Here is a 144,179-nt window from a genome sequence, read left to right as displayed (position 1 = left end):
CACATTGACTCGGTAGCAGTATATAGCCTCATTTTTGTTATTTTATTGTGTTTCTTTAAAAATATATATTTAGTAAATATTTTCTTAACTCTATTTTCTTAAAATTGCATTGTTGGTTAAGGGCTTGTAAGTAAGCATTTCATGGTAAGGTTGTATTTGGCGCATGTGACAAATACAATTTGATTTGATCATGTATACATGTTACATGTGTCACGTCCTGACCAGTAAAGGGGTTATTTGTTATTGTAGTTTGGTCAGGACGTGGCAGGGGGTGTTTGTTTTATGTGGTTCGGGGTTTGTTGGGCATGTGTTTATGTAGAGGGGTGTTTGTTTAGAGTGTTCCGGGGTTTTGGTTAATGTTCTATGTTAGTATATTTCTATGTTCTAGTCTAGTCTTTCGAGTTCTATGTTTAGTTTATTGATTTGGCCTTCAATTGGAGGCAGCTGTTCCTCGTTGTCTCTGATTGAAGGTCCTATGTATAGGGGTGTTTTGGTAATGGGAATTGTGGGTAGTTATTTCCTGTTTAGTGTATGTAGCACCTGACGGGACTGGTTAGTGTCGTTCGTTCGGTTTTGTATACGTGTTTCTTTTGGTTTTTCTTTCTTTTATAATAAATCAGAAGATGAGTATAAATTTTCCCGCTGCACCTTGGTCTACTCAATACGACGGCCGTTACAACATGATATACAATGAAACACATATAGATAATTTACTTTAATACAAGACTTTGCAATGCTGTGACTGACTACTGTATACACAAACCTATATGTCTAAAATGATGATGATTTACAGTAGACCTGTTCCAACCTTACCTCGGTTGGTGACCTTCAGAGATATGTATTTCCTAGTTTCGATATGTTAGCATCTGTGTGACCGACAGCAGGGAGGTTTTCCATCTGAGGATGGGGGTGAGAAGATGGGCTAGGCTTGGTTATCTGGCCCTATATTTCACCCACTGAACGTCCATTTGTCTCGCTAGCTGCGCATTAATAATAAACAGGGCTTGGAGAGCTGTTTATCAGCCTAACGTTACGCTCTTTATTCACATGCCATCGCTCATAATACTCACACACACACACACACACACACACACACACACACACACACACACACACACACACACACACATTCAAGAACACAGGCACACAGATGCCGACGTGCACACACACACACACACGCACACACACAGCCTTCACTCATCCCCTCCTCCCTCGTCTAAACACCAAAGTCACTGGGAGAATGGAGCTCCAAAGCTCCATATGTCAACAAAATTTGCCCTTACAGCGAAAGAAAAGAAAGACAAGCAGGCTCCTCGTGAAATATTGAAACTCTGAAGGCGTACATACATGTGTTCTAATGGAAATGCCACAGGCTATGCCGGAAAATTGCCACATCGCGTTCATCAGTGTACACGAGAGTGGAAAAATATAACCTTATCCGGTATGATAAGATACCTTGTTTTAATCATCATGTATCTTTAATGTTCTTTTGATGCGGTTGTTGGCTTGTGGAGTGCTCATCAAGGCAACACAACCTGCTGTTTGGAATCCTCCTCAGAGTGAACACACACACACCCAAAAGCAAGCAAGCACACACACGCAAGCAAGCACACACGCACGCACACACATACGTATGCATGCACACTCACACACACCTAGCTAGGGGGATGATTGCAGACAGTATGTCAGGGCAGTTTGATGCCAGCGGTGGAGGGGACCACTGGTTTCCATGGCAATGTAATATATGATGGCAGCTTGTTGGCAAGGAATGGGAGGGGTGGGTACTGGCAGAGTAAAGTCTGGATAAGAGATTAAAGCAGGAAGTGGCCAGGAGCTTCCTTCAAGCCTTTGTCAGTCACACTGGTTAACTGATACACATGATCGTCCTGTAGGGCACACAGGATACATCTCTCTCTGACAGAACACAGGGAGGGGTTGGTGGAGTTGAAAGAACAATCTGGTGTCTACACTTTCCTTGAACCCTACATTAGGAGGTAGTACATAATACTGATATAGACAGGATATAACAGATGTTATAAACTGTCATGGCAGCTGGTGTCTGTTTATAACTGGTATAGCTAGGGCCCTGAAGGCCATACAAGGAATGGTTTGAGTAAAGCATGGCCATCTATCTCTGTGCAACATCTGCCACATGCAAATCTTGGCAAATCACTGTCAGAACTAGAAGCACAAGCATTTCGCTACACTCGCAATAACATCTGATAACCATGTGTATGTGACCAATATTGGATGAACAAAGGAAAATATTTGAAATATTAGCAAAAAAATGTTTTTGCTTGGTTTATGGGTTTTGCCCTTTCAGTACTTCCTCTATCTCGCTCTTATATTGAGGCGTTCACTTAGACTGACTGTCTGTAAACTTGCTAGGGCTTGGAATTGTTCAACTGAATATATATATATATATATATATACAGTTGAAGTCGGAAGTTTTTCACAATTCCTGACATTTAATCCTAGTAAAAATTCCCTGTCTTAGGTCAGTTAAGATCAGCACTTTATTTTAAGAATGTGAAATGTAACAATAATAGTAGAGAGAATGATTTATTTCATATTTTATTTCCTTCATCACATTCCCAGTGGGTCAGAAGTTTACATACAGTCAATTAGTATTTGGTAGCATTGTCTTTAAATTGTTTAAATTGGGTAAAACTTTTCAGGTAGCCTTCCACAAACTTCCCACAATAAGTTGGGTGAATTTTGGCCCATTCCTCCTGACAGAGCTGGTGTAACTGAGTCATGTTTGTAGGCCTCCTTGTTCGCACACGCTTTTTCAGTTCTGCCAACAAATCTTCTATAGGATTGAGGTCAGGGCTTTGTGATGGCCACTCCAATACCTTGACTTTGATGTCTTTAAGCCATTTTGCCACAACTTTGGAAGTATGCTTGGGGTCATTGTCCATTTGGAAGACCCATTTGCGACCAAGCTTTAACTTCCTGACTGATGTCTTGAGATGTTGCTTCAATATATCCACGTCATTTTCCATCCTCACGATGCCATCTTGTTGAAGTGCACCAGTCCCTCCTGCAGAAAAGTACCCCCACAACATGATGCTGCCACCCCCGTGCTTCACGGTTGGGATGGTGTTCTTTGACTTGCAAGCGTCCCCCGTTTTCCTTCAAGCATAACGATGGTCATCATGACCAAACAGTTATATTTTTGTTGTATCAGACCAGAGGACATTTCTCCAAAAAGTACAATATTTGTCACCATGTGCAGTTGCAAACCGTAGTCTGGCTTTTCTATGGGGTTTTTGGAGCAGTGGCTTCTTCCTTGCTGAGCGGCTTTTCAGGTTATGTCAATATAGGACTCTTTTCACTGTGGATATAGATACTTTTGTACCTGTTTCCTCCAGCATCTTTACAAGGTCCTTTGCTGTTGTTCTGGGATTGATTTGCACTTTTCGCACCAGAGTACGTTCATCTCTAGGAGACAGAACGCGTCTCCTTCCTAAGAAGTATGACGGCTGCGTGGTCCCATGGTGTTTATACTTGCGTACGATTGTTTGTACAGATGAACGTGGTACCTTCAGGCGTTTGGAAATTGCTCCCAAGGATGAACCAGACTTGTGGAGATCTACAATTATTTTTCTGAGGTCTTGGCTGATTTCTTTGATTTTCCCATGGTGTCAAGCAAAGAGGCACTGTGTTTGAAGGTAGGCCTTGAAATACATCCACAGGTACACCTCCAATTGACTCAAATGCTGTCAATTAACCTATCAGAAGCTTCTAAAGCCATGACATCATTTTCTGGAATTTTTACAAGCTCTTTAAAGGCACAGTCAACTTAGTGTATGTAAACTTCTGACCCACTGGAATTGTGATACAGTGAATTATAAGTGAAGTAATCTGTCTGTAAACAATTGTTGGAAAAACTACTTGTGCCATGCACAAAGTAGATGTCCTAACTGACTTGGAAACTATAGTTTGTTATCAAGAAATTAGTGGAGTGTATGTAAACTTCCGACATCAACTGCACCTACATTTTTCTATTGTGTTTTGACTGTACGTTTGTTTATGTGTAACTCAGTGTTGTTGTTTTTGTCGCACTGCTTTGCTTTATCTTGGCCAGGTCGCAGTTGTTAATGAGAACTTGTTCTCAACTGGCCTACCTGGTTAAATAAAGCTGAAATAAAAGTAAAAAATTTCTAAATGACCCCAAACTTTTAAACGGTAGTGTATGTATACTGTAGCTAAGAAAATAATACTAGGTGTATGTTGTGTAGTAAGCTGTTAGTTGCCCATGTGCCTCACCCTAATTGGTCCCTTTCCACTCATAATTTAGCCTACTGTTGTGACTTGGTGGTGCACGTGTAGCCTGTAGCCTGTTTTATAGAAATGTAATCATGGAATATTGTAAGAGCATTCTTTGTCTGCTTATATGACCCCTTTACTTATTATACAGTTCTGACTTGGTGTACAGGGAGAATATTGTTTGAACGGCCAATGTTCTGAATTCTGTCTCGGTACATTTCAAAAGTGCGGAACAAATAGTTATATTGCCAATGTCAGTCCTAGCTCGCTCATTAATATCTTAATCAAAATTACAGATAGCATCTTATCCGCTCGTCGTTCTCTTATGCCATAGTTTGTACATTCAAGTACAGATGGAGATTCACTCCATCTATGTTGCTGAAAAGATCTCACCTCGTGGAGTTGCAATGATCATGAGAACGGTGAGGAATCAGCCCAGAACTATATGGAGGATCTTGTCAATGATCAAGGCAGCTGGGACCATAGTCACTAAGAAAACAATTGGTAACACACTATGCCGTGAAGGACTGAAATCCTGCAGCGCCCGCAAGGTCCCCCTGCTCAAGAATACATATACATGCCCGTCTGAAGTTTGCCAATGAACATCTGAATGACTCAGAGGAAAACTGGTGAAAGTGTTGATGAGACCAAAGTGGAGCTCTTTGACGTCAACTCAACTTGCCATGTTTGGAGGAGGAGGAATGCTGCCTATGAACCCAAGAACACCATCTCCACCATCAAACATGGAGGTGGAAACATTATGCTTTGGGGGTGTTTTTCTGCTAAGGGGACAGGACAACTTCACCGCGTCAAAGGGACGATGGACGGGGCCATGTACCGTCAAATCTTGGGTGAGAACCTCCTTCCCTCAGCCAGGGCATTGAAAATGGGTCGTGGATGGGTATTCCAGCATGACAATGACCCAAAACACATGGCCAAGGCAACAAAGGAGTGGCTCAAGAAGAAGCACATTAAGGTCCTGGAGTGGCCTAGCCAGTCTCCAGACCTTAATCCCATAGAAAATATGTGGAGGGAGCTGAATGTTCGAGTTGCCAAACGTCAGCCTCAAAACCTTAACCTCTCTAGGGCCGGCGGGACGAAATCGTCCCACCTACGTAACAGCCAGTGGAATCCTGTGGCGCGTTATTCAAATACCTTAGAAATGCTATTACTTCAATTTCTCAAACATCTGACTATTTTACAGCATTTTAAAGACAAGACTCTCGTTAATCTAACCACACTGTCCGATTTCAAAAAGGCTTTACAACGAAAGCAAAACATTAGATTATGTCAGCAGAGTACCCAGCCAGAAATAATCAGACACCCATTTTTCAAGCTAGCATATAATGTCACATAAACCCAGAAGACAGCTAAATGCAGCACTAACCTTTGATGATCTTCATCAGATGACACCCCTAGGACATTATGTTATACAATACATGCATGTTTTGTTCAATCAAGTTCATATTTATATCAAAAACCAGCTTTTTACATTAGCATGTGACGTTCAGAACTAGCATACCCCCCGCAAACTTCCGGCGAATTTACTAACAATTTACTAAATTACTCACGATAAACGTTCACAAAAAGCATAACAATTATTTTAAGAATTATAGATACAGAATTCCTCTATGCACTCTATGTCCGATTTTAAAATAGCTTTTTGGTGAAAGCACATTTTGCAATATTCTAAGTAGATATTTAGACACCCAGCAAGTTTAGCCTTCACCAAACTCCAATTTACTATTAGAAAAGTTTGATTACCTTTGGTGTTCTTCGTCAGAATGCACTCCCAGGACTTCTACTTCAATAACAAATGTTGGTTTGGTCCCAAATAATCCATAGTTATGTTCCAACAGCGGCGTTTTGTTCGTGCGTTCAAGACACTATCCGAATGGTAAATAAGGGTCACGCGCACGGCGCATTTCGTGACAAAAGATTTCTAAATATTTCATTACCGTACTTCGAAGCATGTCAACCGCTGTTTAAAATCTATTTTTATGCCATTTTCTCATAAAAAAGCGATAATATTCCGACTGGGAATCTGCAATTAGGTAAACAGACGAAAGAAAATAAAGCATGGGGTCGACTCGGGCACGCGCCTAAGCCCTTTGTCCTCTGATCGGCCACTTTTCAAAGGCGATAATGTGTTTCAGCCAGAGGCTGCCTCGATATCGTTCAGCTTTTTCCCGGGCTCTGAGAGCCTATGTGAGCCGTAGGAAGTGTCACGTTATAGCAAAGATCCTCAGTCTTCAATAAACAGAGGCAAGAAGAACAACACCTTGTCAGACAGGCCACTTCCTGCATGAAATCTTCTCATCTTTTTGCCTGCCATATAAGTTCTGTTATACTCACAGACACCATTCAAACAGTTTTAGAAACTTTAGGGTGTTGTCTATCCAAAGCCAATAAGTATATGCATATTCTAGTTACTGGGCAGGAGTAGTAACCAGATTAAATCGGGTACGTTTTTTATCCGGCCGTGTAAATACTGCCCCCTAGCTAACCTCTAGAGGACCCCTTCCCACTCTGATCCCTGTACCGGGATTTATTGACAAGATACCATGGCAGGAAATTCAAAACTGCAAGAATCTAATAATTTCAATTTCTCAAACAATCAACCATTTTTTCACCATTTGAAAGATAAACATCTCCTAAATCCAACCCCATTGTCCGATTTCAAAGAGGCTTTACGGCGAAAGCATAAAGTTAAGTTATGTTAGGAGAGTACATTGAAAATAGCTGTGTGTAATGTTTTGTCAATTCAAAGACAGGCGTCACCAAAAGCAGAAAACCAGCTAAAATTATGCACTAACCTTTGACAATCTTCATCAGATGACACTCCTAGGACATTATGTTATACAATACATGCAATTTTTGTTCCATCAAGTTCATATTTATATCCAAAAACAGCATTTTACAGTGGCGGTGAAATTCAGATTTTTTTTCCCCTCAAATGCTTCTGGTAGATCAGCATTACAATTTACAAAATTACTATTCGAAAACATTGGTAAATTATAATATTGTCATTCAAAGAATTATAGATTAATATCTCGTAAATGCTACCGCATTGCCAGATTTCAAAATAACTTTACTGGGAAATCACACTTTGCAATAAAAGGGGTGCTATGCTAAGAACAATAGGCTAGGATATACAGGTTAGCACCATCTTGTAACCATCTAATATCAATAATACTATTGTAAATAATCCCTTACCTTTGATTATCTTCATCAGAAGGTACTTCCAGGAATCCCAGGTCCACAACAAATGTGGTTTCTTTCGACAAAGTTCATAATTTATGTCCAAATAACTCCAAGTTGTTCCATGTTGTTAGCGCGTTCAGTAGGCTCTTCAAAATGTAGGGTGGGGGGGAGTCACGACGAAAAGTAAAAAAAAAAATCTATTTACGTTCGTTCAAACTTGTCAAACGTTGTTTAGCATCAATCTTTAGGGCCATTTTTAACGTGAAACATCAGTAATATTTCAACCCGACCTCTCCTGTGTCTTGAAAAACCTTTTGAAAAATGTCTCGCCTCACATGAACGCGCAGGTGCGCGCAATAATGAAGTGACGACATCCCAGGGATGTCAACTTCCCTTCCCTGTCATTCGTTCTCTGTTCATCATAGACGCTTCAAACAACTTTATAAAGATTGTTGACATCTAGTGGAAGCCGTAGGAAGTGCGAAATGAATCCTTTGTCACTATGTGATCTATTAGCAATGACGCGAAAATAGTACAGCCACAAAATTCTCATTTCCTGCTTGTATTTTTCTCAGGTTTTTGCCTGCCATATGAGTTTTGTTATACTTACAGACACAATTCAAACGGTTTTAGAAAATTCAGAGTGTTTTCTAACCAAATCTGTTAATAATATGCATATCCTAGCTTCTGAGTTGGTGTAGGAGGCAGTTAAAAATGGGCACATATTTTTTTCAAAATTCTCAATACTGCCCCCTAGCCCCAACAGGTTTTAATGACAATGCTTTTTATCAACTTCTTGATATGCCACACCTGTCAGGTGGATAGATTATCTTGGCAAAGGAGAAATGCTCACTAACAGGGATGTAAAAAAAATGTGCACACATTTTTTTTCAGCTCATGAAACATGGCAGTGTTTACCAACCCTGATCCTCGAGTACCCCCAACAGTACACATTTGTATTGTAACCCCGGACAAGCACATCTGATTCAACTTGTCAACTAATCATTAAGCCCTCAATAAGTTGAAGGAGGTGTGTTTGTCAAGGGCTACAACAAAACTGTGTACTGTTGGGGGTACTCGAGGACCATGGTTGAGAAACACTGAAACATCAATACTTTACAATATTGCGTTTATATTTTTGTTCAGAATATGTAAGGGATAATCAACAAGGGCCTATGCGTTCTATGGAAAAGTAATGAACAACTTGGAAGGTGTGTTCCACAGTGCGCGAGTGGAGTTCCACAGAGTTGCATTATTTTCCAGAGAACCTCAAGTTGGTTATCCCTTTTAAACCATGGCTATAATTTAACACATTTCACAGTATAAATGTGTTCAACATCTATTGAAGTAGCTCGCAAGTTTACTAGATAGCTAGCTACAGTTGTTGCCGTGGTGTCACGAATTGCTAGGAGTGGTGGTAGGAGTCAGGCGCAGAGAGCAGAGGTAAGGAAATAATGGATTTATTTTCTCTGGTACAAAACGGTCAACGCCAACACAACAGGCGAGTGAACAAAATGACCAACCCAGTAATAACGGGCACACAGTCCGGAAAGAAAATCAAGGCGAATAGCCAGCACATCCAAAAAGCACACTGACATAAAAAAAATCCCGCACAAACCTGGGCGGGCTAAGCAGGCTTAAATAAACAAACACAAATCAAGACACTCAAATAGGGAACAGGTGCAACCAATAAGACATACAAACAGAAAAGGAAAAAGGATCAGCGGCGGCTAGTAGGCCGGCGAAGACGACCGCCGAGCGCCGCCCGAGCAGGCTGGGGGGCCACCTTCGGTGGGGGAAAAAGTATTTGATCCCCTGCTGATTTTGTACGTTTGCCCACTTACAAAGAAATGATCAGTCTATAATTTGAATAGTAGGTTAATTTGAACAGTGAGAGTCAGAATACCAACAACAAAAATCCAGAAAAACGCATGTCAAAAATTTTATAAAATGATTAGCATTTTAATGAGGGAAATAAGTATTTGACCCCTCTGCAAAACATGACTTAGTACTTGTTGGCAATCACAGAGGTCAGATGTTTCTTGTAGTTGGCCACCAGGTTTGCACACATCTCAGGAGGGATTTTGTCCAACTCCTCTTTGCAGATCTTCTCCAAGTCATTAAACAAGTGCATCTTGTGCTGCGGACGATGAAAGGCCACTCTTAAATGTGCAGTTTTGTCACACAACACAATGCAACAGATGTCTCAAATTTTGAGGGAGCGTGCAATTTGCATGTTGACAGCAGAAATATCCACCAGAACTGTTGCCAGAGAATGTAATGTTCATTTCTCTACCATAAGCCGCCTCCAATGTCGTTTTAGAGAATTTGTCAGTACTTACAACTGGCCTCGTAAATGCTGAACACATGTAGCCACGCCAGGCCAGGATCTTCACCTGCGGGATCGTCTGAGACCAGCAACCTGAACAGCTGATGAAACTGAGGAGTATTTATATCTGAAATAAAGACCTTTGTGTGGAAAAACTCACAATTGGATGTCCCTATGCCCTCTCAGTCCTACCTATAGCTGTGCCCCTGCCCAATCATGTGAAATCCATAGATCAAATTGTATTTGTCACATACACATGGTTAGCAGATGTTAATGCGAGAGTAGCGAAATATTTGTACTTGTAGTTCCGACAATGCAGTAATATCCAACGTGTAATCTAACCTAAAAATTTCTCAACAATTACCTTATACACACAAGTGTAAAGGAATGAATTAGAATATGTACATAAAAAAATATATATGAATAAGTGATGGTATAGAACGGCATAGGCAAGATGCAGTGGATGGTATATACATATGAGATGAGTAATGTAGGATATGTAAACATATAAAAGTGGCATTGTTTAAAGTGGCTAGTGATACATTACATCAAGATGGCAAGATGCAGTAGATGGTATAGAGTACAGTATATACATATGAGATGAGTAATGTAGGGTATGTAAACATTAGGAAGTGGCATTGTTTAAAGTGGCTAGTGATACATTTATATCATCAATTTTTCCATTATTAAAGTGGCTGGAGTTGAGTCAGTATCTTGGCGGCAGCCACTCAATGTTAGTGATGGCTGTTTAACAGTCTGATGGCCTTGAGATAGAAGCTGTTTTTCAGTCTCTCGGTCCCAGCTTTGATGCACCTGTACTGACCTCGACTTCTGGATGATAGCGGGGTGAACAGGCAGTGGCTCGGGTGGTTGTTGTCCTTGATTATATTTTTTTACTTCCTGTGACATTGGGTGATGTAGGTGTCCTGGAGGGCAGGTAGCTTGCCCCCGGTGATGCGTTGTGCAGACCTCACTACCCTCTGGAGAGCTTTACGGTTATGAGTGAAGCAGTTGCCGTACCAGGCGGTGATACAGCCCGACAGGATGCTCTCGATTGTGCATCTGTAAAAGTTTGTGTGTTTTCAGTGACAAGCCAAATATCTTCAGCCTCCTGAGGTTGAAGAGGCGCTGCTGCGCCTTCTTCACCACGCTGTCTGTGTGGTTGGACCATTTCAGTTTGTCCGTGATGTGTACGCCGAGGCACTTAACTTTCTACCCTCTCCACTACTGTCCCATCGATGTGGACAGGGGGGTGCTCCCTCTGCTGTTCCCTGAGGTCCACGATCATCTCCTTTGTTTTGTTGACATTGAGTGTGAGGTTATTTTCCTGACACCACACTCCGAGGGCCCTCACCTCCTCCCTGTAGGCCGTCTCGTCATTGTTGGTAATCAAGCCTACCACTGTAGTGTCGTCTGCAAACTTGATGATTGAGTTGGAGGCATGCATGGCCACACAGTCGTGAGTGAACAGGGAGTACAGGAGAGGGCTGAGAACGCACCCTTGAGGGCCCCAGTGTTGAGGATCAGTGGGGTGGAGATGTTGTTACCTACCCTCACCACCTGGGGGCGGCCCGTCAGGAAGTCCAGGACCAAGTTGCACAGGGCGGTGTCGAGACCCAGGGTCTCGAGCTTGATGACGAGTTTGGAGGGTACTATGGTGTTAAATGCTGAGCTGTAGTCGATGAACAGCATTCTCACATAGGTATTCCTCTTGTCCAGATGGGTTAGGGCAGTGTGCAGTGTAATTGCGATTGCGTCGTCTGTGGACCTATTGGGGCGGTAATTGGAGTGGGTCTAGGGTATCAGGTAGGGGGGAGGTGATATGGTCCTTGACTAGTCTCTCAAAGCACTTCATGATGATGGAAGTGAGTGCTACGGGGCGGTAGTCATTTAGCTCAGTTACCTTAGCTTTCTTGGGAACAGGAACAATGGTGGCCCTCTTGAAGCATGTGGGGACAGCAGACTGGGATAAGGAATGATTGAATATGTCCGTAAACACACCAGCCAGCTGGTCTACGCATGCTCTGAGGACGTGGCTGGGGATGACGTCTGGGCCTGCAGCCTTGCGAGGGTTGACACATTTAAATGTTTTGCTCATGTCGGCTGCAGTAAAGGAGAGCCCGCAGGTTTTGTTAGCGGGCCGTGTCAGTGGCACTGTATTGTCCTCAAAGCGAGCAAAGAAATTGTTTAGTCTGTCTGGGAGCAAGACATCCTGGTCCGCGACGGGGCTGGTTTTCCTTTTATAGTGATTGACTGTAGACCCTGCCACATACCTCTCGTGTCTGAGCTGTTGAATTGCGACTCTACTTTGTCTCTATACTGACGCTTCGCTTGTTTGATTGCCTTGCGGAGGGAATAGCTACACTGTTTGTATTTGGTCATGTTTCCGGTCACCTTGCCCTGATTAAAAGCAGTGGTTCGCTCTTTCAGTTTTGCACAAATGCTGCCATCAATCCAAGGTTTCTGGTTTGGGAATGTTTTAATAGACGCTGTGGGTACGACATCGCCGATGCACTTGCTAATAAACCTGCTCACCGACTTAGCGTATTCGTCAATGTTGTTTTTCGCTGCAATGCGGAACATATCCCACTCCACGTGATCGAAGCAATCTTGAAACGTGGAATCCGATTGGTCGACCAGCGTTGAAAAGACCTGAGCGCGGGAGCTTCCTGTTTTAGTTTCTGTCTATAGGCTGGAAGCAACAAAATGGAGTCGTGGTCAGCTTTTCTGAAAGGAGCGGTCTTCTGGCCAGGCGGAAGTTATAATAGCCATGATCTAGGGTTTTGCCAGCCCTGGTAGCGCAATCGATATGCTGATAGAATTTAGGGAGCCTTGTTTTCAGATTAGCCTTGTTAAAATCCCCAGTTACAATAAATGCAGCCGCAGGATATGTGGTTTCCAGTTTACATAGAGTCAAATGAAGTTCGTTCAGGGCCATCGATGTGTCTGCTTGGGGGGGGGCGGCTGTGATTATAATCGAAGAGAATTCTCTAGGTAGATAATGCGGTCGGCATTTGATTGTGAGGAATTCTAAGTCAGGTGAACAGAAGGACTTGAGTTCTTGTATGTTGTTATGATCACACCTGTCACGACTTCCACCAAAGGTGGCTCCTCTCCCTGTTCGGGCGGTGCTCGGCGGTCGTTGTCGCCGGCCTACTAGCTGCCACCGATCCCATTTTCCTTTTCATTTAGTTCTGTCTGGTTTTACACACCTGTGTCTTGTTTTTCTGATTTCGGTGGGTTTATATTTCCCTGCTGCAGGTTAGGCTGTGTGCGGGATTATTTGCTGTATGGTACATGTAAGGGGTGTGTGCCTGCACCACGGGCGCTGTTTGTTTTAAGTACGGTATGTGTTTGCCGTGGACATATTGCTTGTGACTAGTGGAGTTGAGGTTTCTTCCCTGTGTGTGTTGTTCCCTCCCTGGAGTGGATACGAAATGTGTGCGGGTTTATTTTGTGTCAGTGTTGCGCTTTCGGAACCGCCTAATAAACTGTTGATTTTCCTGGAACCCATCTGCTCTCCTGCTCCTGATTCCACACACCCCCTCCATCGAGAGGCATTGTTACAACACCACGTCTCGTTAATCATAAGGCATACACCCCCGCCCATCTTCTTACCAGAAATATGCTTGTTTGAGCCATGTTTCCATTTCAGTCTCTGATGTCTCTCTGGAAGGCTACCTTTGCACGGATTTTGTCTACCTTGTTGTCAACAGCCTGGACATTGGCGAGTAGTATGCTCGGGAGCGGTGCGCGATGTGCCTGTCTACGGAGCCTGGCCAGAAGACCGCTCCGTCTGCCTCTTCTACGGCGTCGTTGTTTTGGGTCGCGGGCTGGGATCCGATTCATTGTCCTGGGTGGTGGGCAAAACAGAGGATCCGCTTCGGGAAAGTCGTATTCCTGGTCCTAATGTTGGTGAGTTGACGTTGCTCTTATATCCAATAGTTCCTCCCGACTGTATGTAATAAAACCTAAGATTACCTGGGGTAACAATGTAAGAAATAACACACAAAAAAAACAAATATTGCATAGTTTCCTAGGAACGTGAAGCGAGGCGGCCTAATGAATTTATATCAATTGACTGATTTCCTTATATAAACTGTATGCATGTAGTTCTGTCCTTGAGCTGTTCTTGTCTATTGATGTTCTGTATTATGTTCTGTATTATGTTTCATGTTTTGTGTGGACCCCAGGAAGAGTAGCTGCTGCTTTTGCAACAGCTAATGGGGATCCTAATAAAATACCAATACCAAAACTCAGTAAAATCATTGAAATTGTTTTATGTTGCATTTATTTTTTGTTTGGTGTATATATACAGTGCATTCAGAAAGTATTCCCATCCCTTGACTTTTTCCATATGTTCTTACGTAACAGGCTTATTCTAAAATTGATCAAATTCTTTTTTTCCATTATCAATCTACACATAACACAGCATAATGACAAAGGAAAAACAGGTTTTTAGTAATTTGGTCCGTTCATCTTTCCCTTGATCCTGATTAGTCTACCAGTCCCTGCCACTGAAAAACATCCCCACAGCATGATGCTGCCACCACCATGCTTCACTGTTGGGATGGTGCCATGTTTCCTCCAGACGTGACACTTAGCATTCAGGCCAAAAAGTTCAATCTTGGTTTCATCAAACCAGAGAATCTTCATTCTAATGGTCAAGAGAGTCCTTCAGGTGCCTTTTGGCAAACTTCAAGTGGGCTGTCATGTGCCTTTTACTGAGGAGTGGTTTCCGTCTGGTCACTCCACCATAAAAGCCTGATTGATGGAGTGCTGCAGAGATGGTTGTCCTTCTGGAAGGTTTTCCCATCTCCACAGAGGAACTCTGGAGCTCTGTTAGAGTGACCATTGGGTTCTTGGTCACCTCCCTGACCAAGATCCTTCTCCCCCGATTGCTCAGTTTGGCTGAGCCCCCAGCTCTAGGAAGTATTGGTGGTTCCACACTTCTTCCATTTAAGAATGATGGAGGCCACTGTGTTCTTGGGGATCTTCAATGCTGCATACATTTTTTGATACCCTTCCCCAGATCTGTGCCTCGACACGATCCTGTCTTGGATCTCTACAGACAATTCCTTCGACCTCATGGCTTGGTTTTTGCTCTGACATGCACTGTCAACTGACTGTGGGACCTTATATAGACAGGAGTGTGCTTTTCCAAATCATGTCCAATCAATTGAATTTATCACAGGTGGACTCCAAACAAGTAGCAGAAACATCTCAAGGATGATCAATGGAAACAGGATGCACCTGAGCTAAATTTCAAGTCTCATTGCAAAGGGTCTGAATACTTATGTAAATAAGGTATTTGTATAAAAAAAAAAAATCTAAATTAGCAAACATTTCTACAGACCCGTTTTTGCTTTGTCATTATGGGGTATTGTGTGTAGATTGAGGGAATTAAAAAAAAATATATATTTTAGAATAAGGCTGTAACGTAACAAAATGTGACAAAATGGAAAGGGTCTGAACTTTCTAAATACACTGTATATATTTATATTGCGGACTCTGACATTGTTCATTCTGATATTGCTTAATTTCTTTATTTTTACTTTTTGGATTGTGTGCTTATTGTGGCTAGGTATTATTACTGCACTGTTGCAGCTAGAAACACATGCATTGAGCTGCAGCTGCGATAACATCTGCAAATCTGTGTACAAGTCCAATAAACTTTGATTTTGGTTTTGATAACACCAAACACAATTCAATATCACTTTTGCAATACAGTAAATAGCCTACTCAAAATCACCTTCAATATCACTTTTGCAATACGATAAGTAGCCTATTAACTAGTCAATGATGTTCATTTCTCCAAATAAACCAATAAATTAGATAAACCAGTGGCTCAGATTAACTGCCTAAACATTAGATATCCTTTAAACGTTGATATTTGGTTGCATTGTCAACCAAACACAATTCAATAATTGTTTTGTAATACAGTAAATAGCCTTAATGTCACGGTTGTCGTAAGGAGAGGACCAAAACGCAGAAGGGACATGTATACTCATCTTCTTTATTGACGGGAAAAGAAGGAAAAAACCAAACAAACACGTATACAAAAATAACAAAACGATGAACGACGAACAACAGTCTTGAAGGCAACACAGCAATCCAAGAACAATCTCCCACAAACACTTAACCAAACACATACCCATATATAGGACTCTCAATCAGAGGTAACTAGAAAACACCTGCCTCCAACTGAGAGTCCAACCCCAATCAACTAGACATAGAAATACAACAGACTAGAAACCACATAGAAATACAAACATAGAACATAACCCCAAAAAACCCGGAACTAAACAAACACCCTACTAAATAAATCACCACCCCGAACCACATAAACAAAATACCCTTTGCCACGTCCTGACCATACTACAATAACAAATAACCCCTATTACTGGTCAGGACGTGATAGTACCCCCCCCCCCCCCCCCAAAGGCGCAGACCCCGGATGCACCTCACATAAAAAACAATCCCCAAACACAAACAAAAATCCCCCTAAACTAAAGGGAGGGAAGGGAGGGTGGCTGCCGTCACCGACGGCACTTGTGCTACACCCCCCCTCCCCAACCCACCTATACAGGAGGTGGTTCTGTCTCCGGCCTACTGTCCTCCAGACTGTAGACAAGTCTGCCTACAGCTCAGAACCGAATGAGTCTGCCTACGACCCGGAACTGAGTGGCTCCGCCTATGGTCCAGAGCCACTCAGTTCCGGGTCGTAGGCAGACTCATTCGGTTCTGAGCTGTAGGCAGACTCACACAATTCAAAGTTATTTTCAGACTCACTCGGCTCCGGATCGCAGACAGACTCACTCGGCTCCGGATCGCAGACAGACTCACTCGGCTCCGGAACGCAGACAGACTCACTCGGCTCCGGATCGCAGACAGACTCACTCGGCTCCGGATCGCAGACAGACTCACTCGGTTCCGGATCGCAGACAGACTCACTCGGTTCCGGATCGCAGACAGACTCACTCGGTTCCGGACTGGACACTGTTGCCGGATACTCTGGACTGCACACTGTTGCCGGATACTCTGGACTGCACACTGGAGCCGGATACTCTGGACTGCACACTGGTGCCGGATACTCTGGACTGCACACTGGTGCCGGATACTCTGGACTGCACACTGTTGCCGGATACTCTGGACTGCACACTGTTGCCGGATACTCTGGACTGCACACTGTTGCCGGATACTCTGGACTGCACACTGTTGCCGGATACTCTGGACTGCACACTGTTGCCGGATACTCTGGACTGCACACTGTTGCCGGATACTCTGGACTGCACACTGTTGCCGGATACTCTGGACTGCACACTGTTGCCGGATACTCTGGACTGGACACTGTTGCCTGATACTCTGGACTGAGCTGACGCACTGGAAGCCTGATGCGTGGTGCTGGTACTGGATGTGCCAGTTTGTGGACACGCACCTCAGGGCTAGTGCGGGGAGCGGGAACAGGACGTACTGGACTAGGCTGACACACTGGAAGCTTGGTGCGTGGTGCTGGCTTAGGATGTGCCAGATTGGAGACACGCACCTCAGGGCTAGTGCGTGGAGCGTGAAACACTGGACCGTAGAGGCGTACTTGCGGTCTCCTGCGCAGAACTGGCATCGCCCTTACTGGCTGGATGCCCACTTCCCCCTGGCAAATGCTGGGCGCTGGTACTGCGCGTACCGGCCTGAAAATACCTGGCCTCGTCATAGCACCCATCACCACGAAGCACGGGACCTGTCCAGTCACTGGTTGTTTGGGAAAGGTACGGGGATTTGGCCTGGGGCTCAATCCTCACCCAGCCAAACTACCCGTGTGCCCCCCCAAAAAAAGTATTGGGGCTGCCTCTCAGGCTCCCTTAACTCCTCCATAGCGCTGGAAATTATTATCCTCATCTCTGCCCATGTCTCCCGATATTCCACTTGTTGCCGCTCCTTCCTCCGCTACTTGGTCCATGTTTGGTGGGAGATTCTGTCACGGTTGTCGTAAGGAGAGGACCAAAACGCAGCAGGGACATGTATACTCATCTTCTTTATTGACGGGAAAAGAAGGAAAAAAAAAACAAACACGTATACAAAAATAACAAAACGATGAACGACGAACAACAGTCTTGAAGGCAACACAGCAATCCAAGAACAATCTCCCACAAACACTTAACCAAACACATACCCATATATAGGACTCTCAATCAGAGGCAACTAGAAAACACCTGCCTCCAATTGAGAGTCCAACCCCAATCAACTAGACATAGAAATACAACAGACTAGAAACCACATAGAAATACAAACATAGAACATAACCCCAAAAAACCCGGAACTAACTAAACAAACACCCTACTAAATAAATCACCACCCTGAACCACATAAACAAAATACCCTCTGCCACGTCCTGACCAAACTACAATAACAAATAACCCCTATTACTGGTCAGGACGTGACACTTAAGTTAAAGCTATTTACAAACTAATGTAACAGTATTTATTCAACCTTAAAATTAGTAACTAATCCATGGCCAACTTTTGAGTGTAACGGCCGTTGTATGTAGTAGACCAATGCGCAGCGGGTTGAGTGCTCATTTTAAACTTTATTAGAGACACGTAACAACAAAACAACAAAACGAACGATCGCACAGTATTACAGGCTAAAACACCTTCCCACAAAGGGACAGGTGAAAACAGGGCTACTTAAGTATGACTCTCAATCAGCAACAACGATGTACAGCTGTTCCTGATTGAGAGCCATAACAGGCCAACAAAGAAATACACAACATAGAAAAACACAGAAATACAAAACAAGAACATTACCCAAAAACTCCGGAACACATAAATCAAACACCCCTCTTACATAAATACATATCCCATTAAACCCTGAACCACATAAAACAAATACCCCCTGCCATGTCCTGACCAAATTACAATAACCAATAACCCCTTATACTGGTCAGGACGTGACATTGAGGTTAACCTACAGTAACAATAAATGTCTCTATTTAATCACAGAAAGTGTGCATGTTCAAGATAGCATGCAACAGTCGCAGGTTTGTGGAGATCTTCACAATTGCTGTAATAATCTGTGCAGAGTCTTGAACAGCATTGATTACTTGCGCTATGCACTCTAAGGCAATCTAATCTCAACTGCAATCCAGTTCATTTGGTTATTCTATTAGATGAAGCACAGTGATAACACATTAATACATGATAACGCAGCGGTCTAAGGCACTGCATCTCAGTGCTTGAGGTGTTACTACAGACGTGATTGGGAGTCCCATAGGGTGGCACACAATTGGCCCAGCATCGTCCGGGTTTGGCTGGTGTAGGCTGTCATAGTAAACAAAAATGTGTATTTGTTTTACATTTTTTATTTCAACTTTATTTAACCAGTTAGGCCAGTTGAGAACAAGTTCTCATTTACGACCAGGCCAAGATAAAGCAAAGCAGTGCGACAAAAACATCAGAGTTACAAATGGGATAAACATGGGATAAACAAACACAGTCAATAACACAATAACTAACACAAGTTCCTAACTGACTTGCCTAGTTAAATAAAGGTTACATTTTTTTTTTCAAAGTTAAGTTATTGTATACTGTAAATACAACATTTCTGACGTCTTTTCCATTGGAATTTGGTTGTGCTTTTAGATGGTTGAAAGCATAGTGATAACACATTGGGAGTTCAACAAACTTCTGGCTGTCATTTTGAATGGGTGAAAAAAGGTTGAAATCTCATTGATCAACATCGCAACCAAATATTACGCACATTTCCTCGTTGAAATGGCATGGTATGCCCAGTGGGTGGACAATCGGCATGGTATGTGATGGAAATCATATCTGTATTACACACCATAAGAAACACAGGGAGGTGATGGGTTGTGGGTTACAGACAAAACTAGAGGACAGAGTTTGGCCACCCATCTATTTCTGTCGTTTTATATAGGTCTGGTGTGGTAGACATGGAACACTAGGGGATAGTATTTCAGTATGTACTGTACAGTGCGAGAGGGAATTTTGCCTGTGGTGCTCAGGACTAGCAAGGTCAGGAACAACATAGCTGTTGCAGTTGTTCATGTACTGATAGTGGGAATGAGCTTTACCAAGCATCTATTTGATATGGATTTATACCCTCCACTGTGTTTACCCTCATCTAACCATAATAAAAGTGTCCAGCACTCTCGAAAATGGCTAATGCAAAATGTGAGTGTTGGCTGTCTTTATTTGTTAAAGCTAGATTGCAACCAAAGACGCAGCACCTGTACGGCACACTCTCCTGTTCAGATTTGAGCACACCAGATTTTCCACCTGAATTGGCTCTCCTTTCCATCCTGTATTCCTAGTGACAGCAGAAGAGTGGTGTGAGCTTTGTGTGCGGTCAGGTGCTGATGCAATGTCTCGCCAGGTAGGCCGAGGTATAGGCTCACTAGCTTCAACAACCACATCAGAGTGAGGATTCTATTTGACATGCATGACTTCATGGGAACACTTGGTACTCCCAAGCTTTCTCAACATGTCTCATGTTATCTATTTGGGTTTTTCTGGTTTGTTTCAGTTACGTACACAGAGGAACAAACTCTCTAATAATGGTATTGTTGTCTCAATCTTGATTCAATATTTCTTGAAATTGCCTTCTAACAGGGACACAAATGTAATTTGCAGATTTTGCTAATTAGAAAAGAATTTCTTTAAAATCCCTCCTTGACGTTCAAGGAACAACACGGCTCCGTTGAATAGAAAGGCCCTACCGGATAACACAAATGTCATGCATAGTAAATTGGTGTGAAAATGACTGTCCAGAACAGTTTATAATGAAGACAGCAGCACCCACCCTGCCTCTGCTACCACCAGGCCTCTTTCTAACAGCATTCCCATCATGGATGTGGCCCTGCTCTGACTGATAACGGTGTGTACTATCTTCTATTCTCCCAGCCTCTTCCCAGGAATAGTTGCTCAGTGTGATTGGTTTGGGCGGCCGGTCTGAAAGCCTGTGCATAATGCTCACATCATTTTCACACCACATGTCGCTGGAAATAACAGCTGCCTGGCCCTAGCTCCATACTGTGTGGCCCTAGCTGTCTCTCGATCGTTCTTTCTTTCTCTTTTACTTTTTCTCTCTCACCCTTTTCATTCTGCAGTCCTAAAGACAACGTACCACCAAAGGAGTAGTACACACAGAGAGAGAGAGAGAAAGATAATGAGAGACAGACAGTTTGTCAGTATCCACTCAAGCAAATGTCTGCACACATGCACGCACACACATGCATAAAAGGGAAAGGGGGATACCTAGTCAGTTGTACAACTGAATGCACAACCCCAAAACATCATTTAACCCAAACCCCGTAAGGGTTCTCAGCAAAGCATCGAGTCGTCTGTATACCCCAAAACTAGTATTAGTACGCTGAGCCAAAGCCTAGGCATTAGCTTGGGGAGGTAAAACAAGTCTTCATGCAAGGTTATCATCACGTGAATGTGGTTCAACAAAACACCTCCATTACAGAGGCACACAGACAAACACACACAGACAATATGAAATATTGAAAAATCTTATCTTATCTTCATCGCACAACCCCAAAACATCAATAATTAATTTGTGGATAAGAAACCATTCCTTAAGGACAAATGTCTTAATCAGTGTTTAAAACTAGCATGGAGGGAAACAAATGGATTTTAACTTTCCACCTTCCTCTCAGCTTTACATCAATTATATAATATGCTGCCTCTGCCTTACCTGCTCAAGTAGTTGGTTGCAATTATAAACTGAAAAGTGGGAGAAAACAGAAAGTTCCAGAGTTGTCTGGTGACAGTAAATAAATGGATTTCTGTAACCTTGGTGCGCATAGTATTAAAGTGTGACCATTTGGTTTTAACACAACCCTTTAGAGAATGAAAATAATCTAAAGGAACTCAATGAGCTTCTCTCTCTCTCTCTTCCATCTCCACAACATATGCTTGCTACAAGCTTTATTATCACTCACTTAGTGCTGCCGCAACAACCATACAACACATCTATCAGCACTCAGAACTCTGTTATTACTGTGTGTAATACCATGACATTTGAAGGACCTTTGAGAAAAAATGTACCTTCAGGTTTAACCTTATTTTAGACTGCTCTGCTTGGTTCATCAACTGGAATCATGTCACGGTTCTGAGAGAAAAGGATAGTGAAAGAGAGAGGGGGGATAGAGTGAAGAGTAGACAAAGCATGTATGGTTTCAGAGGGCTGTTGAGAAACTAGAAGTATAATTTTAGTCTTATGTTAATGAGTTGAGCATGGCTGACAGTGTGCAGGTATCTTTATTGCACTTTATTGCACACCAGCATAATTCTAAGTAATCTCCATAACAGCAAGGTGCACTGTTGAACAGAGCTTTGTAGCTAAAGTCATAGCATACAATGACAGAGACCAAAAGCCTGTTGTTGTATCAAAGTTCAATACCAGTAATGAAAGAAGCAATTGCTTTTTATTTTTATTTTTTTAAGAAGAAACCTGGGCCACACATTTACTTCAAACCCATTCATTTCTTCTGGGCTGACATCACTAGAAAGTTGTAATTGTTTAGTTCTATTTGCTTTTGTATGGGTTATTTAGCTGTCTAAGAGTCTATTGTCTGTCCCAGTCTCTGTGTCTCTATTTCTCTGACTTTGCAGTCCACTCACACAGGCTCAGGGCTCTGCTTTGGACAAACACAGCAGTCTTTTCATTAAGTAGCCTCCACTGTTTCCAGCCCCCTAAATATTTCTCCCCTCACACCACAGCCTCCTCTAGCTCCACACTGGCTGCTCTGTTTAGCCTCTTTGTGACCAACTAATTTGCACCTGTTACTCACTCACTCACTCACTCACTCACTCACTCACTCACTCACTCACTGCATCAAGGTGCCTTTGAGAAAATCCACTGGCATCTAGCTCTATGAAAATTCTCACAATCAATGGTTTGGGTGAGGAAAACATAATGCTTGTTAAAGTGAAGATGAAGGTTCCTCTTTCTCTCTCTCTGCCTCACTCTCTCTTTTTTCCTCACCCTATCGCTCACACCTTCTCTCTCAAACTCTTTCTCTCTTTCTCTCTGTCTCCCTCTCTCCTTCTCTCTTCATGTTAATGTATGCTGTAAGCCTCCATAGGTTCAGCTAGCTCCTATGATGCTATATTAGGGAGGAAGTATAGCAGCTCTCAATGATCTGAGTCCTAGACGGTTTGCTCATCCTTGGCACATTTGCTGAGATTTGTTAAAATAAAGATATGGTTGCACTGCAGCAGGAAGATAGGAAGGCTAGAAAGTCCTGAACCAGAACAGAAACAGAGGGCCATATACTGGAGCAGACACTAGCCTAGCATGAGGGAAAGCCATCATCATTGAACGCCTCTCAGGGAGAGAGAGAGAGAGGTAGGTGAGAGAGAGGGAGAGAAAGAGAGTGATGGTGAGCAGTGACAGAGAGGTAGCCAGAGAGCCAGAGAGGCAGTGAAGGGTGTCAATATATATATATATATATATATATATATATATATATAAAATGTAATTAAAGTATAATTAGGAGAGTCATTACCTGACACTTCTGCAGTGGGATTTGGTTAATCCACTCAACAATCCTTCAGTGAATGGATTGCGTCTTATAAGACACATTTTTTTTCCAGGGTGACTGACTTGCTGTATGATAGGAGCTGAACTCACAATACCCTTCCTGAGACTGACAATCAAAGGTGATGCCCAATCAATTCAATCAAATGTGATGCCCAAGCAATGTCTACCTAGTTTGATCAAAGTACACATCATTATTTTGTAAACTGGGGATGTCATTAGACATAACATGTATCTGGGGGTGTCATCAAATATAGCTGACCACTGCCGAAATAAAGTTATGTAGGCTACGTTTGTTACACTGCCAAAATGTCATGTCAAAAACAAGACTATGTCCCCAAAATAAGGGGAAAAATTCTCAAAGTAAGTCAAATTATCTGCCAGTGCACTAAGATAATCCTACTTGGTAAGATTTTCTTAAATTAAGACAAAATATCTAGTTGACTAAAACCAGCCTTAAATTGTAAAATAAGTGAAAAGGGATTGATTTCAAGCTTCTCTGTCTAGTTTTAAGCATGGCTAGTTTAGTGAAATGTTTAAATAATTCAACAAAAATAAGCATTTTTGTCTTATTTCCAGAACACATAATTTAATCTTTGATAAAATGTCTAGAATCAAGACTACATGCGAACTAAAACAAGCACAAGGCTGACAATAAGACTGAAATTGGATGAAAATTGAAATTGACACTTGTTTCAACAATCTTACAATATAGAAGAATGAGGGCAAACCACTTAAAACAAGAAGTCATTCCTTTTCAAATAAATTGCATTTATTTCAACAAGGTGCACTCCACAATGTACTTCAACATAAGGCACTCCACAATGAACCTAAACATGAATTAAACTCAAAAGTGAAAGCATAGGTTTTTCTATTTGATTGTATTTCTTGTCCAAGATAAAAGTTTACGAAAGAAACCAGGGTCTATATTTTGTGATAATTCAAACATAAAACTGGAATACATCAGTTATGATTTGAATGTGTCACATTCATTTATGCTTAGAAATGCAACAGCCGCAACCCACATCGAACACAGCATGAACATTTTTCAAGTTCAAATCAATATTTTTGGTGTAATCCAATGATTGGATTGAGACCAGGCTGCATGATGGGTTAGGGTTGAAGTGACTGTCCATTACTTCTGAATGTACTTGATACTGATAACAACTTATGTACCTTACACAATCACTTCTTTGCAACCAAGATAATGCATTTTCTGATCAACTTTTTTAATGGAACTTCTCTGTTGACTGTTAACGTGTTGGATTACGCATTTGTTGAATATCAAGATACTCTTTGCACTTCGTATCAACGTTTGTTTCATTGCTAAAGTAACAGCTCAGCAACAGACACAGAGCAAAGCACATGAATTCAAGTTTTGATTATTATCAACATTATAGCTAGTTTCAACTGTCAATAAAAATGCAGTAAACATGTGAGGAATGTTCAGGTACAGTTCTGGGAAGAGAACTGTTTGGAGGACTTAGAGTTGTGTTGAAATAGCCTTTGGCTAGGGCACAAAGAGCTGCAGTTAGTTTCGGAATGGGTAGCGAGGAATAAGTTAGTCCTAAATATTTCCAAATCTAAAAGCATTGTATATGGGACAAATCATTCACTAAACCCTAAACCTCAACTACATCTCATAATGAATAATGTGAGAATTGAGCAAGTTGAGTTACCGTGGATTGTAAACTGTCATGGTCAAAACATATTGATACAACAATAGCTAAAGATGGGGAGAAGTCTGTCCATAATAAAGCGCTGCTCTGCATTCTTAACATCACTATCAACAAGGCAGGTCCTACAGGCCCTAGTTTAGTCGCACCTGGACTACTGTTCAGTCGTGTGGTCAGGTGCCACAAAGAGGGACCTCGGAAAATTGCAGTTGGCTCAGAACAGGGCAGCACCGCTGGCCCTTAAAAGTACACAGAGAGCTAACATTAATGACATGAATGTCAATCTCTCATGGCTCAAAGTGAAAGAGAGATTTACATTATCTTATGTTTTTGTAAGAGGTGTTGACAAGCTGAAGGTACCGAGCTGTCTGTTTAAAAATACTAGCACACAGCTCGGACACCCATGCATACCCCACAAGACATGCCACCAAAGGTCTCTTCACAGTCTCCTAGTCCTGAACAGACTATGGAGGCGCACAGACCTACATAGAGCCATGACTACATGGAACTATACTTCACATCAAGTAACTGATGCAAGCAGTAGATTCGGTTTAAAAAAACAGATAAAAACACACCTTATGGAACAGGGAACACACGTATACATGGATGTTGTATTGTAAATTTGTGATAGTGGAGTAGTGGCCTGAGGGAACACACTAAATGTATTTGGTAAACTGTATTGTAAAGTAATGTCAAGTACTATTTTAAGCTGTACATAACTGTCTTCATGTTGCTGGACCCCAGGAAGAGTATCTGCTGCCTTGACAGCAGCTAATGGGTATTCTTAATAAATACAAATATCAAAATAAACAACTTTTTTATTTTTCATACAATTTTTCAAATGATAGAACTGGTTTTCCACTTTGACATTACATAGTATTTTGTGTAGATAGTTGTCAAAAAATGACATTTAAATCAATTTTAATCCCACTGTGTAACAACAAAATTTGGAAAAGGTCAAGGGGTATGAATACTTTTTGAAGGTGCTGTATATGAGTTTTATGATATGGAAATGTGAAGTGCACATTTGGACTGGTGTTTGGCTTGCTTGTATGACATAATTTTTGAGGGATTTACAGCATTTACAGCATTTTCCTCACTCAGACAACAAATGTGCAAAAGTTGATTACTGTTGATTAATTACCGGGAGGGATTAATTAAAGTTGATTAATTACCAGGAGGGATGCTCTGCATTCTTAACAACACTATCAACAAGGCAGATCCTACTGGCCCTGGTTTTGTCACATCTGGACTACTGTTCAGTTGTGTGGTCAGGTGCCACAAAGAGGGACCTCGGAAAATTGGCTCAGAAAAGGGCAGCACGGCTGGCCCTTAAAAGTACACAGAGAGCTAAAAATACACATTATGGAACAGCGGTACTGTGAAGTAACACAAACATAGGCACAGGCACATGCATACAGACACGTGATAACATACACACTATACACACACGTACACATGGATTTTGTGTTGTAGATAAGTGGTAGTGGAGTATGGGCCTGAGAGCACACACTTAGTGTGTTGTGAATTCTGTAATGAATGTATTGTAATGTTTTTAAAATTGTATACTGCCTTATTAATTCTGCCAGACCCCAGGAAGAATAGCTGCGGCCTTGGCAGCAGGTAATGGGGATTCATAATAAATACAAATACAAATGCAATAGAAGCCAAGGAGATAAAGCACCCCCTCCTACAGCTGGGTTTTGGGGAAGGTAGTGACCGGACAGGTCCCAAATGCCACCATGCAGTTGGGACTTTCACTAACAATCAGGACAGGGCAGGAGAGGGAGGGAGATAGAGAGTGAAAGCTAAACATTTTACAAAATGTTTAGGCTACAAAAAAAAACAAGGCCATCCCATTAATCAAATCAAATCAAATTGTATTTGTCATATGCTTCGTAAACAACAGGTGTAGACTGTAGACTAACAGTGAATTACTTTCCAACAATGCAGAGAGAAAGAAAATAAAGAAATAATAGAAAAGTAATAACATGTAATAATACAAGTTATAATAAATACACAGTGAGTTATGATAACTTAGCTATATACACCGGGTACCGGTACCGGGTTTATGTGCAGGGGTACGAGGTAATTGAGGTAGATACAGTGCCTTCAGAAAGTATTCACACCCCTTGACTTTTTCCACATTTTGTTGTGTTACTGTCACAGCTGTCGTGGAAGATAGAATGGGACCAAGGCGCAGCGGGTTGCGTGCTCAACATCTTTATTATAAAAATGAGAACACCACGAAAAAACAATAAACAAACTAAAGACAGGAGCAGAGTAGCAGGCTCAACAAAAGCAGTGCTAACAAATAACTACCCACAAGTGACAAACAAAACACACACCTACTTATGGGACTCCCAATCAGAGGCAACTAGAAACACCTGCCTCCAATTGAGAGTCCAGCACCCAACCTACACATAGAAAAACTAACCTAGAACATACCCATAGAAATACAAACATAAACCAGTGACCAACAAACCCCGAAATACATAAATCAACTATCCTCTGCCACGTCCTGACCAAACTACAATAACAAAATATCCTCTATACTGGTCAGGACGTGACAGTTACAGCTATCAGGTATGAAGGTAAGACACAGATGCAGACCACGTCGAATAAATAATAGTTTAATATTCCAACAGGGGCAGGCAATAGACAGGTCAAGGCAGGCAGGGGTCGGTAAACCAGAGGTGGGGCAACGGTACCAGGCGGCAGGTGGGGTCAGGGTAAGGCAGAGGTTGGTAATCCAGAGGGGGGCAAAGGTGCAGGTCGGCAGGCAGGCTCAGGGTCAGGCAGAGTGGTCAGTCAGGTGGGCTCGGAGTCAGGACAGACGAGTCAAAACCAGGAGGGCAAGAAAAGAGAGACTGGAAAAAGCAGGAGCTGAGACACAAAATGCTGGTTGACTTGAACAAACAAGACGAACTGGCAACAGACAAACAGAGAACACAGGTATAAATACACAGGGGATATTGGGGAAGAAGGGCGACACCTAGAGTGGGGTGGAGACAATCACAAAAACAGATGAAACAGATCAGGCTGTGACAGCTTGAATTTAAAATGGATTAAATTGAGATTTTGTGTCACTGGCCTACACACAATACCCCATAATGTCAAATTGGAAATGGAACCACTTTGTTATGGGAAACATAAATAAGTTCAGGAGTAAAACGTAACATAGTAGATTGCATGGACTCACTCTGTGTGCAATAATAGTGTTAAACATGATTTTTGAATGACAACCTCATCTCTGTACCCCACACATAGAATTATCTGTAAGGTCCCTCAGTCGAGCAGTGAATTTAAAACAACAAAGACCAGGGAGGTTTACAGGTGCCTCGCAATAAAAAAAAGCAGACATTGAATATCCATTTGAGCATGGTGAAGTTATTAATTACACTTTGGATGGTGTATCAATACACCCAGTCAAAACAAAGATACAGGCGTCTTTCCTAACTCAGTTGCCGGAGAGGAAGAAAACTGCTCAGGGATTTCACCACGAGGCAAATTGTGAATTTACAACAGTTACAGAGTTGAATGGCTGTGATAGGAGAAAACTGAGGCTAGATCAACAACATTGTAGTTACTCCACGATACTAAGCTAAATGACAGAGTGAAAAGAAGGAAGCCTGCACAGAATAAAAAATATTCCTAACATAAATCCTCCTGTTTGCAATAAGGCACTAACGTAAAACTGCAAACAATGTGCAAATAAATTAACATGATGTCCTGAATACAAAGCATCACTCAGTACCACTCTTCATATGTTTCACCATGGTGTTGGCTACATCATGTTATTGGTGTGCTTGTCGTCGGCAAGGACTATGGAGATTTTTAGGATAAAAAGAAACGGAATAGAGCTAAACAGCAGGCAAAATCCTAAAGGAAAGCACTGGGAGACAAATTCACCTTTCAGTGGGACAAGAACCTAAAACATAAGGTCAAATATACACTAGAGGTACTTACCAGACAACATTGAATGTTCCTGAGTGGCCCAGTTACAGTTTTGACTTAAATCAGCTTGGAAATCTATGGCAAGACATGAAATGACTCTCTAGCAATGATCAACAACCAATTTAAAGAATAATTTGAAAATATTGTGCAATCCAGGTGTGCAAAGCTCTTAGAGACTTACCCAGAAAGACTCACCGCTGTATTCGCTGTTAACTGTTGAGGACAGACGTTCCGCGGAACGGAACGCCTAGCCAACATCCAATGGAACTGCAGGGCGCGAAATACAAAACATCAATAATCTAATAATTTCAATTTCTCAAACATACGACTATTTTACACCATTTTAAAGATACACTTCTCTTTAATGTAACCACATTGTCCGATTTCAAAAAGGCTTTACAGCGAAAGCAAAACATTAGATTATGTTAGGACAGTACATAGACAAACAATAACCACACAGCCATTTTCCAAGCAAGGAGATGTGTCACAAAAACCCAAAATACAGCTAAAATGAAGCACTAACCTTTGACGATCTTCATCAGATGACACTCATAGGACATCATGTTGCACAATACATGTATGTTTTGTTCAATCAAGTTCATTTTTATATCCAAAAACAGCATTTTACATTGCCACGTGATGTTCAGAAAATGTATTCCCACCAAAACCTCCGGTGAATGAGCACATCAATTTACAGAAATACTCATCATAAACATTGACAAAATATATAACAATTATTAAAAGAATTATAGATACACTACTCCTTGATGCAACCGCTGTGTCAGATTTCAAAATAACTTTACGCAGAAAGCACATTGTTCAATATTCTGACTACATAGCTCAACCATTAATGCAAGCTATACAGCTACCCGCCAAGTTCTGGCATCAACAAAACTCTGAATTAGTGTTATAAATCATTCCTTACCTTTGCTGATCTTCGGCGGAATGCACTCCCAGGACTCCTACTTCCACAAGAAATTTTCATTTTGTTCGAAATACTCCATATTTGTGTCCAAATACCTCCATTTTGTTCGTGCGTTCAGATCACTATCCAAAGGCATAACGCGTGAGCGTAAATCGAGACACAAAGTCAAAATGTTCCATTACCGTTCGTTGAAACATGTCAAACATTGTTTACAATCAATCTTTAGGGTATTTTTTACGTAAAAATGCCATAATATTCCAACCGGACAATAGCGTATTCATTCAAGAAGAAAAAGAAGGAACGGCTCGCGCATAACCAAGCCCCTTTTCCTCAGGCAGTCCACTGATTGACTGAGCTACTATTCTCTGCCCAGTAACAGAAGAACGATGAAACAACTTTCTAAAGGCTGTTGACAGCCAATGGAAGCCTCAGGAAATGCAACGTGACCCCACAGACACAGTTTTGATAGGGATTCAAAAGAAGAACTACAATTCTCAGATTTCCCACTTCCTGGTTGGATTTTTCTCAGGTTTTTGCCTGCCATATGAGTTATGTTATACTCACAGACATCATTCAAACAGTTTTAGAAACTTCAGAGTGTTCTCTTTCCAACTCTACTAATTATATGCATATTCTAGTTTCTGGGCCCGAGTAGTAGGCAGTTTAATTTGGGTACGTTTTTCATCCGGCCGTGAAAATACTGCCCCCTATCCTCAACAGGTTTTAAAGGTGATTCTAACATCTATTGACTCAGGGATGTGAATACTTATGTAAATTAGATACTATATTTCAATCTTATCTGTATCACAATTCGTAAGCATCTGCCAACCATTGCCCCAACTGGATTAAATAGCAAAGACCCCTCACTGCCTTGGGCACATGGGGGACGTTTTTCTTTCTTTTGGTAGCACCAGTGCTCCCAATATAATTTTTTTGGAGCACCTAGATAGAATTTCAGAGCACCCCAGAGCAACCGTGTGTGATCTTAATCATTGTTTACCTAGCTAGGTTCATTGTTTACCTAGCTAGCTAGCTATATGTCTTAAGCTAAAGTGTACTGTTAGCTAGCTGGCTCCCTAGCGGACGTTATTATTAGTTTCCCAGAGATGTTTGCTTTTCTAGTTCGAGCCTGTTAGCCAGTTTTGGCACTTTGTTCATTGTTGTTTAACTAGCTAACGTTAGCTGGCTGGCTCGTTAGCTAATGCTACGTGATGTGTGTACAACACTAACTGAATATGGCCGGTGTCAGTAAACGTCTGCAAAAAAGCAGAATGAAATTATTGCCAGCTGAGCTGGTTATGCTGTTTTCATGTTATCCAGAGGTAAACAAATCATCGGCCAGTGTCAAGTGTGCACTCCGAGAGCGAAACGAGATGGGTGGGGCTAAAGCTTAAGTGGGTGTGAACGATGCTGAATGGGTGTAGACAAAGAAGAGTTCTTCGCTAGATACCAAAACATTCAAAGGCGATTTTCTCAAAAGTGAGTTTATAAGTTGATTTCAAAGCAGAATTACTTTCTCATTGTTCTTCAAATGCAGTGTATGATATACCATTTTGTAGCTCTGGGACTTTTATCCAATGTAAAAAACACTGTCTCACATTTTGCTACATAAAACCGAATCCAGGTGGTGAGTCACATTTGAAGACTTTTAATGCCAAAACTTTGATGCTGTCATCCTATGCCCCAAAGAAGGTGTTCTTTGAATGCATTCTGGTGTTACTGATTTTGGAGTCAGGGGACTACTTTGGGGTATTTTGGAGTAAACTGCAGAAGCAGTTGACCAGCATAAAGCATTTATATCCTATATTTAGTGGACTATATAATCATATCATTAATCCACAAGTTTTTCCTTTACTGCTCTCTTCCATAATATTTGATTGTCATGAAGAGAAAATTCTCATCTTTCAGATGATGTTAAGATCATCTCTCTACCCCCATTATTGTGCGATTGGCAAACTGTTTAGCCTATCAACCAAATCTAGCAATGCGTTATGAAGAGTCTGCGGTTGCAGGCTGTGTTGCTTCTGACTAGGGAGGCTGTGCTGCTTCTGACAAGGTAGGCTGTGCTGCTTCTGACAGGAGAGACATCCACAGTTCAGGCGCTAGAGTCAACAGCATAGTCCTCAGTTGAGGTCTCATTGCCCTGGTCACTTGAAGTTTCAAAATCAATGCGCTGCCTTTTCAGTCCACAGCCCCTCTGTGGTGTTGGGCCCTACATCCTCTTTGGTGACCCTATATTTTGAACTCTCTTGTACAGTCCTTGGTACATTGTACATCTGTGGCATGTAAGGACATGATCACATAATGTTTTTCCATAAATATGCATGTACATAATGCACTGCCCCACATTAAATTTGAGGTTGAAAAAATGGTGAAGTGTTCCTTTATTAAAATAAACATACTTACTCATCTATGTGTAAAGCCAGAGGCGTGGTCTTGCAGCATAGGATAGTATTCAACAAGTCTCTTAGCCATTGCCATTATCTCTTCTTAAGAAGAGTATCTGTCATCTTCATCAGTCTCAACAGTTGCCCTCAGAATGGAGACTAGGTTTGTAATGGTGTGTCTCACCCAAACGGCAGTGTGAGGACAAACGCTGGGAGACGAGAAGCAAGTACAGGGAGTGAAGATTTAATGGATAAACGGACATGAAACAAAACAAGAATAGCATCTGGACAGGGGGAACAAAACAATTAATGCTGACACGGGGATAAAACTTTGGAACAGACAGATATAGAGGGGGCAATCAACAAAGTGAAGGACTCCAGGTGAGTCCAAAGAAGCCCTGATGCGGGTAAAGATGGTGACAGGTTTGTGTAATGATGGGCAGCCTGAGTGGGAGCAGGCATGACAGGCAGGTGCTTTCAGACCTCACAGTTATCAATGTGCATTACAATGACCCTATCTTCAGTAATGCAGATCCAGCTACGGTACATGAGTCTACTCCGAATAAAAGTTATTTAAACAACATTCATATTGCAAAGTATTTTTTCCCCTCCAATATTAATTATTGTGTGAAAATCTTGGAGGAAACTGTTGCTAGAAAGCATGTGCAAGCAGAAGCTCTGGTTTCCCAGATACTTATTCTCTTCAGAAAGTGCTGTTGTCCGGAAAAATATCCTTTATATCATCCCTTGTCAGGGTGCGCAACAAGACTTCACTGAAGTTTGCAGCTGTAACACAATACGGTAGTTGAATTTTCAAAGTACAACCTTGATTTAGAAAAAACAACGTGTGCACACAACATCAAAAATTCAGGAGATTTTTACGGCTCTCAAATTTCTGGATGCCAGGACTAATAGTCTGTGACATCAAAATTGAAGTTATAAACATATTTTGAAGCTATTAATTATTTAATTATATTTGTATCAAACACAGGTGTATGAGTTAGCCAGGAAGTCAGTCGTTCTGAAGCACATGAGCCGTCTACAGTGGCAAGAAAAAGTATGTGAACCCTTTGGAAATACCTGGACTTCTGCATAAATTGGTCGTAAAATTGTATCTGATCTTCATCTAGGTCACATCAATAGACAAACACAGTCTGCTTAAACTAATAACACACAAACAATTATACGTTTGCATGTCTTTTTCTGAACACACTGTGTAAGCATTCACAGTGCAGGGTGGGAAAAGTATGTGAACCCTTGGATTTAATGACTGGTTGACCCTCTGGCAGCAATAACCTCAACCAAATATTTTCTGTAGTTGCTTTACAAAACTGTTTCAGTTCAGCAATATCCTTGGGATGTCTGGTGTGAACCGCTCTCTTGAGGTCATGCTACAGCATCTCAATCGGGTTGAAGTCAGGACTCTGACTGGGCCACACCAGAAGACGTATTTTCTTCTGTTCAAGCCGTTCTGTTGTTGATTTACTTCTGTGTTTTGGGTCGTTGTCCTGTTGCATCACCCAACTTCTGTTGAGCTTCAATTGGCGGACAGATAGCCTAACATTCTCCTGCAAAATGTCTTGATAAACTGGGGAATTCATTTTTCCGTCGATGATAGCAAGCTGTCCAGGCCCTGAGTCAGCAAAACAGCCCCAAACCATGATGCTCCCTCCACCATACTTTACAGTTGGGATGAGGCTTTGATGTTGGTGTGCTATGCCTTTATTTTCTCCACACATAGTGTTGTGTGTTCCTTCCAAACAACTCAACTGTAGTTTCATCTGTCCACAGAATATTTTGCCAGTAGCGCTGTGGAACATCCAGGTGCACTTTCGCAAACTTCAGATGTGCAGCAATGCTTTTTTTGGACAGGAGTGGCTTCTTCAGTGGTGTCTTCCCATGAACACCATTCTTGTTTAGTGTCTTACGTATCGTAGACTCGTCAACAGAGATGTTAGCATGTTCCAGAGATTTCTATACGTCTTTAGCTGACACTCTAGGATTATTGAGCATTCTGCACTGTGCTCTTGCAGTCATCTTTGCAGGACGGCCACTCCTAGGGAGAGTAGCAACAGTCCTGAACTTTCTCCATTTATAATCAGTTTGTCTTACCGTGGACTGATGAACATCAAGGTTTTTAGAGATACTTTTATAACCCTTTCCAGCTTTATGCAAGTCAACAATTCTTAATCTTAGGTCTTCTGAGAACTCTTTTGTTCGAGGCATGGTTCACATCAGACAATGTTTCTTGTGAATAGCAAACTCAAATTTTGTGAGTGTTTTTTATAGGGCAAGGCAGCTCTAACCAACATCTCCAATCTTGTCTCATTGATTGGACTCCAGGTTAGCTGACTCCTGACCCCAATTAGCTTTTTGTCATAGCTGTCGTAAGAATTGGACCAAGGTGCAGCGGGAACGTGTATGCACATCTACTTTATTAAATAAAAGAAGGAAAAAACAAACGTAACGACCGACACTAACAGACCTGTCATGCGAACAGACACTAAACAGGAGACAACTACCCACAAATCCCAATACAAAAACACCCCTATACATAGGACCTTCAATCAGAGGCAACGAGGACCAGCTACCTCCAATTGAAGGTCCATCAAAACCCTAAACATAGAACTAAAAGGACTAGACTAAAACATAGAAATAACTAACATAGAACATAAACCAACAAACCCCGGAACACATAAACCAAACACCCCTCTACCTAAATACATAGCCCGAACCACATAAAACAAACACCCCACGTCCTGACCAAACTACAATAACAAATAACCCCTTTACTGGTCAGGACATGACACTTTTGGAGAAGTCATTAGCCTAGGGTTTCACATACTTTTTCCAACCTTCACTGTGAATGTTTAAATTATGTATTCAATATAGACAAGAACAAATGTGTGTGTTATTAGTTTAAGCACACTATGTTTGTCTATTGTTGTGACTTAGATGAAGATCAAATTTGATGACCAATTCATGCAGAAATCCAGGTAATTCCAAAGGGTTAACATACTTTGTTTTGCCACTGTATAACTAACTATTCTTTCAAGAATTAACAAGATACAAGTATATCAGAAATGTACATGTCTAAACAACGCATGTCATGGTAAATACACTGCTAGGTTGCACCAATAGACTAACATTAATAATGCAATCTATGTGCTGTTAGTCAAAATGGCGTCCAGATTCCCTATTCATTGACCCTTTCTGCCCTAATACAAGTCATATTGATATATAGTAGGACCTTTCCTCCATTATCAAATCCTCAAATAATATTGAAAATGGTAAAAGTGGCAATCAATTTGCCAAGTTAGTGAAGGTAATGTTACATTAACACCTAGTTTTAGGAAATGCCTATGGTTATCGCTCAAATAGCTACTTAGCCGACCACACACCAACACACTAACGCTAGTAACATTGTTTCCTACCTTAGTAAATTGCTAGCAAACGTTAGCTAGCCTGGGTAGGTAACTTGATAGCTAGCAAACTTTTACTTACCTTTTAAAATGCTCACCAACGTGTCATCCAAATAGTCCATGTCTGACATCCTCTGCAGTAATCCGTGTTAAAAGTTAACAGTTAGCTAGCTTTTGTTGACTGGTCAATTTGGTGAACTCTTGTGCAATCTAATGTGCGCTAACTGGCTACCGCTAGCACTAACTTGCTTGCTAGCTAAGCTCCTTTGTTCCTGACTTCCCACCTTGACTGGTTTCTAGATGTTAAGTTAGCTAGTTGGCTGAATAGATACAGTAGCTAACTTAAAATTGCAAATGCTTACCGTAGTCTAAAATGTATTTTACACTTATTCTGCATTTTATCTAGGAAGTGACTGACTCCAACAAGTAAATGTTTTCCCAATGACTTTGACTGACCAACAACTTTCTTAGACTTAACTCGGTTTTGTTTTTCAAAGTTCAAATTGGATGGCTGAAAAGTGGAAAACACTGTTCATGTGATGAGGGGGTTCCCTCACCAATGCCTATTCTAACTTCTTTTCCCAATTGTTTTAAAAAATGTGATAACGGTTGATTTGCACATTATTGAGCACAAACAGCTTATTGACATAATTAGAAAAGTATCATTACTATTATATAATGTATTACCCTACACACACACTATGGGGAATGGTATAAACCAAAAATAGCACGGGATAAAAATTTTGAAAACACACAATCATACATTTTTTATGATAGTTACTGGAAATTGCTGTCTGGAGCTGGACTCAACCTGCTGACTACAAATACTAGCTAACTAACTTGGAGCATTGTTTGACAAATGCAATGAAATGGCGGTGTGTTATTTGCTTGTATTTGTGGCCTTGACTTTGTAGTTTCATTTTGGGCAACATAAATATAGCACATGGGCGCAGTCCCGATTTCCGTGCCATCTGTGGTATCGACAGCTGTGCAGAGGAGTAGAGTTTATCATATTAAATGTATGAATGCTTTCTATCTGTCAAATGGACGTCCACCAAGAAGCAGGACTACCGATGGAGCTAATGGTGGGCCTTGTCAGCTACCCAACAGAGATCCACAATCCAACAGGCATAGGATTTCTGCGTGCACTTCACCCAAACAGACCCAAACAACCAATCTTGTTTCTTTGTCAGTGCATGGAGATGTTGATTTTGAGGATGTTCCACAAGAGACAGATGCTGGCATAAATGTTAAATTGGATACTAAGGAATCGATGCAGGTGGCGCCACAAGACCGTGGCATGGTATGTAGTAGTGCCAGCTAGCTATACATTTTGCTAGCTAACATTAATGACTTTCTATCTGGCTATGAAGTTAAGCTTTACAAAAATGTATGAAATGTAACTGATAACTTATACAGATGAATGGTGGTCCCAACCCAGAATGTTTCTAACACATTAGAATGGAATTCACATCTCCCCAATAATTTTTTTTTTTTTTTACGATTTATTGCAATATGCTTTTATTCACTAATGTAATGATGTTGATGGATTGTATAATAATACAGTTACAGCAAGTATTCTCAAATTGAAAGGTATTCATGTATTTAAATAGGTGCTTTATGCCTAACTCTGCTATTCATTGACATTACAGGAGGCGTGTCATTTTATTTATTTACATATCTTTTTTTATCTAACCTTTATTTAACTAGGCAAGTCGGTTAAGAACAAATTCTTATTTACAATGACGGCCTAGGAACAGTGGGTTAACTTCCTTGTTCAGGGGCAGAATGACAGATTTTTAACTTGTCAGCTCGGGGATTCGATCTAGCAACCTTTTGGTTACTGGCCCAACGCTCTAACCACTAATCATGCATCAAGACAGAAACTAAAACAGGAAACGCCCGTGCTCAGGTCTGTTCAACGCTGGTCCGACCAATTGGATTCCACGCTTCAAGATGCTTCAAGATTGCTTCGATCACGTGGACTGGGATATGTTCCGCATAGTGTCGAACAATAACATTGATGAATACGCTGATTCGGTGAGTGAGTTTATGTATGCAAGTGCATCGGTGATGTTGTACCTACAGCGACTATTAAAACCTTCCCCAACCAGAAACGGTGGATTGATGGCAGCATTCGCACAAAACTGAAAGCACGAACCACTGCTTATAAAAAGAGCAAGGCGACCGGAAATATGACCGAATACAAACAGTGTAGCTATTCCCTCCGCAAGGCAATCAAACAAGCTAAGCGTCAGTATAGAGACAAAGTAGAGTCGCAATTCAACTGCTCAGACACGAGAGGTATGTGGCAGGGTTTACAGTCAATAACGGACTACAAAAACAAAACCAGCCCCGTCGCGGACCAGGATGTCTTGCTCCCAGACAGACTAAACAACTTCTTTGCTCGCTTTACGGACAATACAGTGCCACTGACATGGCCCGCTACCAAAACCTGTGTGCTCTCCTTCACTGCAGCCAACGTGAGTAAAACATTTAAATGTGTTAACCCTCGCAAGGCTGCCGGCCCAGACGGCATCCGTAGCCACGTCCTCAGAGCATGCGCGGACCAGCTGGCTGGTGTGTTTACGTACATATTCAATCAATCCTTATCCCAGTCTGCTGTTCCCACATGCTTCAAGAGGGCCACCATTGTTCCTGTTCCCAAGAAAGTGAAGGTAACTGAGCTAAATTACTATCGCCCCGTAGCACTCTTCTGTCATCATGAAGTGCTTTGAGAGACTAGTCAAGGACCATATCACCTCCACCCTACCTGACACCCTAGACCCACTCCAATTTGCTTACCGCCCCAATACGTCCACAGACGACGCAATCACACTGCCCTTACCCATTTGGACAAGAGGAATACCTATGTAAGAACGCTGTTCATCGACTACAGCATTTAACACCATAGTACCCTCCAAACTCGTCATTAAGCTCGAGACCCTGGGTCTCGACCCCGCCCTGCACAACTGGGTCCTGGACTTCCTGACGGGCCGCCCTCAGGTGATGAGGGTAGGAAACAACATCTCCACCCTGCTGATCCTCAACACTGGGGCCCCACAAGGGTGCGTTCTCAGCCCTCTCCTGTACTCCCTGTTCACCCATGACTGCGTGGCCATGCACGCCTCCAACTCAATCATCAAGTTTGCAGACAACACTACAGTGGTAGGCTTGATTACCAACAACGACGAGATGGCCTACAGGGAGGAGGTGAAGGCCCTCGGAATGTGGTGTCAGGAAAATGACCTCACACTCAATGTCAACAAAACAAAGGAGATGATCGTGGACTTCAGGAAACAGCAGATGGAGCAGCCCCCTACCCACATCGACGGGAAAGTAATGGAGAAGGTGGAAAGTTTTAAGTTCCTCAGCGTCCTCAACCTCAGATGTGTCCGTGTACACATCACGGACAAACTGAAATGGCCCACCCACACAGACAGAGTGGTGAAGAAGGCGCAGCAGCGCCTCTTCAACCTAAGGAGGCTGAAGAAATTTGGCTTGTCACCAAAACCACTCAACTTTTACAGATGCACAATCGAGAGCATCTTGTCGGGCTGAATCACCGCCTGGTACGGCAACTGCTCCACCCACAACCGTAAGGCTCTCCAGAGGGTAGTGAGGTCTGCACAATGCATCACCGGGGGCAAACTACCTGCCCTCCAGGACACCTACACCACCCGATGTCACAGGAAGGCGAAAAAGATCATCAAGGACAACAACCACCCGAGCCACTGCCTGTTCACCCCGCAATCATCCAGAAGGCGAGGTCAGTACAGGTGCATCAAAGCTGGGACCGAGAGACTGAAAAACAGCTTCTATCTCAAGGCCATCAGACTGCTAAACAGCCATCACTAACATTGAGTGGCTGCTGCAAATATACTGACTCAGATCTCTAGCCACTTTAATAATTAAAAATTGGATGTGATAAATGTATCACTAGCCACTTTAAACAATGTTTACATACCCTACATTACTCATCTCATATGTATATACCGTACTCTATACCATCTACTGCATCTTGCCTATGCCGTTCGGCCATCGCTCATCCATATATTTTTATGTACATATTCTTATTCATTCCTTTACACTTGTGTATAAGGTAGTTGTTGTGAAATTGTTAGATTACTTGTTAGATATTACTGCATGGTCGGAACTAGAAGCACATGCATTTCGCTACACTCGCATTAACATCTGCTAACCATGTGTATGTGACAAATAACCTTTGTTTTGATTTGAAAATAAGCAGTAAATCTGACCAGATGTGCTACTGCTTTTGCCTTAAATATTTGTGACATCATGTACCATCAGTACACACCTTAGTCCTTAGATATGTTGTGGTCTTGGTAAATTGGTATTTCAAAACACTTACAGTATTATTTATTATATTAGATGGATTACTTATAGAAGATGAAATGCTGGTTGATGTGAGACTTATTGCTCCTGCCCAAGACTGATGGGCTCTGTCTGACATCAGAAAGGAAACAACATTGAACAATACTAATTTATTGGTGCATTTTGTTTGTGGCTAGTCTAGTGCGATACATTCATGCCATTCATGTTTTTACTACATACCCTTGCTCAAAAGCCTGGAGCAGTTGTTTTCTGACTCAATAATTCTTGCCACGACAGTGACAGGGCCACAGAAGTGCAAGGATTGATTCTTGTATGACATAGCCGATGCGGACCTTTTCCAGTCACACCCACTTTTCTCTGTCAGACCCAATGCTTTGCAGTTGATTTAGTATATATATGAAATAGAGGTATACAACCCACTTGGATCACATGCGTCTAAAAATTGCTGAGGGTTTACTATTCATTAGGAAATATAGATCCTAAATATAGATCAAAGCTAACTGCAATCAGACTTCTTGCCATTGCTAAATCAAGTGACCTTGCTAAATTAAGTGACCTTTCTCGCCATGGTGCTGATGTGGTCTTGGAGAGAATTCAGAATGACTTGGATTTGTTGTGTCATGGAGTAAAGATCCAAACTTCCAATGGTAAAATGGATTTCTTTGGTTCATTTATTTCTGTTTGTGGTGACAATTTAGCTCAACATGAGCTTGGTAGATCAAGGAGGGACTCGGGTTTGTGTACAGCAAATGCAGGCACTGAGTGTACGTTTGAAGACATGCAAAGGAACTTTTATGAGAAGGATTTTGTCAGAAGGACATTGGACATGCACATTAGGCATAGCCTTGAAATAGAGAAGGCCCCCACAGATTTTCAGAAGAAAAAAATTGCCTAAAAACCACTTATGGGATTAATGGAAAAAGTAAGCTCATTGAATTTACAGGCATCTCTCTCATACAACAAACACCACAAGATATTATGCATATACACTACCGGTCAAAAGTTTTAGAACACCTACTCATTCAAGGGTTTTTCTTTATTTTTTACTATTTTCTACATTGTAGATTAATAGTGAAGACATCAAAACTAAGAAATAACACATGGAATCATGTAGTAACCAAAACAGTGCTAAACTAATCAAAATCTATTTTATATTTGAGATTCTTCAAATACCTACACGTTGCCTTGATGACAGCTTTGTACACTCTTGGCATTCTTTCAACCAGCTTCACCTGGAATGTTTTTCCAACAGTCTTGAAGGAGTTCCCACATATGCTGAGCACTTGTTGGCTGATTTTCCTTCACTTTGCAATCCAAATCATCCCAAACCATCTCAATTTGGTTGAGGTTGGTGGATTGTGGAGGCCAGGTCATCTGATGCGGCACTCCATCACTCTCCTTCTTGTTAAAATAGCCCTTACACAGCCTGGAGGTATGTTGGGTCATTTTCCTGTTGAAAAACAAATGATAGTCCCACTAAGCCCAAACCAGATTGGATGGCGTATCGCTGTAGAATTATGTGGTAGCCATGCTGGTTAAGTGTGCCTTGAATTCTAAATAAATCACAGACTGTGTCACCAGCAAAGCACCCCCACACCATAACACCTCCTCCTCCATTCTTTACTGTGGGAACCACACATGCAGAAATCATCTGTTCACCTGCTCTGTGTCTCACAAAGAGACGGCGGTTGGAACCAATAATCTCAAATTTGGACTCATCAGACCAAGAACAGATTTCCACCAGTCTAATGTCCATTACTCGTGTTTCTAGGCCCAAGCAAGTCTCTTCTTCTTGTTGGTGTCCTTTAGTAGTGGTTTCTTTTCAGCAATTTGACCATGAAGGCCTTGGGCTGCAATTTCTGAGGCTGGTAACTCTAATGAATGTATCCTCTGCAGCAGAGGTAACTCTGGGTCTTCCATTCCCGTGACGGTCCTCATGAGAGCCAGTTTCATTATAATGCTTGATGGTATTTGTGACTGCACTTGAAGAAACTTTCAAAGTTCTTGACATTTTCCTTATTGACTGACCTTCATGTCTTAGAGTAATGATGGACTGCGGTTTCTCTTTGCTTATTTGAGCTGTTCTTGCCATAATATGGAGTTGGTCTTTTACCAAATAGGGTTATCCTCTGTATACCTCTGTATACACCCTCCCCCACCTATCTTGTCACAACACAACTGATTGGCTCAAACGCATTAAGAAGGAAAGAAATTCCACAAATACATTTTTAAGAAGGTACACCTGTTAATTTAAATGCATTCCAGGTGACTACCTCATGAAGCTGGTTGAGAGAATGCCAGGAGTGTGCAAAGCTGTCCTCAAGCTAAAGGGGTGGCAGGTAGCCTAGTGGTTAGAGCGTTGGACTAGTAACCGAAAGGTTGCAAGATCGAATCCCCAATCTGACAAGGTAAAAATCTGTTGTTCTGCCCCTGAACAAGGCAGTTAACCCACTGTTCCTAGGCCGTCATTGAAAATAAGAATTTCTTTTTAACTGACTTGCCTAGTTAAATAACGGTATAAAAAAAGGGTGGCTATTTGAAGAATCTCAAATATAACATTTATTTAGATTTGTTTAACACTTTTTTGGTTACTACATGATTCCATAGGTGTTTTTTCATAGTTTTGATGTCTTCATTATCATTCTAAAATGTAGCAAATAGTAAAAATAAAGAAAAACCCTTGAATGAGTAGGTCTTCTAAAACTTTTGACCGGTTGTGTAATTCTTGCGGAAATAAAATGTGTATTGAAACATCTCATTCTCTCAGGGCAGATGGACACATTCATTGGAGCCATGCAAAATGTTCCATACTCACCATTTGATATAACAGACAGATCATGTCAATCACTGTTAACACCTTGGCATCGAATGACGACAAACTCAACCTTCTGGACAAATGTTGGTTCTCTTGAAAATGTTGCCTTTTTTTGTTGAATGATATTGGAGAAAATGTATAAATACACATTTCATGGTTGAGTTGACAGAGATTACCCAAATACATTTTGCCACAGTGATGTCTCTTCAAACCATTTCAACACTCAAGTTATTATTCTGGGTTCGAGCCCAGGCTCTGTCGCAGCCGGCCGCGACTGGGAGGCCCATGGGGCGGTGCACAATTGGCCCAGCGTTGTCCGGGTTAGGGAGGGTTTGGCCGGCAGAGATATCCTTGTCTCATAGCGCACTAGCGACTCCTGTGGCGGGCCGGGCGCAGTGCACGCTGACCAGGTCGCCAGGTGTACGGTGTTTCCTCCGACACATTGGTGCGGTTGGCTTCCGGGTTGGATGTGCATTGTGTCAAGAATCAGTGCGGCTTGGTTGGGTTGTGTTTCGGAGGACGCATGGCTCTCGACCTTCGCCTCTCCCGAGTCCGTACGGGAGTTGCAGCGATGAGACAAGACTGTAACTACTACCAATTGGGGAGAAAAAAGGGGTAAAATAAAAAAAACAAAAGACTCAAGCTATTAATCAAGCAACATTTTAAACATTTCAAGAAGATTTTTTCTGATAAAAATGCAACACTCAAACAACATAACTTGCTTCACCTTCCCGCATGTGATTGGAATCAAAACACTGTTTTTTTATTAAGCAATGGTCTTCTAAATTGATTACAAATCATTGGTAATGCACAATCAGCTGTTTGAATGCAGTCATATAGTGAATGGCTCATAGCACCCCATTTCTTTTTACAGGAAAAGGAATTGGGCCCACTCTCTGAGATGAAAAATGTATAATATGTTCAGTCAAAAGTTGGAGACTTCTGTAGTATTCACAAATTACAACATGTTGTGTCATTCAAGTGGCTTGTTCTAAATGGGAATAGATATACAAGTCAAAAGTATTTGATTGTTACCAACGTGAATGACAATATTCAAGAATTTAGAATGATAAACAACATCATTGTAGCAAACTCTTCCTACTATTTATATGAATATCAGCCTTATCCCAGCTGGACAAAAGGAACACCTACAGGAAGGTCTACTACACCTGTTGTATTCTGCACGTGTGAAAAATAAAATTAGATTTGTAATACCTTCGGTCTGAAATGGGATTTGTTAGCATATAAAGTTGCTGTCCCTAACATTTCCCAGGCCACAGATTTGGTAGATGCTGAAAAGCATATCGATTTTAAGTCCTACTTCTCACTCACGTTCAAATGCAGCATGTACAGTACGTTCCAGTGAAGTATTATCTTGATGGATGTCCTTTAACTTCAGAATTATAATGAATAGGTGTTTAATGTGGTCCTGTGTAGCTCCATTTGTAGAGCAAGACACATACAATAACAGCTTTGGGGGTTTGTTTCCCACTGGGATCACATACAAAAAATGTATTCATTCTGGAGGAATGAGCCCATTCCAGGACCGTGGAGTGGGCAGCGTCTGGGACAAACATCCGGTTAGCCATCCCCCTCGCCCCCGGGGTCCAACTGGAACGCTGCGCATCACGGACATGGTACTCTATTCTCCAGATGAGTGCAGCCGCCAGACCCAACGTAGGAAGGGGGGTCTTGGGGTTCAAGGGTGTAGCAGCGGGGCAATAGCAGCGTGAAAGCGCATCCGGATTAACATTCTTGGTCCCGGGGGGTAGGAGATGGTAAAGTTGAATCGAGTGAAAAGCAGGGCAAAAGAGCTTGCCTGGAGTTGAGAGGCTTGGCGTTGCGGAGATTTCCCAGGTTCTTGTGATCCGTCCACACAATGAATGGATGTTCCGCCCCTCTAGCCTGTGCCTCCACTCCTGCAACGCCATCTTCACCGCGAGTACTTCTCGATTTCCCACATCATAATTCCTCTCTGTGGTGTTAATACAATGGGAAAAGAAGGCGTAGGAACGCAGCTTTAGGTCCAGGGGAGAACGCTGGGACAGGACAGCCCCCACTCTGACATTTGAAGCGTCAACCTCCACCACAAACTGATGTGGTGTCAGGGAAAATATATGGAGTAAAAAGTACATAATTTTCTTGAGGAATGTAGTGAGGTAAAAGTTTACAAAAATATTAATAGTAAAGTACAGATACCCCCAAAAATTACTTAAGTAGTACTTTAAAAGTATTTTTATTTAAGTACTTTACACCACTGTTAATTGTTTATTTAGGTCAAGGTAACTGAAGGAAAAGGTAACTGAACTTATTGACTATCATCTCTGTCGTCATGAAGTGCTTTGAGAGACTATTCCAGGATCATATCACCTCTACCTTACCTGTCACCCTAGACCCACTTCAATTAGCTTTACGCCCCAATAGATACACAGATGATGCAATCGCCATCACTCTGCACACTGTCCTATCCCATCTGGACAAGAGGAATACCTATGTAAGAATGCTATTTATTGACTATAGCTCAGCATTCAACACCATAGTACCCTCCAAGCTCATCACTAAGCTCGAGGCCCTGGGTCTGAAGCCTGCCCTATGCAACTGGGTCCTGGACTTCCTGACGGGCCGCTCCCAGGTGGTAAAGGTAGGAAACAACATCTCCACTCCACTGATCCTCAACACTGGGGCCCCACAAGGGTGCGTGCTCAGCCCCCTCCTGTACTCCCTGTTCACCCATGACTGCGTGGCCAAGCACGCCTCCAACTCAATCATCAAGTTTGCAGACGACACAACATTAGTAGGCTTGATTACCAACGATGACGAGACAGCCTACAAGGAGGAGCTGAGGGCGTCAACAAAACAAAGGAGATGATCGTGGACTTCACGAAACAGCTGAGGGTGCGTCCCCCATCTACATCAAAGGGACCGCAGTGGAGAAGATGGAAAGCTACAAGTTCATTGGCGTACACATCACTGACAAACTGAAATGGACCACCCACACCGACAGTGTGGTGAAGAAGGCGCAACCTCAGGAGGCTAAAGAAATGTGTCTTGTCACCTAAAACCCTCACAAACTTTTACAGATTCACAATTGAAAGCATCCCGTTGGGCTATATCACCGTCTGGTACGGCAACTGCACCACCTGCAACCGCAAGGCTCTCCAAAGGGTGGTGCGGTCTGCACAACGCATTACCGAGGGCAAACTACCCACCCACCAGGACACCTACAGCACCCAATGTCATAGGAAGGCCAAAAAGATCATCAAAGAAATCAACCACCCAAGCCACTGCCTGTTCACCCCGCTATCATCCAGAAGGCGAGGTCAGTACAGGTGCATCAAAGCTGGGACCAAGAGACAGAAAAACAGCTTCTATCTCAAGGCCATCAGACTGTTAAACAGCCATCACTAGCACATTAGCGGCTGCTGCCTATAGGCATAGACTACAAATCACTGGCCACTTTAAGGAATGGAACACTAGTCACTTGAATAATGTTTACATATCTGTCATTACTCATCTCATATGTATATACTGTATTCTATACTATTCTACGGTATCTCAGTCACTTAATGTTTACATATCTAGCATTACTGATCTCATATGTATATACTATATTCTATACTATTCTACTGTATCTTAGTCCGTTCCTCTCAGACATCGCTCTTCCATATGTATATAATCTTAATTCATTCCTACTTAGATTTGTGTTTATTGGGTATATGTTGTGTAATTTGTTAGACTTGTTAGATATTACTGGACTGTCGGAGTTAGAAGCACAAGCATTTCGCTACACCCACAATAACATCTGCTAATCACGTGTATGTGACCAATAAAATTTGATTTGATTTATAGGTCCATCACCTCTCTAGAAATGTAGAAGTGTAGGAGATTGATAACTTTCCTGTGATACAAAACATTTCATTCTTTCCTGAGGACACAACCTTGACTCCACCACTAATTTCTTCACACATCTCAGTATTTGTAGACAGCTGAACATTCTTTATTTGGGGACTATCCAAATCCACCCATTACTGTCCCACTGTTGGTGACAGCTGACGGGGTGTCGTACAGTCATCCTACCAGTGACCTTCAGCCTGTAAAGCTTTAGTCCAGCCTGGCCATGTAATCTGCTGTCACAGTGTGTGTCCAAACAGCATCTGGCCCTGCATTTTACTGCCTGCCCACCTCTGACAGACAGACAGAGAGACTGGACCAAACTCCATCTATTCTCACTATATTAGGAACCTATAACCACAGAGATGCAGTTGCCATGGTGGTACAGTGCCAATCAACTCAAGGGTTTGCATGTTGTTGTGTCATCACGTATAAGCCTTTGACGTGGCCTGAGGAGATGTGCACAGTAATACCTGACCTTTTTATAAAACTAAATAATCAGCCGAGGAGCCTGATATAATCAGTGACCCAGCAGGATGTCAGTGTTGTTGGGATCATGATTCTGAACAGGATGCATCCCATCAAGCAGACCCTTAGGGGGGGGGCTCTCTGACCTGGGTCAGCTCTCTTAGAATGGAGACAACGCTTTGCACGTCAGTCAGGGAATCACACACACATACACTCATCATGCATACGCAAGCTCTTCCACAAATGAACACACACACACACACTCACACACAGATGCATAAGCAAGGTTATACTCTTACAAGGTAGAACAATAGTAAACACTTTCATCTTACTGATTTTACATAATCTCCACATGTCAAGTTTGTGATTATCTTCTAATATTCAACTGCACTCTGTTCCTTGTGTAGACTTATGAGCACAAATGCATGCACGCACGCACGCACGCACTCACGCACGCACGCACGCACTCTCTCACACACACACACACACACACACACACACACACACACACACACACACACACACACACACACACACACACAGTATTGTATAACTAACCTTGTGAGGACAAACAATTTAGTCCCATTCTAAACTCTAAACCTAACCATAACCCTTGCCCTAACCTTAACCCCAAAACCTAACCTTAACCCTAACTCCTATCCCTAACCCTAACACAAACCCTAGTTCCTAAGCCTAACTCTGAACCTAATTCTAACCTTAACCCTAAAACCTAGAAACAGCATTTGACCTTGTGGGGACTAACAAAATGTCCCCAGTTAGTAAAATGTTTGTTTCTTTACCATTCTTGTGGGGACTTCTGGTCCCAGCAAGTATGGTTAAACATGTCCACACACACAATTTTTTTTTCACTGATTAGCAACATGTTGAATATTCAGATTTGCTTGTATACAGTCCTCAGGTACATCCACATTCCACAGGTGTGTGTGATGCAGAGCAGAGCAGATTGGGTTCTAGCAAGCTGTTAGCTTCACTGATGTAATGATAATTATGACAGTCAGCCATGCCATTAGTTACAGTAATCAGCCCAGGCCTCACCGACGCATGGAGAGCGAGAAATGGAAAATAGTGGGACAGACCTCTATGATAAGGCCAGGCCACTGTCCTACAAGCTTACAGCTTTCTGGGCCTAAATCATTTATCACCTGCTACTGCTGTACATGGAGGCTGCACTACTTCCTATCAGTGACCTACACGCCCCATAAACCCACACCACACAGGTCACACATACAGTAGGACAGCCCTCCTAACGCTACTTTTTTATACCAGAAAAATATGCTCTAAAGTTGCTTTACTAGTCTGCATCCTGTTTGTTTTAAATCATCCTTGACTTCTGGAATTTTGGAGATGAAGGAAAACCAAACCCAAAATATTACTGTCGATTGTTTGTATTCTCTCTTCTAAAATCCACTCCAAATGCAAAATGTTTGTTTTGCAACCACTCTATAAATTAATTGGTTTCTCCTAACAGGAGTGGAAAGATTCTGAATCTAAAATCACATTTTTGGGACCACAAATGGTTTCAATTCCCTAGTGGTTAGAATGTCTGGCCGTTCACCGGCTTAACCTTAGCATATTAACACAGTTGGTTTGTCCAGCCCTCAGGCCCCAATCCCCTTCACGGATAAACTGAAGGCCTAATGGACAGTGGTAATTTTAGGTTACGTATTCACATTTGATACATATCCTGCCTTAACTGTTAATAGATACTGTAGCTGTGTATGTGAGTGCTATTGAGGATGGAATTTGGTTTGTAGTGCAGGGTAACTGGCCTTGGTACGGAAGTAGTTAATTATGCATGACATTTGTTGTAATCATGTTGTTTGTCTTAATTGTGTGCTTTTAAAATGTAAATTGTATGGATCAGGTCCAAAACACCTTGTGCCAAGCCTTTGATATTACTAATTGCCCCTCTGCCTACTGTTACTCTTAGATATACAATTAAGAAGGAGAAAGAAGCCATTTGGATCATCGGGTTCAGCATATAATTTTCTCTCTTTTCCTAACCATTAATTACATGCATAACTGTAATTCAATGAAATGTTCTGCTTAAATTGACCGGCAAGGTCTCTATGTTCCGCATAACATATTTTTACTGGTGAGTAAAAACCTGAGTGTTGGGCTGACTCGGTAGTGCCGAACTTCCAAGCCATATTATGCCTTCCAGTCTTCAAAAGGAAAGTGAATGAATTGAGTGAATGAATCTACTGTTGATCACTTTCTTGGCTTGGAGTGTTGAAAACATTGTGAGGCTTTATTAAACAATCTTGAAGCCTTTGGAAGGGAACTAGAGTGCATGTGCACAATACTATAGCAAATCAAATCAAATTTTATTTGTCACATACGCCGAATACAACAGGTATTCCTTACAATGAAATGCTTACTTACAAGCCCTTAACCAACAATGCAGTTTTAAGAAAAGAGTTATTAAAGTGACTTATGCATAGATAATAACAGAGAGTAGCAGCAGCGTAAAAGAGGGAGGGGGGCAATGCAAGTAGTCTGGGTTGCCATTTGATTAGATGTTCAGTAGTCTTATGGCTTGGGGGTAGAAGCTGTTTACGCTACAGGACAAAACACCTTGGTTTAAACAATATATTATTTTTTAAACTCTACTACTATTGTAAGAGTTGCAAAATATTTTCAGCACATGATGATGATGATGATGACCAGAAATAAAGCATCCGACAGTCTAACTCACTTACTGTGCCTTCGGAAAGTATTCAGACCCCTTGACTTTTTCCACATTTTGGTTTGTTTCAACCTTATTGTAAAATTAGTTAAATAGTTTTTTTTCCACATCAATCTACACACAAATACCCCCTAATGACAGAGCAAAAACTGTTTAGAAATTTTTGCTAATTTATTAAAAAGAAAAAACAGAAATATCAAATTTACATAAGTATTCAGACCCTTTACTGAGTACTTTCTTGAAGCACCTTTGGCAGCAATTACAGCCTTGAGTATGACAATACAAGTGTCGTGACGTTGTATTAGTTAATGTGACGACTGTTGCTCATCGAATGATTAACGGTTTATAATTGCGTGATTAAATGAATTAAGCAATGAATCAAGCAATTATTAACTCATTAACCTGGGGCACCATGGGAACATTGTTTTGATTGAGTTTCTATTTCCCAAATTAACTCAAAGGATATCAGAATATCGATTACCACAGTCGCTAAATTAATCAATTTCCTCTACAGTCTCATAATCTGAACGTCGTATAATCCGGGAATCTGCACGGACCCGGGCTTTACCACTGAATTTACCACACCAATCTTAGTTGATTATTTATTTACTAGCAAGCTAAAATGATGATAAAAATACACATACACAAAACACAGTCTAGCTATTGATTAGGACTTAGTATAACGGGCCAACACACTATGGCGCTTGTTACCCAAAATGGGGATTTTAAAGAGAGAGAAATAAAGGAAGTACACGAGAGAAATATACATTTGGGTTCATTTGTCAGCCATGCTTATTTAAAATTAGCCTTGCCCCGAACTGCCGCTCTTATGGGTCAGAATATAATGATGTAATTACGTGTTGGAGGTCTCAGGTGGGAAGTTCCGCGTGGGTCATTTAGGCTTCTAAATGACGCACTTCTCCGGCGCAACTCTCTGGTTGTCCTCACGATGTCAGTGTCCTTCTTGGCTAAGTGGTCTGATCCTCACCCTTGATCGGAAAGGGGTCTTCTGAGGACAGACAGCTCTGTAGCTCAGAGCTCACAGCTTCGGCCCGAATGGTGTCGATACCACGATTCAATGGAGAGTGGAGGCTGGGTGGTTCGGCTTGAATTCACCCGCTTAGACACAGCTACTCGTCCGTAGCTCGTGTAGAAAAAGATTTCTTTGTCTTCAACCTTGTGTTTCGTTTTGGGGTTCGTCGACTTTGTTAGACCTTAGCTGCAGCTTGGGGTCAATTAGTCTCCTATGTTAATTCTTCACTCTCCTGTCTTATACCCTCGGGTCAGAAGTGGGTGTAACCGCCTTTAGGGCAATTCTCTGGGCGGACCAAGTAAAGGGGGCAAGGCTTAGATTTGGCTAAAAATCCGATTTTAGACACTAACTTCACATTTCATCTTTACCAAAACATTCTGTTTGATTTGGATATTTTCCAAACAGCGTACAATGTATAAACATCAGGCATATACTGGGAAAACTCTTAAAGGTACAATGTTTTCATAATAACGTCATCTCTTAACCTTTAAAAACAATACAAAAGTTACATACATTTTAATATTCCACCTCTCGTCATGACCACCATTGTGGCTGACGGAAACCATTGTTCCAAAGTCCCTTTATTGCATGTTTAATGTTCTGAGGCCAGTTCTCCATTGTTAGGACAAAGGAATTTCTCTGTGGCCTAAGTTTTATTATGGCCGTGAGGTGTCATAAAACACCCACATCTTCAGACCCCTAGATCTCTCCTCCTCTGTTGGGGGTTTGGGAGATAATCTGTAGGGTGGTGGTCTCCTGTACCCTGACCTGATCAGGACAGTCATGACACAAGCTTGGAAAACCTGTATTTGGGGAGTTTCTCCCATTCTTCTCTGCAGATCCTTTCAATCTCTGTCAGGTTGGATGGGGAGCGTTGCTGCAGAGCTATTTTCAGGTCTCTCCAGAAATGTTTGATCGGGTTCAAGTCCGGGCTCTGGCTGGGCCACTCAAGGACATTGAGACTTGTCCCGAAGCCACTCCTGTGTTGTCTTGGCTGTGTGCTTGGGGTCGTTGTCCTGTTGGAAGGTGAACCTTCGCCCCAGTCTGAGGTCCTGAGCGCTCTGGAGCAGGTTTTCATCAAGGATCTCGCTGTACTTTGCTCCATTCTTTTTTCCCTTGATCCTGACTAGTCTCTGGAAAACACCCCCACAGCATGATGTGCCACCACCATGCTTCACCACCGTCCCAGACGTGACTCTTGGCATTCAGGCCAATGATGGTGAATCTTGGTTTCATCAGACCAGAGAATCAATGTTTATCAAGGTCTGATAATCTTTAGGGGTCTTTTGGCAAACTCCAAGTGGGCTGTCATGTGCCATTTACTGAGGAGTGGCATCCGTCTGGCCACTCTAACTTGAAGGCCTGATTGGTGGAGTGCTGCAGAGATGGTTCTCCTTCAGGAAGTTTCTCCCATCTCCACAGAGGAACTCTAGAGCTCTGTCAGAGTGACCAAGGTCCTTCTCCCCCGATTGCTCAGTTTGGCCGGGCGGCCAGCTCTAGGAAGAGTCTTGGTGGTTCCAAACTTCTTCCATTTAAGAATGATGGCGGGACCTGTGTTCTTGGGGACATTCAATGCTGCAGAAATGTTGGCCTGATTATATAGACAGGTGTATGCCTTTCCAAATCATGTCCAATCAATTGAAATTACCCCATGTGGACTCCAGTCAAGTTGTAGAAACATCTCAAGGTTTATCAATGGAAACAGGATGCACCGGAGCTCAATTTTTAGTCTCATTGCAAAGGGTCTGAATACTTACGGAAATAAGGTATTTCTGTTTATTTTATTTTATTAATTTGCAAACATTTCTAAAAACCTCTTTTCGCTTTGTCATTATTGGTTATTGTGTGTAGATTGTTGACGATTTAAAAAAAATCTATTTCAGAATAAGGCTGTAACGTAACAAAATGTGGAAAAGTCAAGTGGTCTGAATACTATCCGAAGGCACTGTACATAATCTAAACAAAAACAGTTAAATAAATAATTATGTCTATTTCTCTCCCATTTTGTCAAACTATGAATCAAACTACATAATGATTATCTTGTCAATCTAAAAGAATCCACTTGTGGTAAACCCCAACCAGTCCATCTATGTCTGTACAGCAGCATAACTCTATTTCGGGAATATACATTAAAGTGTCTGTACTGTAACCAGCCAACATTATGTATTCAATAAACAAATCACAACACATGATACTGATCTGACAAAGTAGTGACAAAAGCTGTCAAGTATCTGGTAATTCAAATATTCTCTTTGGTAACTCTTCCCTGGTTGCTTGTCACTGAGACACTTCATTGGTGTTAATGAACAAGCTAGAATGAATACTCTAATGACTGTTAGGCAGTTGTGTAGAGAAAATACTGTGCATACCTGACAACGTCACCTGAGTAACACTTTATTAGAATGTCTGCTTATAAGCTGTTTATAAACACTATTAATTTGCCAATATTATCAAATAAATACAAACAAACTCAGCATTTATGAAAAATTTCAACGATATGAGCTACCTATATATGACAACAATATGAGCTCACCTCACCTGCCAAGGACATTATTTTGCAAACTGCAGCCCCTGCAACACAAACCTATCCAGACAAGTCCTCATTATTCTGTTGAGCCACGGCAACCTGGACAGACTGCCTGTGCTTTCTATCCCTATAATGAGCACTCTGCTTTGACACACTCTTAGATTTTCCTCTGGCTTTCCAACTGTTCTTTCCATGGCCAATCAGATAGAATACTGGCCATCAATTGCAAATCACTTTGACCATCTTTTTTTTATAAACACTCACGATTAGACAGGCACGCAGGCACGCACACACACATGCACACACATGCATAGCTCAGTCACACTTTTCATTGATTCTGACCTATAAATAAAATATTGCCTATTGGTTCTCTCCACCATTGCGTAGTTATGCCATGTTGAGACACGTCAGTACATGAGTCACCTTTTATAGCACCAAACAGAAGCAGGTGGATGACCAAAGAGGAACCAGACTTCTGGGTCTTATCCAAGGAAAGTGAAAGAGCACAGTGTAGGATCCAAAATCAGTTTTATTATCAAGGATCCAGTGCTACAGTTGGCTGTGTTCCTTTGTCATAGTTTGCACACAAACAAGGCTCTGGTCAAAAATGGTGCACTATAGGCCTATGGGGATTAGGGTTTGAGATCAAATCAAATACATTTTTATTAGTCATATGTGCAGAATACAACAGGTGTAGACCTTACAGTGAAATGCTTACATATGAGCCCCTATCCAACAGTGCAGTTTCCAAAAATATGGATAAGAATAAGAGATAAAAGTAACAAATAATTAAAGAGCAGCAGTAAAAAAAGAACAATATATACAGGGGGGTGCTGGTGCAGAGTCGTTGTGCGGGGCACCGGTAAGTTGAGGTAGTATGTACATGTAGGTAGAGTTATTAAAGTGACTATGCATAGATGATAACAGAGAGTGGCAGTGTGTGTGTGTGTGTGTGTGGGGGGGGGGCAATGCAAATAGTCAGGGTAGACATTTCATTAGATGTTCAGAAGTCTTATGGCTTAGGGGTAGAAGCTGTTTAGAAGCCTCTTGGACCTAGACTTGGCACTCCAGTACCGCTTGCCGTGGGTTAGCAGAGAGAACAGTCTATGACTAGGGTGGCTGGAGTCGTTGACAAATTTTAGGGCCTTCCTCTGACACCGCCTGGTATAGAGGTCCTGGATGGCAGGAAGCTTGGCCCCATTGATGTACTGGTCCGTTCGCACTACCCTCTTTAGTGCCTTGTGGTCAGAGGCCAAGCAGTTGCCATAACAGGCAGTGATGCAACCAGTCAGGATGCTTTCGATGGTGCAGCAGAAAAACTTTTGAGGATTTGAGGACCCATGCCAAATCTTTTCAGTCTCCTGGGGGGAATAGGTTTTGTCGTGCCTGCTTCACAACTGTCTTGGTGTGCTTGGACCATGTTCATTTGTTGGTGATGTGGACACCAAGGAACTTTAAGCTCTCAACCTGCTCCACTGCAGCCACGTCGATGAGAATGGGGGTGTGCTCGGTCCTCTTTTTCCTGTAGTCCACAATCATCTCCTTTGTCTTGATCACGCTGAGGGAGAGGTTGTTGTCCTGGCACCACACGGACAGGTGTCTGACGTCCTCCCCATAGGCTGTCTCGTTGTTGTCGGTGATCAGGCCTACCACTGTTGTGTCATCTGCAAATTTAATGATGTGTTGGAATCGTGCCTGGCCGTGCAGTCATGAGTGAACAGGGAGTACAGGAGGGGGCTGAGCACGCACCCCTGAGGGGCCCCTGTGTTGATGATCAGCGTGATGGAGGTGTTGTTACCTACCCTTACCCCCTGGGGGCGGCCCATCAGGAAGTCCAGGATCCAGTTGCGGAGGGAGGTGTTTAGTCCCAGGGTCCTTAGCTTATTGATGAGCTTTGAAGGCACTATGGTGTTGAACGCTGAGCTGTAGTCAATGAATAGCATTGTCACATAGGTGTTCCTTTTGTCCGGGTGGGAAAGGGCAGTGTGGAGTGCAATAGAGACTGCATCATCTGTGGATCTGTTGGGGTGGTAGGCAAATTGAAGTGGGTCTAGGGTCTCTGGGATGATGGTGTTGATGTGAGCCATGACCAGCCTTTCAAAGCACTTCATGGCTACAGACGTGAGTGCTACGAGTCAGTAGTCATTTAGGCATGTTACCTTAGTGTTCTTGGGCACAGGCACCATGGTGGTCTGCTTAAAACATGTTGGTATTACAGACTCAGACAGGGAGAGGTTGAAATTGTCAGTGAAGACACTTGCTAGTTGGTCAGCGCATGCTCGCAGTACACATCCTGGTAATCCGTCTGGCCCTGTGGCCTTGTGAATGTTAACCTGTCTAAAGGTCTTACTCACATCAGCTGTGGAGAGCGTGATCACACAGTCTTCCGGTACAGCTGGTGCTCTCATGCATGTTTCAGTGTTATTTGCCTCGAAGCAAGCATAGAAGTAGTTTAGCTCGTCTGGTAGGCGAGTGTCACTGAGCTGTGCTTCCCTTTGTAGTCTGTAATGGTTTGCAAGCCCTGCCACATCTGACGAGTGTCAGAGCCGGTGTATTACGACTCGACCTTAGTCCTGTATTGATGCGTTGCCTGTTTGATGGTTCGTCGGAGGGCATAGCGGAATTTCTTTTAACCTCTAGAGGATACAATCCCGCTAAAGGGATTGGTTGGACAACAACCAGTGAGATAGCACGGCGTGAAATTCAAAAAAATAATAATCTCAAAATTAAAATTCAAGTATTATACGGCATTTTAAAGATACTCTACTCGTTAATCCAATCACATTGTCCGATTTCAAAAAGTCTTTACGGTGAAAGCAAAACATTAGATTATTTTAGCATAGCACATTAGCAAAAAAAAAGCAATTTTCCAAGCACGGATAGCCGTCACAAAACCAGATATACAGTTAAAATTAAGCACTAACCTTTGACAATCTTCATCAGATGACACTCCTAGGACATCATGTTAGACAATACATGCATTTTTTGTTCGATCAAGTTTATATTTATATCCAAAAACCCAATTTTTACATTGGTGCGTGACGTTCAGAAAATGTTTTCTCCACATAACTCTCGGTGAATAGGCACATACATTTACAGAAGAACTCATAAACGTTGACAAAATGTATAACAATTATTTAAAGAATTAGAGAGAATCTACTCCTTTATGCAACCACTTTCAAAATAACTTTACGGAAAAAGAACATTGTTCAATATTCTGAGTACAGAACTTAGCCTTCAATGCTAAGCTATACAGTTAGCCTACAACCATGACGTCGACAAATCTCTAAAAATATGTTAGAAATATTTACTTACCTTTGCAGCTCTTCGGCGGAATGCACTCGGATGGGCACCCACTTCCACAAGAAATGTTCATTTGTTCTGCAAAGTCCATCATTTATGTCCAAATACGTCCGTTTTGTTGACCCATCCAGAACACTTTACAATGCCATGTGGCGTGGACGCAAATACATAGATGAAATGTTCAAAGTTCCATTACCGTTTGTAGAAACACGTCAAATGATGTTTACAATCAATCCTTTAGGGTATTTTTTAATGTAAATTTGCGATAATTTTACAACCGGGCAATAGGTATTCATCCCAGAACAAAAATAAAAAACAACGAAGCCACGTGCACTCGCGTCATAAGACACCTGTCCTCAGACTGGCCAGTGAGTGACTGAGCCATAATTTTCTGCCCGGTAACAGGTGACGAATGAAACCAGTTCCTCAAGATTGTTGACAGCCAATGGAAGAGTTAGGAGGTGCAACGTAAATCCTATGTCACTGTAGTTTTTCAAGGGATTCAAAAGAAAAACTACATTTCTAGTTTCCCCCACTTCCTGATTACATTTTTCTCAGGTTTTTTGCCTGCCATATGAGTTCTGTTATACTCATAGACACCATTCAAACAGTTTTCGGAACTTCAGAGTGTTTCCTATCCAAATCTACTAATAATATGCATATTCTATTTTCTGGGCCAGAGTAGTAACCTGTTTAAATTGGGTACGTTTTTCATCCGGCCGTGAAAATACTGCCCCCTAGCTCCAACAGGTTGCTTCCGGTTTAGAGTCCCGCTCCTTGAAAGCGGCAGCTCTAGTCTTTACTTCAGTGCGGATGCTGCCTGTAATCCATGGCTTTTGGTTGGGTCACTGTGGGGAAGGCGTCATCGATGCACTTATTGATGAAGCCAATGACATATGTGGTGTACTCCTCATTGCCATTGGAGGAATCCCGGAACATATTCCATTCTGTGCTACCAAAACAGTCCTGTAGATTAGAATCTGACCATTTATTTATTGATCTAGTCACTGGTGCTTACAGCTTTAATTTTTGCTTGTAAGCAGGAATTAGGAGGATGGAATTATGGTCAGATTTGCCAAATAGAGGGCGAGGAAGAGCTTTGTATGCGTCTCTGTGTGTGGAGTACAGGTGCTCCAGACTTATTTTCCCTCTGGTTGCACATTTAACATGCTGATAGAAATTCCCAGCTACTAGGAGCGCCGCCTCTGGAAGAATGTTTTCTTGTTTGCTTTTGGCGGAATACAGCTCATTCAATGCTATCTTTGTGCCAGCCTCTGACCGTGGTGGTATGTAAACAGCTACAAAGAATACAGATGAAAACACTCTCGGTAGGTAGTGTGGTCTACAGCTTATCATGAGATAGCTTGAGACTTCCTTAGATATCGCAATAGCTTGAGACTTCCTTAGATATCGTGCACCAGCTGTTGTTTACAAAAATACATAGACCGCCGCCGCTGTTCTATCCTGCCGGTACATCGTATAACCAGCCAGCTGTATGTTGATGTTGTCGTCGTTCAGCCACGACTCGGTGAAGCATAAGATGCTACAGTTTTTAATGTCACGTTGGTAGTTTAATCTTAAGAGTAACTCGTCAATTTTATTGGCCAAAAATTGCACATTTGCTAGCAGAAGGGAGGGAAGTGGGGGTTTATTCGATCGACTTCGACTTCTCAGCAGGCAGCCCGCTCTCCGGCCTCTTTTTCTCCGCCTCCTCTTCACGCAGATCACGGGGCTCGGGGCCTGTTCCCGAGGGAGCCGTATATCCTCCGCCTCGGGCTCGTCAGAGTAGTGAAAAAAGCAAAAGGATTTTGCTAGTCCGTGGTGAGTAATGGCAGTCCTGATGTCTAGAAGTTATTTTTGTTCATTAGAGACGGTAGCGGCAACATTATATACAAAATTTGTCAAAAAATAAGTTACAAACAACGCAGATAAACAAACAAAAAAACACAATCGTTTGGGGGAACGTAAAACTGCCTTCTGCTCCGGCACCATTTTAGGGAGATGACTCCCTATAATCGTTTAAGATGATCGTTTAAGGGGTATCTGAAGTCTTTACTCTCATTACAGAGGATTGGAGAGAAGGCACAACTTTAAGAGTTAGAATTATGTTTCCATGAGCTCAACCTCCTGAGAGCTGATGACATGGTGGGGAATCGACTCAGTCTTTCAGTCTTTCTTGAGACTGGGTCTTGGGATATCAACTCTTCTATGAACAACACAGCAAACACATCTCATCATGACTCAATAGTGTTGGTTTTCTAATGCAATCTTCTTTTGATCGTCTGCAGGAATGCATTATATGACTTTCCCTTCTGCTCTACCTCCGTGTGACATGCTCAGTGTCAAACGCATCAATTCAGAGGAATAGCAGAGGTAGATTACTGTCTGAGACCTGGATTAGCTTTCAAATTAGGTGTGAATAACATAGGCCTGTAGATATACCAAAGTGGTGTCATGATGATATCAACCATAAAGATCTATCATCATCAATCTTCCTCTTCCTCTGCTCATCATCATCATCATCATCATCATAGGGCTTAAGGGAGAAGCCAGACGAATCCATGGAGAACAGTCACAAAGTTAGAATGGATTGATTTTGGTCCATGGTCCGTGCACATGTGGAGTTTGTATAAAATGCACTATTTTCAAATTGGTTAAACAGAGGGTAAAAAAAATGTTTTGCCCATGCTTAAGACAGCTATATCAGTCGTTAATACAGGACTAGTAAAGGCACAGTTCACTACTTTTGTAAAGAAAAAATTATATATATTTTGTTTTAATTCAGATTTTTCAGGCTTAGCACCCCAACTTCCCACGGCTATGGCCAGGACAGCAACCTCTCCCTCAATGTCAGCAAGACAAAGGAGCTGATCGTGGACTACAGGAAACTGAGGGCTGTAGTGGAGCGGGTAGAGCGCTTCAATTTCCTCGGTGTCCACATCACTAAGGATCTATCATGGTACAGGCACACCAACACAGTCGTGAAGAGTGCACGACAATGCCTCTTCCCCCTCAGTAGGCTGAAAAGATTTGGCGTGGGTCCTCAGATCCTGAAAAAGTTCCACAGCTGCACCATTGAGAGCATCTTGACTGGCTGCATCACCGCTTGGTATGACAACTGCTTGGCATCCAACAGCAAGGCGCTACAGCGGGTAGTGCGTACGACCCAGAACATCACTGGGGCCGAGCTCCCTGCCATCCAGGACCTCTATACCAGGCGGTGTCAAAGAAAGGACCTAGAAATTGTCAAAGACTCCTCTCTCTGCTACTGCACGGTAAGCGGTACCAATGCACCAAGTCTGGAAGCAACAGGACCCTGAACAGCTTATACCCACAAGCCATAAGACTGCTATATAGTTAGTTAAATAGTCAACTAAATAGCTACACAGACAATATGCATTGACCCTTTTTGCAATAACTTTTTGACTCATCACATACGCTAATGCTACCGTTTGTTATATGTCACTTTATTCCTAGTTATATGTACTCTACAAATCTACCTAAATTTTCTCGTACCCCTGTACATCGACTTAATACTGGTACCCTATGTATATACAGTGGTTTCTCCTTTAAAAGTTGCGTCATACTGCGGCACACCCTGCGTGCTGCTGCAGCTTTCTCTGGCACGTTATTTAATTCTCAGCCATTTCTTCTGTTACTGCAAGTTATTGCTAGTTTTACCACCAGAGGGCAGTTTTGAGAAGCATTTGATAGTATTATGTATTGGCATCACCAGAGAATTTAAAACCTTTTTTGTAATAACATAGTATGTGGGATTGATTTTAAGAAATTTGGCTTCATTAATTTGATTAATATTATGGTGTTTACATTCAGAGAAAAATGAAAAACGAAACCCTAAGTGTTTCTGTTAGGATGGAATAGAAAATATGGCGCTGTACAACGTGATTGTTGGGAGTAGGCTACAGGATTGGAGGATTCTAAATTGTTTGCCTTCATTAGACAACTTTGTTACAATATTTCTGTCAATCAGTGATATTTATTCCCATAGTAATTCATTATGGATCCATAACTAAATCAACATCTGCATTTTGAAAGAGTATTTTTTATCTTTATTTTAATAACGAAATGTGGTTATTTGTTTATTAGGCTACTGTTCTCTGATATTCTGTCCTCTGGTACACTCAGACGGGAGTGCTCTGAAATCCGTGTAGATAGTAGGCTGGACATCCAATTTTTAACAATGTTATTTTCTGTTACAAACTAGTTCATTGCATCCGCAGTGGAGCCCAGTTTCATAATATGACCATATTTCCCAGCTGCTTGCTGTCGTTTTTAAGTAACCGTGAAAAAACAGGCCTTATTTTAATGCATTTTTTACCCTGCCAGCTCCTATTAGTTCTATTGAGCACCGTGTCACCAACTCGCCTTCCGAATGTTCTATTCCCAGCTTATTGTTCAACGTCACAATGCCTGCTTCGCTAAGGTTGGCAATGAGACCGGTTCATGTTGCTTTATAGTTAAAATCTAAACAACAAAAATAATATTGGAACTCTGCGGTCTTCCCATTGTTTCCGATGGGGGAAATACAGGCATGTCTGTCTATTTCGCCAAATATCTCAAAATGTGTATATTTAAAAAAAATTCAATTCGGACGCCACTTTAGCCATGATAATCTCCTCTTTCTAATTATGCAAGCCTGGCAGCTAACTCGGTTGTCATCAAATGCTAGCCCCAAAATACTTTTTGCCCTTGGAACACTGAGCTCCCCACATTGTTTTGTGTGCGCTAATAGTGTTTCACTTGGTGACGTCACTCGCTCTGAGACCTTGAAGTAGTTGATACCCTTGCTCCGCAAGGGCCGTGGCTTTTGTGGAGCGATGGGTAACGATGTTTCGAGGGTGGCTGTTGTTGATGTGTGCAGAGGGTCCCTGGTTCAAACCCAGATAGGGGCGAGGAGAGGGACGGAAGCAAAAATGTTACACGGGCACCATTTTAATCAGGAGAATCTCCTCTTTGTAATGATTTAAGTCTGGGCAGCGAGCTCGTTTGTCATCGATCGCTAGACCAGAAATAGTCAAAGTTTTTATTTTTTCCCTATTTTGTCGTTACGCAGACATAAGCATAGTTGACCCAATCGAGGTGCGGATGTTTACTTTCTACACAAGTAGTTTTTTTACAGTTTTGTCCGACGAACAGAATGTAGTGGTAAAATAAAAAAATTGAATTCTAAGCATCACTCCAGTCAAACAGGCTCTGCAAACATTCAATTCCATTAATGTGCTATGGGCTCACGCTAGTGTTCCAGTTTAGCCAACGTTCTTATGCCTTTTTTCAGCCTTGGGTGAATGTTGACTCGTCCTATTGTCCAGCCTATAGATAGCCAGAATGAATTTATGAATGCACCCGAATGTCCATTGAGAAAGCACAACGACTATACCATTTAGAATGATGAGAATAATCAAGTCAATAAACGTTGGGTAGTTAGATAGCCTATAGTTAATATACTGGCAAGTTTGATGTATAATTACTAACATTAGGTAGCTAGCTAACATACCGGTACATACTGCTGTAATGATATGCTATGTGGTTCGTAAGGACAGCGTAGCTAACAAATTGTCAGCCAACATAACGTGTAAGGTAAGTTATTTGAAAAGTCAATACTTTATAACATTGAATAGCAAGCTACCCCATGGTCGTTAGGGCAAATCTGGTCTGTGATAGGGGGGTTCACACCTAGCTCTGCTATTAGAATATTCTTTAGTAGTTGAAAAGTCTATTGTTCAGCTATTAGCCCCCCTCCCCAATTTGCAACAAATTGTTGTTCCCATCTCATTCCTTTCCCTCTTCTACGAATCATAATTCTGCTCCTGAGTGTCTCTCCTGTGGGAATGCTTGCAGGATATGGCAGCATCTTCGGTTGTGCGTCAAGAATTCTGCATACAGTAGCACATTTGTATGAAGTTGTGGTTATTCACAGGCAAATTGTTATATGCTATGGAGGTACATTTGTCTTTTTGTCGAGAGCAAAACCTTTTTTATTTTCAATCAAAATGATTATTCTGAAAGCAACTTTTTCGACACAAAGGAAGTCAAAGCAGACACCTACGAAGATGGCATCTCAGGTAAGCAGCACTGGGCTGTATTGACGTATCCTAAAAATGACATCTGCTGCTTTAGATTGAACGGTCATATCTCAGTTATTGTTTTCATGTCTATAAAAAATAAGCTGTTTTCTTTACTTTCAGAGAGCAAGCTGATCAAGGGGTCGAAAATCTAGATATTGCCAGACGTTCACTGTCCGAGGAACAGGCTGTGGAAGCTTTATTGCCTGCAAAAGTGTCCATAATCAGAGGTAATTAAACTGTTCTGTGTTCTTTTTCTCCATCTCTGCCTGTCTTGTTTAACATGGAACCTGTCTCGCATGCATTAATTAAAAAAAACAAATTTTCAGATTTACACCACATAACCACAGACATTTTCACTGGACTATCTGTTGCTGCCAAGTCATGATTTCTCTGGGGGTTAGCCTTGCAATAACCAATTCGTGAGACACATAGCCCTCTATATTTAAATGTTTCAGGTACACTCTGATAGGTGTCTGCGTCACATACAGTACAGAGAAAGCCAGTCCCGTCATCGCCACCTCACCCACTCTTAAGATAACCTTCGGGCCAACTGGGGGCCCAAGGTTGGTTAGGAGACACCGCAATTGTGATGAACTGAGAATATTAGGGTAGCACTGTAATTCATTAATCATATGCTGTCTGCCGCTGTTCTTACCTCTTTCCCTTTCTGTCTCCTACACCTCTCTCCCTACCTCATCTTTCTTCCTCGTTTTATAATGCACACCATATGTGCATTGAAGTACAGATTGAACTTGTATTTATAATATTACAATTATCATAATTATAATGCATTTATTATGTATTTATAACACCTGGATAAATAACTTTTTTCAATAAAGCGTTTTATATTCTCCACTGGTTGAAATTAAAATACTATCCTGTGTCCTCAGATTAATGCAGATGAAGGGAGTTCGATATGCATAGTTTGTTTTTGTATAAATGAATTACAAATCAATCATGTTTGTAGTCTATTGCATAGTTACAATGTGTAATCATTGATGTCCCAGGAGCAGGAGTGGTAAACACTGTTGAAGTGTGTAATTGTAATTCATACATGCAGACACAACGTCATTCAAATAATGGAGTTTGATATGACTGAAAAAGAATGTCTCAGAGATTCATACCTGAACCGCACCTTCATTTGCCAAGGAAGAGTACATGATCAGTGAATATATTCAATGTACAGGCTACAATGTGGGAATCTCATGCGTGGTAATAACTACAGTACATGTATATAGGACTTGCATCCTTAGCATAATAAAGTTATGATATTCTACTCTATCCATATGTAATAGTTTAGCTTCCGTATCCTCTCCTCGCCCCTACCAGGGCTCGAACGAGGGACCCTCTGCACACATCAACAACAGCCACCCTCGAAGCATCATTACCCATCGCTCCACAAAAGCCACGGCTTTTGCAGAACAAGGGGAACAACTACTTCAAGGTCTCAGAGCAAGTGACGTCACCGATTGAAACGCTATTAGCGCACACCCCGCTAACTAGCTAGCCATTTCACACCGGTTACACATAGGCTTCATTAATTCCATTAAGACTTGAATTTGATACAACAACTATGATAGCTGAGGTTCATAGATAGGTTCTGAACTAATATCCATAGCAAACGTTTTAGGGTCCATACACAGATCGGCTACATACTGTAGCTAGCTACACATCCATAGGCATACAGTTATTTTTATCCTCCACTACACAATAAGCAAGTAAATAGTTAGCTATGTTAACTCAGCTGTATTGCAAGGCAAGCTTACACAATTGTACATTCAATTTGCAGTTAATGCTTTAGCTAGCCAGATTCTTTACATCCACTGTTTCTCAAGATGACAGCCTGGTTTTCTCAGGAGTCCCTAAAATATTAAACAACACAAATTACAAATGTATTCTCCCATCACTAGCTAGCTGGCTAATGTTTTCTAGTCAGATAACTTGCTAAATAGAGATTTTTGTCAATTAACTTTATGACAGAAAAATATGAACAAACGTTTTACTCTACATGAACATATTCCTCTCAGTTGTACATTTTGTCAGCCATCTTCACCCAGAGACGGGTGGCTTGTGTCAGAATTCGTCATTGGAACCACTCAATATGATTGGTCATATAAAAACTTTGGGACCCAAATGCATAATGACTGCTTTAACTCCCCCTTGTGGTGGTCTGGAGCAATGAAGCCGTGACGCTGGGTACCTCTAAGTCCCGCGGTGCAAGCTCGCAACTTTTAAAGGAGGAACCACTGTAGCCAAGTTATAGTTTCTCGTTCTGTATTTATTATTACCGATTTCACTTTTTTATTATTTCTCGATTTCCTTTCTCTCTGCATTGTTGGGAAGGGCACGTAAGTAAGCATTTCACTGTTAGTCTACACCTGTTGTTTACAAAGCATTTGATGAATACAATTTGATTTGATTTGATAGGTTGTTCTACAAAAATATTTGGCTTTTTGACCTATATATATATATTTTTACATTTTTTTACCAACACTTAGTGAGATAAAAGTTAACCCATAAACATTGTAAATCAACATAAATGACAGCTTAATATTTTTTTTTATTTTTTTAAATATTGTGTTGCCTTTTTGTCACATGTTACCTACAGTTGAAGTCGGAAGTTTACATACACCTTAGCTAAATACATTTAAACTCAGTTTTTCACAATTCCAGACATTTAATCCTAGTAAAAATTCCCTGTCATAGGTCAGTTAGGATCACCACTTTATTTTAAGAATATGAAATGTCCGAATAATAGTAGAGAGAATTATTTATTTCGGCTTTTATTTCTTTCATCACATTCCCAGTGGGTCAGAAGTTTACATACACTCAATTAGTATTTGGTAGCATTGATTTTACATTGTTTAATTTGGGTCAAATGTTTCGGGTAGCCATCCACAAGCTTCCCACAATAAGTTGGGTGAATTTTGGCCCATTCCTCCTGACAGAGCTGATGTAACTGAGTCAGGTTTGTAGGCCTCCTTGCTCGCATACGCTTTTTTACTTCTACCCACAAATGTTCTATGGGATTGAGGTGAGAGCTTTGTGATGGCCACTCCAATACCTTGACTTTGTTGTCCTTAAGCCATTTTGCCATAACTTTGGAAGTATGCTTGGGGTCATTGTCCATTTCGAAGACCCATTCGCGGCCAAGCTTTAACTTCCTGACTGATGTCTTGAGATGTTGCTTCAATATGTCCACATCATTTTCCATCCTCATGATGCCATCTATTTTGTGAAGTGCACCAGTCCCTCCTGCAGCAAAGCACCCCCACAACATGATGCTGCCACCCCCGTGCTTCAGGGTTGGGATGGTGTTCTTTGGCTTGCAAGCATCCCCCCTTTTCCTCCTAACATAACAATGGTCATTATGGCCAAAGAGTTCTATTTTTGTTTCATCAGACCAGAGGACATTTCTCAAAAAAGTATGATCTTTGTCCCGATGTGCAGTTGCAAACCGTAGTCTGGATTTTTTTTATGGCGGTTTTGGAGCAGTGGCTTCTTCCTTACATTTTTACATTGCTGAGTGGCCTTTCAGGTTATGTCGATATAGGACTCGTTTAACTGTGGATATAGATACTTTTGTACCTGTTTCCTCCAGCATCTTCACAAGGTCCTTTGCTGTTGTTCTGGGATTGATTTGTACTTTTTCGCACCAAAGTACCTTCATCTCTAGGAAACAGAATGCGTCTCCTTCCTGAGGGGTATGACGGCTGCGTGGTCCCATGGTGTTTATACTTTCGTACTATTGTTTGTACAGATGAATGTGGTACCTTCAGGTGTTTGGAAATTGCTCCCAAGGATGAACCAGACTTGTGGAGATCTACAATTTTTTTCTGAGGTCTTGGGTGATTTCTTTTGATTTTCCCACAATGTCAAGCAAAGAGGCACTGCGTTTGAAGGTAGGCCTTGATATACATCGACAGGTACACCTCTAATTGACTCAAATGGTGTCAATCATCCTATCAGAAGCTTCTAAAGCCATGACATAATTTTCTGGAATTTTCTATTTTAAAGGCACAGTCAACTAAGTGTTTGTAATCTTCTGAACCACTGGATTTGTCATACAGTGAATTATAAGTGAAATAATCTGTCTGTAAACAATTGTAGGAAAAATTATGTCATGCACGCTGTCCTAACCGACTTGCCAAAACTATAGATTGTTAACAAGAAATTTGTGAATTGGTTGAAAAAATAGTTTTAATGACTCCAACCTAAGTGTATGTAAACTTCCAACTCCAACTGTATATTTTATTGACAACTGAGGCTTTCCAGAATGTAATTAACTATTTAATTTGAATATATAATCAAAGACAGAAATGGTTAATGATAAAAAATATATATTTGTAACAATTTACTTTAAGCCCTTACACTCATGGGAATTTGCCTATATTCTTACAGAAGAAATATGAAAAGCAAATGCATAACCATGGTAGAAATGAAAAGTGAACCATTTGGAGATCATGGTAAAATGTTTTGACTAAATTTGAGGACACAACAGTTCGCCTGGCACAAGACTGAATCCAAATATTACATTGTTGATTTGATGTGCATTTTACATTTACTGTACTTTTTACCAGATTGTTGATAACAAAATACTCTGGATACATTCAGTAACATGATAAGAATATTCTTGGAGAATTTGGGGTAGGCGCAACATAAGACAAAAACATACAAAGGTTTGAGTGAGATGTCTACCTGGTGTATCAACGTGGCCACACACCTCTCCAAAGTGTGCACAGTAATTATAATTGCTCTCCTAACTGTGAAACTAGAGCAAGCACAATTGTAGTTGTTTTGTTTGGAAAACCACCCTGCATCCCTTCCTAAAACACAATTACTGTTGTTTTTTACGCAACCCAAAAACGGTGCATCATAAATCGCAATCTGGGTCAGATGGCCATAATATGAAAGCTTGTATTCCCAGCATGACTAGCTAAATTATAAAATCCGATATTAAAGTGTTAGGCTTTCACAAGGCAATTAAAAGCAGCTGATGGTCATTTTGGCATGCATATAATGGAGTCATGAGTGCATTCAGATGCGTGGTCCACGGCGACTTTTCTTCACAATACAACAAACACAGGCTCATTCTGTTCAGGACAACCCAGAGTATAACACCATGCCATCTTATAATTGTACATCAAACATAGTGATCATAAACGTTGACACTGTATATTACAGTGACTTTACACCCATTGACAATTTCCAGATTTTGTTGTGTAACAGCTTAAATTTAAAACTGATTAAATTGAGATTTTTTGACACTGGCCTACACACACACACACACACACACACAATAACCCATAATGCCAAAGTGGAATTATGTTTTTCGAATTGTTTACAAATTAATAAAAAATGAATAGCTGAAATGTCATGAGTCAATAAGTATTCAACCCCTTTGTTTTGCCAAGCCTAAATAAGTTGAGGAGTAAAACGGACTAAATAATAGTGTTTAACACAATTTTTTATGACTATCTCATCTCTGTACCCCACACATACAATTATCTGTAAGGTCCCTCAGTCGAGCAGTGAACTTCAAACACAGATTCAACCACAACGACCAGGGAGGTTTTCCAATGCCTTGCAAAGAAGGGCACCTATTGGTAGGCCTACATGGGTACAAATGTAATATAACAGACATTGAATACCCCTTAGAGAAGAAAAATTAAAATATCATCCAGTATTATAAATAATTTACAGGGAATAGCTGTCCCTCAATTACATGTTGCTGATGTTACCCTTTATAAAAACCACCAATGCAACATCCTTCACAATTTCTTCCTGGGTCAAAGGTTCATTGGAGGTAGGGCTGTTTTGAAAATAACATGGTGGGTCTGCACTCGATCTTCATACGTTATCAATCTGATGATTTCATGTGAGGCTTTAAGATCTGTCACTGGTTTTGCACCATTTATAATAAGGTGAAAGGACATTTCATTAAAATAATTGATCAAATCACACGATTAGGTGTTTTATTTACAGTTTAAGAAGTGTGGTTTGAGCTACTGTGGCCGCCATCTTAGCCATGCCATCTTGTCTGCAGATTTGTTACTGGTGTTACCGTCACTGGTGTTACTGGTCACTGGTGTTATTATAGAAAAATATGTTTTGTGTAGCCCTTTACACTGATACCCGTATACAGTTGAAAATGGCAGATTTGGACACCTACATTGGAATGCAGTAGCTGTACAGTAACAAACTATACATGATGTCAGAGCTCAGGTTCTCCACTTCACAGCTCTGTGTGAGTTTTGACTGACAGCTGTTCTGAACTTGAGCACCGTGCGTGACAAGAAGTTGCCCCCATCCCTCCCGCTAATTGGGCAACTTTTGCACATTTGTTGTCTGAGTGAGGGAAATGCTGTAAATTATGAGGACTCAGTGTATTTTGATAGATGAGATGCTGAGGCTGATAAAAAATACAAAAACATGTATGTCATACAAGCAAGCCAAGCACCAGTCCAAATGTGCACTTCACATTTCCATATCATAAAACTCATATACAGCACCTTCAAAAAGTATTCATACCCCTTGACCTTTTCTAAATTGTGTTGTTACACAGTGGAATTAAAATGTATTTATTTTTTATTTTTTTGACAACTATCTACACAAAATACTATGTAATGTCAAAGTGGAAAACAAATTCTATTCTTTGAAAAAATGTATGAAAAATAAAACAAATATTTTTTTGTATTTATTAAGGATCCCCATTAGCTGCTGTCAAGGCAGCAGCTACTCTTCCTGGGGTCCAGCAACATTAAGACAGTTTCATACAGTTTAAAATAGTACTTGAAATTACTTTACATTACACTTTACCAAATACATTTAGTGTGTTCCCTCAGGCCACTACTGCACTATCACAAATGTACAATACAACATCCATGTGTATGTGTGTACCCTGTTCCATAAGGTGTGTTTTTATCTGTTTTTTTAAATCCGATTCTACTGCTTGCATCAGTTACCTGGTGTGAAATAGAGTTCAATGGAGCCATGGCTCTATGTAATACTGTGCACCTGTCATGACTCCTACCGAAGGTAGCTCCCCTTCCTGCTCGGGTGGTGCTCGGCGGTTGTAGTCACCAGCCTACTAGCTGCCACTGATTCCCTTTTTTCCCCTTTCTGTTTATTGGTTTCACCTGTTTTGGTTTAGGCTGATTAGTCGGGTTATTTTAGCCAGTAGGCCCGCCTGCTCTGTGTGCGGGATTGTTTTATGTGGCATCTGTGCACGCTCGTGTCTCAGGTGTTTCGGTCGTGGGTTTTCTCCGGACTGTTTCAGTCCCCAGTGTTTGGCGCATTTTGTTTTGTGTGCGCCCTGTATTCTTAGTGGGGTGGCTTATGTTCGCCGTTTGTGCAATAAAGCACTACCCTGTACTCTGTGCTTCCTGCGCCTGACTTCGCACCCACTACACCCAGAACCTTACAGCACCTCCCATAGTCTGTTCTTGACTTGGGGATTGTGAAGAGACCTTTTGTGGCATGTCTTGTAGAGTATGCATGGGTGTCCGAGCTGTGTGCTAGTAGTTTAAACGGACATCACTGTGCATTCAGCATGTCAACACTTCTTACAAAAACAAGTAATGATGAAGTAAATCTCTCCTCCACTTTGAGACATGAGAGACTTACATGCATAGTATTTATGCTAGCTCTCCATGTACATTTAAGGGCCAGCAGTGATGTCCTGTTCTGAGCCAATTATAATTTTCCGAGGTCCCTCTTTGTGGCACCTGCACACACGTCTCAACAGTAGTCCATGTGCGGCAAAACTAGAGCTTGTATTACCTGCTTCGTTGATAGTGTTGTGAATCTGCCCATTCCTACACCTCACACAATTCATTGAACCTTTCACGGGCCCACGGGAAGCAGGATAGTGTACACCTGCTGCTCCCGGCGATAGGTCCAAACCTCCCACAGCAGGCAGTGCCCCGTCAGATCCAGACTGAGGGAAAGGACACGAACTCAACAGCGAAGCCCCTGCTGGAGTCAGCGTTGTCGGAGTCAGCACAGCCTTCGTAGACACAGGCAATCCCAGCGATGAAGGCGCAGGTAGATCAGGCACCAGTGCAGCGAAGCTATTCCTTATGTCAATCTGCTCCGACCGTCTCCCAGTCACTCCTGTCCGCTTAGCAGTATGCCGCTGCCTTCGGTTTCCACGACATGTGACATGGGACCAGCCCTGGTTGGAATAGTCTTCTTGCTGTTCTCCGTCTACTCCACTACTAGATGGAGGAGGAGAAGCAGATAGAGACGACTTCCTTGGCAGGCAAGTTCCAGGTAGCACAGGCCATTTGGATAGGGACAGATGACAAGGCGGGGAAACATCTATCAGGCCCGAGCGGCACCCAGTCACAGAAGTTGAGAACGAGAAAGTTCAAATTTGCGTTTTCCCCATATGTATGCTCAGAATTGAGATTTGCTTGCTAAGCATAGCCACCTCCTCCCTGTATTCCTCCACATGAAACAATTGCTGCATTGGAACGCTGGATAGTCAATATTGTCCCGGACAAGAGCGTAATAAACACAGCTTCTACTGTGCTGGAAACTTTCGTTAGCTATTCCAGGTGAAGCGGTCTCCATTGCAACCCAGCTAGCCAGCTAGCTAGTTGGTAGCTAGTTGGTAGCCGGTGTTGACACAAACAATTATGAACAATACAAAAATAAAACTTCCGACACAGGCTGAAGCAACAGGTCGAGGCGTAGGAGGTATCTGAGTTTGTGACAGTAAATGACAGGAACCCCCTAAGTCAATACATGTTAGAATTACCTTTGGCAGTGATTACAGCTGTACGTCTTTCTGGGTAAGTCTCTAAGAGCCTTCTGCATGTGGATTTTGTAACATTTTCCCATGATTATTTTCCAAATTCTTCAAGCTCTGTCAAATTGGTTGTTGATCATTGCTAGCCAACAATTTTCAGGTGATGCAACCATTTTTGTAGTTGCATCATGCCGACACACATCAGATAACATGTTTGTATTCTCTTACCTGTGTATTGTAGGCATATGCACTGCTCACATAATCCATCCACCCCCATGAACATTATTCCATGGTCTTTTTCATATCATTTTTTTGGTGCCTAGTCGGGAAAGGTCTACCAGCGCCTTTATTTTGACAATTGGATCCTCGGCACATCTCATTGTTATCTTTCTTACGTATTTATAATTACATGTTGTTTTATCAACTATAATAGCTTAATTTTTGCAAATCATGCAATCATTATTGTAAATCATTGAAATTAGAATTGTTAGTTGGCGCCAAATCTCATCCGTAGTCTCTGTCCAAACAGGAAGTGGCATAGGCTGCTATACTTGATTTAAACCAATGACTGTATTAATGAATGGACAAAGCCACCGATCACGTGACACCATTCATTCCTATGTGAAGACTAAATATTGCATTGAACCCAAATGAAGTTGTTTAAGATGGCATCTCATGCACAGTTTGAGCTATTCCAGGAAGTGACGTTGCAGACTAGCTCAGTGCTGGCACCTCTTATTGAGAAACTCAAGTTGAAGGCCGACAGGGTTACTGCAGGCTGCCATTAGCAACTAAATTATCCGTATAACTTCTTCAGTGTGTGATTTTTTAAAAATCGGTTCAAGAACACATCTGGTGTATTAGAAGCAGTTATTGGTTCCATGAATGGCTTCAAAAAATGTTTTATTTACACGAAAATTGACCACCAAGATTGTAAATGTTCCTTTCTCTGTGACGGTCAAAAGGCCAGGGCTGGTTACTAAGCTAACATATGAAATTGTTTTAAAATGGTCATACTAATTTACCTATTTTATAAAAAAATGTATGACCCCTATAGGTATCCCAAAAATATATTAAAACAATATTTGATGAAACATTAAATAATAGTCTTACTGCATTTGGCCTTGAATTTACATTGATTCAATAAGAAGGAGCAGTCATTCTCCCCTGGATTGAACTCTGGGACATCCTCTACTAATGTCCTTGGAATCTCGAAACCGAGGTTTGCCACTTCCTGTTTGGACAGACGAATTTTGGCGCCAACAAACAATAATATTTTCAGAACAGGTTGGAATTTTAGTGTTTGAAGTTTCATTATAATTGTCTGATTAATTTATTGTAACTTGATATGTTAGTTCCCTTGTGGCTCAGTTAGTATAGCAAGGCGCTTGCAACGTCAGGGTTGTGCTTCATTTCCACATTGACCGGTACAAAAAGTATAAAAATGTATCAATCAATCAATCAAATTTATTCATAAAGCCCTTCTTACATCAGCTGAGGTCACAAAGTGCTATACAGAAACCCAGCCTAAAACCCCAATCAGCAAGCAATGCAAGTGTAGAAGCACGGTGGCTAGGAAAAACTCCCTAGAAAGGCCGGAACCTAGGAAGAAACCTAGAGAGGAACCAGGCTATGAGGGGTGGCCAGTCCTCTTCTGGCTGTGCCGGGTGGAGATTATAATCAAATCAAATTTATTTATATAGCCCTTCGTACATCAGCTGATATCTCAAAAGTGCTGTACAGAAACCCAGCCTAAAACCCCAAACAGCAAGCAATGCATGTGAAAGAAGCACGGTGGCTAGGAAAAACTCCCTAGGAAAAACTCCCTAGAAAGGCCAAAAATCTAGGAAGAAACCTAGAGAGGAACCAGGCTATGAGGGGTGGCCAGTCCTCTTCTGGCTGTACCGGGTGGATATTATAACAGAACATGGTCAAGATGTTAAAATGTTCATAAATGACCAGCATGGTCAAATAATAATAATCATAGTAGTTGTCGAGGGTGCAGCAAGCACGTCCGGTGAACAGGTCAGGGTTCCATAGCCGCAGGCAGAACAGTTGAAACTGGAGCAGCAGCATGGCCAGGTGGACTGGGGACAGCAAGGAGTCATCATGCCAGGTAGTCCTGAGGCATGGTCCTAGCGCTCAGGTCCTCCGAGAGAAAGAAACAAAGAGAGAAAGAGAAATTAGAGAGAGCATATTTAAATTCACACAGGACACCGGATAAGACAAGAGAAATACTCCAGATGTAACAGACTGACCCTAGCCCCCGACACATAAACTACTGCAGCATAAATACTGAAGGCTGAGACAGGAGGGATCAGAAGACACTGTGGCCCCATCCGATGATACCCCCGGACAGGGCCAAACAGGCAGGATATAACCCCACCCACTTTGCCAAAGCACAGCCCCCACACCACTAGAGGGATGTCTCCAACCACCAACTTACCGTCCTAAGACAAGGCCGAGTATAGCCCACAAAGATCCGCCACGGCACAACCCAAGGGGTGGGGCGCCAACCCAGACAGGAAGACCACGTCAGTGACTCAACCCACTCAAGTGACGCACCCCTCCCATGGACGGCATGGAAGAACACCAGTAAGCCAGTGACTCAGCCCCTGTAATAGGGTTAGAGGCAGAGAATCCCAGTGGAGAGAGGGGAACCGGCAAGGCAGAGACAGCAAGGGCGGTTCGTTGCTCCAGACTTTCCGTTCACCTTCACACTCCTGGGCCAGACAATACTTAATCATAGGACCTACTGAAGAGATAAGTCTTCAGTAAAGACTTAAAGGTTGAGACTGAGTCTGCGTCTCTCACATGGGTAGGCAGACCATTCCATAAAAATGGAGCTCTATAGGAGAAAGCCCTACCTCCAGCCGTTTGCTTAGAAATTCTAGGGACAATTAGGAGGCCTGAGTCTTGTGACCGTAGCGTACGTGTAGGTATGTACAGCAGGACCAAATCGGAAAGATAGGTAGGAGCAAGCCCATGTAATGCTTTGTAGGTTAGCAGTAAAAACTTGAAATCAGCCCTTGCCTTAACAGGAAGCCAGTGTAGGGAGGCTAGCACTGGAGTAATATGATCACATTTTTTGGTTCTAGTCAGGATTCTAGCAGCCGTATTTAGCACTAACTGAAGTTTGTTTAGTGCTTTATCCGGGTAGCCGGAAAGTAGAGCCTTGCAGTAGTCCAGCCTAGAAGTAACAAAAGCATGGATTAATTTTTCTGCATCATTTTTGGACAGAAAGTTTCTGATTTTTGCTATGTTACGTAGATGGAAAAAAGCTGTCCTTGAAACAGTCTTGATATGTTCTTCAAAAGAGAGATCAGGGTCCAGAGTAACGCCGAGGTCCTTTATAACAGAACATGGCCAAGATGTTCAAATGTTCATAGATGACAGGGCAGCACCTCAGGAGTAAATGTCAGTTGGCTTTTCATAGCTGATCATTCAGAGTATCTATACCGCTCCTGCTGTCTCTAGAGAGTTGAAAACAGCAGGTCTGGGACAGGTAGCACGTCCGGTGAACAGGTCAGGGTTCCATAGCCGCAGGCAGAACAGTTGAAACTGGAGCAGCAGCACGACCAGGTGGACTGGGGACAGCAAGGAGTCATCAGGCCAGGTAGTCCTGAGGCATGGTCCTAGGGCTCAGGTCTTCTGAGAGAGAGAAAGAAAGAATTAGAGAGAGCATACTTAAAATTCACACAGGACACCGGATAAGACAGGAGAAATACTCCAGATATAACAGACTGACCCTAACCCCCCGACACATAAACTATTGCAGCATAAATGCTGGAGGCTGAGACAGGAGGAGTCGGGAGACGATACCCCCGGACATGGCCAAACAGGCAGGATATAACCACACCCACTTTGCCAAAGCACAGCCCCCACACCACTAGAGGGATCTCTTCGACCATCAACTTACCATCCTGAGACAAGGCCGAGTATAGCCCAAGAAGATCTCCCCCACGGCACAAACCCAAGGGGAGGCGCTAACCCGGACAGGGAGATCACGTCAGTGACTCAACCCACTTAAATGATGCACCCCTCCCAAGGACGGCATGGAAGAGCACCAGTAAGCCAGTGACTCAGCCCCTGTAATAAGGTTTGAGGCAGAAAATCCCAGTGGAGGGGGGGAACCGGCCAGGCAGAGACAGTAAGGGCGGTTCGTCGCTCCAGTGCCTTTCCGTTCACCTTCACACTCCTGGGCCAGACTACACTCAATCATAGAACCTACTGAAGAGATGAGTCTTCAATAAAGACTTAAAGGTTGAGACCGAGTCTACGTCTCTCACATGGATAGGCAGACTATTCCATAAAAATGGAGAAAGCCCTGCCTCCAGCTGTTTGCTTAGAAATTCTAGGGACAGTAAGGAGGCCTGCGTCTTGTGACCATAGCGTACAGTGAGGGAAAAAAGTATTTAATCCCCTGCTGATTTTGTACGTTTGCCCACTGACAAAGAAATGATCAGTCTATAATTTAAATGGTAGGTTTATGTGAACAGTGAGAGACAGAATAACAACAACAAAATCCAGAAAAATGCATGTCAAAAATGTTATAAATTGATTTGCATTTTAATGAGGGAAATAAGTATTTGACCCCTCTGCAAAACATTACTTAGTACTTGGTGGCAAAACCCTTGTTGGCAATCACAGAGGTCAGACGTTTCTTCTAGTTGGCCACCAGGTTTGCACACATCTCAGGAGGGATTTTGTCCCACTCCTCTTTGCAGATGTTCTCCAAGTCATTAAGGTTTCGAGGCTGACGTTTGGCAACTCGAACCTTCAGCTCCCTCCACAGATTTTCTATGGGAATAAGGTCTGGAGACTGGCTAGGCCACTCCAGGACCTTAACCTGTTGGGGCTAGGGGGCAGTATTTGCACGGCCGGATAAAAAACATACCCGATTTAAACTGGTTACTACTCTTGCCCAGAAATGAGAATATGCATATAATTAGTCGATTTGGATAGAAAACACTCTAAAGTTTCTAAAACTGTTTGAATGGTGTCTGTGAGTATAACAGAACTCATATGGCAGGCCAAAACCTGAGAAGATTCCATACAGGAAGTGCCCTGTCTGACAATTTGTTATCCTTCTGTTGCATCTCTATCGAAAATACAGCATCTCTGCTGTAACGTGACATTTTCTAAGGCTTCCATTGGATCTCAGAAGTCTCCAGAAAGTGGAATGATGTGTCTCCTGTCTCTGGGCGAAGAACAGCAGGATAATTTGTGAGTGGTCAGGCTGGGGACAGTGACACTGGAGATCCGCGTTCATGAGAATTCTCAATTTTTTTCTTTCAGCCTTTGAATGAATACAACGTCGCCCGGTTGGAATATTATCGCTATTTTACGAGAAAAATTGCATAAAAATTGATTTTAAACAGCGTTTGACATGCTTCGAAGTACGGTAATGGAATATTTTTAAAAAAATTGTCACGAAATGCGCTCGTGCATCCCCCTTTGGATAGTGTCTTGAACGCACGAACAAAACGGAGCTATTTGGATATAACTATGGATTATTTGGAACCAAAACAACATTTGTTGTTGAAGTAGAAGTCCTGGGAGTGCATTCTGACGAAGAACAGCAAAGGTAATCCAATTTTTCTTATAGTAAATCTGAGTTTGGTGAGGGCCAAACTTGGTGGGTGTCAAATTAGCTAGCCGTGATGGCCGGGCTATCTACTCAGAATATTGCAAAATGTGCTTTCGCCGAAAAGCTATTTTAAAATCTGACACCGCGATTGCATAAAGGTGTTCTGTATCTATAATTCTTAAAATAATTGTTATGTATTTTGTGAACGTTAATCATGAGTAATTTAGTAAATTCCCCGGAAGTTTGCGGTGGGTATGCTAGTTCTGAAAATCACATGCTAATGTAAAAAGCTGGTTTTTGATATAAATATAAACTTGATTGAACAAAACATGCATGTATTGTATAACATAATGTCCTAGGAGTGTCATCTGATGAAGATCATCAAAGGTTAGTGCTGCATTTAGCTGTGGTTTTGGTTTTTGTGACATATATGCTTGCTTTGAAAATGGCTGTGTGATTATTTTTGGCAGGGTACTCTCCTGACATAATCTAATGTTTTGCTTTCGCTGTAAAGCCTTTTGAAATTGGACAATGTGGTTAGATTAACGAGAGTCTTGTCTTTAAAATGGTGTAAAATCGTCATAAGTTTGAGAAATTGAAGTTATAGCATTTTTGAGGTATTTGTATTTCGCGCCACGCGATTCCACTGGGCAAGAGTAGTAACCAGTTTAAATCGGGTACGTTTTTTATCCGGCCGTGCAAATACTGCCCCCTAGCCCCAACAGGTTAAGATCTAAACCAGGCCAGAACTTGTCCGTGTAGACCAATTTGGGTTTCCAATCTCTCCAAAAGAATGTGGTGATCGATGGTATCAAAAGCAGCACTAAGGTCTAGGAGCATGAGGACAAATGCAGATCCTCGGTCTGACATCATTAAAAGGTGTTTTACTCCATTCACAAGTGCAGTGCTATGATGGGGTCTAAAACCAGACTGAAGCGTTTCGTATACATTGTTTGTCTTCAGGAAGGCAGTGAGTTGCTGCGCAACAGCTTTTTCAAACATTTTTGATAGGAATGGGAGATTCGATATAGGCTGATAGTTTTTTATATTTTCTGGGTCAAGGTTTGGCTTTTTCAAGAGAGGCTTTATTACTGCCACTTTTAGTGAGTTTGGTACACATCTGGTGGATAGAGAGACGTTTACTATGTTCAAAATAGGAGGGCAGGAAGCAGCTCTTTCAGTAGTTTAGTTGGAATAGGGTCCAGTATGCAGCTTGAAGGTTAAGAGGCCATGATTATTTTCTTCAATGTGTCAAGAGATACAGTATTAATAAACTTGAGTGTCTCCCTTGATCCTAGGTCCTGGCAGAGTTGTGCAGACTCAGGACAACTGAGCTTTGGAGGAATACGCTGATTTATAGAGTAGTCCGTAATTTGCTTTCTAATGATCATGATCTTTTTGTCAAAGAAGTTAATGAATTTATCACTGCTGAAGTGAAAGCCATCCTCTCTTGGGGAATGCTGCTTTTTACTTAGCTTTACGACAGTATCAAAAATACATTTTGGATTGTTCTTATTTTCCTCAATTAAGTTGGAAAAATAGGAAGATCGAGCAGCAGTGAGGGCTCTTCGATATTGCACGGTACTGTCTTTCCAAGCTAGTCGGAAGACCTCCAGTTTGGTGTAGCGCCATTTCCGATCCAATTTTCTGGAAGCTTGCTTCAGAGCTCGGGTATTTTCTATATACCAGGGAGCTAGTTTCTTATGACAAATGTTGTTTGTTTTTAGGGGTGCAACTGCATCTATGGTATTACACAAGGTTAAATTGAGATCCTCAATTAGGTGGTTAACCAATTTTTGTACTCTGACATCCTTAGGTAGGTGGAGGGAGTCTGGAAGGGCATCTAGGAATCTTTGGGTTGTCCGCAAATTTATAGCACAGCATTTGATGATCCTTGGTTGGGGTCTGAGCAGATTATTTGTTGCGATTGCAAACGTAATAAAATGGTGGTCCAGGATTATGAGGAAAAACATTAAGATCCACAACATTTATTCCACGGGACAAAACTAGGTCCAGATTATGACTGTGGCAGTGAGTAGGTCCAGAGACATGTTGGACAAAACCCACTGAGTCGATGATGGCTCCGAAAGCCTTTTGGAGTGGGTCTGTGGACTTTTCCATGTGAAAATTAAACTCACCAAAAATGTTTATTATATGCCATGATTACAAGGTACGACAGGAATTCAGGGAACTCATTGAGGAACACTGTATATGGCCCAGGAGGCCTGTAAACAGAAGCTATAAAAAGTGATTGAGTATAGATTTCATGACTAGAAGCTCAAAAGACGAAAACGCAGTTGTTTCTTTTTTTGTAAATTGAAATGTGTTATCGTAAATGTTAGCAACATCTCCGCCTTTGCGGGATGTGCAGGGGATATGGTCACTAGTGTAACCAAGAGGTGAGGCCTCATTTAACACAGTAAAATCATCAGGCTTAAGCCATGTTTCAGTCAGGCCAGTCACATCAAGATTATGATCAGTGATTAGTTAATTGACTATAACTGCCTTGGAAGTGAGGGATCTAACATTAAGTAGCCCTATTTTGAGATGTGAGATATCACAATCTCTTTCAATAATGACAGGAATGGAGGAGGTCTTTGTTCCAGTCAGATCGCTAAGGCGAACACCGCCATGTTAAGTTTTGCCTAACCTAGATCAATAAACAAGTCTGCAAGTTGTGACCGGAAATGACGCCTTTTTCACAAATCACCACAGATAACAAGACCGTCTTGGAAGCCCTCACTACTGTATGCACTCACTACTGTAAACCGCTCTGTATAAGAACGTCTGTTAAATGACTAAAATGTAAAAAAATATATATGTTATTTTTTGTCTTTTGCATGGAGCATGTAACCTTAATGGCCCAAGCCAAATTGATGATTTGTTATGTAATTGTTTTGTCCTGCAAGGTATTTTCCTCCCTTCAAGATTAACTTGGATCTGAAACTCCACATTTTTTGTAAAATAAACGAATGGTGTCTTTCAAGCTTTCAAGGGCTGAGACAACATTACAATCAGCATAGCCCAATAACCTACGACAAACATTTAGCCGATATAAGATGTGTCGCCTATAGTCAGATGTTGTGCCTCTCAAATATTTGTTTTCGACAAATGGCCCCTGATTTATTCTGACAGAAGTGAAGAGCCAATTCTCTAGGTAATCTCTTGACCATCCATACCATTATACAGCCAGACCTAAACCCTGCCTCTCTTATCTCCATTCAGCCAATGGGGAGTGGGGTGGGCTCGGTTTGGGAATAAATTTGACATTTTAACCGTGCTCGAGAGCAAACCAGCGAATATCACTCTGATACATGCCACCACACTGACTGGAGTACAAGAGAGCATCGCACTCGAGTGCGCAGTGCTCCAAGTGCGTCTCAGTTAGAAAAGAGGATCATTTGGCTTTTTTGACGTTGAGGGGAAAGCAACCACCTATTTCTGCATTGTGTTTTTTCTTCTGAGGAACATCATAAACAACTTATTTTCCCTCGGAAAAAAACAACAGAAAATTCACCTGGAAGGTGGCAATTATTTTTCCTCCAGCTGAATGAGCAGCGCGTCCTTGTTCGTCTCTTTCCGGTGCGCTGTTGCCTTCTCCTTCATTTGGATTTTACATAATCGAGTGTAGCCTACCCACTGGAGGTATGATGCGGTAAGAGGGAGCTCCAGCCATTCAGGTGGATGTCGCTCAGTCACTATTTTTTAACTTCCCGTGGCCGTGATTTATAGCGTATGATCGTCTGACCCGGTAAACGGAGGTTTATCCAGTTGGGTCTCCTTCCCATGTGAGTTCTCTAATGCATTGGGCTGATCACAACTTTACGGTCCACTCAGAAGATCCGCTGGGGCGAAATAGTAACAATAACTTCACCGATAAGCTTAGTACCACACCGTTAGCAGAATCAGGTAAAATGGCTTTCTACTAATGTTCTACCACGAATGTGTAACAATACAATAGCATATTAATTGTAGACAATTTGACACCTGTGTTTAAAATACTATTTACATTATCATATTAATTTGGTTGTTTATTGATTGGAAAACGTATACATAATATACAATACACACTACACTATAGTATTTAAATCGCATAGTGTTCATTCAGGATATAATCTTTTTTTGGAAAAGACCTATTGTAAAATAGTCAGGTTGCCTAGCTAATGGAAGGTCAAGAAATGACAATCTCCTGGTACCTACAGTATTTCACTGTGATGACACAAGCACAGTATCTCTCTCACTCACACACACACTGTGGTGACATGTTAGCCTCTGGTTATTACTCTAATTACAAAACTCACACACTCATCCCCTTCTCTAACATCTAACCATTCTGTCTGTCTCCCTCCTATCGTTCAGGACAAGGGGAGAGAAGTTTGGGGAGAATGAGGAGTCGTCGGGTGCGGGGGAAGCATGAGCGGCCGGTGTATCACTGTTAGACGGGTGGCTCTGATGGTTCTATGGGAGTGTACAGCTCTAAGCCTCCTACAGTGCTGGGTGGTAGGGGCGGTGGCCAGCAGGGCCGGGGCAGGAGCTGGGGCGTCTACAGGGGCAGGGGGCTCCAGCGAAGCCACGGGGCCCTTCGCCTGGCTCCTGTCTGACAAAGGGCCCTTTCATCACTCCCAGGAGTTTTCTGACTTTACGGAGCGCTACCAGCAAGGATTCACCACCAAGTACAAGATATACAGGTGAGTCTGTCTGCATGGCTTAAGTAAAGATGGCTGCAGGGTTTAGAGAGACTGTTGAGATCATCGAAAGTTTGTTGAGTAGCAAGGTTCAGAGTAAGATCAACTCTATGGTTTAGAGATACCTCTACAGATGACATTGATACAGGTGAGATTGCCAGTGTGTGTGTGTGTTACGAAGCAGAGGGGTTTAGCCTTACAGCTGGCATTTCTAGTTTCAAAAGAACAGGAAGGACAAGGCAGTTTGCAAAGTCTGGCAGAGTGGCCAAATATATCGCAGCTCACAACCAGTGTTCTTCATCAATAACATGTACTGCACTGACTGCTGGCAAGGTCAGGTGGATGAATACTGGGGTTGTTTGCTGTAGTGAGTGTTGTCGTCTTTGTCACCTGTCCATACCTATAGTGTTTATTGTGATTTTTTTTTTCAATTTTCGTGCAAGGCGTGTGTGTGATTTTGCATGTGTGTGTCCCTGGTGTGTTTGTGTGTGATGTTATCGGGCATGGGATTGCTGGAAAAGCATAGTGGATGATACCAGCTAAAGGGTCCTGACTGACACACAGTGGCGTTTGGCTGCCGGCTGAGGTGACACGGCCAGGCACAGATGGGGAATGTAACGCTGCTCTCTCTCTCTCTCGCTCTCTCTCCAGTGCTTCAGTGACCTGTTCAGTCAGAACCAGGGAAAGGGAGTCAAGAGGACTGTGAAAGTGTTAGCTCTCTCGCTCTCTCGCTCTCTCTCTCTCTCTCTCTCTCTCTCTCTGTGCCTTACTCCCCCCTGCTGGTGACTCTCAGCACAGAGCTACACCTGCTGACTCTGGAAGAGAAAGGGCAATAGTATCTTAGAATTTCAACACCTCAGTGAATGTCATCCCTTATTAAGGACTGTGATATGTAAGATAAGCTCTCCCTTCTCCTGTGCAAGCGATAGTTATTTTGAGCTGTTATGTTGTGCCATAAAAATAAATGTTAGAATTTTTAAACTCGTTTTCGTTGGCAATGCATGTAAAGCATTTTAATCAAAAGCAATCACTTTTCATGTGAAAACACAGAATCCTACTCATCACACATGCTTAATTATGTCACTTTTGTTTTGAGCTGACTTCGCTGTCGGCCAGAGCGAGGCACCTGGCTCACACCCGGGAGGCAGCCCGGATCCAAAACGAGTGCAATCACTTTTCACCCGGTTTAAACTCCTCCCACCGGGGTAACCCTTGCCAGATTAACAAACCCCCTCAATACCTTTGCCATTCAACTGTATTAGAGCAGAATTCTGGATTGACAGTGGAATCAACCAATCAAATTTTGACTTGCAAAAAAATGTCAGTGTATGGGATGATTTGATCATTTTGCTGAGTGACTGCTGTCTTCCTATCGCCGTGCTATATAGGCCTATGTTTTATAAAAAGTGAGCGCTCCTACATGGATTGTGCAGGTATTACGGTTGCTGTCTTTTCAGGACCACGAGAATAGGTGTCACATGCTTTGTGTCACTGACTTTTGTCACTATTGGTGATAGTGATGGTGTGGGCTACCATAAATTGGGTGCGCAGTGTGGCTGTTGCGGGTCGCATTATTCTGTGCCGGTACTGTTATGTCTCTGTGTGAGTTGCAGCCCTGTTTGATTATTCATGATGTCATCAAAAGCATTGCTTTTTCTGTATTAGAGCTATATATAATGTTGGGTGCATATAGTGATGTTATGACTGTAATTTGTCTCGCTTTTTGAGTTTGATACAATGTTTTGGAAGATTTTTATTTATTTTTTCTCTCTGAAGGCCTAGGTCCAATAGCCACGGTTCGCTACCGACAAAAACATGTTTGTTCTGGAGACGCGTCTTGATTAACGCCAACAAGATTGAATCATACAATAGTGTCGTTTAACGGCTGGTAACTATAACTCTGTATGCCACTGGTTTATTTTCAGAGCCATCCTAAGGCAACAGACAGTTCTCATTGCCTATAGATTAGTCCTCCAAGAGGGAAATTATTTTCAGTCTCCTAAAAATCACAAAACATAGCCACACAAATCCATTTTCCAGTCACATAGAATATAAACTGCTTCAAATGGTTAATATATAGACTCAGCATAACCTCTCTTCTCCCCGAGCTAAAGGTTGAGTGATGCCTCAGGACAGTCACAGTAGCGTGTCCCTGTAGCTCGGGGAGTCGTGACGAGGAGCTCATAGAGCACAGGGCTTATGGTTCCTGACAAGTGTGTGTGTGTGTGTGTGATGGGGAAGTTATATGGGGCAGAGGTCCGTGGTGTCACCTCTGCCATAGCGACTGCGTGCGTGTGTGTGTGTAGCAGAGGTCCATGGTAACGTCTGTTCCAGAGCCTATGCTGTGTGTCGGTGGTGACAGAACTCTCAGGGGCAGCCGAGTGAAGAGGTGAGGAGTGTTGATGGCAGTCTGGTGCTGTGTGTGAATAAGCTATACAGATGAAGGATCTTCATTTGATCACTTTTGTTGCTGAGAAATGCAAACTTGTAGTGTATTCAAGGTTTAAAAAGGCTTCTAAAGTTTGTAATTTCCACTTTAAAATGTCAGACTTGATTTGTCCTAACAAAACATTTATCAACCCTACAAAAAACTCTATTAATTAGAATCCACATAATTTGAATTTCATGTTGCTTCTGGATTATTTTCCACCTGTAGCAAACTTGCTCATTAAGTATTCAGACCCTTTGACTTTTTCCACATTTTATTACGTTACAGCCTTATTCTCAAATGGATGAAATTGTTTTTTGTTCCTCATCAATCTACACACAATACCCCACAAAGACAAAGCAAAAATAGGTTTTTCAAAATGTTTACAAATTTAGAAAAAGAATTAACATTAGTATTCAGACCCTTTTGAGCTCAGGTGAATCATTTTTCCATTGATCATCCTTGAGATGTTTATAGAGCTTGATTGGAGTCCACCTATGGTAAATTCAATTGATTGGACATGATTTGGAAAGGCACAATCCTGTCTATATATGGTCCCACAGTTGACAGTGCATGTCAGAGCAAAAGCCAAGCCATGAGGTCGAAGGAATTGTCTGTAGCGCTCCAAGACAGGATAATGTCGAGGCACAGATCTGGGGAAGGGTACCAAAACATTTCTGCAGCATTGAATGTCCCCAAGAACACAGTGGTGTCCATCATTCTTAAATGGATGTTTGGTGCCACCGAGACTCTTCCTAGAGCTGAGTAACTGAGTAATCAGGGGAGAAGGGCCTTGGTCAGGGAGATGACTGAGCACCAGAGTTCCTCTGTGGAGAATGGAGAACCTTCTAGAAGGACAACTATCTCTGCAGCACTCCACCAAACAGCACTTTAAGGTAAAGTGGCCAGACAGAAGCCAGTCCTCTGTAAAAGGCACATGACAGCCCACTTGGAGTTTGCCAAAAGGCACCTAAAGGACTCTCAGACCAAGATTCTCTGGTCTGATGAAACCAAGATTGAAACATTTGGCCTGAATGCCAAGCGCCACGTCTGGAGGAAACCTGGCACCATCCCTACAGTGAAGCATGGTGGTCTCAGCATCATGCTGCGGGGATGTTCTTCAGCAGCAGGAGACTAGTCAGGATAGGGAAAGATGAACGGAGCAAAATGCAGAGAGATCCTTGATAAAAACCTGCTCTAGAGTGCTCAGGACCTCAGACTGGGGTGAAGGTTCACCTTCCAACATAATGATGCCTCTAGCACACAGCCAAGACAACGCAGGAGTGGCTTGAACCTGATCAAACATCTCTGGAGAGACCTGAAAATAGCTGTGCAGCGATGCTCCCCATCCAACCTAACAGAGCTTGAGAGGATCTGCAGAGAAAAATGTGAGAAACTCCCCAAATACAGGTGTGCCAAGCTTGTAGCGTCGTACCCAAGAAGACTCGAGGCTGAATCACTGCCTAAGGTATTTCAACAAAATACTGAGTAAAGGGTCTGAATACTTATGTAAATGTAATATTTCTTTTTTTTTCATGTGAATGTGGTAACATTTCAATTTGGGCTATCATTATGGGGTATTGTGTGTAGCTTGAGGGCTTTTTCTTATTTTCAAATAAGGCTGTAACGTACCAAAATGTGGAAAAAGTCAAGGGGTCTGAATACTTTCCGAATGCACTGTATGTGTGAAATATTCCAGGCACTGCTACAGTAATGTGTCCTTGCGCAGAGTGTGAGATCCTGGCTCGTCTGCTTTGTTGTGACAATAGAAACACAATGAGGATCAACAGTGAACATGGTGTGTAGCTCCACCCCGCTCTGCCAAACACCATAGATTATAAACCAGGCCAATATGATGGCTGTTTACAGTGAAGGTGATTTACATTTACACCTGCTTCTGGTAAGGAAGAAAGGCCAGGTACTAAATCCACATATGTTAAGCTCCCTCCATTATGTGACAGTAGCCTCATTTTGCGGTCCAGGCTAAAGACCTATGGCTGGGATCGGGACAAGGGAGAGGGTAATACCGTAATGACCCTGTTGTGTGATGAAAATTAGCTCCTTATCCTGGAGATATAGCGATACGCTGCAGTGACTATTACATGCAATTCTATCCTAAATCCATGATGCTGAATCCATATCACATTGTTTATGTGAACCATTCCAAGTAAATCATTCTCTATTTGGTGAGTGTTTGATCCTTTTTGGTGGTATTGGTGGCATCTTCACTATTGGGATCATTATTCAGAGAGGATCATAGCGGTTCTCCATTCCAATACTCCATCTCACTTTTGTCTCTTCTCTTGCTTGCCGTCTCTTGCTCTCTATCACACAAATTAAGCAGCTCAATTAGGAAAGTTGATCTGTGCTCCTTTGAATGTGAAGCTGGCTTTTGACTTGACGCTGGCGTAGGGGCTGTTTACTTCGACGTCACGTATGGTGACTTTGAAGTCGTTGCAATCAAAAAGATATTTCTTCCTGGGTCTAAAAATTCAAAACTATTCTTCTGTTGCTGATGGGGCATGCACATTGAACATTCAGAGGGATCAATGTCACATTAGATTAATACCTGAGAGAGAAACGCACAATGTAAGTCTTCAACTTGTAAAAGAGCACAGCCTGTACAGTAGAAGCTGTAAGCTGTGCACTGTTAAAATTGTATTTTTTTTTAAAGTCAAAAGCATGGCAGCGCAGGGTGCCAAACATTAACCGTAAAATGACAGAACATTTTTGTAGATTCAAATGACATTTGAAAATCTTAAAATTACAGACATTTACATTTAAGAGTGACAAACTGTTAATTAACATTCTGCTTTAGCAGGCAAAAATTACAGTTAAAAAAAAAACATTTCTGATTTAAAGTGTGTTAAGATGACTGAAACATATTGTATAAATGTTCCAAATAGCCAATTTTTGGGGTACATTAATGTATATTTACAGTTTAACAGTAATTCCATAAAAACAAAAACTTTAAGTCAGAAATAACTTTTTTTTGTGTGTTTTTATAGAATTACTGTTAAACTGTAAATATACAGTAATGTACCCTTTTGTCACGTCCTGACCAGTAAAGGGGTTATTTGTTCTTATAGTTTGGTCAGGACGTGGCAGGGGGTATCTGTTTTATGTGGTTCAGGGTGTGTTTGTGTATGTGTTCATGTAGAGGGGGTATTTGGTTGATATATCGTTCGGGGTGGTTATGTATGTAGAGGGGTATTTGATTTATTAGTCCAGGGTTTTGGTTTTGGTTATTGTTCTATGTTTAGTTAATTGGTGTTGGGGCCTTCAGTTGGAGGCAGCTGTCTATCGTTGCCTCTGATTGAAGGTCCTATAATTAGGGGTGTGTTTGGCATGGGATTTTGTGGGAGATTGTTTCTGTGTATAGCTTCATGCCTTACAGGACTGTTAATCGGCGTTGTGTTTTTGTATACGTGTTTGTTTTGGTTTTCCCTCTTTGTCCTAAATAAAAGATGAGTGTACATAGTCCCGCTGCGTTTTGGTCTACACCCTACGACACCCGTGACACCTTTACAATTGGCTATTTGGAACATTTCTACAATATGTTTGTTACCTTAACAGTAATTTCTGATTTAAAGTGTGTGTTAAGCTGTAAATCAACTTGACAATTATGTAAAAATACGTAAATAGTCACATTTGGGTAAATCCGAATATTTACGGTATTAGTCACATCAAAATATACATTTTCTATCTTATGAAAAGGCAATCAAATTAGGGGTTTCAGAAGTAAATTAAGTACAGTAATTTAATCAAACTGTTTTACTGTAATTTGCATGCCAAAGCAGTGAATATGTTAATGTCTAATTTCAAGATTTTCACATGGCATTTCAATCTGACATTTTTCTGTAATTTTACATTTAATATTTTTTAATGTATATTTACAATATTGCCCTGTAATTTTAATGGGCCATATCTATAAAATGACAGGACAATATTGTTACTGTCAAACTGTCAAAAGCATGGCACCACAGGGTGCCAAACATTAACAGTAAAATTACAGAAAAATGTCACATTCAAATGACGTGTGAGAATCTTAAAATTACAGACATTTACATAAAGATTAAGAATGACAAATGGTTCATTAACATATGTCCTGCTTTGGCAGGTTAAAATTACAGTAAAACAAGTAATTTGATTAAATTACCATATTTACAATGTATTTTTATAATATTGGCTAGTTAATTTACATCTGAAACCCCCTACTTTAATTGAAAATGTATGTGTTAAGATTCAAGTTATTGTACAGGATCAGATCGTTCAAACATTTCCAGTTAGATTATGGGTCTCACATTATTATAAAATAAACAATTATGTAATTTTTCAGTAGAAATTGATGATTTAAAACATTGTAATTTAAAACGCATCATTCATAAACAAGTATTCATCAGATATAAAACACATCGCTAACAGTAGGCCAAGGGTCTCTGATATTGGGAGAGCAACTTGCTGTGCATGATTCTTCAAATGTGCGTTAGTGATGGGCTGGAGAAAACCTGCACAGAAGCTCTCTAGGAATAGTTGGAGAACCCTGGGGTAGGCTATAATTTACAATAGTTTAATGCAGTGTACAGGTGGATAGGGAATAAAATGTTATGGTAGCAAATCCATAGACTCCTTTTTATAGGAGCATAACATGTGGAGAGTCAACTCATGCATGCTCCTTCCCTCCACTTCAAAGCCAGCAAAAGGATATCCCCTCATGATGAACATCTCTGGAGCACCTGATGAAAGCATATTTATAACAACATTAGCAATTTATCTGAAACAGATTTTTTTGGGGGGGATGCTTGAAAAAGTACATTTCAAAACTTACCCAACCACTTTGTTTTATTTGACAATATTATCAGTTGAATAGCTTATGGATGTTCACCCCCCCTAACATAATTGTTTAAGATGGCTTGATGGTTCATGTTTTTACTATTTGATTCTCCATTTAGGACACCTGGGGGTATCAGAAACAAATGTGGATATTTTGTTGTTGATGAAACTTGAATTTGACCTCACTGCTATCATCTCAATAAACAAACTTCCGCTTCACACAAAGTAGCCAAGTTAGCAAGCTAGTTTAGATGCCAGGGATGAATAAAACTGTTATTATTCAGTTCTGTGACATTCAGAATGCAAAAAGCGCTGCTCTGGAAACACACACCAAAAAACTTCAGGGGTAATTTTCTCTAAACAGCTGATCAGGGATATCTCCGGTGTAATTAGATCAGCTCTGAAAAAGATATGTTGTGAAAAGGAGGTTGAAATAATGTTGTATTGTTATATACCTCACATCTTCAAGAAATGGATAGGGTCCTCTCTCATGAAGCAAGGCAGGCCTTGCAGCACAGCCTCCCTCTGAATGGAACTAACAAAAAGCACAATTTACAACATTGTTATCAAAGTGGTTGTAAATAACACAATGTTAAGGCGTCATCACCCATATCCAGACGTATTGAAAAAAAGTTATCCATATACACAAAAGTACGTATTGAACTGTACAGAATACTTTCGTTTCCATAAATATAATACAACTTCTTTGTCAAGACTGCCCATCAACTGTTTTAGCAGTACCTCCACTTTTCTTGGTCCTGTAGAATTCAAGGAGCTTGGGCAGATGACTGTCCAGGCCTTCATTGAACGACTTCTGGAGGTCCACAGACACCAGTGTTGTGAACTACGGAGCAACCTGTTTGAGCGAGCATAAAAACAGGCAACTTTCTTAATGAGTCCTTACGCAATTCCGAGTCCTGTCTCCTCACCTTCACAAAATGCATTTAAGAAGGTCTGAAGGGAGGCCTATTGAGGTATTGACGAGTTATTTAATGGCAGCAAATATCAGATTTCACTTTGAACAGTCCTGGCAAACTGGATTTAATCTCAGTGACGAGGCTCATCTTCCAAAATCTATTTTCTTAATGAGAATGTACTCCCAAAGCTGCATTGACAGTTACACAGCCTTACAGTTGCATAGGTGTAATGTGTGTGATTACAAATGAGACACATAGCAAACATCTACGTGCTGATAGGCCTAATTTGCAAATTTGACACGTGCTATAAAACCTAGCCTAACGGGCTTGCTAACTGATGTTAGCTAACCCTAACTAGAAAGAGACACTGCATGGCCAAAAGTATGTGGATACCTCTTCAAATGAGTTGATTCGGCTATTTCAGCCAGACCTGTTGCTGACAGGTGTATAACATCGAGCACACAACCATGCAATCTCCATAGACAAACATTGGCAGTAGAATGGCCCGTACTGAAGAGTTCAGTGACTTTCAACGTGGCACCGTCATAGGATGCCACCATTCCAACAAGTCAATTTGTCAAATGTCTGCTCTGCTAGAGCTGTCCCGGACAACAGAATTGCTATTATTGAAGTGAAAATGTCGAGGAGCAACAACTGCTTAGCCGTGAAGTGGTAAGCCACACAAGCTCACAGAACGAGATGCCTGAGTTCTGAAGCACGTAGCGCGTAAAAATTGCCTCTGGAACCAACGTCGGCACAATAACTGTTCGTGGGAAGCTTCATGAAATGGGTTTCCATGGCCGAGCAGCCACACACAAGCCTAAGATTACCATGCACAATGCTAAGTGTCGGCTGCAATTGTTTAAAGCTTGCCGCCATTGGACTCTGGAGCAGTGGCAACACGATCTATGGAGTGGTGAATCATGCTTCACTATATGGCAGTCCAATGGATGAATCTGGGTTTGGTGGATGCCAGAAGACACTATCTGCCCAATGCATAGTGCCAACTGTAAAGTTTGGTGTAGGAGCAATAATGTTCTGGGGCTGTTTTTTATGGTTCGTGCTAGGCCTCTTAGTTCCAGGCCCTTTCCTGTTTCAGCATGAAAATGCTCTCTTGCACAAGCGACGTCCATACAGAAATGGTTTGTCGATCGGTGTGGAAGAACTTAACTGGCCTGCACACAGGCCTAACCTCAACCCCATCGAACACCTTTGGGATGAATTGGAACGCCGACTGTGAGCCAGGCCTAATTGCCCAACACCAGTGCCCGACCTCCCTACTAGTCATGTGCTTGTGGCTGAATGGAATCAAGTCCCCGCCGCAATGTTCCAACATCTAGTGGAAAGACTTCCCAGAAGAGTGGAGGCTGTTATAGTAGCGAAGGGGAACCGACTCCATATGAATTGGCCATGATTTTGTAATGAGATATGACATTCATACTTTTCGATGTCCAAAATTTTGGCCGTGTAGTGTACATGGTAGCCTCAACATTTTTCTGACTTAGTCTTTTAAACAATTTGAGAAAAATAATTGGAAAAATCCCATTATAGAAACCAATGTTAGCTAACTTCCTTAACCGAATGTAAAAACTAGCCAAAGTTAGATTGAACTACCTAACTAGCTAGTTATCAGACTTAGGTAGCTAGCCAAACTTGAAATGGAGGTACATATTAGATTAGTAGAACACCAACTTGCTTCCCAAACCCCCACCCATATATAGCATGATGGCGCTGACAGAGATGGTCGCTTCGCTTCAGGTCTGTAGAAAACTATGCAGTTATGTTTTTTTTTAAATGTATCATTTCTTACATTCTTACCCCAGAAAATCTCAAGTGTTACTGCATACAGCCAGGAAGAACTATTCGCTATAAAAGCGATGTCAACTTACCACCATTACGACCAGGAATACATCTTTCCCGAAGCAACTCCTTTGTTCAGACCTCCACCCTGGACATGTGATCTTATCCCAGAGGCCAACCCAAAACAACGCGGTCGCCGCAGGAGAGGCAGACGGAGTGGCCTACTAGTCAGACTGAGAAGGCAAGCACACTTTACACTGCTTCTGAGCATATTACTTGCCAATATCCAATCTCTAGATAAGAAGGTGGATGAAATTAGGGCATGAGTTGCCTTCCAGGGAGACAGAGATTGTAACCTTCTCTGTTTCACAGAAACATGGCTTACTCGGGATATGTTGTCAGTCGGTACAGCCACCCGGTTTCTTCACGCATCGGGCCGACAGAAACAAACAATTCTCTGGTAAGAAGGGCGTGGGTGTAAGCCTTATGATTAACAACTCATGGTGTAATCACAACAACATACATGAACTCACGGCATCCCTAGCCGCATCCTCAGAACATGTGAAGAGTTTACAGACATATTCAACCAATCGCTATCCCAGTCTGCTGTCCCCAAATGCTTCAAGATGGCCACCATTGTTCCTGTTCCGAAGAAAGCTAAGGTAACTGACCTAAATGACTATCGCCCCATTGCACTCACTTCTGTCATCATGAACTGCTTTGAGACTCGTCAAGGATCATATCACCGCCCCAATAGGTCCACTGACGATGCAATCACCATCACACTGCACATTGCCCTATCCCATCTGGACAAGAGGAATACCTATGTAAGAATGCTGTTTATTGACAACAGCTCAGCATTTAACACCATAGTACCCTCCAAACTTGTCATTAGAGACCCTGGGTCTCGACCCCGCCCTGTGCAACTGGGTCCTGGACTTTGATGGGACGCCTCCAGGTGGTGAAGGTAGTTAACATCTCCACCCCGCTGATCCTCAACACTGGGGCCCCACAAGGGTGCGTTCTCAGCCCTCTCCTGTTCTCCCTGTTCACCCATGACTGTGGCCACACACCCTTTCAACTCAATCATCAAGTTTACAGACGACACAACAGTGGTAGGCCTGATTACCAACAATGACGAGACAGCCTACAGGGAGAAGGTGAGGGCCCTCGGAGAGTAGTGACAGGAAAATAACCTCACTCAACGACAACAAAGGAGATGATCGTGGACTTCAGGTAACAGCAGAGGGAGCACCCCCATCCACATCGACGGGACAGTAGTGGTGAAAAAGGCACAACAGCGCCACTTCAAACTCAGGAGGCTGAAGAAATTTGACTTGTCAGCTAAAACACTCGCAACCTTTTACAGATGCACAATCGAGAGCATCCTGTCGGGCTGTATCACCGCCTGGTACGGCAATTGCACCGCCCTCAACCGCAAGGCTCTCCAGAGGCTAGTGTGGTCTGCAGAACGTATCATCGGGGGCAAACTACCTGCCCTACAGGACACCTACAGAACCCGATGTCACAGGAAGGCCAAAAAGATCAAGGACAACAACCACCCTAGCCACTGCCTGTTCACCCTGCTATTATCCAGAAGGTGAGGTCAGTACAGGTGCATCAAAGCTGGGACCGAGAGACGGTTGCTATTTTTCAATCTCAAGTCCATCAGACTGTTGACCACCTGCGGGACACAGCCAGTGAAATATCAGGGCGGCAAATTCAAAACAACAAAATCTCATAATTCAAATTTCTCAAACACAACTATTTTACACCATTTTAAAGATACACCTCTCCTTAATCCAACCACATTGCCCGATTTCAAAAAGGCTTTACGGTGAAAGCATAAAGTTAGATTACGTTAGGACAGTGCCAATACAAGAAAAACCACACAGCCATTTTCCAAGCAGGAGAGGGGTCACAAAAACCAGAAATACAGCTAAAATGAAGCACTAACCTTTGACGATCTTCATCAGATGACACTCCTAGGACTCAATGTTACACAATACATGTATGTTTTTGTCGATAAAGTTCATATTTATATCCAAAAACCCCATTTTACATTGGCGCGTGATGTTCAGAAAATATTTTGCCTCAAACTGCCGGTGAATCAGCATAACAATTTACAAAAATACTCATCATAAACGTTGATTAAATATTAAACTGTTATTCAAAGAATTATAGACAAACATCTCCTGTTGGGGCTAGGGGGTAGCCTTAATCCCCCAGATGGGATTGCTAGCAAGGCGGGAAATTCAAAACATCAAAAATCTAATAATTTCAATTTCTCAAACAATCAACTATTTTACACCATTTAAAAGATAAACATCTCCTTAACCTCTCTGGCGCATGTGGGACGAATTCGTCCCACCTACGTAACAGCCACCTGAATTCAGTAGCGCGATTTTTGAATCGTTTGAAATACTATTACTTCAATTTCTCAAACATATGACTATTTTACAGCTATTTAAAGACAAGACTCTCCTTAATCTAACCACACTGTCCGATTTCAAAAAGGCTTTACAACAAAAGCAAAACATTAGATTATGTCAGGAGAGTGCCCAGCCAGAAATAATCAGACACCCATTTTTCAACCTAGCATATAATGTCACATAAATCCAAACCACAGCTAAATGCAGCACTAACCTTTTATGATCTTCATCAGATGACACACCTAGGACATTATGTTATACAATACATGCATGTCTGTTCAATCAAGTTCATATTTATATCAAAAAGCAGCTTTTTACATTAGCATGTGACGTTCAGAAAAAGCATACCCCCCGCAAACTTCAGTTGAATTTACTAACAGTTTGCTAAATTACTCACGATAAACGTTCACAAAAAGCATAACAATTAATTTAAGAATTATAAATACATTACTCCTCTATGCACTCGATATGTCCGATTTTAAAATAGCTTTTCGGATGAAGCACATTTTGCAATATTCTAAGTACATAGCCCAGCCATCACGGGCTAGCTATTTAGACACCCACCCAGTTCAGCCTTCACCAAAATCACATTTCCTATAAGAAAAATGTTCTTACCTTTCCTGTTCTTCGTCAGAATACACTCCCAGGACTTCTACTTCAATAACAAATGTAGGTTTGGTCCCAAATAATCCATCGTTATATCCAAACAGCGACGTTTTGTTCGTGAGTTCTAGACACTATCAGAATGCTACATCACGGTCATGAGCATGGCGCATGGCGTGACAAAAAATGTCTAAATATTCCATTACCGTACTTCGAAGCATGTCAACCGCTGTTTAAAACCAATTTTTATGCCATTTATCTCGTAGAAAAGCGATAATATTCCGACCGGGAATCTGCAATGAGCCTAAACAGCCGAATGAAATTTCTCCACGGGGGCGAAACGTGCACGCGCCTCATTCAATGGTCCTCTGATCGGCCACTTACCAAAGGCGATAATCTGTTTCAGCCAGAGGCCGCCTCGTCATCGTTCAGGTTTTTCCCGGGTTCTGAGAGCCTATTGGAGCCCTAGGAATTGTCACGTTACAGCTAAGATCCTTACTTTTCAATAAACAGATGCAAGACGCACGACTCCTTGTCAGACAGGCCACTTCCTGCATGAAACCTTGTCAGGTTTTTGCCTGCCATAGGAGTTCTGTTATACTCACAGACACCATTCAAACAGTTTTAGAAACTTTAGGGTGTTTTCTATCCAAACCTGAACAATAATATGCATATTGTAGCTTCTGAGTTGGTGTAGGAGGCAGTTAAATATGGGCACATATTTTTTCCTAAATTCTCAATACTGCCCCCTATCCCAAACAGGTTAATCTAACCACATTGAAAATCGAACAAAGAGGCTTTACGGCGAAAGCATAAAGTTAGATTACGTTAGGACAGTACATAGCCAAAAAAGTACAAACATCCATTTTCAATTCAAGGACAGGCGTCACCAAAAGCAGAAAACCAGCTAAAATTATGCACTAACCTTTGACAATCTTTCTCAGATGACACTCCTAGGACATTATGTTATAGAATACATGCATTTTTGTTCCATCAAGTTCATATTTATATCCAAAAACAGCATTTTACAGTGCCAGAATATTTTTTTCTCCCTCAAATGCTTCCGGTAAATCAGGTTACAATTTACAAAAGTACTATTCGAAAACATTGGTAAATTATAATATTGTCATTCAAAGAATTATAGATTAATATCTCGTAAATGCTACCACATTGCCAGATTTCAAAATAACTTTACTGGGAAATCCCACTTTGCAATAAACGGGGTCCTATGCTAAGAACATGCTAAGAACAATAGGATAGGATATACAGGTTAGCACCATCTAATATCAAAAATACTATTGTTAATAATCCCTTACCTTTGATTATCTCCATCAGAAGGCACTTTCAGGAATTCGAGGTCCACAACAAATGTGGTTTCTTTCGACAAAGTTCATAATTTATGTCCAAATAACTCCAAATTGTTCCATGTTGTTAGCGCTTCGGTAGGCTACTCAAAAGTAGGGCGGGGGGGGGAAGTCACGACGAAAAGTAAAAAAAAAAAATCTATTTACGTTCGTTCAAACATGTCAAACGTTGTTTAGCATCAATCTTTAGGTCCATTTTTAACGTGAAACATCAGTAATGTTTCAACCCGACCTCTCCTGTGTCTTGAAAAACGTTTTTGAAATGTCTCGACTTACATGAATGCGCAGGTGCGGGCAATAATGAAGTGACGACATCCCAGGGATGTCAACTTCTCTTCCTTGTCATCCGGTCTCTGTTCATCATAGACGCTTCAAACAACTTTATAAAGATGGTTGACATCTAGTGGAAGCCGTAGGAGGTGCGAAATGAATCCTTTGTCACTGTGTGATCTATTAGCAATGACTCGAATATAGTACAGCCACAAAATTCTCATTTCCTGGTTGTATTTTTTCTCAGGTTTTTGCCTGCCATATGAGTTTTGTTATACTTACAGACACCATTCAAACAGTTTTAGAAAATTCAGAGTGTTTTCTATCCAAATCTGTTAATAATATGCATATCCTAGCTTCTGAGTTGGTGTAGGAGGTAGTTAAAAATGGGCACACATTTTTTTCAAAATTCTCAATACTGCCCCCTAGCCCCAACAGGTAAATGCAACCGCTGTGACAGATTTCAAAAAAGCTTCACGGGGAAAGCACACTTTGCAATAATCTGAGTACGGCGCTCAGAAAAATACATCAGGCAATACAGATGCCCGCCATTTGAGTCATCTAAAATTATACATTTTCACTTACCTTTGATCTTCATCAGAAGGCACTTCCAGGAATCCCAAGTCCACAATAAATGTTGTTTTGTTTGATAAAGTCCATAATTTATGTCAAAATACCTCGTTGTTTGCGCGTTCAGTAAGCTACTCCAAATGTAGGAAGCGCGCTGAAAATTTCACAAAAAGTCAAAAGAAGTTCTATTTACGTTCGTAGAAACATGTCAAACGTTGTATAGCATCAATCTTTAGGGCCTTTTTAACATAAAACTTCAATAATATTCCAACCGGACGATTCCAATGTCTTGAAAAACGTTATGGAACACAGCTACCTCATCACGTGAATGCGCGCCAATGAACTCATGTCATTTTCTGAGTCACCAACTTCCCGGCCTTCTTGTTCGCTCTCTGTTCACTGCAAAAGCCTGAAACAAGGTTCTAAAGACTGACATCTAGTGGAAGCCTTAGGAAGTGCAAAATTAACCCTAAGTCACTGTGTTAGATAGGCAATGACTTGAAAAGACTACAAGCATCAGATTTCCCACTTCCTGGTTGGATTTTTCTCAGGTTTTTGCCTGCCATATGAGTTCTGTTATACTCAGACATCATTCAAACAGTTTTAGAAACTTCAGAGTTTTCTATCCAAATCTACTAATAATATGCATATTCTAGTTCCTGGGCCCGAGTAGTAGGCAGTTCACTCTGGGCACGCTTTTCATCCGAAATCGAAAGTACTGCCCCCTATACCTTAAGTTAAACAGCCATCACTAACAGAGGCTGCTGCCAACATACAGACTCAAATCTCTGGCCACTTAAATAAATGGACTTAGTAAAGGTATCACTAGTCACTTTAAATAACATAACTTTAATAATGTTTACATATCCTACATTACTCATCTCATATGTATATACTGTATTCAACACCATCTTCTGCATCTTGCCTATGCTGCACGCCATCGCTCATCCATATTTTTATATGTACATATTCATCCCTTTACATTTGTGTGTGTATAAGGTAGTGGTTGTGAATTTGTTAGATTTTACTGCATAGTCGGAACTAGAAGCACAAACATTTCGCTACACTCACATTTCCATGTGTATGTGACAATACAATTTGATTTGAAATCAAAGCTAGTCAACATTTTTAAGTCAGCTAGCTAAGTAACATTAATGTTTAGGAATAAGATGCTCACTTTTTGCCAAGCTGATTCACTCCTGTTTCAAAATCCTCTTGTGAAGTGCAGGTGCAGCCAAAGCCCACTGCGGATCCATCTTCGTCCTGTTAGAAAAATGCACAAATCAGAGATTTTAAGGTGGTACCACGAGAAGAACATCAATAGGCGTGATTGCTAACCGTTGTCTCGTTTGTTCTGTTTCTCTGATAGCACGGGAGCTTGCCTTTGAACTCTTAAAAGTGTACACACACATTTAACATCACACAAGGGAATGAATGGTCAAAAACGTATATCTGACTACACACACACCCAGTGCACCAGGCAAATGATATAACTTTTACCCACTTTGATCATAGAAAATATTTTGTTGTAGGCCCTGCCCCGCCCTACAAAGGTAAAAGGCGGGAACTACGTTATTCTCTTTACTGCAAAATCGGACATCAAAGTATTTTATCAGACAGACAGCAATTTCTGATACTTCATTATATATTCTGAACTGGCTTGTTCTAGTGTCAGGAACAGATTAGAAATTATCAAAGCTGTTTGATCAAATTCATAGTTACTGCCTTGGTAGGGATTCCTTCACATATTCTTCTCTGATCATTATGCTGTAGATTTTCAATACCACCAAAGTGGAAGGTGTGCTTTCATTACGAACACCTGCTCCTTCCATGACAGACTGACCAGGTGAAAGCTATGATCCCTTATTGATGTCACCTGTAAGATCCACTTCAATCAGTGTAGATGAAGTGGAGGAGACGGTTAAAGAAGGATTTAAGCCTTGAGACAATTGAGACATGGATTGTGTGTGTGCCATTCAGAGGGTGAAAGGGCAAGACAAAATATTTAAGTGACTTTGGAGGAGGTATGGTGCCAGGCGCACCTGTTTGAGTGTGTCAAGAACTTCAACACTGGTGGGTTTTTCACGCTCAACAGTTTCCAGTGTGCATCAAGGTCTACCACACAAAGGACATCCAGCCGACACCAGGCCAGTGGTCAAAAACGGGTCATTGATGAGAGGACAAAGGAAGGCTGACAAGAATTGTGCAGAGAAACTGACTGGCTACAGTTAGTCAACTGACAGTCCAGTACAACATTGGTGCCCAAAGACCCGTAAATAATGCACAACTCGTTGTACCTTGACACAAATGGGGTATGGCAGCCGACGACCTTACAGAGTTAAACTCCTTCAGAAAGAAAGTGTGGTTGCAGTGGGCTAAGTGTAACCGATGTGAAATGGCTAGCTAGTTAGCGGTGGTGCGTGCTAATAGCATTTCAATCGGTGACATCACTCGCTCTGAGACCTTGAAGTAGTTGTTCCCCTTGCTCTGCAAGGGCCGCGACTTTTGTAGAGCGGTGGGTAACGATGCTTCGAGGATGGCTGTCGTCGATGTGTGCAGAGGGTCCCTGGTTCGAGCCCAGGTAGGGGCGAGGAGAGGGACGGAAGCTATACTGTTACCTAAGGAATGAAAACGGTGGAGAATTGGAAAAATGTTCCCTGGTCTGATGAATCCTGGTTCGTGTTTTATTTTTAGGCTGGTGGTTGTAATGGTTGTCGTCGGATTGAGACCAAAACGCAGCGGGTATGTGTACTCATCTTTTATTACGGAAAGAAGGAAAAACCAAAATAAACATGTACACCAAAAGAACACAACGACGAATAAACAGTCCTGTAAAGCCATAAGCTATACATGGAACAATCTCCCACAAACACATACCCATATATAGGACTCTCAATCAGAGGCAACGAGAAAACACCTGCCTCCAATTGAGAGTCCAACCCCAATAAACAAAACATAGAAATACAAAAGACTAGACAGAACATTACCCAGAAATAATAAATCAAACACCCAACTAAATAAACCACCACATAAAACAAATACCCTTTGCCACGTCCTGACCAAACAACATTAACAAATAACCCTTATACTGGTCAGGACGTGACAGTACCCCCCCCCCCCCCCCCCCCCCCCCCCAAAGGTGCAGACCCTGGATGCACCTCATAAATAAAAAACAGCAACAACAAAAAATCCCCCTAAACTAAAGGGAGGAAAGGGAGGGTGGCTCCCGTCAATGACGGCACCTGTGCTACACCCCCCCTCCCCAACCCACCTATACTGGAGGTGGCTTTGGTTCTGGCCTACTGTCCTCCAGACTGTAGACAGTCTCTTTGCGCCGGACCGTAGACAGTCTGCTCCGGACCGTAGGCAGAATCACTCGGTTCCGGATCGCAGGCAGACCCACTCGGTTCCGGCTCGCAGGCAGACCCACTCGGTTCCGGATCGCAGGCAGACCCACTCGGTTCCGGATCGCAGGCAGACCCACTCGGTTCCGGATCGCAGGCAGACCCACTCGGTTCCGGATCACAGGCAGACCCACTCGGTTCCGGATCGCAGGCAGACTCACTCGGTTCCGGACTGCACACTATTGCCGGATACTCTGGACTGGACACTGTTGCCGGATACTCTGGACTGAGCTGACGCACTGGAAGCCTGATGCGTGGTGCTGGTACTGGAGGTATCAGCTTGGGAACACGCACCTCAGTGCTAGTGCGGGGAGCGGGAACAGGCCGAGTCGGACTGGGTTGATGCACTGGAAGCCTGATGCGTGTTGCTGGTACTGAAGGTATCAGCCTGGGAACACGCACCTCAGGGCTAGTGCGGGGAGCGGGAACAGGCCGAGTCGGACTGGGTTGACGCACTGGAAGCCTGATGTGTGTTGCTGGTACTGGAGGTATCAGCCTGGGAACACGCACCTCAGGGCTAGTGCGGGAACAGGACGAGTCGGACAGGGCTGACGCACTGGACCGTAGAGGCGTACTGGCGGTCTCGAGCGCAGGACTGACATCCCCCATATTGGCTGGATGCCCACTTTCCCCTGGCAAATGCGGGGCGCTGGTACTGCGCGAACTGGCCTGAAAATACCCAGCCTCGCCACAGCACCCATCACCCCAATACACGGGACCTGTCCAGTTAGTCTCTGTCCAAAAAAGGTACGGGGAGTTGGCCTGGGGCTCCATCCTCGCCCAGCCAAACTACCCGTGTGCCCCCCCCCCCAAAAAAAAATGATTGGGGCTGCCTCTCGGGCTTAAACGCCAGTCGTGTTCCCCTGTAGCGTTCCCGGTCTTCGCTCCACTTCCTCCAAGGACCTTCTCCGACCATAATCTCCTCCCATGTCCACTTCTCACGATCGTCCCTCCGTTGCTCCTTCCTCCGCTGCTTGGTCCTTATTTGGTGGGAGATTCTAACGGTGGTCGTCGGATTGAGACCAAAACGCAGCGGGTATATGTGTACTCATCTTCTTTTATTACGGAAAGAAGGAAAAAACAAAATAAACATGAACACAACGACAAATAAACAGTCCTGTAAGGCCATAAGCTATACATGGTACAATCTCCCACAAACACTAAACCAAACACATACCCATATATAGGACTCTCAATCAGAGGCAATGAGAAAACACCTGCCTCCAATTGAGAGTCCAACCCCAATAAACAAAACATAGAAATACAAAAGACTAGACAGAACACAGAACAGTACCCAAAAACCCAGAAATAATAAATCAAACACCCAACTAAATAAACCACCACCCCGAACCACATAAAACAAATACCCTCTGCCACGTCCTGACCAAACAACAATAACAAATAACCCTTATACTGGTCAGGACGTGACAGTGGTGGTGTGGGATGTGTTTTCATGGCACACATTGGTCGCCTTGATAAAAGTGGAACAACATTTGAATGCCACATAATATCTGAACATCATCAGTTGCATCCCTTCATGGAAGCAGTATATACATCTGCAAATAGATTTTTAATGCCCTATGCCACAAGGTTAGATTTGTCCAGGAACGGTTCCACAAACATGACAGTGAATTCAGCTTACTGCAGTGGCCTGCCCAGTCACCAGATATCAATCCAATTGAGCAGCTGTGGGATGAGATGGAACGAGCTACTACCAGCCAACTTGACACAACTGTGGGAAGCATTGGAGTCAACATGGGCCAGCATCCCTGTGGACCAATTTCAACACCTTGTAGAGTCCATGCCCTGACAAATTGAGGCTGTTCTGAGGGCAAAAGGGGGTGCAAATCAATATTAGGAAGGTGTTCCTAATGTTTTGTACACTCAGTGAATAGTAATTCCGTTTTTGCAGACCATGATGCATGCCCAGAGCAAAATGGCTGAAAATATGTTCTTTGCTCTAGCTCCTTGCTTTAACTAGTGTTGAACATCACAATTGAGTATTTTATCTGAAATCCACATGCTGGTGTGAAAGTCAAACACCCTACACATGGTGCCAATAGGGTAACCCCACTTGGGAATGGTAACGTGGCTTTGACCACATCAGCCTCCTCAAACGTCCAGCCGTGCTTTACAATTGCCTCACTTCTGCCATCAAAATTCTGACACCAATGTAGCAAACTGCAATGCAGAGAAGGGAACCTGGGTCACTGTCATGAAAAGCAAACACCCTACGCATTGCGCAAATAGGGTAAACTTGAGAATGGTAACGAGGCTCATATTAGCGAGGACCACTATATTGCGCCCTCCAAATGGGAAGGCACGATTCCGTGCTTCAACCACATCGGCCTCTTTAAATGTCTGTCAGTGCATTCCAATGGCCTCACGGCCGCCATCCCAATTCTAGCAACAGAGTAGCGGACGGCGGGGCAGGGAAGGGAACCAGGGTCACTGGCATGAAAGGAAAACTCCCTATATTAACTGGGTTAACCCACTTGGTGGGAATTGTAACGTCACTATAATACATTTGCAAATAGCCTACTTAAAGGGATAGTTCACTCAAATTACAAAATTACATTTAGGCTTTAATTACACTGTAAAGTATGACCTCAATCCATGCTTTGGTTTAGCTTCCCTGGCACTGTTTCCAAATGCTAATATTTTTTGCATTTGTATTACAAATCCCATTCAAGTCATGGGACCGATATGAGCGTATTCCATGCATCATGTCCAAATCATCCGAAAGTATCTACAATTGAGTGTAAAGCTCAACAAAGTAACTTCAGATGATTTGAACAAAATGCGCAAAAATGCTATTATCGGTCTCATAACTTGAATGGGATTTGTGCCCCCAATGCTAAAACGTTAGCATTTTGGAAACCGTTCCAGGGAACATCAACCAAAGAATGGATTGCTGTCACCCCTTTTCCATATACTGCTAACAGGTTAAGAAAACCAATATGTAATTTTGGAATTTGGGTGAACAAGAAATGCTTACCTTATATTAGAATTTGTGGCACAAATCCAATGCAAGTCAATGGTACTTACAGTACCAGTCAAAAGTTTGGACACACCTACTCATTCCAGAGTTTTTATTTTATACTATTTTATACATTGTAGCATAATAGTGAAAACATCACAACTATGAAATAAAACTCATGGAATCATGTAGTAACCAAAAAAAGTGTTAAACAAATCAAATATATTTGAGATTATTCAAAGTAGCCACCCTTTGCCTTGATGACAGCTTCATGAGGTATTCACCTGGAATGCATTTAAATTAACAGGTGTGCCTTCTTAAGTTAATTTATGGAATTGCTTTCCTTCTTCTTAATGCATTTGAGTCAATCAGTTGTGTTGTGACAAGGTAGGCGTGGTATACAGAAGATAGCCCTATTTGGTTAAAGACCAAGTCACTATTATGGCAAGAACAGCTCAAATAAGCAAAGAGAAACGACAGTCCATTACTTTAAGACATGAAGGTCAGTCAATACGGACATTTTCAAGAACTTTGAAAGTTTTTTTGTTCAGGTGCAGTCGCAAAAACCCATCAAGCACTATAATGAAACTGGCTCTCATGAGGACCACGACAGGAATGGAAGACCCAGAGTTACCTCTGCTGCAGAGGATAAGTTCATTGGAGTAAACTGCACCTCAGATTGCAGAACAAATAAATGCTTCACAGAGTTCAAGTAACAGACACATCTCAACATCAACTGTTCAGAGGAGACTGCGTGAATCAGTCCTTCATGGTCGAATTGCTGCAAAGAAACCACTAATAAAAGACACCAATAAGAAGGAGAGACTTGCTTGTGCCAAGAAACATAAGCAATGGATATTAGACCGGTGGAAATCTGTCCTTTGGTCTGATGAGTCCAAATTTCTGGTTCCAACCGCCGTGTCTTTGTGAGATGCAGAGTAGGTGAACGGATGGTCTCCGCATGTGTGGTTTCCACCATGAAGCATGGAGAAGGAGGTGTGGGGGTGCTTTGCTGGTGACACTGTCAGTGATTTATTTAGAATTCAAGGCACACTTAACCAGCATGGCTACCACAGCATTTTGCAGCAATATGCCATCCCATCTGGTTTGCGCTTTGTCCCACTATCATTTGTTTTTCAGCTGGACAATGACCCACAACACACCTGCAGGCTATTTGACCAAGAAGGAGAGTGATGGAGTGCTGCATCCGATGACCTGGCCTCCACAATCACCTGACCTCCACCCAATTGAGATGGTTTGGGATGAGTTGGACCGCAGAGTGAAGGAAAAGCATATGTGGGAACTTCAAGACTGTTAGAAATCCATTCCTCATGAAGCTGGTTGAAAGAATGCCAACAGTGTGCACAGCTGTACTCAAAGAATCTCAAAGAAAAAATATATTTAGATTTGTTTATCACTTTTTTGGTAACTACATGATTCCATATGTGTTTTTTCAAAGTTTTGATGTCTTCACTATAATTCTACAATGTAAATAATAATGAAAAACCCTTGAATGAGTAGGTGTGTCAAACTTTGACTGGTACTGTAAATTAGCTTTTTCACACTTCATGTCCAAATCATTGATTTGCAACCTTCAGCTCACGCTGAGGTTGGCTTAGTTCTGTTAGTGATCTTGTCTTATTAACGTGGGGACCGCTGTCCTCTCATCCTTGGAACAGAAAGTAGAATTTTTGTCCGGGTTTATATAGTGGTGAAAGAAGGGCGTGTTTCATAGTTTAGAACCAATGTCTGTTCACTTGGGCAGGGCCTCTGAGTGAGCAGAGTTTACTCTTATGACAAACCGTTCTCTCATTTAAGAAGCTAAAATTACATTTCCTCTTTTCACAAATAGTTTCATATTTAAACATTTTAAATTGCACAAAAATACCATGTGAATCTGATAACTAGAATGTGTCGACTTTCCAAGGTACAGTTTGTCATCCTGTCATTAGTAGTAATGTCTCAGACAACAACTGATCTGAGATCATATTCATTAAGTACCAACGCATATTTTCAACTGGTTGGATTACCGAAATATGGTTCCATGGTTCTATATGGTTCTATAAAGTAGAGCGCGAGAGAAGGGGAAAGGTATTTATGGGGGTCATAAACCTCCCCCAACAGGCCAACGTCATGGCACCTGCCTTTCTAAAATCTTTGAAAGCCACGTTAATAAACCGATCACCGACCATTTTGAATCCCACCGTACCTTCTCCACTATGCAATCTGGTTTCCGAGCTGGTCATGGGTGCACCTCAGCCACGCTCAAGGTCCTAAACGATATCATAACCGCCATCGATAAAAGACAGTACTGTGCAGCCGTATTCATCGGTTTGTGGTCGTAAATACATTTACATTTACATTTTAGTCATTTAGCAGACGCTCTTATCCAGAGCGACTTACAGTGGTAAATAGACGATTACGAAAAATATAGACGAGAACTCTCTTGGTAGATGGTGTGTTCTACAGCTTATCATAAGGTACTCTACCTCAGGCAATACCTTGAGACTTCTTTAATATTAGACATCGCGCACCAGCTGTTATTGACAAACAGATACACACACACACACACACACACACACACACACACACACACACACACACACACACACACACACACACACACACACACACACACACACACACAGAATGCATTTCTACAATATGTTTGAGTTAATTTACATCTTAAAACAGCTACTTTAATCAGAAATTACTGTATTTTGGTTGTGTATTTCCATAACTGTTAAACTGTGTATATATACAGTAATTTAGTTATTTTATTCACAGTGAACTAAATGTCTTTTGACTTTGATTTCCACATAAATGTACATTCACATACAGTATGTTAAAATAGAATGATTTCCCTAAAACAAATCCATAATTTGTTATAATATACATAAACCGTTATTTTACAGGAAACATTTTAAATTAGAGATGATTACTGTATTTAAAAAAAAAAATATGTTCATTATTCAGAAAAAAGGAAATTACTGTAAGATTTTACAGTGAATTTTCTGTGAAATTACGTGTGCCAAACTGCCAATTTCTAGGCAGCGCAACTGAAGATATTTAAGAACAGCCAAAAGCTGGTCTTAGCAGTAATGCATGCTGTTTATGGGATCGATTTTGCCAGCGGAGGAGCACAGTTGCCAAATCCGTGTCATATTATTAATGTTTTATTAATATATCACCTTGGAGATCACCAAAACAGTCAGCTGACATTCACCTTTTTTCTGTGTATTTGTCATTATTTTTTACTAGATTCTGTGAAAAGTTTGGGCTTATTATGTTTATTTAAAAAAATATATATTTCACCTTTCACCAGGTAGGCCAGTTGAGAACAAGTTCTCATTTACAACTGCGACCTGGCCAAGATCAAGCAAAGCAGTCCGACAAAAACAACAGAGTTACACATGGGATAAACAAACGTAGTCAATAACACAATAGAAAAAATCTATATGCAGTGTGTGCAAATGTATTATGTGCGATGCCCATTGAATGAAAGGTCATGGCTGTAGGAAGCCTGTTAAGGAACATCAAGTTATTAAAATAAGCTTTGTTTTCCTTATTATTGTACCACCCAATAAATGGTATGACACAAAATTCTCAGCTACAAAAGAGACCCTGCTTCTATAACTGGCAAATCACAGGAATTACGATCGCATAATGTAGTGATGAATACGCTTGTAGGCTATTTACCTGTTTGTTTACCTTTCACGTGGTAAAGTCACCACAGGCCATATTAACGGCGATGGTAGGATTATCTTATAACGTTTGGTTAGAACTGTGAATGCAATGCGTCTTAATAGTTCCATGTTGAAGCTAATTACTTATTTAATGTAAAACAAACTAGACAAACTAAGCTACATGTTTTTTTTACAACTGGGCCTATTGTAGGGCACTGTATACCATTCAATGGCTAAGACAAACATCCATGCTTCCCACAGTCGTGCCAAGTTGGCAGTGTCCAGCAGTTCTTGACACTCAAACCGGTGTGCCTGTCACCTACTACCATATCATGCTCAGAGGCACTTAAATATTTTTTCTTTCTCATTTACCCTCTGAATTGCACAGATACACAATCCATGTCTCAAGGCTTAAAAGTCCTTTTTTAACCTTTTTTTAATCTTTTTTTTGTTTACACATTTAACCCCTTATTGTCAAAACTACCTCCGTACTTCCATTCATTTGTATGGGTTACCTTTAGATGGTCGTAGAGTGGAGAGGCCTATTCAAACGGAGAATACCATTGTATTTGTGAGAGTCAACCCCTTTCTACTGTGGGGTCATATTAGTTTGTAGGCCAAACCGTTCAGATGGTTTAGTGAGAAGACTCTGCCACTTTCTACCACAGATGTGGAAGGGCGACATACTGTAGGAGGATGCAGTAAATTGAGACGCAGCCCATGCAAAGAAAACCTATATTTATAGCTTAAACTGACAGATTTTGATGGGGATTTTTTTATTATGTTACTTATATTGATGCACTGGGGGTTGTATTTAATCTATGTCCAGCTCCTGTGAAAAGTTTGGATTTGTGTAAAACCCTCCAGACTAAGTTGCCTTGATTAATATTACAGTATATGCCCACGCGGAGCAATTACAGTATGGTGCTGTATTTGGACATGTCCTATTTAAAACAAGTTGTTGTTGAATTGTTTTTTATGGAATTTAATTCCAATTATTCACTTTTCTTTTCTTTTTTTTGGTCTTATCAATAGTGAATTTCTTGCTTATTGACCACGTTTGGCATGTCCATGGATGAGACAAAATGCCATTTACAGTAGGCCTAGCCCCTATATTAGTGTAATGCTATGTTAAACAATATATTTTCATAGGCCTATTGAAGCCATGAAATTACTTAGAACAAGATAGACTTCAAACATGTTCAACATAGGCTATTTAGCAAATATGGGATTGGCTTACATTTTTGTTATTTTGTTTCTGTAGGGTATTTTATAAACTAGACTACAGCATACTAATGTTTGAATTGGAGTTGAAAACAATGCAATACCTAAAAGACTGTTAATACACAACTTAATGGAACCACATACTGTATTTAGACATGGAGCACGCTCTGATTGGGCAGTGAGGGGTCAAGCCCTTATGTGCCACCGCCAGCGACTGCACCCATAATTCCCGCTGTGAAAATAGCTAAAATATTTCTGACACACCGCCTGACCTATGGCACTACTGCCAGTGCTAAGATTTACCATTGCGTTCTTATTCAATAAAAAAAAATTACAAATAAAGCCCTGAGTGTCCTAGCATCCCTGTAGGGGGCCAGTGGGGGAATTGCCCAGTGTTAATGCTAGCTAACTCGCAAGGGTGTTTGTGTGTGTGCCCTTGCTAACCAGCATCCGTACATCTGTACATCAACAAGCCTCCGTACATCTGTACATCAACAAGCCTGGCGAGACTTTGTGTCGATCACGGTTAAGCTCTACTCGCTGTTCCGACCCACAGTAGATCACCTCCATTGTTATTCCATTCAAATCCGCAGCACTAATTTCTGACAGTTTTACAATGATCCTTTCTCTCCATAACAGGCTTGACCACTGAAGCCTGGTTATTATGGGCTGTTTGAGCTGCATGGTAATCTGTAAGGACCGACGCTGGAGTAGAGAAGCAGGTATGGGGAGTCAAACATTTAATCGGAACAGACATGGAACAAGACAGGAACAGCGTCAGCACACAGCTATACAAGGACATATGACAATCAATGCTGAAGCAGGGAACAGTGCGGAGGAACAGACAGATATAGGGGAGGTAATGACAGAGGTGATTGAGTCCAATAATCACTGATTTGTGTGATGGGGGGAAGGCAGGTGTGCGTAATGATGGGGAGCCTGGCGCCCTCGAGGGGAGAGAGAGAGAGAGAGAGAGAGAGAGACCTTCTCAGAACAGTGTAAACAGCATGGCACCGTTCATATTTTAAGAAATGGCACCGGAGATGTCGTGGCGTGCAGACATATTTTCCACCCAGCATTGCCTGACTCTAAAAATAAGTCTCCTCACACAGGGCAAGGCTGTTGGCTGGCTATAACATGCTCTTGAGACCTTTTTCCTCTGTCTTCACTATGAAAGAGGGTGTTTGCAAATGAAGCCTGCCGTGTGTGGGGTGGGGGCGGCGCATGTGCATCTCTGTGTGTGTTTGTTTGTGTGTGTGTGTGTGTGTGTGTGTGTGTGTGTGTGTGTGTGTGTGTGTGTGTGTGTGTGTGCATGCTAATGTGTGTCTGTGACATTACAGGGAGTTTGGCCGCTGGAAAGTGAACAGCCTGGCTCTAGAGAGACAGGACAACAATGGTCTGGCCCTTCCCCTGGACCCTGAGTTCCTCCAGACCATCAGGCACCTAGGCAGACGGCCCAGCCTCAGCTCCATTACAGACAGCATCATCAGGAAGTACGGAACACACTTCCTGCTCTCAGCCACCTTGGGGGGTAAGAATAATATTTATTTATTGGTGTAATGATTGGAAGACCTTTTTCTTTCAACCCAATCCTTTGTATGCTGCTGATGCTCAGCTTCAGAAACGCAAACAGTAAATTCTCACTTTGCTGTAAAGGTGTCATATTGAATGTGTTCTATTCCCCAGCCCAGTTCTCGGTGCATATTCTGCTCCACTCTGTGTGTTTAGGGGAGGAGTCATTAATGATCTTTGTGGACAAGCGGAGGTTGAGTAGAACGGTAGAGACAAGAGAGGCCAACGGTACAGCCGTGACTCTAGAGGCCCTGCACCAGCTGGCTGCCTCTTACTTCATCGACAGAGAGAGCACCCTACGCAAGCTGCACCACATCCAGATAGCATCCACAGCCATTAAGGTAAACCTACAAACTGCACCACATCCAGATTGCATCCACGGCCCCTCCCTCCCACACACATTCATTCCCAGAGCCCTCTAGCTGGGTCCATTAATCACTGTGTCAGTCATTATTACTGAGTAATGAGTGTGATCGGCTGAGTTTGCCCTTTGCACAGCAGGACATGTTTGTCAGACTCCGTATTCGGAGTGATTCGTTTCCATGTGAGCCTGTGATTTGTTTACATGTACCTGTGGCAATGAGAGGATTATCATTGAGGAATTTCCCATGCATAGACACCTTGTATGAGAGCGGTGTTTCACCAGCTGGTGAGCCACTGGTGTCGATTTTTACATTTCTTTAATAGTGATGGTTTAAAACTGGACTGCTAGACTGTTTTGTACATCTTGAGGTTTGGGGAACCACTTCTAAAGAATGTGGGGGAGGGGAGAAGGTGTGTGTTAAAATACATGTGACAGTCATACCTGACACAATTGTACAGTTCAACATTGATTTTGAACATTATCTAAGATGATGTAGAGTTATAAACTCATTTGTAGTTTGAAAGCATCCATCCATTTATCAGTGACTTTTCCCAGTGCTATCCCATCTTTGGCCACCACAGACAAATAAGGCCATATATTCCTTAAAGTGAATTGGCAACAGGACACATCATGGCTTTGTTGGCAGCGTCCTCGTGGACAAAGTGCTGCTAAAATAGTCTGATTGAGATGAATGGAGCAGAAGTCCTCTGAGGTGCATTTGTTTAGGAGGCAGTTTCAGGTGACTGATGTGAAAAATTCACAGCATCAGCTGCCTTTAATTCAGGCCATGGATTTTTACCTCGTCAAGATGAAGACAGATGGCAAAACAAAAGCATTTCTTAGAAAGAGGGCACCGGACAACGGCTTTAAGAGAACAGATTTCAGGAGGAGAAAAGCCTGTTGTCCTGGTATAATGTAGGAGCTATAGCTATAACACTTCAGATGAAAAATAAAGAGAAAGGAGAAATTAAAAAGATAAAGAGGGGAGGCGAAGGGAAGTTGTGCCTCTACAATTACGCATCAGAGTGATGAATCCTCGGTTCTATTTCAACAACTTCTTAGAGAGCTTGCCCCATTTGTCAGCCATTTTGGGTATGAGTTAAGGTGTCACGCTAATGAATAGAAGACGTATGAAGAATACTGGGGTTTCGCCATCTGTAATAATCGGTGCTTTACCCTACCAGCGAGCAAGAAACACTGACAGGAGACACTAACAGTGCTGGGTGGACATAAATCAAGTGGTTAAAGTTTGATTTACAACCCAGGTCCGTTTCTACTAAGGTTTATTACAATTAGCCTGAAAAACAACTAGCCATCGATGGGGAGAGGACAGAAGAGTGTTTTTGACCCAATTTGCTGCCTTGCTACTGCAGTGTTTAGTTATTCATGTCCTCTTATGGTTCATTTGTAGGAGAATAAAGATAATTTGTGAGGCTGAGCTTTGGAAATCTAGTGAGAAATTATGGTTGCAGTTGTTCACGATGTAGAACAGATTTGATGTGGATAAATAAAAATAAAAAACACTGTCTTGTTTTATCCCTTGTGTATCAATTAATTATTCATTTCATACAGATTTTGTCATCTTCATTATTATATTGTTGTCCTCTTTAACATTTTGCCATGTCCTCCCCCTCAAGAAAAAGACACCCTCAGATGTAAAAACAAGAGGAAGTTTGTTATTTTCTATCAAGGTCTTATATACTCTGGGAGAACTTTACAAATTAGATAAAGGTATGAGCTGCAGTTGGCTTTGCTTACCCTTTAACCTCTGTCTGGGTCATCGTCAGTCAAGCTACTAATTTGCAAGTTGTGAGTAATCTTAACCTTTAGCCAGCTCTGTTTCCTCTCTCTGCAACATTGTCTGCCAAGAGCACCAGAATTATTAAGCTCTGAGAGAAGGGAAGAGGGACGATAATTTGTTCCAAATCAAAAGGAGTCTCTCTCTCAGCCCCATCCAAGTTGGGAAACAGACTCCCATCTAAAAAAACAGCATATCATAGTTTCCCTTGCCACAGTATTAACTCCTACTTTCTTCTCTTAAAGGTCCCCTGCTGCTCCCCTGCGGATTTCAATGAGCCTCCATTTATTTAGGGGGCACAAATATAATCTCATGCTAGTTTATTTTTTCTCTCTTCAAGTCGATAAGCTGATCCTCAGCTCTGGTTGACATCGTAGTGTAAGCCAGTGCAACAAAGTGGTTTTAAAACATCTTGCCGGAATCCTCAAAGAGTGTCTAAACACGCGTAAACACATCTAGGATGCAAATGGGGATATGCTGCATCGACTAAGGCTATGCCTAGTGATTAAAAACAGGCCGATTTTCTGTGGTGCCGTGAAAAAAACAATTTCCAAAGAAGCGCCGGTCCCAAACATTAATGCCATTCCATACTTTTTTAACAGGATGGTGTATAGGCCTCTTAATACCCATTATTATTTCAAAATCTGACATCTGGGGCTCACTTACTGGCATTTTATGTATTTTATTCTGCTTTTGTGGAATTACACATAGGTGGAATTAACAGAAGGCATGATCTTCATCAGTTTCCATGCCTCTGCCTTAGTGGTATCATGATAATATTAATAATGCTTGCATTTAGAAAATAATTGAGCTTCCTCGTCATTTGAGGCATTGCACCATGCATATAAAAGTATACAAGGGTTGTTACTGCATTGCTTTGGAGCACTTGTGATATGCTTATATTTTCTCCATTCTCGCTTAAAACCATTAGCTATTCCCAAACACTAAACACTAGCAAGACCTTTAAACAATTCCCCAGGGGCAGATTCTTTGGCTGAGGCAGAACAGGGGACTTTGGTCTCTGCCTTAATCAGAAGAAGCATCCATACTGTGAGTGAGTGCTGCTCCCTTATATCAAGTCTCATGTGGCTCAGTTTGGTAGATCATTGCGCTTGCAACGCCAGGGTTGTGGGTTTGATTCCCACTAGGGACCAGTTTGAAGTAAAAAAAATTATGCACTCACTACTGTAACTCGGTTTAGATAAGAGTGTCTGCTGAATTACTTAAATGTAGAATATGATGATGCATACCAGACACGTCTCCATCACATAACCAAGCAACAGATTCCTATTGCAGGAAAGCCTTTAAGAGCAATCGCCAGACCCATTAAATGCAGCTGTAAGAATTTCTGATAGTCAGCACTCGATTATGGCAACCCCCGCTCGCTCTCTCTCCACCTCCTCATTTACATGTTTCTATCTACCAAAGTCCCCATAAGTTACTGAACATACTTTTATACAAACAACTGTTAAGAGTTTTTTTTTTTTTTTTTCTAAATCCATTTCTTATTGAAAGGACTAAGTGTGCATATGCTCGGCTTCACTTGGTCCTTGTTGCAGATGGTCTCATTGCTATGCATAGAAAATCCAGATTTAAATTAAAACATTTCCCTTTAAGTTGGACATCTGTCTGTGTTAGAAATTAATCTGCCCATCCCTCTAGACATTTCTCGGATTTTAATTATTTGCGTCGAAGCATCAATAAAAAAAATAATGGAAATGCCGTTGATAGGCCTGCCGAAGTTGAGGTTTTCATTCTCTCTTTCTCAACCCTCTCTCCCCCCCTCTCCATTTCAAAGTAACTCAAACCTCAATGTTGAATGAAAAATAATATTTTGTGATTATCATATAATCCATCACTGCTGCTTATGTATTGAAGGTTGATCATGGTTCTGGTGTCTTAATGTTTTGAATGCATACCTTTTTGATACAGTTCAGTTTCTGTTCTTTTTCTTTCTTGTGTCTCACCCTTCCTTCTGTTTTCACAGTGACCTTAAAGTAGGTGTCAAAGAGAGCCAACTTTTCTGCCCACAGAGGGAATGGAAAGTGTCCCCTTTCTTCTGAATGTAGAACCATAGTTCCTCATTGATCTACACTGGTGATGTGGTTACTTTTATTGGCCCTTTGGGAAAATATTCAAAGAAGGAGCCACTGTGGCGTTAGGGGAGAATAACTTGCAAGTGACGAGGAGGGAGATGGATAGGCCCGCAGGCTGCCAGACTTGGAGAAAACCTTGATATATGGGAGCTTTAAATCATCCTTTTGTCAAGGATGATTGAGCTGTGATTGTGAACGATCTAACCACTCACCCAGAGGAGAAGAGATCCTGTGTCTTTCCCATTTGTCAGCGTGAATCTAGTGATATGTCTGCCAGGCTTGCATGTAACTGCATCTTTCAAGACTTAAAGCATAATTGGAAGGTGCCACCGAAAATAATTCTTCATACGTAGTTCTTTCTTTTACTTTTTTGCAGACTCCACATTCTTCTCTCCCTTGTGTCAGATGACAGTGTTTTTTGGTTGCATTGCTACTGTATGTCATCATCGCTTTCTCTGAGTAGACAAGAAACCACCTCTCACCCTTAAGCTTCTTCATGCACTATACTTTTTGGATATAACATAATGTGGCCCTGAACAGAGAATTATCATCTAACAGACTATACTGAATAGTGGATATGTCTAAATGCACAACCTTGGTGTTGCATCATACACCAAACAACTAAACTACTGTACTACTACTTGTAATGTTTGTTGATGTGAACATTTAAACGTGTCTCAATAAGGTGTAAAATATTTAGTCCTGTGGAAGTGCAGATGGTAGGAAGTGAGTGAGCGTACTATTGTTGTTGTTGATCTCATTCCACATGACATTCAGCTCTGCATCCCTACATTTTTTATGACTTTAGTGGCTCTCTCTTACAGTGTAGTGGAGTATTGCCATGTGCCTCTGTCTTTCCCGTTAGGTGACCGAAACCAGGACGGGCCCTCTTGGATGCAGTAACTATGACAACCTGGACTCAGTCAGCTCTGTTCTGGTTCAGAGCCCTGAAAACAAGATTAATCTGCAAGGTTGGCCATCCATAATTGAACCCACCCAGACATTCTGATGGAATTGTCACAGTTTATATTCTCTGCCAAACGTTAGACAAGACGCATCAGAGTGTCAGAAGGAATTTAGCTTCAATTCGTCTTTGTCTGGCATTGGAAAAACGAACCTCTGGATTCCTAAGTGAATCACAGGGATTTGTAGACATGTATGAACAAGCCAGTGGAAATGTATCTATAAAGTGACCAGAAAATACCTCTTCTGTCTTATAGTAACTTGCAGTAGAAAGTCTATAGTTAATATAGTATTTGAGTCTAGTTTACATTATTACAGTAATTTGTCTTGTAGTTTAGCCAGTGTTGTCATATATAAACTGTACCATGTCCTCTCCCCAGGTCTCCAGGCCATCCTACCACAGTACCTGAGGGTCAGGTTCGTCCAGGCTGCTCTGAGCTACATCGGCTGTAACGAGGAGGGTCAGTTTGTGTGCCGAGACAATGACTGTTGGTGCCGCTGCAGCCCAGGCTTCCCCCAGTGTAATTGCCCCGACGTGGACCTGAGGGCCATGGAGGCCAGCCTACTGCACATCAGAGACACCTGGAACATGGCCAACCAGGACTTTGAGGAGTCGGGTATGGGAGTATGACATTGACGATACACTCACAGAGGCGTATATAGAGAATGTGTATAGAGAACATTCAATATACTTGCACAAATGTACTGCAACTGTATGTCAAATCAAATGAAATTGTATTTGTCACATGCGCCGAATACAACCTTACCGTCAAATGCTTATTACAAGCCCTTAACCAACAATGCAGGTCAAGAAATAGAGTTAATTTTATTATTTTACTTAATTATTATTTTCTTAAGTAAAAAAATGAAAAGTTACACAATAAAATTACAATAACAAGGATATATACAGGTAGTTCAAAGGGGGGGGGGGGGTGGATTGGGGGTAGAAGCTGTTAAGTCTTATGAATTTGGGGTAGAAGCTGTTAAGGAACCTTTTAGACTTGGCGCACTGGTACCGCTCGTCATGCGGTAGCAGAGAGAACAGTCTATGACTTGGGTGACTGGAGTCTTTGATAATGTTTTGGGACTTCATCTGACCCCGCCTAGTGTATATATAGGTCCTGGATGGCAGGAAGCTTGGCCCCAGTGACGTACGTGGCAGGAGGCACTACCCTCTGTAGCACCTTACGGTCAGATGCCGAGCAGTTTCCATACAGGCGGTGATGCAACCGTTCAGGATGCTCTCGATGGTGCAGCTGTAGAACGTTTTGAGAATCTGGGGACCATCTTTGCAGTCTCCTGATATATGCCATAGAACCTTACACAACACAGAAATCAGTGTGACGTCTGCTGTCTATGGGTTCACATGTATATTTAAAGGCTGAATCAGGCCACACTTGAGAAGTCTGTGAACACATACAGAAACTCCAGAAAGTATTTATGCCCCTTGACTTGTTCCACATTTTGTTGTGTTACAGCCTGAATCTAAAATTGATTAAATAGAAATTTGCTGACACTGGCCTAAATACAATACCCCATAATGTCAAAGTACAAATTAATAAAAACGAGTGAATAAGTATTCAACCAATTTGTTATGGCAAGCCTAAATATGTTCAGGAGTAAACATTTGCTTAACAAGTCAAATAATAAGTTCAAAGAACTCTGTGTGCAATAATAGTGTTTAACATAATTTTTGAAAACCTCAACTCTGTACCCCACACATACATCTGTAAGGTCCCTCAGTTGAGCAGTGAATTTCAAACACAGATTTAACCACAAAGACCAGGGAGGTTTTCCAAAGCCTCGCCAAGAAGGGCAGACATTGAATATCCCTTTGAGCATGGTGAAGTTGCTTTTCTACACCCAATCACTACAAAGATACAAGCGTCCTTCCTAACTCAGTAGCCGGAGAGGAAGGAAACTGCTCAAGGATTTCACCATGAGGCCAATGGTGACTTTAAAACAGTTAGAGGGTGTTTAATGGCTGTGATAGGAGAAAACTGAGGATGGATCAACAACATTGTAGTTACTCCACAATACTAACCTAATTGACAGAGTGAAAAGAAGGAAGCCTCCACAGAATAAAAATATTCCAAAACATGCATTCTGTTTGCAATAAGGCAGTAAAGTAAAACGGCAAAACATTTGGAAAAATAAATTAACTTTGTCCTGAATACCAAGTGTTCTGTTTGGGGCAAATCCAACACATCACCGAGTACTACTTCATATTTTAAAGCATGGTGGTGGCGGCATCATGTTATGGATATGCTTGTCATTGGTAAGGACTAGGGAGTTTTTTAGGACAAAAATCAACAGAATAGCTAAGCACAATCCTAGATGAAAACCTGGTTGTCTGTTTTCTAACAGACACTGGGAGACAAATTCACCTTTCAGCATGACACTATCCAAAACACAAGGCCAAATATACGCTGGAGTTGCTTCCCAAGACCACATTAAATGTTCCTGAGTGGCCTGGTTACATTTTTTACTTTAATTTGCTTGAAAATATATGGCAAGACTTGAAAATGGCTGTCTAGCAATGATAAACAATCAACTTGACAGAGCTTGAAGAATTATTTTAAAGAATAATGTGCAAATATTGTACAATCCAGGTGTGGAAAGCTCGTAGAGCCTTACCCAGAAAGACTCACAGCCGTAACCGCTGGCGATTTTAACATGTACTGTATTGACTCAGGGTTGTGAATACTTATGTATCTGAAATATTTGTGTATTTCATTTAAAAAAAAATAAAACATTTTCACTGCCATTATAGGGTATTGTGTGTCGATGGGTGAGGAAAAAGTTATATTTAATCAATTTTGAAGTCAGGCTGTAATAAAACAAAATGTGGAATAAGTCAATGGATATGAATACTTTCTGAAGGCACTGTATGTTTAATTCACATGGCCCATGCGAGGGACTAAACCCACAACCTTGATGTTGGCAGCATTATAGTGTAACTGTCTGAGCCAGTTGGACCAATTATACCCTCCACACCATCTGCCCTACTGCATTGTTATTTAATTTGCCCTGGTTCAGTACCTGTAGTTCTGCAGTGGTTCGTCTCAGAGCAGAGCTGTGGGAAGGCATTAAGAGAGAAGCATTGTTACCTAGCTGTTTTCAGCCTCTGACAAGATAATAATGGTGGGAAGAGGCCTGGCTTTCAGGGATGAGGTGTCATTGTCGTGGCAGTGAAACAGCGTTCTAGTCTTGGCATGAACAGACAGTTTTATTTTTTGTCCCGGGAATGGTGCCAGCCTAAGCAGGTTTACTCAGGGTGCAATGGAGCACACTAATTCATTTGAATGCAGCAGCTGGAGGCTGATTTAAAACATGTAAACATCCTTTACCAAGCACATCATGGAATCTAATGGCCGTAAAGACACTATTACGTTTACTTGTAATTGCAATCTGAGATCTCTCTCTCCTAATATAGCGAATGGTTTATCAAAAAGTCCATTGTGTTAGTTATTTTTTAGAAGTTATTCATTTCACAGCAGTACATATTACACCATGGCTAGTCACTTGGAGAGCGATTGACGATTGTAATCAGAGATAATCAACATCACTGTTAATTGTAAATATCACTGTCACTTTCTCATTACAGATTAGTTAGAATTGAATTCTGAAAAATCTATTTAATCATGAAAGCATATATCGATTGCTCTGAAAATAGATTTTTGTTAATTCCTGCGATGCCCCCTTTGACTCGTTAAACCTAACACTTACCATGAAGCAAAGTCATATTTTTTGCTGCTTTTCTATCTGTTTGGCTGTTGTGCCTCTGCTGACAGAGCCATGAGCTTGCTTTGCCAGGAGCTGGCTGGGTTCTTGGTGTTTCAAACAGAGACACAGACCCACATTTAGTTCTGCCTCTTTCTATTAGCGTATGCATCACTTCCATTTTCCCCCACCGCGGCCCGGCAAACCAAGTCCCATGTGCTCTCTCTAAAGTGATCCCTTAATGCCGTCTGACTTTATCAGCCAAAATGAACAGAATCATATAAATAAATAAGCGGACCAGAACGACAAGGGGGCATTAAACCTCTCCACACCTGTCTGCCTTTCAGAGGAGTTCCAGAACTTTTTGCGGAGACTCCCGACGTTCTACGCCCTCAACACATCTGCCATCCAGTACTTCTGGAAGATGGAGCCGGCCATCCACCAACGCTACAGACAGCTGGAGCTCAGCAGCAGACAGCTCATTGCCAAATCCCGACGAATCGTCAACAAACTCTTCACCCTCAGCAAGAGGTGTCGGACACAGCCGAAAGTCATTGTGCTGAGAGAGAGGTGAGACTATATTATGATAAACATTGCCTGTGAAGTTTAGCTGGCATGTAAATTACCAGTCAAAAGTTTGGACACCTACAGTACTTGTTCCAGGGTTTTTCTTTATTTTTACTATGTTCTACATTGTAGAATAATATTGAATCAAATTAACTTTATTTGTCACATGCGCAGAATACAACAAGTGTAGACCTTACCGTGAAATGCTTTCTTTCAAGCCCTTAACCAACAGTGCAGTTCAAGAAGAGTTAAGACAATATTTACCAAATAAATTAAAAATGTAGTAGTCCGGTGGACATTTGATTAATTGTTCAGCAGTCTTATGGCTTGGGGATAGAAGCTGTTGAGGAGCCTTTTTGTCCTATACTTGGCGGTTCGGTACCGCTTGCCGTGTGGTAGCAAGAGAAAACAGTTTATGATTTGGGTGACTGGATTCTGACAATTTTATGGGCTTTCCTCTGACAAGGCCTATTATATAGGTCCTGCATTGCAGGAAGCTTGGCCCCAGTGATGTACTGGGCTGTACGCACTACCCTCTGTAGCGCTTTGCGGTCAGATGCCGAGCAGCTGCCATACCAGGCGGTGATGCAACCGGTCAGGATGCACTTGATGGTGCAGCTGTAGAACTTTGAGGATCTGGGGACCCATGCCAAGTCTTTTCAGTCTCCTGAGGGGGAAAAGGTTTTGTCGTGCCCTCTTCATGAGTGTCTTGGTGTGTTTGGACCATGATAGTTCGTTGGTGATGTGGACACCAAGGAACTTGAAGCTCTTGACCCTCTCCACTACAGCCCCATTGATGTTAATGGGGGCTGGTACAGGCCGCCTTTTCCTGTAGTCCACGATCAGCTCCTTAGTCTTGCTCACATTGAGGGAGAGATTGTTGTCCTGGCACCACACTGCCAGTTATCTGACCTCCTCCCTACAGGCCGTCTCATCATTGTTGGTGATCGTTGTCAGTGTCAGCAAACTTAATGACGGCGTTGGAGTCGTGTTTGTTTGTTTGGTCGTGGATGAACAGGGAGTACAGGAGGGGACTAAGTACACACCCATGAGGGGCTCCAGTGTTGATGATCAGCATGGCAGACATGTTGTTGCCTCCCCTTACCACCTGGGGGCAGCCCATCAGGAAGTCCAGGATCAAGTGACTGCACTTGAAGACATCTGGAATCATATAAAATATATTTTATATTTGAGATTCTTCAAAGTAGCCACCCTTTGCCTTGATTACAGTTTTGCACACTCTTTTGGTATTCTCTCAACCAGCTACATGAGGTAGTCACCTGGAATGCATTTACATTAACACGGTGCCCCTGATGGGTGTGTACTTAGTCCCCTCCTGTACTCCCTGTTCACCCACGACCAAACAAACACGACTCCAACACCGTCATTAAGTTTGCTGACACCAACAACGATCACCGACAATGATGAGACGGCCTGTAGGGAGGAGGTCAGATAACTGGCAGTGTGGTGCCAGGACAACAATCTCTCCCTCAATGTGAGCAAGACTAAGGAGCTGATCGTGGACTACAGGAAAAGGCGGCCCGTACCAGCCCCCATTAACATCAAGGGGGCTGTAGTGGAGAGGGTCGAGAGCTTCAAGTTCCTTGGTGTCCACATCACCAAAGAACTATCATGGTCCAAACACACCAAGACACTCATGAAGAGGGCACGACAAAACCTTTTCTCCTCAGGAGACTGAAAAGACTTGGCATGGGTCCCCAGATTCCCAGATCCTCAAAGTTCTACAGCTGCACCATTAAGTGCATCCTGACCGGTTGCATCACCGCCTGGTGTGCCTTGTTAAAAGTTACTTTGTGGAATTTCTTTCCTTCTTAATGCGTTTGAGCCAATCAGTTGTGTTGTGTTGTGACAAGGTAGGAGTGGTATATCGAATATCGTTTTCACCAAATAGGGTTAGGGTCCATATTATGGCAAGAACAGCTCAAATAAGCAAAGAGAAATTACACTCCATGAAGGTCAGTCAACCTGGAAAATGTCAAGAACTTTGAACGTTTCTTCAAGTGCAGTCACAAAAACCATCAAGCCCTATGATAAAACTGGCTCTCATGAGGACTGCCGGAAAGGAAGACCCAGAGTTACCTCTGCTGCAGTCCTTTGCATAATCATGTTGCTTATTGAAGTTCATAACAGATGGATCCATACAACAACAACAAAGAACTATGTACAATACTTACGTGATCACCTTGGTTTAGTTAATAGTGTGGATGATCGAGACTGGAATTAGAGTTCAAGTAACAGACACATCTCAAAATGAACTGTTCAGAGGAGACTGCGTGAATCAGAACTTCATGGTTGAATTGCTGCGAAAGAAACCACTACTAAAGGACACCAATAAGAAGAAAATCGCTTGGGCCAAGGAACACAAGCAATGGTCATTAGACCGGTGGAAATCTCTCCTTTGGTCTGATGAGTCCTATTTTGAGATTTTTGGTTCCAACCAACCTGTCTTTGTGAGATGCAGAGTAGGTGAACAGATGATCTCGGCATGCGTGGTTTCCACCGTGAAGCATGGAGGAGGAGATGTGATCGAGTGGGGGTGCTTTGCTGGTGACACTGTCAGTGATGTATTTACAATTCAAGGCACACTTAACCAGCATGGCTACCACAGCATTCTGCAGCGGTACGCCATCCCATCTGGTTTGCGCTTTGTCCCACTATCATTTGTTTTTCAAAAGGACAATGACCCAACACACCTCCAGACTGTAAGGGCTATTTGACCAAGAAGGAGAGTGATGGAGTGCTGCATCCGATAACCTGGCCTCCACAATCACCTGACCTCAACCCAATTGAGATGGTTTGGGATGAGTTGGACAGCAGAGTGAATGAAAAGCAGTCAACAACTGCTTAGCATATGTGGGAACTCCAAGACTGGTGGAAAAGCATTCCAGCTGAAGGTTGAAAGAATGCCAAGAGTGTGCAAAGCTGTCACCAAGGCAAAGAAGGGTGGCTACTTTGAAGAATCTCAAATAGAAAATATATTTTGATTTGTTTAACACTTTTTTTGGTTACTACATGATTCCATATGTGTTATTTCATAGGTGTGATGTCTTCACTATTATTCTAAAAATAAAGAAAAACCCTTGAATGAGTAGGTGTCTGTCCAAACTTTTGACTGGTACTGTATGTTAATGAAGAATGCGAAGGGGGGGGGGGTGACAGAGGTGAGAGGATGCTATGATAAACATTGTTGGTGACCTTTAAATTACATGAATATGGATGAGAAATCAAGCCTCAAACTGGTAGTTATATTTCTGTGCTATCTCTGGATGGGGTATCAAACTAATTAAAAAAATATATCTTTATTTAACTAGGCAAGTCAGTTAAGAACAAATACTTATTTTCAATGATGGCCTAGGAACAGTGGGTTAACTGCCTTATTCAGGGGCAGAACGACAGATTTTTACCTTGTCAGCTTGGGGATTCGATCTTGCAACCTTTCAGTTACTAGTCCAACGCTCTAACCACTAGGCTACCTGCTGCCCCAAAGTGTTGTGTTTATAACATGGTAATAAATACAACACTTTGTTTTCAGCAGAGACCTGAGAAGGGTTTTTGTAGAAAGAAATGTTTCGATGCTGATGACTTGGTCCCGGTCTAGTCTCCCTCCAAAATATCCAGGCCATGTAAGAAATCTGCCTGAGTATCCCTTTTGACCCTGAATAGACTCGGAGATGTTGTGAATGTCCCAGTCAAAAATGGCTGCTGTTCAGACATACACATTGTTGATAGGTGAGGGGAGATGAATTCTGTACTCTGCATATTGCCTTGACATTTCTGCACAGATTTTTTTGGTTTCTTATGTTCAAAAGAGTTCACAGGCAATCAATCAGAACATGAGATAGCATCTCCAATTTCACCAACCCTCTTGTCGGGTGAAACTCTGCTGTGCTTGTGTTTTTTTTCTTCATTTTCTTCTAAATGTGTTTTAGAAAAGGTTTCACTTGGCAAAATCAGCCCATATTTCTTCGTCAGGGGAAAATTGACTTCAACAAGCATAGAGGACTGATTAATAAAACTGAAACTCTATTTCATACATTAGATATACTGAGATATCTTTGATTTTAATAGACTACATACAGAGAATACAGTAGTTACCTAGATCTGACTAATACCGTCAGCCATAATTCATTTAATTAATTCATGTTTATTATTTACATATAAAATCCCATTGAGAGAACATCCATTTCATTAGTTGTCACGTCCTGACCCTAGTAAGATGCAATTTTCTATAGTACTGTAGGGCAGGGTGTGACGGGGTGTTTTTGGGCTGATCTATGTTTTCTAGTTCTATGTTTAAATTCTAGTTTTCTATATCTATGTTGGATTGTTTGGGGTTGATCTCTAATTGGAGGCAGCTGATCCTCATTTGCCTCTGATTATAGATCATATTTAAGTAGGGGTTTTTCTCATTGTGGTTTGTGGGTTATTGTCTTTTGAGTAGTGTGTCGTCCTCTCTGCGTCACGGTTTGTTGTTTTGGTATTTCAAGTTTTCTGTATTTGCATTCAGTTTCAATTTTAATAAATATGTGGAACTACGAAAACGCTGCATCTTGGTCCAATCCTCCGAACAGCCGTGACAGAATAACCCACCATAAAAGGACCAGGCAGCGTAAGAAGAAGGAGTAGCCGGAGGAATGGACATGGGAGCAGATTTTGGATGGGGAAGGACCCTGGAGTCAGGCTGGGGAGTATCGCCGACCGAAGGAGGAACTTGAGGCAGCGAAGGCAGAGCGACGATACTACAAGGCGTTATATGCACCGAAAGGCAAGTGCGAAAGGCAGCCCCCCCAAAAAAATATTGGGGGGGGGGGCACACGGGGAGGTTTGCTAAGTCAGGATGGAGACCTGAGCCAACTCCCCGTGCTTACTGTGGGGAGCGGGTGACGAGGAAAGCACCGAGCTATGCGGAAATGCGCACTGTAGCGCCCATACGCATTCAAAGCCCCGTGCGCTCGGTGCAAGCTCCTCAGCGTTGCCATGCTAGAGTTGGCACTCAGCCAGGAAGGAGTGTGCCTGCTCAGCGCATCTGGCCGCCAGTGCGTCTCCTCGGACCAGTTTATCCTGCGCCTGCTCTACGCATGGCAGCCCTCATTCCCCAGCACAGCCCAGTTCGCCCTGTGCCAGCACTCCGCCCGTACCGGGCTACAGTGACCATCCAGCCAGGACGGGTTGTGCAGGCCGTGCGCTCCAGACCTCCAGTGCGTCTCCAAGACCCAGTGTACCCTGTGCCTGCTCCGCGTACTCTACATCCAGTGCGCCACCATAGCCCATTACATCCTGTTCCTGCTCCTCGCACTAGCCTGAAGGTGTGTGGTACTACCCTGGCGCCTCCTATACCAGTCCCACGTAATAGACCACCAGTGCATCACAAGAGCCCAGTACATCCTGTTACTGCTCACCGCACTAGCCTTAAGGTGTGTGTGACTAGCCTGGCGCCTCCTATGCCAGTCCCACGTAGCAGACCTCCAGTGCGCCACCATAGCCCGGTAAGGCTGGTGCCTGATGTGAGTACGCGGTCCGAAGTACGTCTCCCCAGTCCGGTGAGACCAGTTCCAGCGCCCCAAAGGAAGCCTCTAATGATGGTCAATGGTCCGACATCTCCAGCGATAATCCATGGCATGAAGCCTCCAGTGATGATCCATGGCCCGTAGCCTGTAGTGTTAATCCATGGCACTAAGCCTCCAGTGATAACCCATGGCCCGGAGCCTCCAGTAATGATCCATGGCACAAAGCTTCCAGTGATTATCCATGACGCGGAACCAGTAGTGATGACCCATGGCACGGAGCCTGCAGCGAAGGTCCCCAGTCCGGAACCTACAGCGACCCTCTTCAGCGCGGAGCCTCCAGCGACGTTCGGCGGCCCGGAGCCTCCGGCGATGATCCATGGTCTTGTTCCTCTTGACGTACAGAAGCGGGGGGATCAGCGGGCGGTGGGGGTACTACGCCCGGAACCAGAGCCGCCACCATAGACATTAGTCACCTAACCCACCCTCCCTTTGTGTTTTTTGTGTTTGCTTTCTTGGGTTTTTGTTTGCATTCGGAGTATGCACCTTTGGGGGGGGGTACTACTGCCACCTCCTGACCCTAGTAAGATGTAATTTTCTATAGTAGTGTAGGGCAGGGCGTGATGGGGTGTTTTTGTGCTGATCTATGTTTTCTAGTTCTGTTTAAATTCTAGTTTTCTATTTCTATGTTGATTTGTTTGGGGTTGATCTCTAATTGAAGGCAGCTGATCCTCATTTGCCTCTGATTAGAGATCATATTTAAGTAGGGTTTTTTCTCATTGTGGTTTGTGGGTTATTGTCTTTTGAGTAGTGTGTCGTCCTCTCTGCGCCACGGTTTGTTGTTTTGGTATTTCAAGTTTTCTGTATTTGCATTCAGTTTCACTTTTAATAAATATGTGGAACTACGAAAACGCTGCATCTTGGTCCAATCCTTCGAACAGCTGTGACATTAGTCTTTCCTTTTACTGTTATTTTTCACCGTCACGGACTATATTTTGCTCAGTGAAGGACTGTATTCTGTAGTGTTGATTGTCTTTTTGTATGACTTTTTTTTTTCTTTGATGAAACTACCTGTAATGGATGCAAATAAAAGGTCTGTGGCCATGAGATTCTCATAAACTATGTTAATTTGTACTAGTCTCCTAGTACTACTGCTATTGTGGCTCTAACACGGAAGTGATCGTGTACATGAAGAGTCTGACTCTGTGCCATATTTCTGTTAATGGGCTTTAGTAAAGCAATACAAGCTACTCTTTGCCCCTCCAATTTCCATTATAGGTTTCTTTGCCCCTTCCGTTTCTCAACCTTATGGTGTTTCGACAAATTGTTTCATGGACTCAATTCAAAAAGTAAATCCAGTTATTCACAGAGAATTGGGTGCCAGCACAGAGAGGCAGAGACACAGGGTTCTATTTTTGGCTGGTGCTAAGGAGGTGCACATTAGTTTGCAATTTCGTAATGTAAAAACTGGTGCACTGGCATTTTCCAAACCTAACGCCAGGTTCAGCTATTTACCTGTCTAACATTAACTTGCTTGCGCTGAGGTACAAGGGGTGGCAATATTTGAGGTGTGTCCTTAACAAGCGCAAAAGTCACAATTTCATGCAGTGCTAATGGGAAGTTTTAAGACCCACAAAAAGCAGGTCTTAACTGTTATGCAGTAGATAATGGCATGGATTTTGAGAGCGAAAGCGCACCCTATCCAGCCATGATGCACAGTGCCCATGGAAGGACAGATATGCCTTTTGTGCAGGTGAATCTCGTATTTAGAAACAATAGATTTTTTTCCACCACCATTTGATTAAAAAAAACAAGTATAGCCTGTCCTCCCCTTTAATATAGGCTGGTTTAGCAGCATCACAGTGCGTCTTTTTATCGTGGCCATTAGCCAAGTAGACTATGAATAAGGAGGTTTTAAATGGTCTACTGCGAGTGCTTGGAAATGTTTTTGATGCAACTGGTCAGGATGCTCTCGATGGTGCAACGGTAGTATTTGTAGAGGACCCAGGGCAGCATGCCAAAGTTCTTCAGCCACCTTAGGAATTAGAGACGCTGTTGTGCCCTCTTGACACGAGTGGTGGTTTTATTGGTCCATGACAAGTCCTCGGTGATGTGGACTCCAAGGAACTTCACTCGTGACTCTCTCTACTACTGCAGTCCCGTTGATGTGGATCAATGGTAGAGTATCCATCCCCTCGTCCAATTACCAAAGACACACTCCTCCAAACTATTCAGTCTTCCTATAATACCATATCAACCAGGTAAAACAAAAAAAATTGCCTTGCACATACTGTAGGCAACGATAGAATTGAGGGGAGCCTAGTATTTTGCATAGAAGTGTGAATATTATGCATAAAGACATTTAAGCCTACATGTGCACACTGTGCCATGAAACGAGAGAAGCAATTTATGGTATATTTCTGATTCGATCCTATTTAGACACATTGTTGGTTTAAAAAACCATTTGTTTTTTGTTTCATTTTATTAAAAACCAAACTTATTAGAAAGATGTATCGTTAATTGGTTTATGGTGAGAACATACATGGCTTGAATGCAATGTAATTTCAGCTGCTAATTCTGGGTAAGCGCTAATATGATCTGTAAATGATGTTTATACATTACATTTGCGATCAGTATCACAGTAAGTGGACATTACCACATTCTCTTTATATTGGATCTTTATCCAGCTCCTGTGAAAAGTTTGGATGTGCATAAAACCCTCCATAGTATAAGTTGTCTGTATTATACACCCACAAGGAGCAATTATGGTGCCTGTAGCTGTATTTAGACATAGCCTATTTAAAATAAGTTGTAGAATTTGATAACAATTATACAGTCTTTTTAGGCCTTATCAATAGCCTAGTGAATTTAATCTTGCTTATTGACTACATTTGGCATGTCCAGACTGCAATTTTAGCCAGCAGCATACCACCCTGCGTCCCACTGCTAGCTTGCCACTGAAGCTAAGCAGGTTTGGTCCTGGTCGGTCCATGGATGGGAGACTCTTTCATATTGTCTAAAGAAATATCACAATCCCCCAGGGCAGTGATTGGGGACATTGCCCTGTGTAGTGTACCGTCTTTCTGATGGGATGTTAAATGGGTGCCCTGACTCTCTGTGGCCACTAAAGAGCACATGGCACTTATCATAAGAGTAGGGGTGTTTTAACACTGGTGTCCTGGCTAAATTCCCAATCTGGCCCTCGTACCTTCACGGCCACCTAATCATTCCCAATCTCCCAATTGACTCATTCCTTTCCCCTGTAACTGTTCCCCAGGTTTTTGCTGTAAATGAGAATTTGTTCTCTGTCAACTTACCTGGTAAAAATAAGGGTTAAATTCAAATTAAATTAATTTAAATGTACAGTAGGCCTAGCCCCTATATCAGTGTGAATGCTATAGCCGATGTTTAACAATGTATTTCCATATTGATGCAATTACAACAGCGTGGACTGCAGACATGTTTAACATATTTAGCAAATATAGGGCAGGCTATTTAACAAACTAGGCTATAACGAACTAATATTCAAATTGGGGTTGAGGACAATGCAATACATAACACCATAAATACACAACTTGAAGCAACCACATATTTAGCCATGGAGCACGTTCTGTTTGCCCAGTGAGGGGCCAAGCCTCGACAATCCCACAACTTTATTCATCAAAACCCAGCCCTTTCACACTACCGCCAGCTACTGCGACCATCATTCTGGTTGTGAAAATAGCAAAAATATTTCTGACACACCCCCGAATCTATAACGCTACCGCCAGCACTAAGATTTACCATTGCATTAGGTTTCTTAAAATAGAGCCCACAGAGGTATCCACTGTCTCTGGTGTTGGGTGTCTGTGAAAAGCTCTGACAAATTACTGTATATATGAAGGGACAAAGCCATCGATCACGTGACACCATTCATTCCTTCCTATGTGAAGACTCAATGGCGCATTGAAGCCAAATTAAGATGGCATCTTATGAAGACATAACATGCGCAGTTTGAACTACTCCAGGAAGTGACGTTGCAAGCTAGCTCAGTGCTGCCCCTCTTATTGAATAACTCAAGTTGAAGGCCGACCGGGATACTGCAAGGCTGCCATTAGCAACTGTGCAATAAAAAAATCAGTTGAAGGACATATAGTGCCTTCAGAAAGTATTCACACCCCTTGGATTTTTCCCAAAACAATTTTTGTTTGCTAGATAATGGTACCGGAGGTGTCACGTGCTGACCCTAGTAAGATGTCATTTTCTATAGTAGAGTAGGTCAGGGCGTGACAGGGGGTGTTTTGGGTTGTTCTAGTTTTTCTATTTCTATGTTGGGATTGTTTGGGTTGATCTCTAATTGGAGGCAGCTGATCCTCGTTGCCTCTGATTAGAGATCATGTATAAGTAGGGGTTTTTCTTCCTGGGTTTTGTGGGTAGTTGTTTTCTGTTTAGTGTATGTCACCTGACGGAACTGTTGTCGGTCGTTTTGTTTAAGTATATTCATTAAAAGTAAATATGAGCACTCTACACGCTGCGCCTTGGTCCCCTTTATACGACCCGCGTTACAGGAGGAGATGGCTGCCATTTTACGGTCTCCTAACCAATTGCGTTTTTTTTCATTGTTTGTAAATTATTTTGTACATAATGTTTCTACCACCATCTCTTATGACCAAAAACAGATGTTTTTCTTTTATTAACGAGTAAAATGCAAAGGATTTACTAAAGATACCTGACAAGGCCCAAATCCCCGTGATTTGCATGAGACGGAGACGGCGATATCAGGGCGGTAGTTAGGGGTGCCTTGTAAGGATCCGACGGCGAGTGGGTAATCTGCCTCTGCCATCAGTACTATTAGCCAACGTATAATCATTGGATAACAAAATAGATGAACTATGATCACAAATATCCTTCCAACGGGACATTAAAACTGTACTATCTTATGTTTCACTGAGTCGTGGCTGAATGCAGACATGAATAACATTCAGCTGGCCGGTTTAAAACCTCTTACATCTAGACGTTCCGCTAGCGGAACACCTGCTCCAATATCCAATGATGGGCGTGGCGCGAAATACAAACTCCTCTAAAATCCGAAAACTTCCATTTTTCAACAATATGACTATTTTACACCATTTTAACCTGTTTGGGCTAGGGGGCAGTATTTACACGGCCGGATAAAAAACGTACCCGATTTAATCTGGTTACTACTCCTGCCCAGTAACTAGAATATGCATATAATTATTGGCTTTGGATAGAAAACACCCTAAAGTTTCTAAAACTGTTTGAATGGTGTCTGTGAGTATAACAGAACTCATATGGCAGGCAAAAACCTGAGAAGATTCTGACCAGGAAGTGGCCTGTCTGACAAGTTGTTGTTCTTCTTGCCTCTGTTTATTGAAGACTGAGGGTCTTTGCTGTAACGTGACACTTCCTACGGCTCCCATTGGCTCTCAGAGCCCGGGAAAAAGCTGAACGATATCGAGGCAGCCTCTCGCTGAAACACATTATCGCTTTTGACAAGTGGCCGATCAGAGGACAATGGGCTTAGGCGCATGCCCGAGTCGACCCCGTGCTTTATTTTCTTTCGTCTGTTTACCTAATTGCAGATTCCCGGAATGTTATCGCTTTTTTACGAGAAAAATGGCATAAAAATTGATTTTAAACAGCGGTTGACATGCTTCGAAGTACGGTAATGGAATATTTAGATTTTTTTTGTTACGATATGCGCCGTGCGCGTGACCCTTATTTACCATTCGGATAGTGTCTTGAACGCATGAACAAAACGCCGCTGTTTGAACATAACTATGGATTATTTGGGACCAAACCAACATTTGTTATTGAAGTAGAAGTCCTGGGAGTGCATTCTGACGAAGAACACCAAAGGTAATCAAACTTTTCTAATAGTAAATCGGAGTTTGGTGAAGGCTAAACTTGCTGGGTGTCTAAATAGCTAGCCCTGTGATGCCGGGCTATCTACTTAGAATATTGCAAAATGTGCTTTCACCAAAAAGCTATTTTAAAATCGGACATATCGAGTGCATAGAGGAGTTCTGTATCTATAATTCTTAAAATAATTGTTATGCTTTTTGTGAACGTTTATCGTGAGTAATTTAGCTAATAATTATATGCATATTCTAGTTTCTGGGCAGGAGTAATAATCAGATTAAATCGGGTGCGTTTTTTATCCGGCCGTGAAAATACTGCCCCCTATCCATAACAGGTTAATGCTGCATCGGCAAGATAGAACAGCCGCCTCCGGTAAGACAAGGGGTGGCGGTCTGTGTATATTTGTAAACAACACCTGATGTACGGAATCTAATGGTAAGGAACTCTCTAGGTTTTGCTCGCCTGAGGTAGAGTATCTCATGATTAGCTGTAGACCACACTATTTACTAAGAGTTTTTATCTATATTCTTTGTAGCTGTCTATTTTCCACCACAATCCGATGCTGGGACTATGACTTCACTCAATGAGCTGAATAAGCAAACAGGAAAACGCTCATCCGCTGGCGGCACTCCTAGTGGCCGGGGATTTTAATGTAGGGAAACTTAAATCTGTTCTACCTCATTTCTACCAGCATGTTAAATGTGCAACCAGAGGGGGGGAAAAAACTCTGGACCACCTTTACTCCACACACAGAGAGGCGTGTACAAAGCTCAGAGACATTGGCCGTGTGGTGCCAGGATAACAACCTCTCCCTCAATGTGAGTCCCTAAAAATTGTCAGAGACTTCAGCCACCCTAGTCATAGACTGTTCTCTCTGGTACCGCACGGCAAGCGGTACCGGAGCGCCAAGTCTAGGTCCAAAAGGCTTCTTAACAGCTTCTACCCCCAAGCCGTAAGACTCTTGAACATCTAATCAAAGGGCTACCCAGACCCCTCTTTTACGCTGCTGCAAATCTCTGTTTTTAATATATGCATAGTCACTTTAACTCTACCCACATGTACATATTACCTCAATGACCTCGACTAACCTGTGCCCCCGCACATTGACTCTGTACCGGTACCCCCTGTATATAGCCTCGCTACTGTTATTTTACTGCTGCTCTTTAATGTTTTTTTTTCTTTTTTCCGTATCTATTTTTTACTAAACACATTTTTCTTAACTGCATTGTTGGTTAAGGGCTTGTAAGTAAGCATTTCACTGTAAGGTCTACACCTGTTGTATTCGTTGCATGTGACAAATAAAATGTGATTTGAACATTTGATTTGAAGTGGGATTAAAATGGATTTAGTATTTTTTTTATATACACAAAATACTCTGCCAGTGGAAGAAAACTTCCAACATTTGAAAAATAAAACATTAATAAATGTATATATTCATTAGATAAGTCAATACATGTTAGAATCACCTTTGGCAGCGATTACAGTTGCTATTCTTTCTGGGTAAATCTCAAAGTGCTTTCTAAACCTGGATTGTGCAAAATTCTTCAAGCCTTATAAAATTGGTTGATAATTGCTAAACAACCATTTTCAGGTCTTGCCATAGATTTTCAAGCAGATTTTAATTTGAAATTGTAACTCGGCCACTCAGAAACATTCATTGTCTTCATGTTAAGCAACTCCAGTGTGGTTTTGGCCTTGTGTTTTAGGTTACTGATCTGCTGGAATGTGAATTCATCTCCCAGTGTCTGGTGGAAAGCCGACTGCACCAGGTTTTCCTCTAGGATATTGCCTGTGCTTGGCTCCATTCCGTTTCATTTTATCCTAAAAAACTCCCCAGTCATTAACGATTACAAGCATACCCATAACATGATTCAGCTACCACTATGCTTGAAAATATTGAGAGTGGTACTCAGTAATGTGTTATGGATTTGCCCCAAACACAACATTTTTTATTTAGGACAAAAAGTGAATTGCTTTGCCACATTTTTTTTGCAGTATTACATTAGTTCCTTGTTGCAAACAGGATGCGTGTTTATGAATATTTGAATTCAGTACAGGCATCCTTCTTTTCACTCTGTCAATTAGGTTAGTATTGTGGAGTAACTACAATGTTGTTGATCAATCCTAAGTTTTCTCCTATCACAACCATTAAACTCTGTAACTGATTTAAAGTCACCATTGGCCTGATGGTGAAATCTCTGAGTGGTTTCCTTCCACTCCGGCAACAGAGTTAGGAAGGATGCCTGTATCTTTGTAGTGACTGGGAGTATTGATACAAAATTCCAAGTGTAATTTCTAACTTATAATATCAATTAATAACTAATATCATGCTCAAATGGGTATTTAATGTCTGTGTTTTTTTTACCATCCTACCAATAGGTGTCTTTCTTAGTGAGGCATTGGAAAACCTTCCTGGTCTTTGTGGTTGAATCTGTGTTTGAAATTCACTGCTCGACTAAAGGACCTTACAGATAATTGTGTAAGGGATACAGAGATGAGGTAGTCATTCAAAAATCATATTAAAGGCCTCCCGAGTGGTGCAGCGGCCTAAGGCTTGAGGTGTCATTACATTCCCGGGTTTGATCCCAGGCTGTGTCACAGCTGGCTGTGATCGGGAGACCCAGTGCGGCTTGGCAGGGTTGTGTTTCGTAGGACGCATGGCTCTCGACATCCGCCTCTCCCGAGTCCGTAGGGGAGTTACAGCGATGGGACAAGACTGTGACCACCAATTGGATATCACGAAAAAGGGGTTAAAAGCACCCAAAAATATTAAACACTATTATTGGACAAGCAACTTATTATGTGACTTGTTAAATAAATTCAGGAGTAAAAATGTACTTAAGGCTTGCCATAACAAAGGGGTTGATTACTTATTGATTCAAGATATTTCAGCTTTAGATTTTCTATTAATTTGTAAACATTTAGAAAAAAATCTTTCCATTTCGACATTGTGGGCTATTGTGTGTAGGTCAATCTCAGTTGAATGCATTTTACATTCAGACTGTAACACAACGAAATGTACAAAGGGTCAGGTGGTGTGAATACTTTCTGGTGTATTAGAAGCAATTATTTGTACTATTACTGTGTTTACATTATTACATTTTTTTATACATTTTCCAATCACTATAATGGGGGTCCTGTTTTCTGCTAACAATGCCTGCAGTACTATGGTCGGCCTTCAACTTCCGTGTCTTCAACGAGAGGGGGCAGTCGTTCTCCTCTGGCGCTGACAGACTGACTGGTACATGTAACACCTCTTCAGTTACCACCCACCTTCTCGCTCACCTCACCCCGTCTCTCATGGCAACATGACTCCAGTAGTATTTACATATCCCCGCCATGAAGTATTCTGGGTCGGCGTGGTGGGAGAAAAGCATTCCTGGTTGAGCAGAAGTTCCAGTGAGGAGGAGAGATATGCACAATACCCACGTGGGCAAATAAACCAGGCCCAGTAGATATAAATGTTTCTGCAGCTATAAAGAGATTTGATTAACAAACATGGATAAAATGTCTTATAGATAAATAGCCCATTATAGATACCTTGAGGCTGGCTTTTAAGGGAGAGCATTTTATTTTCGTTTTTTCCACTTTCATAAACTGTCGTCAATTCTTCATAAACTGTTGCTGGGTGCACATATACCCACATAAATTCAGTATCTATCATTGTTTACAGTATGTCTCATCTGGGGTTCTGAAAATACCATGACACCCTGCCTGCATATATATATATATATACTGCTCAAAAAATGAAGGGAACACTTTAACAACACATCCTAGATCTGAATGAATGAAATAATCTTATTAAATACTTTTTTCTTTACATAGTTGAATGTGCTGACAGCAAAATCACACAAAAATAATCAATGGAAATCCAATTGATCAACCCATGGAGGTCTGGATTTTGAGTCACACTCAAAATTAAAGTGGAAAACCACACTACAGGCTGATCCAACTTTGATGTAATGTCCTTAAAACAAGTCAAAATGAGGCTCGGTAGTGTGTGTGACCTCCACGTGCCTGTATGACCTCCCTACAACGCCTGGGCATGCTCCTGATGAGGTGGCGGATGGTCTCCTGGGGGATCTCCTCCCAGACCTGGACTAAAGCATCCGCCAACTCCTGGACAGTCTGTGGTGCAACGTGGCGTTGGTGGATGGAGCGAGACATGATGCCCCAGATGTGCTCAATTGGATTCAGGTCTGGGGAACGGGCGGGCCAGTCCATAGCATCAATGCCTTCCTCTTGCAGGAACTGCTGACACACTCCAGCCACATGAGGTCTAGCATTGTCTTGCATTAGGAGGAACCCAGGGCCAACCGCACCAGCAAATGGTCTCACAAGGGGTCTGAGGATCTCATCTCGGTACCTAATAGCAGTCAGGCTACCTCTGGCGAGCACATGGAGGGCTGTGCGGCCCCCCAAAGAAATGCCACCCCACACCATGACTGACCCACCGCCAAACCGATCATGCTGGAGGATGTTGCAGGCAGCAGAACCTTCTCCACGGCGTCTCCAGACTCTGTCACATCTGTCACGTGCTCAGTGTGAACGTGCTTTCATCTGTGAAGAGCACAGGGCGCCAGTGGCGAATTTGCCAATCTTGGTGTTCTCTGGAAAATGCCAAACGTCATGCACGGTGTTGGGCTGTAAGCACAACCCCCACCTGTTGACGTCGGGCCCTCATACCACCCTCATGGAGTCTGTTTCTGACCGTTTGAGCAGACACATGCACATTTGTGGCCTGCTGGAGGTCATTTTGCAGGGCTCTGGCAGTGCTTCTCCTGCTCCTCCTTACACAAAGGCGGAGGTAGCGGTCCTGCTCCTGGGTTGTTGCCCTCCTACGGCCTCCTCCACATCTCCTAATGTACTGGCCTGTCTTCTGGTAGCGCCTCCATGCTCTGGACACTACGCTGACAGACACAGCAAACCTTCTTGCCACAGCTCGCATTGATGTGCTATCCTGGATAAGCTGCACTACCTGAGCCACTTGTGTGGGTTGTAGACTCCATCTCATGCTACCACTAGAATGAAAGCACCGCCAGCATTCAAAAGTGACCAAAACATCAGCCAGGAAGCATAGGAACTGAGAAGTGGTCTGTGGTCCCCACCTGCAGAACCACTCCTTTATTGGGGGTGTCTTGCTAATTGCCTATCATTTCCACCTGTTGTCTATTCCATTTGCACAACAGCATGTGAAATTTATTGTCAATCAGTGTTGCTTCCTAAGTGGACAGTTTGATTTCGCAGAAGTGTGATTGACTTGGAGTTACATTGTGTTGTTTAAGTGTTCCCTTTATTTTTTTGAGCAGTATATATATATATATATATATATGAATTAAACACTCTGCAACAACCCACTGATATGGGCAGACATAAAATACTACAGGGTAATACATAATATATTGTTATTTTGTTAGGAAAATACAGCTGTATCATGACATGAACCCAAGGAAGATGGAATTTTGTATTGGGGAATGTGAATATCTGCCAACTTTGCGGTTATTCTAGTGAACTTGATATCCCAAAGTGACCGTACGTACACTACCGTTCAAAGGTTTGGGGTCACTTAGAAATGTCCTTGTTTTTGAAAGAAAAGCTCATTTTTTTGGTCCATTTAAAATAAGATCAAATTGATCAGAAATACAGTGTAGACATTGTTAATGTTGTAAATGACTATTGTAGCTGGAAACAGCTGATTTTTAATGGAATATCTACGTAGGCGTATAGAGGCCCATTATCAGCAACCATCACACCTGTGTTCCAATGGCACGTTGTGTTACCTAATCCAAGTTTATCATTTTAAAAGTCTAATTGAGCATTAGAAAACCCTTTTGCAGTTGTTAGCACGGCTGAAAACGGTTGTTCTAATTAAAGAGGCAATAAAACTGGCCTTCTTTACACTAGTTGAGTATTTGAAGTATCAGCGTTTGTGGGTTCGATTACAGGCTCAAAATGGCCAGATACAAAGAACTTTCTTCTGAAACTCATCAGTCTATTCTTGTTCTGAGAAATGAATGCTATTCCATGCGAGAAATTGCCAATAAACTGAAGATCTCGTGCAACGCTGTGTACTACTCCCTTCACAGAACAGAGCAAAATGTCTCTAACCAGAATAGAAAGAGTGGGAGGCCCTGGTGCACAACTGAGCAAGAGGACAAGTACATTAGAGTGTCTAGTTTGAGAAACCGACACCTCACAAGTCCTCAACTGGCTGCGTCATTAAATAGTACCCGCAAAACACCAGTCTCAACATCAACAGTGAAGAGGCGACTCTGGAATTCTGGCCTTCTAGGCAGAGTTGCAAAGAAAAAGCCATATCTCAGACTGGCAAGAAAAATAAAAAATAAGATGGACAAAGAACACAGACACTGGATAGAGGAACTCTGTCTAGAAGGCCAGCTCCCGGGAGTCGCCTCTTCACTGTTGACGTTGAGACTGGTGTTTTGCGGGTACTATTTAATGAAGCTACAGTAGTCATTTACAACATTTAACAATGTCTACACTGTATTTCTGATCAATGTGATGATATTTTAATGGACAGATAATTAGATTTTCTTTCAAAAACAAGGACATTTCTAAGTGACCCCAAACTTTTGAACGGTAGTGTACGTAATACCCCAACAAGAAGCCATGGAAGGTTATAAGAAATCCTGCTTTGACCTCCAACGAGCCATCAAACAGGCAAAATGTCAATACAGGACTAAGATCAAATCCTACTACGCCGGCTCTGCTCGACGGATGTGGCAGGGCTTGCAAACTATTATGGATTGCAAAGCGAAACGCATCCACGAGCTGGCCAGTGTCGTGAGCATACCAGACAAGCTAAATACCTTCTATGCTCATTTTCGAGGTAAGCAACACTGAACCATGCATGAAAGCACCAGCTGTTCTGGACAACTGTGTGATCTCGCTCTCCATAGCGATGTCAGTAAGACCTTTAAACAGGTTAACATTCACAAGGCCGCAGGGCCAGATGGAATATCAGGATGTGTACTCAGAGCATACGCTGACCAGCTGCCAAGTGCATTCACTGACATTTTCAACCTTTCTCTGACCTGCTCTTTAATACCAACTTGTTTCAAGCAAGCCACCACAGTCCCCATGCTCAAGAACACCAAGGTAACCTGTCTAAATTACTGTCACCCCGTAGCATTCACATCTATAACCATGAAATTCTTAGAAAGGCCGGGACCCACGCCAATTCGCATACCACCCCAACAGATCCACAGATGATCTTTATTGCATCCCACACTGCCCTCACCCACCTGTACAAAAGGAATACCTATGTAATAATGGTGTTCATTGACTACAGTTCAGTTTTCAACACCAAAGTCGTCGCCCCCCCAAGCTCATTACCTGGCTCAAGACCCGAATACTTCCCTATGCAACTGGATCCTGACTTCCTCTGGCGGTGAGGTTAGGCAACAACACATCCGCCACGCGGACCATCAACATGGGGGCCCCTCAGGAGTGTGTGCTTAGTCCCCTCCTGTACTCCCTATTCACCCATGACTGTGTGGCTGCACACTACTCCAACACCATCATCAAGTTTGCTAATAACACAACGGTGGTAGGACTTATGACCGATGACGATGAGGCAGCCTATAGGAAGGAGGTCAGAGACCTGGCGGGGGTGGTGCCAGGACAACAACCTCTCCCGCAATGTCAGCAAGACAAATTAGCTGATTGTGGACTATAGGAAATGGAGGGGCAAGCATGCCCCCATCCACATTGATACATTGTTGGGGCTGTAGTGGAGCAGGTCAGGAGCTTCAAGTTCCTCTGTGTCCACATCACTAAGGAATTTATATGGTCCACACTTTTGTGAAGAGGGTACTTCAGTGGCTGTTCCCCTCAAGAGGCTGAAAAGATTTGGCATGGGCCCCCATATCTCCAAGAAGTTCTACAGCTGCACCATTGAGAGCATCTTAACTGGCTGCATCATTGCTTGGTACGGCAACTGCAAGGCATCCAACCGCCTGGCGCTACAGCGACCGCAAGGCGCTACAGAGGGTTGTGAGTACGGCCCAGTACATCAATGGGACAAAGTTACCTGCTATCCAGTACTTCTACACCAGGCAGTGTCAGAGGAAAGCCCAAAAAATTATCAGACTCCAGCCACCCAAGCCATAGAATATTCTCTCTGCAACCGCATGGCAAGTGGTACCAATGCACCAAGTCTGGAACCTACAGAAACCTGAACAGCTTCTACTCCCAATCCATGAGACTGCTTAACAAGACTGCTAAATAGCCAATCAAATGGCTACCAGGACTACCTGCATTGACCCTTTTTTGCACTAACTCTCTTGCGCTGACTCTATGCATACACACTGGACTCTACCCACACACTAACACATACAGTTGAAGTCGGAAGTTTACATACACTTAGGTTGGAGTCATTAAAACTCGTTTTTCAACAACTTCACTAATTAATATATAATATAGTTTTGGCAAGTCAGTTAGGACACCTGCTTTGTGCATGACACAAGTAATTTTTTCAACAATTGTTTACATACAGATTATTTCAATTATAATACACTGTATCACAATTCCAGTGGGTCAGAAGTTTACATACACTAAGTTGACTGTGCCTTTAAACAGCTTGGAAAATTCCAGAAAATAATGTCATGGCTTTAGAAGCTTCTGATAGGCTAAGTGACATAATTTGAGTCAATTGGAGTTGTACCTGTGGATGTATTTCAAGGCCTACCTTCAAACTCAGTGCCTCTTTGCTTGACATCATGGGAAAATCAAAAGAAATCAGCCAAGACCCCAGAAAAAAAATTGTAGACCTTCACAAGTCTGGTTCATCCTTGGGAGCAATTTCCAAATGCCTGAAGGTACCACGTTCATCTGTATAAACAATAAGGAAGGAGACGCGTTATGTCTCTTAGAGATGAACGTACTTTGGTGCGAAAAGTGCAAATCAATCCCAGAACAACAGCAAAGGACCTTGTGAAGATGCTGGAGGAAACAGGTACAAAAGTATCTATATCCATAGTAAAACGAGACTTATATCGACGTAACCTGAAAGGCCACTCAGCAAGGAGGAAGCCACTGCTCCAAAACCAGCATACAAAAGCCAGACTATGGTTTGCAACTGCACATGGGGACAAAGATCATACTTTTTGGAGAAATGTCCTGTGGTCTGATGAAACAAAAATAGAACTGTTTGGCCATAATGACCATTGTTATGTTTGGAAGAACACCATCCCAACCGTGAAGTACAGGGGTGGCAGCATCATGTTGTTGGGGTGCTTTGCTGCAGGAGGGACTGGTGCACTTCACAAAATAGATGGCATCATGAGGATGGAAAATTATGTGGATATATTGAAGCGACATCAGTCAGGAAGTTAAAGCTTGGTTGCAAATGGGTCTTCCAAATAGACAACGACACCAAGCACATTTCCAAAGCTGTGGCAAATTGGCTTAAGGACAACAAAGTCAAGGTATTGGAGTGGCCATAACAAAGCCCTGACCTCAATCCTATAGACAATTTGTGGGCAGAACTGAAAAAGTGTGTGCGAGCATGGAGGCCTACGAACCTGACTCAGTTACACCAGCTCTGTCAGGAGGAATGGGCCAAAATTCACCCAACTTATTGTGGGAAGCTTGTGGATCGCTACCCGAAATGTTTCACCCAAGTTAAACAATTTAAAGGCAATGTTACCAAATACTAATTGAGTATGTATGTAAACTTCTGACCCACTGGGAATGTGATGAAAGAAATAAAAGCTGAATTAAATCATTCTCTACTATTATTCTGACATTTCACATTCTTAAAATAAAGTGGTGATCCTAACTGACCTAAGACAGGGAATTTCACTGGGATTAAATGTCAGGAATTGTGTAAAACTGAGTTTAAAAATATTTGGCTAAGGTGTATGTAAATTTCCGACTTCAACTGTACTTACCCTGACACCTCAATACACACAGATATACTACATACGCCCACACATCGCATGAGCACACATGCATACTGACGCCACACTCTCACACACATTTAAAAAGGACAAAGCAAGCATTTCACTCTTAGTCTACACCTGTTGTTTACGAAGCATGTGACAAATACATTTTGATTTGATCCTAGTGCAGATAGTGTTCAAAAGGGGTTGTGATAAATGCGGAAGACACATTTCCGTTTAATGCATTCAGTTGTACAACTGACTAGGTATCCCCTTTCCCTTTTCCCAGAACTGCAAAGTGTTTGGCCACACAACGTGCATTTCCTGTAGAAAACTCGAAGATTATCTTCATTGTGTTTGTCTGTGTTTTGCAGGTCCTTCACCTACTGGCTGAACTTTATCTTGTCCATCATGTACTGCAGTGAGAACAACCAAATAGGTTCATACCTGGAGGAGACGAGGAGCTGCTCTTGCCCCTATGAACACCCGCCCTGCCAGGGTGTCATACCCTGCACCATGGGCGAGGGCTCCTTCTGCGCCTCCTGCTCCTACGACAATCGCTCCCGCTGTGCCACATGCAATCCTGGGTACATGCTCAGCCAGGGGGTCTGCCGCAATGAGGTGCCGGACTCCACAGACCACTACATCGGCTTTGAGATGGACCTGCAGGACCTGGAGCTGAGATACCTGCTACAGAAGAAAGACAGCCGTATTGGCATCCATGGGATCTTCGTCAGCAACGATGTCCGGCTCAACAACTGGTTTGACCCGTCGTGGAGAAAGAGGATGCTACTGACACTGAAGAGCAACAAGTACAAGTCCAACCACGTCCACATGCTCCTCGGGATGACCCTGCAGATCTGCCTTACTAAGAACAGCACCCTGGAGCCAGTGCTGTCTGTCTACATCAACCCCTTTGGGGGCAGTCACTCTGAGAGCTGGATCATGCCTATACACCAGAACAGCTACCCCGACTGGGAAAGGACTAAACTAGACATTCCCCTGGACTGTTACAACTGGACGTTGACTTTGGGCAACAAGTGGAAAACATTTTTTGAGACTGTCCACTTCTACTTGCGGAGCCGGATCAGTGCTCCGTTGCCTCAAGGGAATGGCTCAGTCTACTACGAACCTTTAGAGTTCCTGGAGCCTGGTAAGAATCTGGGCTACATGAAAATTAACAGCATCCAGGTGTTTGGCTACAGTATGCACTTTGACCCGGAAGCGATCCAGGACCTGATTCTGCAGCTGGACTACCCGTACACTCAGGGATCGCAGGACTCAGCCCTGCTGCAGTTGCTGGAGATCAGGGACCGGGTCAACAGACTGTCCCCTCCTGGAACTCAGCTCCTGGACCTATTTTCCTGCCTGCTGCGCCACCGCCTGAAATTATCCACCACAGATGTTGTCCGAATACAGGCAGCGTTGCAGATTTTTTCTGCCAAACAGCCGAACTCAATGGAATACGAAACAACCAAATTATGTAGCTAATAAGGGGCCGGAGTCCAACTACACAAATGCTTGTGCTGCTATCACACTGACTTGATACAGTTAAGAGCAATTTTGTAAGGCACCGAGGGACATTTTCTTTGTTTTTATGATGTTGAGCGCTGTTTTTTGGGATTCATGTAAAATGATGTATTTCTGGAAAGTGTGTGTCATACAAACACAAGGGGGCTTCAGCATGCCCACTTTGCCTTTTTAAATGATAAGAATAAGAAACAGTGTTGATTTCTGACCGTGATGGATAGAAAAGATGTGTCATCACTGATATGTTTCCCATAGATTGCACAGATCTCAATAATCCGTTAAAATGTGAAGCTTTTGCTGATAATTAAGTGTTATCTCAACAGTGTGTTTGGTTTGACACCAGCATGGCTTTACTTAGGTCTTTCACTTTGTTATTGAACACACCATTTTTTTATTATCATACTCTTCTGTTTAATCCCACTCCACCCCATGTGTCCAGAGCTAAATGAGACGCTAAGGAAATCAAATGTTCCTTGTTTTTCATAAGTTTAAATTCCCACACAGGCTTTTCTATTTCACGTTATACAATACTTCAGACATGACGAAATAAATCACCATACACGCAATGGCTAGGATGTTTATGTTACTTTTATTTTTTATAATGCAGTCGTTTGTGAACAGTTATGAAACAATGTCTATATGATGTATGAAAACATTCTGAATTTGCTAATTCACTAAATAAAAGTCATTTTTTATGTGCCATCTGTAAATAGTTTAGATGTTTTATCTAGTGGATATTTTTATCAGAGATAATCTATGTATGATGAATCAATTTCATATTTATATTTGATCTTTGGTTAATTAATCTAGATTATATCATATCTGATGCAACTAGCACAAAAAGAGACACATTAAAATAAAGTTATTTCCAGATCCTGACAATTAATACCAATTCACAAAATTACAGGGATATAAAACGGACGTGTGTCATTTAAGATTATATTTCAATATCAATCTCTTCTATGAAAAGGAAATGCTTCATGCAAACCACAGAATATAAAATGTTCCATTCAGTCCTTCTGTGTTTTGAGAGGATTTCTTATCCTGTAATTTGAGAGCAGGACAGCCAGACATTCTAAGAAATGTTGCCTTGAATGAACCTTTGCAATTTATCTGTGTAAAAGACTTCGACAAGGCAACATTGCCCGACAACAAAATAATATATTTAAGTCACAACAAATCCTAGAGCACAACTCGCTCCAGTGTTTGGCATGAAACGCCAGGTGACTTATTCTTCGACTAATGACTTTTCCCCTTGGATATCCTTGAAAGCAATCCAGCCAATTCACTGCAGGAAAAAAGTGTAAAATACTATAAGAATGGTAGCCTGGAAAGTTTCCCTATAACTTCAGATGATCATCAATCAAAGTGGAGGCATTCCTTATTCATCGATTTACTCTGTCTTCGTTCTGTCTGTCATTATTTAGTACTTTTTCAGAATTTGTGAGAATATGAGGTATGAATGTTTTTTATGTGCCACTATGAAATCTGGCTTTAAGAAAGAAAAAAAAATGTTGAGGTTAATTGGATGTCTGATGACATAACAGTGAAACAAAAGTGTCTGTTGGTACATTTGAAATGTGAGTTTCAAGGACTTTCAATTGTCTTTGTTTTAATTACATCCCACTGGGCACTAACTGGTAGAATTAACATTGTTTCGACGCAATTTGTCAACCTATTGTGATGTGGAAAATACATTAGATTAGAAAAAAAGTAATCAATGTAAACTTGTTTTTGAGGGTGAAATTTCAACCAGAGGATTATGTCATTTCAACATAGACAAACCTTCTATAAATTATTTTGAAT

The 144,179-nt window shown here is 42.0% G+C and overlaps 1 protein-coding gene across 1 annotated transcript; it reads left to right on the top strand.

Moving 5' to 3' along the window:
* The first annotated feature begins 80,597 nt into the window (after nucleotides 1-80,597).
* LOC115158565 (BMP/retinoic acid-inducible neural-specific protein 3) lies at nucleotides 80,598-143,083 on the top strand. The gene is made up of 8 exons (XM_029707668.1): nucleotides 80,598-81,181; nucleotides 81,632-81,960; nucleotides 109,809-109,999; nucleotides 110,197-110,381; nucleotides 115,164-115,269; nucleotides 115,642-115,878; nucleotides 119,332-119,554; nucleotides 141,218-143,083. Exons 2-8 carry the CDS (start codon nucleotides 81,686-81,688, stop codon nucleotides 142,332-142,334), a joined length of 2,334 nt encoding a protein of 777 aa, XP_029563528.1. The 5' UTR covers nucleotides 80,598-81,181; nucleotides 81,632-81,685; the 3' UTR covers nucleotides 142,335-143,083.
* Nucleotides 143,084-144,179: the final 1,096 nt, after the last annotated feature.

Source organism: Salmo trutta, chromosome 22, assembly GCF_901001165.1.
Source record: "Salmo trutta chromosome 22, fSalTru1.1, whole genome shotgun sequence".
Lineage (NCBI taxonomy): Eukaryota > Metazoa > Chordata > Actinopteri > Salmoniformes > Salmonidae > Salmo > Salmo trutta.
This window is presented reverse-complemented; position numbering and strand designations above follow the sequence as displayed.

Excerpts from the sequence above, each read along its gene's own strand:
- LOC115158565 (XM_029707668.1), top strand. The coding sequence starts at position 81,686 with ATGAGCGGCCGGTGTATCACTGTTAGACGGGTGGCTCTGATGGTTCTA. Across the intron at positions 81,961-109,808 it reads ACCAAGTACAAGATATACAG|GGAGTTTGGCCGCTGGAAAG; the intron begins GTGAGTCTGTCT and ends GTGACATTACAG. Across the intron at positions 115,270-115,641 it reads AAACAAGATTAATCTGCAAG|GTCTCCAGGCCATCCTACCA; the intron begins GTTGGCCATCCA and ends TCCTCTCCCCAG.